The sequence below is a fragment of the Barbus barbus genome (genome assembly GCF_936440315.1).
Source record: "Barbus barbus genome assembly, chromosome: 3".
In the NCBI taxonomy this organism is placed as follows: domain Eukaryota; kingdom Metazoa; phylum Chordata; class Actinopteri; order Cypriniformes; family Cyprinidae; genus Barbus; species Barbus barbus.
The window spans coordinates 42991619-43113514 of NC_136731.1; the positions used below are offsets into that span (position 1 = coordinate 42991619).

General features: G+C 38.7%; 11 protein-coding genes across 26 annotated transcripts; 5 read left to right on the forward strand and 6 right to left on the reverse strand.

Moving 5' to 3' along the window:
* Positions 1–10035: 10035 nt before the first annotated feature.
* LOC306852369 (uncharacterized protein) lies at positions 10036–18957 on the forward strand. 8 transcript variants are annotated; one of them, XR_013782581.1, is made up of 8 exons: positions 10054–10328; positions 16033–16218; positions 16776–16841; positions 16983–17419; positions 17521–17571; positions 17715–17793; positions 17874–17995; positions 18152–18658. XR_013782581.1 is itself a non-coding variant. In XM_079389119.1 (8 exons), the coding sequence occupies exons 5-8, from the start codon at positions 17412–17414 to the stop codon at positions 18388–18390; spliced, it is 420 nt and encodes a 139-aa protein (XP_079245245.1). In that variant the 5' UTR covers positions 10058–10328; positions 16033–16218; positions 16776–16841; positions 16983–17080; positions 17359–17411; the 3' UTR covers positions 18391–18658. The 8 variants fall into 8 exon arrangements, 6 of the variants coding, with proteins under 6 accessions (XP_079245244.1, XP_079245241.1, XP_079245245.1 ...); XM_079389119.1 differs by lacking the exon at positions 17715–17793 and having other exon boundaries at positions 10058–10328; positions 16983–17080; positions 17359–17419; XM_079389115.1 differs by lacking the exon at positions 17715–17793 and having other exon boundaries at positions 10043–10328; positions 17359–17419.
* A 442-nt stretch (positions 18958–19399) lies between these two features.
* LOC306852306 (thyrotroph embryonic factor-like) lies at positions 19400–26499 on the forward strand. Its single transcript, XM_079389021.1, has 4 exons — positions 19400–19658; positions 20974–21330; positions 23035–23249; positions 24255–26499. The coding sequence occupies exons 1-4, from the start codon at positions 19541–19543 to the stop codon at positions 24468–24470; spliced, it is 906 nt and encodes a 301-aa protein (XP_079245147.1). The 5' UTR covers positions 19400–19540; the 3' UTR covers positions 24471–26499.
* Positions 26500–29829: 3330 nt separating this feature from the next.
* Positions 29830–35139, reverse strand: LOC306852284 (protein Tob2-like). The gene is made up of 2 exons (XM_079388998.1): positions 34899–35139; positions 29830–32975 (listed from the first exon to the last, which is right to left on the reverse strand). The coding sequence occupies exon 2, from the start codon at positions 32725–32727 to the stop codon at positions 31567–31569; it is 1161 nt and encodes a 386-aa protein (XP_079245124.1). The 5' UTR covers positions 32728–32975; positions 34899–35139; the 3' UTR covers positions 29830–31566.
* Positions 35140–37038: 1899 nt separating this feature from the next.
* On the forward strand, positions 37039–41280 carry LOC306852333 (DNA-directed RNA polymerase III subunit RPC8). Its single transcript, XM_079389069.1, has 6 exons — positions 37039–37555; positions 38107–38203; positions 38281–38367; positions 39211–39274; positions 39388–39628; positions 40554–41280. The coding sequence occupies exons 1-6, from the start codon at positions 37445–37447 to the stop codon at positions 40602–40604; spliced, it is 651 nt and encodes a 216-aa protein (XP_079245195.1). The 5' UTR covers positions 37039–37444; the 3' UTR covers positions 40605–41280.
* LOC306852403 (cold shock domain-containing protein C2-like) lies at positions 41238–46750 on the forward strand. 2 transcript variants are annotated; one of them, XM_079389178.1, is made up of 4 exons: positions 41238–41442; positions 43105–43363; positions 44183–44305; positions 45107–46750. In XM_079389178.1, the coding sequence occupies exons 2-4, from the start codon at positions 43185–43187 to the stop codon at positions 45267–45269; spliced, it is 465 nt and encodes a 154-aa protein (XP_079245304.1). In that variant the 5' UTR covers positions 41238–41442; positions 43105–43184; the 3' UTR covers positions 45270–46750. The 2 variants fall into 2 exon arrangements, with proteins under 2 accessions (XP_079245304.1, XP_079245305.1); XM_079389179.1 differs by lacking the exon at positions 41238–41442 and having other exon boundaries at positions 42455–43363; positions 45107–46749.
* LOC306852323 (phosphomannomutase 1-like) lies at positions 46706–56771 on the reverse strand. The gene is made up of 8 exons (XM_079389042.1): positions 56482–56771; positions 54942–55059; positions 53757–53833; positions 53427–53518; positions 53228–53327; positions 51975–52050; positions 49199–49314; positions 46706–49108 (listed from the first exon to the last, which is right to left on the reverse strand). The coding sequence occupies exons 1-8, from the start codon at positions 56593–56595 to the stop codon at positions 48986–48988; spliced, it is 816 nt and encodes a 271-aa protein (XP_079245168.1). The 5' UTR covers positions 56596–56771; the 3' UTR covers positions 46706–48985.
* Positions 56772–59903: 3132 nt separating this feature from the next.
* LOC306852160 (guanylyl cyclase C-like) lies at positions 59904–78766 on the forward strand. The gene is made up of 27 exons (XM_079388826.1): positions 59904–60212; positions 61071–61183; positions 61865–61932; positions 63065–63283; positions 63369–63487; positions 63931–64027; positions 64103–64217; positions 67715–67853; positions 68025–68107; positions 68574–68685; positions 68758–68839; positions 70885–70987; positions 71075–71137; positions 71452–71523; positions 71734–71838; positions 71926–72012; positions 72683–72815; positions 73067–73204; positions 73472–73560; positions 74535–74626; positions 74705–74863; positions 75558–75750; positions 75889–76063; positions 76764–76862; positions 76954–77048; positions 77299–77375; positions 78411–78766. The coding sequence occupies exons 1-27, from the start codon at positions 60011–60013 to the stop codon at positions 78583–78585; spliced, it is 3204 nt and encodes a 1067-aa protein (XP_079244952.1). The 5' UTR covers positions 59904–60010; the 3' UTR covers positions 78586–78766.
* On the reverse strand, positions 78748–83403 carry LOC306852338 (uncharacterized protein). Of its 3 annotated transcripts, none has more exons than XM_079389083.1 (4): positions 83275–83403; positions 82433–82531; positions 82184–82354; positions 78776–79435 (listed from the first exon to the last, which is right to left on the reverse strand). In XM_079389083.1, exons 2-4 carry the CDS (start codon positions 82521–82523, stop codon positions 79212–79214), a joined length of 486 nt encoding a protein of 161 aa, XP_079245209.1. In that variant the 5' UTR covers positions 82524–82531; positions 83275–83403; the 3' UTR covers positions 78776–79211. The 3 variants fall into 3 exon arrangements, with proteins under 3 accessions (XP_079245207.1, XP_079245209.1, XP_079245208.1); XM_079389082.1 differs by having other exon boundaries at positions 82184–82357; XM_079389081.1 differs by lacking the exon at positions 83275–83403 and having other exon boundaries at positions 78748–79435; positions 82184–82357; positions 82433–82601.
* Positions 83404–84201: 798 nt separating this feature from the next.
* On the reverse strand, positions 84202–96338 carry LOC306852218 (phospholipase B-like 1). Of its 3 annotated transcripts, none has more exons than XM_079388917.1 (12): positions 96213–96338; positions 95924–96023; positions 94964–95186; positions 93756–93839; positions 93536–93674; positions 89573–89713; positions 89356–89500; positions 88278–88478; positions 87997–88137; positions 87705–87890; positions 85498–85604; positions 84202–85423 (listed from the first exon to the last, which is right to left on the reverse strand). In XM_079388917.1, exons 2-12 carry the CDS (start codon positions 95985–95987, stop codon positions 85247–85249), a joined length of 1608 nt encoding a protein of 535 aa, XP_079245043.1. In that variant the 5' UTR covers positions 95988–96023; positions 96213–96338; the 3' UTR covers positions 84202–85246. The 3 variants fall into 3 exon arrangements, with proteins under 3 accessions (XP_079245043.1, XP_079245042.1, XP_079245041.1); XM_079388916.1 differs by having other exon boundaries at positions 95924–96061; positions 96213–96322; XM_079388915.1 differs by having other exon boundaries at positions 95924–96289.
* A 426-nt stretch (positions 96339–96764) lies between these two features.
* On the reverse strand, positions 96765–103314 carry LOC306852255 (PRKCA-binding protein-like). 4 transcript variants are annotated; one of them, XM_079388966.1, is made up of 13 exons: positions 103155–103308; positions 102967–103074; positions 102579–102690; positions 101452–101580; positions 100672–100738; positions 100489–100578; positions 100211–100264; positions 100073–100135; positions 99704–99837; positions 99185–99277; positions 99036–99086; positions 98018–98162; positions 96765–97938 (listed from the first exon to the last, which is right to left on the reverse strand). In XM_079388966.1, the coding sequence occupies exons 2-13, from the start codon at positions 103005–103007 to the stop codon at positions 97691–97693; spliced, it is 1227 nt and encodes a 408-aa protein (XP_079245092.1). In that variant the 5' UTR covers positions 103008–103074; positions 103155–103308; the 3' UTR covers positions 96765–97690. The 4 variants fall into 4 exon arrangements, with proteins under 4 accessions (XP_079245092.1, XP_079245093.1, XP_079245094.1 ...); XM_079388967.1 differs by having other exon boundaries at positions 97097–97938; positions 102967–103068; positions 103155–103314; XM_079388968.1 differs by lacking the exon at positions 100073–100135 and having other exon boundaries at positions 97097–97938.
* Positions 103315–113303: 9989 nt separating this feature from the next.
* On the reverse strand, positions 113304–119483 carry LOC306852295 (cdc42 effector protein 1-like). Its single transcript, XM_079389007.1, has 2 exons — positions 117550–119483; positions 113304–114753 (listed from the first exon to the last, which is right to left on the reverse strand). Exons 1-2 carry the CDS (start codon positions 118004–118006, stop codon positions 114257–114259), a joined length of 954 nt encoding a protein of 317 aa, XP_079245133.1. The 5' UTR covers positions 118007–119483; the 3' UTR covers positions 113304–114256.
* Positions 119484–121896: the final 2413 nt, after the last annotated feature.

Sequence of the window (121896 nt, forward strand, 5' to 3'; positions counted from 1 at the left end):
TAACAGTGGAGCGTGGAGACAGTGGAGAACTGGAGCGGTGGAGAACAGGGATAGGAAAACTGGAGCAACTGGTAAGTAGACAAATGTTAAGTGGGTCAGGTTAGTCAACATAGAATGTTTAAGACCAGACAGTGAGTGAACGGGAGGAGTGCAGGGATATAGTGCTGTTGCTGAGTGCTGACAGGTGGCGGTGATTAGAAATCAGGGGATTGGGATCACAGGAATAATAATAAATTATATTTTAAAACATATTAAAATAGAAAACCCATTATTTTAATTTGTAATAATATTTCACAAAAATACTTTTCACAAAATTTTCAGTCAAGTTTCAATCAAGAAAGTACTTAAATATATATATATATTACTGATCCCTAACTGTTGAAAATATTTGGAAATATTATTTTTGTGTCTTTTTCACTTCATTGTTTATTTTAATTATTTTCATTTCATTACAACGTTTTTGTAAAGGTCTACCTGAGGTCATATGCTGCTGCAGATTCTCTCTCTTCAGCAGCTGAATAAAGTGATGCTGAACTGAAACTCTCACAGTCTCATCAGTCTTTATTAAGAGTGTGTTTACTGACATTTGAACTGGGAGCAACCTCTAAACATCTTAAACAAGTTTTTCATGTGCGATTATGATAAATGAAATGAATGTTTTTTTACAATGAAAGTTTAGAACAATAGAGATTGTTTCAAAGCAGCTGTACAAATAAACATGAAACTTCTATTTACTTTCATTTTTAACTTCTATTTACTTTTCAGGCATGCTATTGTAACATATGTAAACTGAGCAAAACAATCGCAAAAGAAAGCAGTAAAATGATCATTGGTGTTATGTAAAAGAAATTATAAGAAAATAAATCAAATAAAAAAATCACTAAAAACACAGACAATGAAGCCACATGCCTTATAATAAATGCATTTAAGAGATATTAAACCCAATTTTTTAAAGAAAGAAATCATATATCAGTAGTTTGTTTTCTACAATCACAACATCATATTTGCTATTATTAAGTCAGCCTTTTACAGAAATTCTTCCTTGAACTGCTACGCAATTAAATGTTTAAAAAAGATACAGAAACAATTAGATTACTTAAAGACAGAATTACCCTTTCAAAATGTTTGTATGAAATGAATAACAACGAATAACCACGATTGTCTTTGTTGTTGTAGCATCATTTTAAGTTTAATTAATGTAGCATAATGTAAATTATCAAAGAACAATTAATTTATAACTGATATTGTCAGGAGTTTGTGAAGGGATGTAGTGAGGACTCAAATGCAGAGTATTACTGTGTGTTCACGCTTTGAACGCTTTGTTTTTCAGCAAAAATGCAATTAATTTCCTCAAAACAACATTGATTTGACCTATTACATTAAAGCTACACTTCAACCAGCACAGTTTGTAATGTAGGCTGCGTACAAATTAATGTTAATTAAAGACCAAGGCTAGTAAACGTCTCCTATAAACTGCATGTTGAAATTAACCATGAACACAAAAGCCACACCACACAAATGGCTTTTAATTGGTTTATTTTGTTAACAAACATGTAACTATAATAGTTAAGTTCTTTCCATCGATCAATTTCTTACTTTCACATTTAAAATATTTCCCGAGGTTAACTTATACCCTACTTGTGGTCAGTCTGCACAAGATCAACAAGCTTGTTTGCTTTGCGGCCCCTTTACAAGACAAGCATTGGATCTACGTCAGAGCGTCCATGAATCTTTCTACAGCATTGCTGACAGGGCAGCTAGGGCGATTTTTGATGCTCTCGTCAGAACACACAGTTAATGGGCTTTTATTGACAAAAACTAATAAAAACTGGACTGGCAGTTGGACTTCATTGCTGGACATTAATATGTCTAACGTGAGTGATTTCCACGCTGAATGACATCCAGCAAGTTTTCAACTCTTTCTTGGAGATTCCCACTTGTTCAACTAGTATGTAATCTCAATTCATAGGGACACTTCTTCCTCCTGATCCACAAAGTTTGGGAAATAATAGCACAGTGTAATAACTGATTAAAAGCAGCAGTGTTGTGCTCAAAGATATCTGGTTAGTATAAAACCTGTAAACTAATCATATCCACAGCCATATCACCCTGCAGCCCAAGACCGGTTGCCCACTGAAGCTAAGCAGGGTTGAGCCTGGTCAGTACCTGATGGGAGACCTCCTGGGAAAACAAGGTTGCTGCTGGAAGAGGTGTTAGTGAGGCCAGCAGGGGGTCTGTGTGGGTCCTAATGCTCCAGTATAGTGACGGGGACACTATACTGTCAACAAGACATTAAACCGAGGTCCTGACTCTCTGTGATCATTAAAAATCCCGTGGCACTTCTCGTAAAGTGTAACCACGTGTCTTGGCCAAATTCCCTCCACTGGCCTTTGTCTATCATGGCCTCCTAAAAATCCCAATTCAGTGAACTGGCTTTATGACTCTCTCTCCTCTCCACCTGTAGCTGGTGTGTGGTGAGCGCACTGGCGCTGTTGTGCTGTGACTGCCGTTGCATCATCCAGGTGGATGCTGCACACTGGTGGTGGTTGAAGAGAGACCCCCCCCCCCCCCCCCCCCCCACGATTGTAAAGCGCTTTGGGTGTACAGCAATACACAATAAAGCGCTATATAAATGCATCATTCATTCATTCATAAATGTCAAGCCTATACTCAACTTTTCTGATACTGGTGTTCCCATCATGCACTGGGGCATAATCAATAAGGTAGATTTTTTTTCCGTTTTCCACCTATATTTTTTTAATCATTGCTTTTGTTGTAAGGTTTAGTAATTTGCAATTTTGTTTTTTAGAAACATTTTCTACTCAAAATTATACATTCCTACTCAAAAATGAACCACGGAATATTACCAAGAACTGTGTACCAATAGACGGTGGGCCGAGGGGAGATTTCGTGTTTTCAAACGATCTGTGGTGAGGGATAACCCAGTTTTTTATATGTAACCGCTACGCTTTTCAACAAAGCAAATAAAAATTGTTGCCACTCACACACCTTGTCCATTACTATAATATCGGTAACTTTTTCCAGGTTATTTTCCCGGCGAATAGAGCAAGCAGCTACGTGCGGGGTCCGACCTGCATGACGTATTTGTTGCCTTCATCCAATAGCGTGCGTGGAAAGTGTCGGTGTTGGTGACGCGACACACTGGCGCGCTTCGCGCCCAGGATTTCAGATTATTCTATTTAAGATAAGAACTATTTTACCTAATTTTGCTACATATTCAGTTTGACAAAATGAGAATGTAGAAGTAACGTTATCCATTTGTACTATTTTTATTTTATGTAACCACCTTTTGTCAGACGATGTCCTGTCATTTCTTTGTAATCTTTAATAAATATACCCTTCTGATTTAACACATTTGACATAATGGCTTGCTTGGAAACACAACGTCATGAAAAAACGAGACAGACAACTCTTTTTCCCGCCCATGTTTACTTGGAAGAAATGGCAAAACATGAAGTGCTGTATGCATATATTTATTTGAGGGAAGTGGTGGACCCACCATTCCCTTCACAGACATAAGTTGGGAGAAATTTATTAAATCAGTGTTTCTGTGGAAAGACCTTGAGGGCAGAGAAGGTATCATTGCAGAAGAGGCAGTACAGGCATACAAGTTACAAAGCCAGGAACCTACAAACCAGTTAGTCAAACCAGCTAACACAGGGAGTGCTACAGCCATTTCACAAATATCACGAAGATAAAACGAGCACAAAGGAGAAGAGAGAAGGCAGTATTAGTTGAAGAAACTGCAAAGGAAGGTTGGTATTATATTGTATAGACAGGCGGTGCAGTATTAGACATACAGTACAGGTCAAAAGTTTGGAAACATTACTATTTTTAATAAATTGTTATAATTGATCAAAAATACAGAAAAAATTTAATATTGTTACAATTTAAAATAATTGATTTTCAATTTATTATACTTTAAATTATCATTTATTTCTGTGACACAAAGCTGAATTTTTAGGATCATTATCACATGATCATTTAGAAATCATTCTAATATGATTCATTATCAAAGTTGGAAACAGTTCTGCTGCTTAATATTTTTTCATAACGTGATACTTTTTTAGGATACTTTGATGAATAAAAAGTAAAAAAAAAAAAAAAGAAGCTATGTTTTTAAAATAGAAATATTTTGTAACTACAATATACACTACTGGTCAGTAATTTTTTTCTTTTTTTAAATAAAATCAATACTTTTATTCAGCAAGGATGTGTTAAATTGATAAAAAGTGATAGTAAAGAAGATTTATATTATAAGAAAATATTTTATTTTGAACAAATGCAGTTCTTTTTAACCTTTTATTCATCAAATATATTAGGCAGCAGAACTGTTTCCAACACTCACAATAAATCAGAATATTAGAATGACTTCTAAAGGATCATGTGATAGACTGGATGTCACATGTGACACTGAAGACTGGAGTAATGATGCTGAAAATTCAGCTTTGCATCACAGAAATAAATGATATTTTAAATATTTTATTTTTATATTATAAAAATAGAAAACCATTATTTTAAGTTGTAATAATATTTCACAATATTACTGTTTTTGTTCTGTATTTTTGATCAAATAAATGCAGGCTTGATGAGCAGAAGAGACTTCTTTCAAAAACATTAAAAATAGTAATGTTTCCAAACTTTTGACCTGTACTGTACAGTGCAGTATGGACAGTAGTATACAGTTAAGAAAGTAGTATAGGTTACAGTAATACAAATTAAATATATTATATATAAGAGCAGAATAGATATACAGTATGAACAACATATACAGATGTGCGCAGTGTAGTTGCAGTAACAATATAAGATTAGTACAAAAAACTAGATGAAATTTGTTGGCAAACTTTTAAGTTGGCTTGAAAAGGCCTAGCCTGAAAGTGAAGGCAATACAGTTCGATATATGGGTCAAAAAAAATAAAAATAAAATAAATTAGGTGGAAAGAAAAAAAGAATAGATAAAAAATAAAGGTTAGAAAGAAATATAGAAAGAAAGGTTAGAAAGAAATATAGATAGAAAAAAGATAGATATGAAGGAAGGAAGGAAGTTTAATTGAGTGTAAGACCTCAGGGAGTTTAGATTTGAGTTTGTGTTGGGCACTACTGGGCCACCGTAGCCTTGGCTCAATTTGAACATTCTGCGATGGAAGTCAATGGGATTTTCCAGAGTTTTAGTCGTCATTTTTAGGAAAACTAAGTCCAACCAGTTAGAAAAGATATAGAAACTTCAAGCCAACTTAATATAGATAAATACAATTAACAGTAATATAATAAAAACACCCTGCAAAAATTTACCCTTCGAATTATGGCATCATTAACAAGGCCGGGCACCTGAACGCTGTGAAACTGGTTTATTACCCATGTTAAGGGAATAGGTGGAACCAATATATGGAGCATAAGTTTTCCCCTGCATGCCAGACATTCCTCCTCCTGTAAATCATGGCTGGAAGATGTTAGGAGATTTCTACGGAGTGGACTGGATGACACTTCCGCCAGCTCCAGAGGCCATACTGGAACTTGTGCACTGCTCATGTAAAAAAAAACTAATTGTGTTAAGGGTAGATGCACATGTAAACTGCATGAGCTGCCATGTACAAACCTCTGTCAGTGTGTAAACTGTGACAATAAGTCACTTGAAGATGACTAGGGCACATGCGTGTATGCATGTACACATGTGGGGAGTGGTGTGTTTGTGTGTTGGCTACTCCTGCAGAAGTAAATCTGTATGACATGTTTATGTACATTATAACTCAGCTCTCTTTGATAGCCCATGTTCTTTGATAGTTATACTTATAATCTTGTGTCTTTTACATGCAGTTTATGTTATTTGATAGTTATAATCTTATTTCTATTACATACAGTTCTAACTGTCTTAAAACATCAACAGGTTCATGTTTGCCTTGAGTTTTTGGCGAACGTTTGCAAAACGGTCTGAGGTAATTATCCGCCAACATACAGTGGAGCTGTAGTCTATGTGAGTTGGACGAAGTATTACCGTTAGAATGGAATGTTTACACCAAATCAAATATGTAATCGCATGATGCTAGCTACTGCCAGAGCCGATAAATATGTTATTCTACGACGGCTCTGGCTACTACTAGTTCGCCAGCTGAAACGTTACCCAACTTAAAACGACACTAACGAGACGCTTACACATGTTTGAACAACACGGTGTACAAAACAAACATTTTATATAGATATATTATAATTAAATGAATACTTACAATCACACAAAGAATGTCCTTGACGATGATCAATGCGCTGCTGCTGCTCATGTTTGATAGCTAAATCATCTGTGACGTGTAACAGCTGTTCTAAATAAACTACATCTGATTGGTTAATAATAATCCCATGTCAGTATCTTGCCGCGCTATTGGCTCAACTGATATAGTAGGCAACCGCGTTTGCCTGCAAATTTACGGTTCGTGCATTATGATTTCTGGGAAAATGTGCAATAAATGGGAGTGGCAACACTTTTCATATCGTTGAGAATAAAACAACCGTCCCAACTTTACAAATCCAGGTTCTCCCTCCATGGGGATCATCCATTTCGAAAAGTAAAGCAGATACGGACCCTCGGCCCACCGTCTACAAGCATTGAAGTCTCTGTGTTCGGATGAGCACTGCATTATTAAGTATGAAATTGTATTTCATAATTTCTTATAACATGAAGCCACACTAAGGTGACCTTGAGAACGCAAATACCAATAGGCCTACACCACATTTTGCGAGGGTGGCTCTTTTTTAATTTGTTCACTCAAACTGAAAATTCAGTGATTATTTACATTATTTAAAGATTCAAGCGGAGCAGCCTGTACGGTGTCAGAACACAGCGGTGCCATTTTGTGGAGAAAGTGTGGTGTGTGGTGTGTGTATTTGGGTCATATTTCTTCATGTCTTTTCAAACTTGTATGACTATTGCTTCTGCAAAACACACACAAAAATAGATCTATCTAATAGATAATGGGACTGGGTAGCTCCAAAATGACAAAAGGGTATCACAAAAGTTGTCCATTTGACTCCTGTTCCCATGGATTCAAAGGACTTGGAATATAAAAAAGTCAGTCTTTGTTATTTTCAGTATTGTTCATATAGGGAGCATGAGACCAACATAAACACCTTTGCAGTGATGATAAATGGGTCATTCTACAGAAATGTCCACTTTTCTGTCCCAAGACTTTACAGAAATATTACACTTGAAATACACATTAAGGTTACAATTATTTTATATTTAAAAAGAAACAATGTTATTTTAACAATTACACCTTTCAGAATCAATGTGGCATTATTTTTTTTAAAATTAATTACATAGAATTCCAAGCACCACAAAACTGCTCGTCCCTACAGCCATGTACAGAGGGAAAGTGCTCTATTTTGAGGTCAAAAACAGGATTTTCTACCATTTAAACAGAAAAGTGTATTCATCACTGTCTTATGCATGTCACTGGTGTTACTGTACTGTTTGTTTCTGTCACATTAAATCAAACAATCTCCTTATTTCTTGCATTTGCATTATTTTTCTGTAACTGACTACATGTAATGACAAAAAAATCGAGAAATAATATTTCATAAAAGCTTTTAATATTACTAAAGAAGGTAACACCAGTGACGAAACATGATACATGTGGTCTTGAAATAATTGCACAAAAACGTTTGGACGTTTCTGTAGAACAGGGGTGTCAAACTCAGTTCCTGGAGGGCCACAGCCCTGCACAGTTTAGATTCAACCCTAATTAAACACACCTGATCCAGCTAATCAAGTCATTTAGGCTTATTTAAAATTTAGATGGGTATGTGTGTTGGAACTAAACTCTGCAGGGCTGCGGCCCTCCAGGAACTGAGTTTGACACCTCTGCTGTAGAATGACCCAGGTGTGTCTGACTCGTCCGTAAAAGTGAAGCTGCGGGCTCTTTGATCGCCCCCTGGTGGCTGGCTGCAGTACAGGTCATAAACCCCGCCCTCTCCATGTAAACGAATGAGACTTGAGTCATAACAAAAAAAAATATTACACTTCCAATACAATTTTCCAAAATATGATTTTGGTCATTTAACCTGTTACCCTGCGCCCCTATTTTTGAGCATTTTGTAAAAAACGATATAACCAAATAAAAATGTCTGTAGCTCTTGAACCCTAAGGTCTATATTTAAAAATCTGGTGTTGTTTGAAACTAGACACTTGATCCTTTGTTACTCTAGAGTCATAATAACTCAAAATTAGTATAGCAATAGAGTAAAACAAGGTAAAATATACATGAAATTGACTCGCGATATGTTTTAATGAAGCTCACTAAGGGAAAAATGGATGAGACTTTCATGCCAAAGGCCTGAAAACACCATAAAGATAAAGCTGAACATCTGACCATGTTTTGATTCAAATTTGAGGATGATACTCCCAAAAATGTAGTTTCTGTAAGCTTTTATTTAAAAAAAATCTAGGCGTCCTTTCAAAAAAGCCATTTGGAGACCCCAAATAGACACTTTGTAAACAAATGTCCAAATGAGTCAAAACTACATAATACATATATGTATATCAATTCAGAACTGCTCTGCCCACCAAAACACACAATAAAAAACTATTTCTGAACAGCATTTGTAGTGCTGACTCATTTAGTCATTTGGTTAGTCTACAAATGGCATTTTTGAAAAAAAACGCCTAAATATTTCCTGAAATAAAATATGAAATAATAAATTTTTTATAGGTAAAGACTTACAGAAAGTACATCTTTATGGTATTTCATTTCAAGAAAAGCTTTGGAAAAGTCATTTGGATATTTTATTTCAAGAAAAGTCTAGGAATCCTTTCAAAAATGCTATTTAGAGACTCCATAAGACACTGCATACTACATATGTATATCAATTCAGAACTGCTCTACCAATGAAACCACAAAAAAACACAAAACTATTTCAGATTTTGAACATAACTAAACAGTCTTTATTCTGAACAATTCCAATAATGAAAACAGTGAACCAAAACAGATTTGATCATTTTTGAACTAGTGAAAACACAAAACATGCAAAATACATTGTTTTTACAACATTTGTATTTTTTATTTATTTTATATGGTGAATATTATGAATATTACTATTTTACTAATATAGTAATAGATTACTATTACTAATATTACTAAATAATAAAAAAAAAAAACTATTTACAGTATTTACAGTGGAGGAAGACGCTCTAGCAGCCACTAAAATGGTTTTTTTTCTGACCATCTGGATTCACCAGACCTCTGAAAAGACAGGGAAGAGTGAGAGAAAAAGAGTGAGAAAGTGTGTAAGCAAAACAAATCAAACTTGCAACACTGTTTACATTTTGTACACACACACACACACGCGCGCACGCACACACACACAATAACCGGGACATACCCACAAACAAACACACCCACCCACCCACACGAACAAAACTCATGTAATCCCCTCATATTATCCCTCTCCGTTGTCATTTTTAGAATCTAAAACAGCTAACATGAAACAAAAGCTGCAAATACATGATAAAGACACATAAACATTCAAGAGGAGGGTGGAGACACTTACGTGCTAATGCTATCCACGCTTCCCAGCGATCTCAGCGCGTATTCGGCTACTAAATTAGCCATTTTTCTCCCCACGTCCTCCAAAACACCACCAAACGCCACAGAAACACTTCTCAAGTCGAAGATCCATGATGGAGAGATTCAGATGTGAGCTTTGGACAACATCTGTTCGCTGATAGCCAGTCTGTGTAGCGCTGCGACGCCATTATGTGTACGCTTCATGCGTAACCCGAGAGCGCACGAAAACACACGGACAATACGCCGAGCTATTCTCTAAACAATCTTACGTAAACTATTCAAACTGTCAATCACTTTAAACGTCCTTGTGGTTGGCTAACACTTCCATCCATCAAAACTGTGCTGGCGAGGCATTGGCTGGGTTCAAACACCCCTATTGTGATGTGTCCGGATTGACACCTCGCTGACCCATTCACGGACGCGCTTACTGTCCCGGGTTATAACAGCTCCTGCGATTGAAGGAGAGAGACGAGGGAGGGCTATTCTTACTCGGAAGAGACGATTCTGCTGGAAATAGATGGCGTTTCAAAGCTGGAATACGAATTATAATCGATATTTATTGGAAAATGGACGCTATCGATAACTATAACTCGAATCGCTTATGTAAACAAAGGAGGATCTATCGTGTTTTCCCCTATTTTTTCGTTGTTTTGGATTAAAAAGTGGATGCATTTTGAAGAGTGGACCCTTCTCTTGAAATGTATGCTGGTGTGTCTTGGAATAGTCTGAGCTGACCAGCGCTATTGGCGATCAAACGTGAGTACTGCGGTTCGCTTTGTTCATTTTAAATGGCCGGTCTTTCAGCATTTCTGTTAACCCTTTCCTCTCTGGTGTATTGATTTCAAAAACAAGCTCACATCGTTAATCTTGAGTGTTTTAGCTTTCAAATGATATATAGTTAATGATAATTGATTGAATATTGTTCTAAAACAAAGGTAATAAAAAGTCCGACCACGCCCGACCACGCCCTTCCGGCCCGCCCGCGGGCCGATGCGGGTTAACAGGTTAAAGTAGTTGTTATCACGCTGATATATGTTCAACTGTTCGTTTTTGTGGTAAGTTTGATTTTAGCTAATAATTTGAAGCTATAAAAACGGGGCGTGTCATAGTTGATTGGGTCTGCGGCTCCGCCCCACGACTCTACTGCGCAGACTCCGCCTCCAAACGAAGCTCTATTTTTTTTTTTATTAATGAACAATGAAATATCAGATGTAGTTACAATATAATATAACATTGAGACCATTTTCATTAAAAAGATCACATACTAAAATTATTTTACTGTTATACCAGTTCTGAAAAAAATTAAGACTTATTTTTATAGAGTATATTACGATTGTTCCAAATAGAAAAAGAGTGTGGAGAGAAATTATGCTTATAAATAAGAGACCAAGCAAGAAGCATTTGCTTGGAATGCCGAGAGTTGAACAGGTAATTTTTCAATATTATAATTACATAGAGAAAGAAAATGTAGGCCACCCAGCTGTGAAAAAATATAATTAGGGATATAATTCCAAATCGACGAGGGACATTTTAAGAAGTGTTTCATCCAATTAGCTTTAAAAGTGTAATTTAGAGTATTGAAATCTAGAAAATTCAGTCCTCCATTTTCATACGTGTTCATCACAACTGTTTTCTTAATATAATGATTACGATTCCTCCAAACAAAATTAAATAACAGATTATCTATCATTTTACAAATTTTAATTTCCAAATGTAAAGCCAAAGCTGCATACGTCAATCTAGATAAACCTTCAGCTTTAGTAAATAATACCCTTCCTTTTAAAGAAATATTCCTTTGAAGCCACTGGTTAAGTTTTTTATGAGGTTTTTCTATAATTGGGATAAAATTATCATTACAGCGTGTAGATTCATTTTTGGTTATAATAATTCCTAAATAAACTACTTTTTCTTTAATCGGAATATTACAAATTGATGAAACAGTACAATCCATAATAGACAGTAATTCACATTTAGAAATATTCAGGTGTAAACCAGCTGCTTTGGAGAACGCATCTATTACTCCTAAAGCTACTGATCACTATTTTTCAAGAAGAGAGTAGTGTCATCCACCAACTGACTGATGAGCACTTCTCTCCCTGCAATAGAGATCCTGTAAGATTACTTTGCTTAACATGGTCTGCTAATTACGGAAGTTCTAAGCGGCCATGCATTATTATAATTTTTCTGCCTTGTTTTGTCGTTATCACGACTTAATTTTCTTGTGATCTCGACATAACGAAAGTTGTTTTGTCATTATCTCGACATAACGAAAGTTGTTGATCTCAACGTAAAAACCGTTTTCTCACAACGTAATTGTAGCTATCGTGAGAAAATCAGGGTCGCTATATTGTCTTCGACGATAAAGTTGCAGACCCGACAGCCTCCTTCTCAAGTGTCGAACACTTATGTGTAAGTCGTCAATCACTGACAGACACAGAGCTATTTCAGTTTGAGTTAGTCCCTGATCAAAGTAAAAGCGAATACGATCATCCATGATGCTGAGATGATGCTGCTATAGCATTTTCTCATGCCGAATACACAGAGAAAATTAAGTCGTGATAACGACAAAACAACTTTCGTTATGTCGAGATCACGAGAAAATTAAGTCGTGATAACAACAAAACAACTTTCGTTATGTCGAGATCACGAAAAATTTAAGTCGTGATAACGACAAAACAACTTTCGTTATGTCGAGATCACGAGAAAATTATGTCGTGATAACGACAAAACAACTTTCGTTATGTCGAGATCACGAGAAAATTAAGTCGTGATAGCGACAAAACAACTTTCGTTATGTCGAGATCACGAGAAAATTAAGTCGTGATAACGACAAAACAACTTTCGTTATGTCGAGATCACGAGAAAATTATGTCGTGATAACGACAAAACAACTTTCGTTATGTCACGATCACGAGAAAATTAAGTCGTGATAATGACAAAACAACTTTCGTTATGTCGAGATCACGAGAAAATTAAGTCGTGATAACGACAAAACAACTTTCGTTATGTCGAGATCACGAGAAAATTAAGTCGTGATAATGACAAAACAACTTTCGTTATGTCGAGATCACGAGAAAATTAAGTCGTGATAATGACAAAACAACTTTCGTTATGTCGAGATCACGAGAAAATTAAGTCGTGATAACGACAAAACAACTTTCGTTATGTCGAGATCACGAGAAAATTAAGTCGTGATAATGACAAAACAACTTTCGTTATGTCGAGATCACGAGAAAATTAAGTCGTGATAATGACAAAACAACTTTCGTTATGTCGAGATCACGAGAAAATTATGTCGTGATAACGACAAAACAACTTTCGTTATGTCACGATCACGAGAAAATTAAGTCGTGATAATGACAAAACAACTTTCGTTATGTCGAGATCACGAGAAAATTAAGTCGTGATAACGACAAAACAACTTTCGTTATGTCGAGATCACGAGAAAATTAAGTCGTGATAATGACAAAACAACTTTCGTTATGTCGAGATCACGAGAAAATTAAGTCGTGATAATGACAAAACAACTTTCGTTATGTCGAGATCACGAGAAAATTAAGTCGTGATAGCAACAAAACAACTTTCGTTATGTCGAGATCACGAGAAAATTAAGTCGTGATAACGACAAAACAACTTTCGTTATGTCGAGATCACGAGAAAATTAAGTCGTGATAATGACAAAACAACTTTCGTTATGTCGAGATCACGAGAAAATTAAGTCGTGATAACGACAAAACAAGACAGAAAAATTATAATAATGCATGGCCGCTTAGAACTTCCGTAGCTAATAGCTGCGCAGCCAATAAAAATAAATAGGGAGAAATGGGACAACCTTGACGTATACCCCTTTTAATATCAAATCTAGATGAAGTGCCATGCTTCAATTTAATTGAGCTGTTAGCATTACAATATAAAGTTCTAATTACATTACCAAAAAAAAGGACCAAAACCAAACCTTTTAAGACTAAGAAAAATAAAATTATGTTCAAGAGTGTCAAATGCTTTGTAGAAATCCCAAAAGAAGCTCTACAGCGCAGACTCAGGCTCCAAATGATGTCATTTACTCAAGAATGTATTTTTTTTGTTGTTGTTGTTGTTGTTTTTTAATTTATTGAACAGTGTAAACTTTACAACCATAAATGGCCTGATACAAAATGCTAAATTTCTTAATGAGACAACAGACAAGCATCATAATAAAGGAGAAGAGAGAGAGAAAAAAAAAAAAAAAAAAAAAAAAAATATATATATATATATATACACTCACCTAAAGGATTATTAGGAACACCTGTTCAATTTCTCATTAATGCAATTATCTAATCAACCAATCACATGGCAGTTGCTTCAATGCATTTAGGGGTGTGGTCCTGGTCAAGACAATCTCCTGAACTCCAAACTGAATGTCAGAATGGGAAAGAAAGGTGATTTAAGCAATTTTGAACGTGGCATGGTTGTTGGTGCCAGACGTGCCGGTCTGAGTATTTCACAATCTGCTCAGTTACTGGGATTTTCACGCACAACCATTTCTAGGGTTTACAAAGAATGGTGTGAAAAGGGAAAAACATCCAGTATGCGGCAGTCCTGTGGGCGAAAATGCCTTGTTGATGCTAGAGGTCAGAGGAGAATGGGCCGACTGATTCAAGCTGATAGAAGAGCAACTTTGACTGAAATAACCACTCGTTACAACCGAGGTATGCAGCAAAGCATTTGTGAAGCCACAACACGCACAACCTTGAGGCGGATGGGCTACAACAGCAGAAGACCCCACCGGGTACCACTCATCTCCACTACAAATAGGAAAAAGAGGCTACAATTTGCACGAGCTCACCAAAATTGGACGGTTGAAGACTGGAAAAATGTTGCCTGGTCTGATGAGTCTCGATTTCTGTTGAGACATTCAGATGGTAGAGTCAGAATTTGGCGTAAACAGAATGAGAACATGGATCCATCATGCCTTGTTATCACTGTGCAGGCTGGTGGTGGTGGTGTAATGTTGTGGGGGATGTTTTCTTGGCACACTTTAGGCCCCTTAGTGCCAATTGGGCATCGTTTAAATGCCACGGCCTACCTGAGCATTGTTTCTGACCATGTCCATCCCTTTATGACCACCATGTACCCATCCTCTGATGGCTACTTCCAGCAGGATAATGCACCATGTCACAAAGCTTGAATCATTTCAAATTGGTTTCTTGAACATGACAATGAGTTCACTGTACTAAAATGGCCCCCACAGTCACCAGATCTCAACCCAATAGAGCATCTTTGGGATGTGGTGGAACGGGAGCTTCGTGCCCTGGATGTGCATCCCACAAATCTCCATCAACTGCAAGATGCTATCCTATCAATATGGGCCAACATTTCTAAAGAATGCTTTCAGCACCTTGTTGAATCAATGCCACGTAGAATTAAGGCAGTTCTGAAGGCGAAAGGGGGTCAAACACAGTATTAGTATGGTGTTCCTAATAATCCTTTAGGTGAGTGTATATATATATATATATATATATATATATATATATATATATATATATATATACACAGATACTAGGGGTTTGCAGCAAGTTGAAGATTTTCTACTAAATTACAGAAATTTACAGCATTCTTCTTCTTCATTCGTTTCAGTGACAAAAAATAATGACACAGTTCCTTTTGAAATACATAGAAATTTGGAAGAATTTTCAAGAATCGATTTCAAGAAAAAATTCCCAAGGACAATAATTGTGTTAATTGCTAAATCATGTGTTTCATCTTTCAAAAAGAAACCAAATAATAAATGTTTCTTTGTTAAAACATGTAAATCTTCAAATTTAGGAAATAACCAATACTGCAAATCTTCCCAAAAAGCACAGGCAAATTTACAATCATAAAAAATATGTTCCGTAGTTTCAATTTGATCATCACAAAGGGATCAGTTGTTAACATCAAGGCCGAATCGTCATCTCAAAAATTCTCTAGAGGGATATACTCCATTAAGAATTTTAAAAATGGACTTCCTTTGCCTTTGGTGCAACTGGAAATTTCAAATATTTTGTTCTTAGGCCGTCTTGAGATGTATTCGCTTCACTTTTCTATAATGGAAGGAAGCGGTGACGCGTCGTCCATCGTTCTTGCCAGTGGGGCATCAGCTGTACTCGGCACGTGCAGAAGCCCCGCCCACCCAGTGTACGCGCGCGCTGGCGGCACGTGTGAAGGCATGAGCTCAGCACTATGGTGGAAAAATACAACTGCGGTAGCACATTAACACACTTCTTGTCTTTAATAAAGATGTTTTAAAGTGCCAAGAAGCGGACTAAAACGTGCTATATGGATATTGAATTGTCGCCGTTGATGTATGTAGAAATAAAATCTATGAATTGCCATTTTCTGATGCATTTACAGTTAATTAAGCCAATTGTTGAGTGTATTTAGCATGTTTCCCGTGTTGGAGTATTTATATGGACACTCTTCGTTTGTTTTCGGAACAAAGACATTGTTTGTAGAGCTGGATGACCAATCACAGAGCGAGAATCCGCCTTGGGCTCTTTAAGAACGAGAGGGGTCTGGCTGCAGACCGTGGGCGAGTGGAGCTCCACTCGCTAACAGGAAATACGTCACCTCCACACATAAATAATTCAAAATGGCGTCGCTGTGAGTTCTTCAAACTTTAACTCAGGTAATTTTATCTTATCATTGCTACAATGGTGAACTGACGCTGTCGTAACGTTCAGTGCAAGCAGAACGCACAGGGTTTGGATGAAATTACGCACAAATGGATGAATGAACACGATGGAATTAGACATTTCTAGCGAGCAATGTTGAACTAATGCCTATTAACTGGGAGCAGTTTAGTGTTGGGGATAGGTGAATGCTACTCTCAGATCAAATGCAGTGGCATTAATTAATATTAGCATCAATAAGTCTAAGTGTTTCATTTTCCTTGTAGATGTTGGCCCTTCATACCATTGTGGGCAGCATTGTGCAACACTTACTGCCATCAGCAATCTATATTTTAGTGGGACCTATGTGAGTTCTGTGTAGTACAATGAAGAAAGTAAGTCAGCTGTCTTTCTGTAGGGGAAAAATATCTTTATTATGGACCTCCACATCCCCCCAACATGGCTCCCACCCTTGAATTGTGACCCTTTAGACAGTCTTCCTGTAAGGACCTACCCATTTGTACAGCAATAAATAAACTGATTTGAATTGGCAACATAATATGCTTTCTTTAAGGTCGACTCCACAGAGAAAGATGCACTTATATTCCCGCTGTGGACACAAGGGCATTTTTTGCTATGTGTAAGTGATGCATGCATTCTAAGAAAGTTTGTCAAGCTACACCGTTGATGTTAAAAAGAAGCATACGAAGATTCCTTTTTGCAACACTTATTGGAATATTCCACTTGACAAGTTATCTCATTGCCAAGACTATTCTCATAGGTGATGCTGCCACTCAAAAGAGGAATACTGTTCCTCGATTCACTGTATGCACAGCGGGAACAAGGCTTTGGCCACAAGCCCTACCGAGACATCTTGAGGTTACAACAGGATGATCTATTTTGGCAGTCATGTTCCCCTGACTTGCCCACATTAATGCAACTACTTTTGGCAGTCACGTTCCCCTGACTTTTCAATGCTGCTTAGGAAAACTGCACAGATATAGAACCTCCTCACGTTCAGAGGATGTAAGCATTGTTGGCATTTCTTGTTCAACCAAACACTGAATGTTCTGCATTGTTTGTGTTCCCCAGCTGAATCATACTCTGTGTATTTAAATTGTAAATATTCCTCGTAACGCTGTCTTGATTTTTATCAGGGCTGTTACACAACAGCTCATTCCTGGGCCATGGGAAGAACAGTCAGGCTTGGATGTTGAGGTAATATTCATTTACAGTACAATGAAAATGTACAAGAACAACATGTATAAGGTTGACCATCATTGTAAATTCTTCAAAATGGGTGTTCTTTCTTCAAACAGGGACTACCCCTACAACATTTTGGGATTGACTGTGGAGTATTCATGGTTATGGTGAGTTGCCAAGCTCATTTTCAGGATGTTTATTGATGTCCACACAACATCCATTGTGTCCACACCATGTCCATTATGCCCATTAACGCTATTACTGAGCACCTCATTTTTATTAATCTTTGTGAATTTTTGCTCATACACAGACATGGCAAAATATCAGCCTTTATGCTTTTATATTATGTCTGGTACATAACTATGGAGGCAGCATTTGATTTCACCATTGTAAGTGAAGTCTTAGTGTTAACATAAAAATGTTTAATGTTAATTGTTTTGAATTACCTTACAACTGTTCTTATGTTCAGGATGACATGCCATATCAGATGGCTGCTCTGCAATCCTCAGGCAGATTTGACATGCCAGAGATTTAACAACATTGTCAGCCAGGAGCATTTTCAACAGGAGGCACACTTCAGCTGGCTTGATAGTGAGTTCAAGAAGTGTGGTTGCCCCCTCTTGTTTTTTGTGGGTAATCTTACTCTCTTCCATTTCCAACATGAAACTTTTGACAGTTAAAGATGTTCATTTATTGTCTGAATTGTGACTTAATGTTCTGTCATAACTGTGTTTTGATTCTGAACAGGTGTAGTGAATTGGAAAATATATTCAAAGAGACATAATGAAATGTACAGAAAGCCGTACACCATCTCTAGGTGCAGTCGCCTACAGTGCAGCCAGCTTTACAAAGACTGTGGGGATGGCTACCAGGGAAATGGACAACGGGGAGTGCTTTTGGGGTTTTACTCCTCAGATGACCACCTTGACTACTGTAGCTGGGATTGCTTTACAGACGATGGAGGTCTTGGAACAGGCAAAGAGTGAAAGAGTGTGTATATGCGCGCACACAGTGTGTCTTTACTGTAACAATTTTGGTTACTTGCAATTCATGTTTTCAATATAGTGTAAGATGTTGTTTTTTTTGTTTTTTTTACTCCATTAAAATTGTTAAATTGTGGAAATTAGTCATTATTTTACTATTTGATTTGTTCAAGTTAATTTCATTTGTATAGCACATATACAACAGGCTGACCAACATGCTTTACAGATTATACCACATACACCGAAAAACAGACCAGACAAAATTTAATATAACAAAAAAAAAAAAAATGTATATATATTTAAAAAAAAGAAGGTATATGTTGTTATTTAGCTTAAAATACAAATGTTTCATTTAATGTTCACTGCTAAATATCACACTGTGTTTACTTTCTAAAATGTATGGAATGTTACATTGGTAGTTGAAATATGTATAGTTAAAAAATAAACATGAACAAAAGGCAGAGGACCTCAAAATGTGTATTTTAAACCTACTTCTATGGTTTTATGTCTGTAGTGCAAATTGCTGGGGCAAAAAAATAATAAAGAGAGCGCTGTCGTGTCATAAACCGTAAAAGCTTAGTTTATTATTATTAATGCCAAGATAAAAGTACAGAAAATATCAACATTATGTACAAAGAGGTGACATTATATGCAAAGCACCATTTATACATGTGTATATAACAATTAATAAATAGCGAGTGGAGGTGACGTATTTCCGCTCTTGAGTGGAGCTCCACTCGCCCTTGCCCGGACCAACATGGCGGACACGTCGCGAGTGGAGGTGACGTATTTCGGCGAGTGGAGGTGACGTATTTCCGCTCTTGAGTGGAGCTCCACTCACCTTTGCCCGGACCAACATGGCGGACGCGTCGCGAGTGGAGGTGACGTATTTCCGCTCTTGAGTGGAGCTCCACTCGCCCTATGTCTGCAGCTAGACCCTATTGTTAAGAACTGCATCGACACGCCCCAGCTGTTTAAATATTCATGAGACAACCAATCAGCGCTTCGCGTTCATCATGAATATGTGAGTGTTAGCCAGTACGCTTGGAGTGGATCGCTACGGTGTTGTTTTGGCTGTATTTTCTCAAACAGAAACAGGAGGATTCACGGATACAAGCGACGTTTGTGCTTTTCCTCGGATAATATCACGCTAATGATGCCCGGACAGACGTTAGTGACGGTGGCCATCGGTCCGCAGAAATCGTCCGGTTTTGTTTCAAAGAAGATCATGAATATTCCTCCTCCAAACATACTGGAGGATCAAGACGACGGTGAGAGCCATAAACCTGACAAAATACAAATAAAATACACAAACGGTTCCGTTGAAATCGAGTTTGTAACGTTAGTCGTGCACTTGGCTTCACCTCTACAGCTGCGCGCTGATTGGTCGCTCAGATTCACAGCTGCGCGCTGATTGGTCGCTCAGATTCACAGCTGCGCGCTGATTGGTCGCTCAGATTCACCTCTACAGCTGCGCGCTGATTGGTCGCCCAAAAGAACAGAGAGTTCCCTCAGAAGAGTGCTGCTCCAGATCCATCATATCTGACTCAAATACCGCCGCATTTTAATATAGTTTCGCTTCTAAATGGTCGTTTTTGCAGGTTGTCTCTAAAATATCATGATACACGCCTGTTGTACATCATCGAATTCAATAAATTGTGTCTTAACACATGTTGAATGCCTAACATGCTAAAAACAATGGTGAAATTATCTATCAAAGATGCAAAAGTATCTTCTACATGTGGTAGTTTTTGGTATATATTTGGATACTTGGGCATTTATTGTAAGGTAGAACCATTGTGTTCTTTGAAGAACCTTTGTGTATCCTTAAAAAACACCTGTACAAGAATTGTAGCACCATTATGTTATATTCATACCATCAATGTGATATATTTTACCACACTCATAACGCATTTTAGTTATTGATCACGTTTTGTGGATATAACATGTTAGTCTTGTGCTTTTACTGTGGTAAAGACTGACCTGCCCTTTATGAACTTTATTAATAATATTCTTATCATCTGGCTTGATAATGACCCGCATTAGGGCATCTGTCGGCGTGTCAATCTTTGACATCTCACACAATTGTCTAAAGTCTTTTCTGACATTTAAACTGATAAATAACATGGGTAGTTACTGATAACACACTAATATGTGCCATGTGAACAGTTTTTACTGCAGAAAATCGAAGTGAAGTTGGATGTCTGAAGGTCCAAATTTCAGAAACCTGCCAAGAATATGTTGACATCAAAACCAAGAGGAGAAATTAATAAATTAAACCTTTTTTCACATTGTGACATTGTATTATTCTGTTCCTTTGCATTTAATATCGTTGTACATCATGTATGCTATTTATGTTATTGTGCCGTAATTAATTTTGATCAGCTTTGCTGTGTTTAAATGTGCTTTAGAAATAAATTTAACTTTGTACGGTACAGAAATTATGCAGTACATTTTAACATCTTGTTTTGATTTTATTCTATTGCATGTTTCTGTTTTATTTTGTGTATTATTCATCAGACTCCCATAAAGCAAATTTCTACTGCTGCTTTGGTATTTGACTAAACTGTAGTTTCTCTCGCACAGACATTGGGAAGGAGAAACATGATTCGATCAGCGATGGGACGTCTGGTGGCAGCGGCGGTTCGGGGAGCGTCTCTGCCTCTCTCACCCCTGCCATCTGGGACAAAACCATCCCGTACGACGGCGAGAACTTCCACCTGGAGTACATGGACCTGGACGAGTTCCTGCTGGAGAACGAGATTCCCATCACACTGGAGGAGGAGGAGCTGAGCAAGTGTCCCGAGGCAGAGCGGCTAGACAGCGACACGCATGATTCCTCTGATGAGCCGGCGGCCGTCCCGCAGATGCCTGAGGAGGAGCACAAGGACGAGGAAGAGCCTGAGGACGACTCGCTCGCTGTGAGCATTGAGACGAAAGCAGGTGAGATGACAAACAAGCACGTTTCATTGTTGTTGTACCACTGATATTATATGTGACCCTGGAGCACAAAACCAGTCTTCAGTCGCTGGGATATATTTGTAGCTATAGCCAAAAATACACTATATGGGTCAAAATTATCAATTTTTCTTTTATGACAAAAATCTTTAGGATATTAAGTAAAGATCATGTTCCATGAAGATATTTAGTGAATTTCCTACCGTAAATATATCAAAACTTAATTAGTAATATGCATTGCTAAAAACTTCATTTGAACCAACTTTAAAGGAGATTTTCTCAATATTTAGATTTGTTTGCACCCTCCGATTCCAGATTTTCAAATAGCTGTCTCTCGGCCAAATATTGTCTGATCATAAAAAACCATCAATAAGCTTTCCATACATCAATGGAAAGCTTATTTATTCAGATTGAAGATGATGTATAAATCTCACTTTTGAAAAATTGACCCTTATGACTGGTTTTGTGGTCCAGGGTCACATATATAGCCCCCTAAATAGCTTCAGTAATGTAGTGTATCAGAAGAGTAGCTTGACTGTAGTTGAATGACTCTAGAGCAACTTAACTAACTAGGTTTTCAAAGTAGCTTCACAAATACTGTTTTTCTTTGCAATAGCATATGTTTGGAATGGATGGTGTGATGGTTTAAATTGTGAGATCGTAAACATGGAAGAAATCAACCTCGAGGTCAGAAACGTAATATCATAAAAATCTGGTTAGTTTGCATTAACATGCACTACGTCCTGGCTTATAGTAATATAATTGTGGAGCTCGTAAGCATGACAATTTTTTTTAATACACGTGAAACAAAAAATGGGAAAGAATAAAAAGGGATCAAGCTGAGGAAGAGTTTGTGTGTAATGTTAAATAGTTTAAATGTGACAACTTTGTAGATCTCATCTGATGTGTGTCATAGGTTTGAACCAGATTCAAACGTGTGTCATCCAGTTTATTAAAATATATCTGAAGTGGAATGAAAGTGTAAATTTGAAAAAAGGTCATTATGACACTTTATGATCTCACACTTCAGACTTTTTTTTTCAAACAATTCTGCGTTAAATTCGGTCAGAAGTGAAAACTGTGAAATAAAGTATTATTTATTTAATTCGGTGTTGTGCAAAACAAAACACAAACTGCATTGTAAGACGTTAACTCAGAATTCAGAGAAGAAGGTTAGTTGTAAGATTATATAATTATAATTTAACTTGCAGGATATTAAATCAGAATAAGAAAAGTCTGAATTGTGAGATTTCAACGTTTTTTAAAAATCCAAGAAGAAAAAAATAACTTGCATGATTTAAACTGGCAGTTCTGAAGGTTAGGGCTATTTTGATAATATTAGGGATATTTATTATTATTATTTTAGTTTTTTGGTGTCAGTTTGACTGCTTTAAATCTTTAGTTTTAAATTCAAGTGTTAATCTGATGTTTAGATCCAAATTAAAATAATAATAATAATAAATTATGAATGATCTGGTGTATCTAAAAATAGGCATTAACATGAGATTCTTTAACAATCCATGCTGTTTGAACCTACAGACCATTCATTTATCAGTCAAAGCACACATACATACTTAAACCAGCAGAGAAACAGAAACTCTTCATCAGGTTCGTTATTTTCTCTGGTCATGGGTTTAATCTGTCGATTTTATTATAACGGCTGTACATCGCTCTGTTTTTACCTTCCAGAACCCAAAGGTGACCGTGTGACACCCACTCCGATCGACCCGGAGGAGATCGAGGTGAGCGTGGCCTTCCAGCCGGACCCCACGGATCTGGTCCTGTCCAGCGTTCCCGGAGGAGAGCTCTTCAATCCCCGGAAACACCGCTTCTCTGAGGACGAGCTCAAACCACAGCCCATGATCAAGAAAGCCAAGAAAGTGTTCGTTCCTGAAGATGCAAAGGTGAGACTGAACCGACTGAAAATCGGGAAACCGTGAGATGGTAGCAAACATGTGGCTCTCATGACACAGGCCTCTCGCTAGACATCCAGGAAATATATTTCAATTATAATGATTCAATTTGATTCTTAGGAGTTAACATGCTGTTATTTAGCATTAGCAGCGCATACTATACTATTGTTTGCCAACTTTTGATTGATCTATCATGTTAAAGTCAACCAGAATTACTCTTTGTCTATTATGTGAATTTTCCAGGTAAAACTGGACAAAAAATTTAGAGCAGGAATTTTATGTGTGACAGATTGATATACAATGAAATACAGTTGGTACCAAAATGGATCATATACTAATTTGTATTTATTGATTATTCAGAATAAGTCCTGGAACATAAATTAGGGAAATTATTATTGTTAACTAAAACTTGCTACTTAATTTTAATTTGAAGTACTAAAATAACGGGAAGTTGAAGTACAAATTGTATAGTTAAATTAAAAATATATTAATAGTAATGTCATCATGCAACTAAATGACTAAAGCTCTAATGTTAATAAAATTGTAGTAGCATGTCAGTGATACTAAAATAACACTGATGAATCTAGTTTTGCATCAAACCTAAAGTAACTTGCTTCTGTTGTCAAAATTAACAACTTTAAATCAATTATTTTCCTTTCTTTCTTTCTTACTTAAAGCTCTTTTATCCTTGCGAATAATTATTTGAAAATCAGACTAAAAGACAAAGTTTGTAATGTTGTGATGCTCGTCGTAGCTGGTTGGTTCGCTTTATGGCTTATAGCTCTTAAAAGAAGACTTTTTAAAATCCCTGTATTAAAAAATAAACACTTCGGGAACCAAGGCTGCTGAAAAAGTACACTGTTAATAATACATGCGATACAGACTATGACAATAATCTTTTACAGTATGTTTTTGTTAATGGTACAACATAAAATGTAAAGTTACAACTTAAATCGTTTTACCTGCCTCAGTAACGATGTTTGCATTTTTCCACAGGATGATAAATACTGGTCGCGGAGGAAGAAGAACAACGTGGCGGCGAAGCGCTCTCGTGAGGCCCGGCGTCTGAAAGAGAACCAGATCGTCGTCCGCGCCGCCTTCCTGGAGCGAGAAAACGCCGCGCTGCGACAGGAAGTGGCCGAGCTACGCAAAGACTGCGGCCGCTGCAAGAAGATCATGTCGCTGTACGAAGCCAAATACGGCTCGCTGTGAGGGACACGCTTCACCCCGACACACATCAGTCACACTGCAGTTACACAGCCGGGGATTGTGGGTAATGCGGCTCCGCGCAGGAAGTGGACGAGAATGACGCGAGTACGTTTTAATGGTCTTGAAGACACAAAACACATGATAACACAGCATAACCTTTGACCTCTGACCTCCTCATACCTCATTCTGCCCTCTCCACGACCCCTATGTGAACCATTTTTAGAGGTTTATTCGGTATGAAGACGAGAGAATGCGGCCGACTGGAAAAGTCTCACACCGCGGACGGCAAGTTAGCGTTCAGTCTGAGCGTTTTGTCACGGAAAACACTTTACGACTGTTTTTGGCTAGTTTTTAGCCTGTTTCCTCCTCTTTTTTTTACTTGACACGTCGTCTGTGTTTGTGTACAAGAGGTTTTTCGCAGAAAACAAGCGCATGACCTTCGATGTGAAGCAATTATTTTCTTTTTTCGACGAAAATGAGTGCACTTCAAGGGTAAGTGCGAATTGGAGAATTGCGTTTTGCGAAGATTTGAAAGAAAGACGAGTCTGTAAATATACGCTTGTATCCGTCCACTAGTGTCGTTGTTCTTCCAGAATGATCTTACCATATAAAAAGCGGCATTTCTATCGTGCAGGTTTTTAAAACTATAGCGACTGTGCTTCGTTGAAACGCATCGTCACGGCAGTTAACTGGACGATTAGTTTAACGCAAGCGTGTGCAGGAGTTTAACTGTGAGAGACTGGATCTGGAGCGTTTAATCCAGGGCAATAACGTGCGATTCATCTTTACCTCAGACTAGACGGGCAGCTCAGCATCAGTTAAAACACAAGTGTAAAGAATTTCTGTGTAAAATGTTGTTTTTTATTCTTACCAATGACAGTCATTATTGCATTGTTAATGTATTATTAAACTAAAAATAATACATGCATTTTTAGATAAATATATGCATTGGTCAAACCATTGTGGCGTGAGCATGATTTGTTTTAGTCAGTGACATTAGCATCACTAGTCTCACGTTATTGCTGTTTTTCACTGGTTTCCAAGTTATTGTTTTTTAAATGGTGGAAAATAATAATGTGCTTCCAGTGTTTATGGATTTGGATAGATTACAATAATCATGGTTTGTTTTTAATGCTGTGCTTACAATTTAATTTTTAACAGATCAACATTTTACATTTTTTAATTGTATTTTTAACAGATCATTTGACATTTTTATTACTTTTCTCATTTTCTCTCTCCATAGCTTTTTTTTTTTTTATAATATATGTGTATATATATATATGCTTTAGGGAAAAAAATTGGATGTGTGTGTGTGTGTGTGTGTGTGTGTGTGTGTGTATATATGTATATATATTACACACAAAGTGCATATACACGCATATATATATTTATATATATATACACAATTTTTTTGCATTTTAAAAGCTAATGTCGTCAGTCATCAGGACTGTTTCTTCCAAACGGGTTTCTAGCACTTACAGGCGAATCTATCGTAAATCGACGAGTCGTTAGTGCATGCTGTTGTCATGGTGATGTTCAGTGGGCGTGTCCTTCTCTTCCATATATATATTACATTTTTTTGATAGATTTGTTGTTTAAACTCTTTCTACTCATGTTTGATTTCATTCTACAAAGCAAACAAAATTTTCTCGTCAATCACTGTGTTTCAAATGTACAAGAATGAAGTTTGTTTGTGTTTATATGGCAATTTTGTGATTTAATCTGAATTGTGACGTTGGCCTTTGGTTTTTGTTATTAATCTGTCATATAAACTCCAGATGTTGGACTCTAGAACTGAAATGTAGCATTTTTATTAAATTTGTTTTGACGTTTTTGTCTAAACGTGTAACTTTCGATATATGGACACACTTTTAAAAGTAACTTTTGTTTTTTAAGAGTCCTGCTGTTTTTATAAAGTAATTTTCCTCTGGTGTCATGCAGTATGTTATGGCTGTATCATGCATATTAATAAAGTCGATTTGACCTTGCTGAGGTTGGATCTGCGTTGTGATTGGCTGCTGCTGATGACATCAGGTGTGTGTGTGTGTGTTTTCCTCCATTGTGTTGGTTCATTATTATTCTCAGTCTGATGTTACGTAACAATCATCCTCACACTCGAGTGTCGTTACATAACATCTGCTTCAGAAACACACACTGATCTGAATGTGTCTGAAGAGACAGAATCAAATCACACAACCAGAAAATAACAGTGTTTTAGAAAAACATTTTAATATAGTAATATTTTTGCTGTTTTTATAGATTTGTCTATATTATTACATATACATATTTTATTACACACATAATATACATTGCATTACCTTATTAATTTTAAAAAATGCAGTGACTACAGAATCATTCAGTTTATTTTTCGTGTCATTCATTTTCTAAATATTTTACAGAGAGAGGTTCAAGTGTACTTGATCACTGTGTCTGGGTCATATTTCACCCCAAATGCTAAATATTTATAGAAAAATAAAGCTTATTTGTATGTCCATTTATTATATTATTTTTTGTTGGTTATAAATTGAGAAATATTGGCAACAAGCTAAAATAAAATCAAGTTGTATATTTTAATTTACTTTATTATTTTGTAGTTAATCATAACTCTGCTTCAAATCTCAAATCGTGCTGGAGAAAACGGTTTTAGTTCATGTGGTGCGCCAAATACTGAACATTTATTAGTCTAAGTGATCACTCAGAATGTGATGCCGAGAAAATCTGATGAATAAGAAAATTGCATTTTGATAACAGGTCTCTGTCTTAATCATGCGTTTCATTCACATAGATCAATATCTTAAGTGTTGACGCTTTTTGGGATTGTTTCATTGAGACAAGTGTGATTGAACTTTTACATTATTATTATTACCTTCACTGTGTTTGACATCATATAATTGATGCTTTAAAGAGAAAGATGATTTAATTTACCGACAATCAGATTTTTTTCTGCTGAGACTTTATAGGTTTGATGTTATAAGAGATGCAAGACATTCACATCTCAAGCAAGCTCTTAAAAAAATGAAATAAAAGAAAAACTGCTCCAGTAATATCAGCAGTCAACAGAATACAAACCTCAGAAGAGAAATTATGAATGTAGCGAAATAATACCTGAAAAAAGAAGAAATGGACATGTTCTTCTTGAGATTCTCTTCAAATATTTATCACATATACAGAATCACATTAGACTTGTATTTATTCTACAGCGTTGATTCTGGTCTAAGTTCGCACTAATAATGCAAATGTCAGGTTTAAAGAGAAACAAATTTGATCCGATCCACATAAACCTCATGTAGACATGACAGGTGCGTTCTGACGATCAAAGCAAATTTAGACATTTTAAACATCCATTAAAAAAAATAATATTGTAAATAAGATTATATAAATGGAGCTTATGTACTATTTAAACTTGCTGTGTTTCTAATAAACAATGTGTTTATTACATGACTGGAAAACTGAATAGCCCATATACACTCACCTAAAGGATTATTAGGAACACCTGTTCAATTTCTCATTAATGCAATTATCTAATCAACCAATCACATGGCAGTTGCTTCAATGCATTTAGGGGTGTGGTCCTGGTCAAGACAATCTCCTGAACTCCAAACTGAATGTCAGAATGGGAAAGAAAGGTGATTTAAGCAATTTTGAACGTGGCATGATTGTTGGTGCCAGACGGGCCGGTCTGAGTATTTCACGATCTGCTCAGTTACTGGGATTTTCACGCACAACCATTTCTAGGGTTTACAAAGAATGGTGTGAAAAGGGAAAAACATCCAGTATGCGGCAGTCCTGTGGGCGAAAATGCCTTGTTGATGCTAGAGGTCAGAGGAGAATGAGCCGACTGATTCAAGCTGATAGAAGAGCAACTTTGACTGAAATAACCACTCGTTACAACCGAGGTATGCAGCAAAGCATTTGTGAAGCCACAACACGCACAACCTTGAGGCGGATGGGCTACAACAGCAGAAGACCCCACCGGGTACCACTCATCTCCACTACAAATAGGAAAAAGAGGCTACAATTTGCACGAGCTCACCAAAATTGGACGGTTGAAGACTGGAAAAATGTTGCCTGGTCTGATGAGTCTCGATTTCTGTTGAGACATTCAGATGGTAGAGTCAGAATTTGGCGTAAACAGAATGAGAACATGGATCCATCATGCCTTGTTATCACTGTGCAGGCTGCTGGTGGTGGTGTAATGGTGTGGGGGATGTTTTCTTGGCACACTTTAGGCCCCTTAGTGCCAATTGGGCATCGTTTAAATGCCACGGCCTACCTGAGCATTGTTTCTGACCATGTCCATCCCTTTATGACCACCATGTACCCATCCTCTGATGGCTACTTCCAGCAGGATAATGCACCATGTCACAAAGCTCGAATCATTTCAAATTGGTTTCTTGAACATGACAATGAGTTCACTGTACTAAAATGGCCCCCACAGTCACCAGATCTCAACCCAATAGAGCATCTTTGGGATGTGGTGGAACGGGAGCTTCGTGCCCTGGATGTGCATCCCACAAATCTCCATCAACTGCAAGATGCTATCCTATCAATATGGGCCAACATTTCTAAAGAATACTTTCAGCACCTTGTTGAATCAATGCCACGTAGAATTAAGGCAGTTCTGAAGGCGAAAGGGGGTCAAACACAGTATTAGTATGGTGTTCCTAATAATCCTTTAGGTGAGTGTAGACCGTTCTGTGTTCTGATTGGCTGAAGTCAGAGGTCATGACCCACAGCTTCATTCCCAGCCGCAGGTGTTTATTCAGCTGCATGAGAACACCACCACATCTCAAGAGTTTGACATGCAGAAATGTTTTAATTTGGCAGTTGTACTGTCAAAAAAAAACAAACACAGACCAAGACCGTCATGACTCTTAAACTCTTTTTGGATATTATTAATGATCAAAAATGTGTCCTGTATCAAAATTACTTCAATTCAAATTAAATCACATTCGATACAAAGAAACAAGAAGATGGAGTTGTATTACAAACCTGAAAGACTTATATTAACCTTATTGTAAACCAGGTTCTTTTTTGTATTACATTGCAAATACTATCACAATTTCCAAAATTAGAATTTTAGACTATTTCCCAATAGACTGGATAGATAATGACATTTCCTTGCATTTTTGTGGATTTAAGGGTCAATAATAATATTAATTTGAGAAACCTGCAATGCCCAAGGAGCTAAAAATGTTGGGTTTGAACATTAAGGATGATAGGAGGTTTATGCACCATGCTTTGGAACACTTCATGTTTTCATGCCATAAACTATATTAGGAAATCAAGGACTTCAAGAGCAAACCAAAAACTACTAGTGTTAAACTGAAATGACTCCGGTAGAAGGTACAATACACATTCAGCACTTTGTTAAACACATTTTATTAGTCATTTCATCTTGCATATATTTATATTCATATAGTTATTTCTGAAAAAATAACTTCAGCACGTAAGAAACTAAACAAAAGATCTTGAACATAAGAAATATATACATATTCATGTCATCGTTGTATATATCTCTTAATTTGCTTTATAAATGCTGTAGAGAATTCTTTTGAAAAAACACGAAAATATAGAAAAATTGTAAATAAATTACAAACAAATGTAAAAATACACCCAGTCATAGCATTTATAGAGAAATCTAAACCCCGCCCACCCCAAATGAAACCAATGAAAATTATTGAATATTCATGAAGCTGACGTTCACATTTCAAATGTTGAGGAAGGACATCACAAGAAGTACAGTCTCACCCAAGCATCTTAGAGAGTTAATTTTTTTCATACAATCTTTAAACTACATTACCAAGCTATAGTTGTCATAATTGGCCATTAAAGGGCAAGTAAAGGACCTTTAGCATCTAGCATATAGTGTTTATTGTGAGGCATTACAGGAGTTTCCATAGGACCCGTGCGTAAAGTGCAGCGCGGCTGGACGGGCGGTACGCTGAGGGGGAAGTGATGTCATAAAGGAAGCCAGCATTGGCTCCTACCTTCAAGAAGATTCTAGAACGCCAGCCTCCATCCTAGCGCAATAAAACACGTCACAAAACAGCCACTGCAGTCAGAATATATGAGGTAACATTCAGAGTCCTAGAGCGGAGAAAGCAAAGTGCAATTTTCACTGTAGCATCTCTTGCAAACCACCATTTACAACCTCTGGAACATAAAAATAAAGCATTAAATTCAACACGCGTCTCTGTGATGGAAAGCTAATCTGTGCATCTCCGCACCAATGACCTTTAATCTCATGTCCCATCCCTTCAAAGACACTCAGCAGTTTATCAACACCTCCAACCAGTACCTTCACGCACTTCTGACCAGCAACCCAAGCGCGAAACCAATCAAACTCACAACAATCCAGCAATCAATCATTCAGTCTGTTCATCTTCGGTATCTTAATTTACCAGATCTTCCAGAATGAAAATATACAACATAAAATCCCAATCTGACTCACTAGAAATAGGTATAAACTCTGGCTGGTTTCATCAGGATTTGGCTCAATGTTCAAACTGAAAAGGAGAATCCTAAAGCTAATCCAACATACCAGACATGAGCTGCCTCTTAATCATCAGCTCAAGAGCACCAGACCTACATCGGTTCAGAGAGCATATCATAAAATTACAATTAATCCTCAATTATGACAGCTGAGGTGTGACCGAACTGTTAATGTGGCTGTAATCTCCAGAGCGTCATGTTTCTGAACATAAACACCATCCTAAAAATCCCTTTTAGGCATATAGAATCTTCTGAGAATATTAGCTTTTTTCCCAGAATCAAATTTTAAAAAGTAGCATTAACCAAGATTGAGAAACATTTGGGCGATAAAGTGACTCGTTACTGAAAACAACTAACACAAAAACACCTGTGCAACAGGCGGCTGGTTACTCCAAGAGATAAGTCAATTCATAAACAAAAACAAACAACATCATGAAACGAGAAACAAATGAACTGAAAAATAACAAAATCACAAGTAATACTCAATTAGTAGTCATAATACTCTTGATTTATCATGGTGGTAGTAACAGTGATTCAAGGAGGGGGACAAAAATTGTCTTCAAGGAAAATGTTTCAGCATTGGGATCTCTTCAACTCTGAGACTTTAGTTGGCCAACACCACAGGTTGGAAAGCCTGGCCAGAATACTGCAGGTTGTACCCGAGTCCTTCCACGAATGGAGGTTTATCCACGAAGGAAATTCCAGTGTTGCCTCCAATGATACCCACAGCCTGACCTGGTTGTGGACTAGAGAACAGATCGAAGGAGGCGTGTGGGTGTGGAGCCTGGAATGGCGTCATTGGCGGACCTTCGGCGTCAAAGTAAATGGGCCTCTGGGAAGCAGGAAACACAAACTCTTTGGCATTTGGAGACAGTTGGCTTGGGATGGGTCCAGCTAGAGAGTGCATGGAGAGGGAAAGGGGTTTGTGCTTTACCAGCCCCGGTGGGGAGATGGTGCCGGGGGAGCGCGTGATCATCCTCTGTTGCGGGGCCGTGGCAACGCCAGAACCGGAAGCAACTCCGGGGTTCCCACACTTCTTCATCTTGGTGGAGCCAAATTTGGTTGCAGCAAAGCTGGCTGTAGTGAAGATGATCGGCTGAGGTGCCGGCCGGGGGTTGGGAGTAGAATACAAAAGGCCGGCGCTTGGTGGCGACGGGGTGGATGTATTGGAGGAATGAGCACTGGGATTGGTGGGAGTGCTGGGAGTGGCGTAACCGAAGAGTCCCGGGCAAGATGAGGTAGAAAGAGGAGTTGGAGAACTGGAGAGTGAGGGTAGCATGACCGGCGACACCTGGCCACCGATGGGTATGAACACCTGAGCCTCTGGGTTAAACCCCAGACGCTTGACGTCCTCGAACTCCACGTCTCCATTGAGAGCAACGTCGGACCTTTCGGCGTCGCCCCCTAAACCCGGCGGATCCTCCGTGTAGAGGACTTTCACGGCACCCTTCTCCCCAATCTTGTAGGACACTTCGTAAGGGTCGATCCAAATGCTGAGCTCGGGGGGAACGTTGGCACGGACCTCTTCGGTGTCCAGACCGCTCCTCCTGGCTGCCAGTTCCACTACAGGGTCCCTGGGAGCTCCCAGATGGAGGCAGCGGAAGGCAGAACCACGTAAAGGAGCCTCAGGGTACCAGTGCCCTTCAAAGCGGGACACCAGGATACGCTCCAACTCCTCGCCAAACAGATCCGCCCTACGGCGCGGGAGCTTGTTGTACAAATAGGACACGATGAAGTTCAACGCAACCTTCACCTCCAGATGCATGATGAATTTGATTATGTCTAGAAAGTTCCTCCGGTTAGACTTAGAACAGTCCTAACATCTCTTGCAAACATCAAGGTGAAAGTCTTTAGACTTAGCCTTAAGCATCAATTTAAAAGCAAGGGCCTCTGATTTCGGATTGTTGCTCAGAAATTGCTTAAAAGTGATTGTTAGAGACCAGCTGATTTTTTTTTAAATCTTCACCACGAAGCACTGACGTATGAAGACAGCAGCTCTCCAAGATCCAGTCTCTAGAAAGACAAAGACAGACCAGTTAAACAGAATATTTATACTCAATGCATTGACTGTCACTGTGCATGTTTGTTTGTTTTCAGCAGATGCTGAGGCCAAGTTACCAATCCAGGATTATCTTCATGAAATCTCTCTTCTGTCCCTCTGGCTAAAGCACTAAGGATTACATGTGCTAAGAGAGGGAAATTTACCACCGAAAGCGCATGGTCCACTCACACTAGCTCAACGAAACGCTGAAAGGGAATGCTTAACAAGGATATATTTATACTTTAAACCCAGTGAACAACATCTTTAAGTCACTCATGTAACGACATCATGCACACAAGCAGTAATATCTTCTACATAAATTAGCTAAGGATCATATTTGTGCATTTCGAGGTTTAAACCATCTGGGGGGGAAACCCTCTAAACTGTTGATAAAATGGTGCTGTTGAAGGCAGGGGTTAAAAACTACACCTCCCAGCATGCACCACGCCGCCGCCTTTGACGTCATCACCACGCGTGATTGTTGATGTGACGCCTCCGCATTTTCAAAACACTGATAAGATCCATTAAAACCTAACAGTCTATGGTTAAAACCCGTTTTATAAATGCACAGCCCTTGTTATATTTCTAATCCGCGGTGAGCTGAAGCACATATGAGGACAGTCACTGCCGGTGAATATCATGAAACGGATTATGATTATTCAGAAAAGAGACGCGTTAAGTGCCAATAAATCATAATACCAGCACTGATATAATCATGCAGCAATTTACAGAATTAAAACGCAAGGTTTAGATGTGTGATCTGACTTTTTCCTTGTGCAATTCTCTTCAAAACGCGTGAATAAATGTCAAATATAACGTTTGCAAAATAGCATCCATATTCGAGATTATATCATGCAATTTAATATTGATATTGCTGATAAACTATACGAGTCGTGTAGCAGTCATAGCATGCATTCAATGTCACTCAATGTCAGAGTTTGATCAAATGCCATAACATTAAACATTTATGCGACAGACAGAAATTATTATTATTTATTTCGTTACTAAACAATTATCCACAAGCCTGATTGTCTGTTTACACTCCCCATCTGTTACAAAACAACATCCAGCAGATTCACATGATCTCCCTAAACTAAAGCACATCAGCTTCATCTAAACACCAAACACCTCACTCTTGACTTTATAATGTTTAACTGGTATTAAACTATTAAACACTATTATCCAACACAGCACATTCAGATATAATGGTGTTGCATGACAATAGAAACAACTAAAGCAGATGGGATGCTGCTATTCAAGTTGAGCTGCTGTGTGTGTGTGTGTGTGTGTGTGTGGTGTTGGGGGTTCCCTCAAAGAAACTTAATTTCCTTTAAGAAAACAGATCAACATATACTTATACCAAGATTAACCAGAGAGGTTTAATTCAAAACCACAAATCCTAACATTATAATGAATGTTGCACTGTTTTATCAATTAACAAAAACCGTAGAATAACATGCTCCATGAAGTTATTTGTGACACTCAGATATGAGATGAGTTTATAACATTTATGCATCTAGCAGACGCTTTTATCCAAAGTTTATAGATTAAAGTTTATGGTTTATAAATGACCAGCGGCTCTGAACACGGAGAAATAACCAGCTTCTGCAAACCTATGGCCTGTTTTAGTCACCATTAAAGCCAAGGACATCTGTGCAAACACACATTCATCCAGGGTTTCAACAGTCATGCAAATGCATCAAATATCATCAATTAGCAACATATTATTGTATCTTTAAATGTGTTAGTTTATGACCATCTAAAATGGACGACAACCCATCACTCATTCAAATGAAAAACAAATATTACGAATGTATCCTTTCAACATCATGTCCAGCGCTAATAAATTCTGATGAAAGCAGCTGGCAATTTAAACAAATAAATGAAGTACTTACGGATTCAAAGCTCGTGTTTTTGTCCTGTGCTTATCATATCCATTAATCACACAAATATCAATAATTATTCGTGCTTGTGGCGTTGAAAAAAATCCCTCACAGAGAAGCGCTGTCTAGTGTTGCGTTTGACTGAAACGCACTTCTATTTTAATTTAATTTAATTTAATTTAATTTAATTTGGTTTAATTCATGGCGTGACGCGTCTACACTCCCGCACGCGCCCGTGGAAACTTCACTGTTTGACAACCTCGCGCATTTATATCGCAGCGCACGCGCGCGCGCTCCGTTTTCTGCCGGAACTACTTTCCGATTTAGATCTTGCGCAATAACTCAACCATAAGCGCTCATAAGTTTGCTTTGAACTCATTTAAACTTTATAAGAGTCATACTTTACTCGATTTTAAGCTGTGTTTACCTTTACTACTATAGTATGTTTTAACTACATAATGTTAAAATCAGGCTGATTTGACATTTTTATTGGTCTCAGAGATATTCCTGAGGTTTGTTTCACTTCGTCTCTATTTAATTTGGCGAAATAATGTTTCCAAATGTCAGGCTGTGCGGCGGAAGGCTAAAAATAAAAGATGTCATAGCAACAATGCAGCCATTGGCTGAGAACGCAGCGCAGCGTCCACTCAGCAGTGGGCGTGGTGACGTAGGTTCAGCGCGTACCAAGGTGCATGATGGGAACTGGAGTTTCGAACGATGCAATGAGTTTTAAATTAGAAGATTTATGAAATGAAAAGCAGATTTTAAGCCCCAAACACAAATAATTAGAGGCAGAAGAAAACTATCTTGTAATGTTTGGTCAGAGCTCTTTACTGGCTTTTGGAATATTTTCTCATCAGAAATTAAATCGGATATTAAGAATTGAAATTTGAAGTAGGCCTACTTTAATGACGTGGATTTTTACTTAAAAAGTTACTTAAAATGTTCTCTTTCACATTTTCTTCTGCAAAGAGGGAGTGAGTGAGAACATCAGAGGTCATAGTTTAACAACATTCCTTTAACGTATATCAACTGGTCGTACAAATGATATTAAACCCTAGCAGTCTCATAATTCTCACTATTATTATTAGTCCAAATGTTCACATGCATGCTTGCTACTCCTTTTATGGAGTGCTGCACTGAACCACTGAACCATATATATATGTGTGTGCGTGTATATATATATTAATGCTAAACAATCTCAGCAGTGCCTTCTAACCATGCATAACATGCTGGATGAACTGCAGATCTTTGAGGAGATTGTTCGAGGAACAGTAGACAGCAGATCCACTCTCTGCTTCATTAGTCAAAAGACGAGCCTATGGATGACATTTAGTACAATGCTTTTTAAACGACAGTCACACTGTCTTAACAAGTCTTCATCAGTGCTGCATGTGAAGCTCTTCTAAATGAGTTTCTGACAGACTGATGTCTAAGATATTAAGATGAAATCTCAAACTCGCTGTAGAGCTAAAAGCATCACCAACAAAACATTAGAGACATAAAAATTAAGTGCTTTTAAGATGATTCATATATCTTTTGTTGGATGTCTCAGGTGTTATATTAAAATTTTTAGAAATAGTTTTAAATTAAAATGTAGATGGACATATTTTGTATAACTATTTTTCAAACAGAGAAATAAACACTGGATTTGAACATGCGATGCGTAAAATATTAATATTATAGCTATGCAAATATTAATATAACAGTTTTGCAAGTGTTATTTTCCTTTTTATTATCTCACAGACCTCGATAGACACAAAACAAAATTATAATTATGCATAATTGATGAATTATCAGTAAAAAGACAGTTTCACATTATAAAACACTTGAGTTCACAACAAAATATACATTTTGTGCATATAAACAGAAAATATATATTTAGTTTGTTGATATTAGTTTATATGTTTTGCAAGTGTTTTATTAAAAGCATAAAGACAAAAGCCAACAATAAAAAGGTTATATAAAATACATAATACATATAATTCTGAAATTAACTAAAGTGTATTATACTTTAGTATTTACTATGTATTACACTATAAAATAATCTTACGAGCAATTTAGTTTTTAAGTCTTAAAATAACATATTTTGGAATAAATAAATAAATGAAGGAAGATATGCTTTTATTTTGCAGGTTTCTGTTTATCTATGCGGTCACGTGACGTCAGTGCCGTAAAGCGCCAGCCGCTGTCGTGAATCGGCGCATGTGTGGCTGTTGTCATGCTGTGCGCCCAAATCATGAAATATTTTGTTATTAATAGTGTAAATATATAAACCGGAGCTGCTGGATACTGTCTGCCCGCACAGAACCACAGGCTGCTGAAGCTGCCGGAGGACTGAGAAGTAATGACAAAGCTGCAGAACATCAAATTTAAGAGTGACAGATTCATAAAGCAGTAACTAATAGAAGTTCATAGTTAACGCTACTCATAGCAAACAAGCTCAGTCTGAAAGATCTCGTAGTCTGGTTTCCGCGGGTTTAGAGCGTTTAGAGTTCTGGTCTGGTCTGGTCTGGTCTAGTCTGGTCTGGTCTGGTCTGGTTCTGGTCTGGTCCAGGATGTTTGTACTGGTGGAGATGGTGGACACGGTCCGGATCCCTCCGTGGAGTTTCCACCGACAGCTGAACGAGGCGATCGCCGAGGAGCTCAACAAGAAACTCGCCAACAAGGTGAGCTGAGTCATGCATATAAGAGTTATCAATACATACATCCTCAAAATATTCTTCTGCTCAACAGGGATGCATTTATTTCACAAAAACAGTAATACTGTGGAGTAGTAGTATTATGAGTTAAAATATTATGTGACCCTGGCGCACAAAACCAGTCTCTGTATGGGCCAAAATTATCAATTTTTATTTTATACCAAAAATCATTAGGATATTAATTAAAGATAATGTCCCATGAAGATATTTAGTAAATTTCCTACTGTAAATATATCAAAACTTCATTTTTGATTATTAATATGCATTGCTAATGACTTAATTTGAACAACTTTAAAGGAGATTTTCTCAATATTTAGATTTTTTTCCAGATTTTCAAATATGCATCTCAGACAAATATTGTCCGATCCTAACAAACCATACATTAATGGAAAGCTGATTTATTCAGTATGTATAAATCTCAATTTCGCAAAATTGACCCTTATGACTGGTTTTGTGGTCCAGGGTCACCTATAGTTTTCGAGTGCTTGTGTGGTCTGAACTCCTCCGCCCGTCTGCAGGTGGTGTATAACGTGGGTTTGTGTATCTGCCTGTATGACATCACTAAACTGGAGGACTCCTACATCTTTCCCGGAGACGGAGCGGCTCACACTAAAGGTGACTGTTCCTCAATGCATTCACACAGAGACCCTCTGTGTCCAGCACCTCCTCATTCTCTCTCTCTCCTCCTGCAGTGCACTTTCGATATGTGGTTTTCCACCCGTTCCTGGATGAGATTCTGCTGGGAAAGATTAAAGGCTGCAGCGCTGAAGGTGTTCATGGTAAGAGGGGATGAAAACTCTTAGGGTTCTAATGACTGCTGGCATCATTATCGTTAACTAAAAATAAAACAAACCTTAAATTTTTTTTAAAAATCTTTAGTTCCTCGCTCAAAAATAAGTATTTATGTCAGTGAACATATCAGTGCCGTCTGAATGAAAAGTCCTTGTGTCATTGTCACAAACCTGCTTAGTCTTGTTGTCAGTATAACAGTGCTCTCTGTTAGTATTACCTGATGTAAACTATGACAACAGTTTGGATGACAGTTACTGTACTGATATGCAGAAGGCTGCACTTCTTAGGTATGCCATATATCCATTTAATAAGTATAAATTTACACGTTACTGTATGTGGGATATTGATTGAAAGAGACTGTTTCGAAATGTTTGAATTATTGAGGATATGGTCGATCTCCCAATATTTAGCTGCACCCTTCAGCCATTGTAAGGCCATGATTGACAACATGATCCACAATAGTGGCCCTTATTTAATCTGATATGGCCTATCTATGTCCTTGGCCTCTTCTGCCTCTTCCTCGGTACCCTTCCTCCATGCATCCTTACTCTTCTTCTACTCGGCTGTTCATCCATTGTCAGAATTTGTAACTCTTGTGTTATCCTCTGTCTATATGCTTTAGAACACAATGAGCACATTTACATGCAGATCATTATGGTTCATATTCATTGTCAAGCCTTTATTCTAGTCGATTAAGAGCATTAGAACCTTGTTTACAGAATGATGGCTTGATTAGAATATGGAAGGTAATTGGAAAAGGAAAATGACAAAGTCTGCATGTGAACCGTCGTTATGAGGTGAATAATGAGTTCATGTTTTTGATTCCACAGTGAGCCTCGGATTCTTCGATGACATCATAATCCCGCCAGAGTCGCTACAGCAACCGGTTAAATTGTATCCTGAATCATGGCTTCTACTATCACATTAACATGACACTGTTAATTAGCTACCAGTGTATTTGTAGCATCATGTACCCAGCATGCTCTGTTCCTTCACGGTTGGCATAGCGACGAGGCGGAGCAGGTGTGGGTGTGGGAGTACGAGACGGACGAGGGCGCTCACGACCTCTACATGGACCAGGGCGAGGAGATCCGCTTCCGGGTGGTGGACGAGATCTTCATCGACACGTCGCCCACGGGTCCCAGCGCAGAGAAGGAAGGGCCGGGCACGGGCACAGCCGCAGCCACAGCGCCACCTGCAGGAGCGGAGGACAGCGCGCAGCAGAAAGAGGCTCCATACACACTCATAGTGAGAATATTAGACTTTAAAGTGCCCCTATTATGGATTTTTGAAAATTACCTTTCATGCAGTGTGTAACACAGCTCTAAGTGAATGAAAACAACCTGCAAAGTTTTAAATCTGAACGTGCACCGTGTAAAAAGTTATAGGGCCCTATTTTAACGATCAAAGGCGCACTTATAGTGTATCCGAACCCACTTTGGCTAGTTTCAAGGTGGGAAAAATGGTCAGCGCCCTTGGCGCATGGTCCAAAATAGTTGTCCCTATTCTCTTAATGAGTAATGGGTGTGTTTTGGGCATAAGGTACAATAAACCAATCAAGAGTCTCATCTCCCATTCCCTTTAAGAGCCAGTTGCGCTTGTGCCATGACGGATTCGCTATTTACACGGAGGAACTTGCAAGAGCAAAGACTGAACGCGTCTCCAGAGAGGAAACGGAGCAAAGAGCTTACGCGCGTTGTGGATCCACCTGTAGGCGCATATTACTAACGCGCTCTTTAAATAACAAAACAAAATACTGCGCCATTGACTTTAGACCAGGTTTTAGTTGGTCAATGGCCCAAGCCGTTTCATGTTGATGTCAACTTGAAACATTAGCATATTGCCCGCCCTTGTTGGTCTTCTCCTGTTGGTCTGAATGAAAATGCAAATTCATTCTTTGTCACTAGGTGGCGGTAAAATAGAGGTGTCCCTGGTGGTAACGCTGTACACAAAGCAGCACTGCGCTCACAAACACTGCTTTATCAGGCATTACATGCATGATGAAATGAAAATGAGACCAATCGGACCAATCACCGCAGATTAGCGCCACATAACCCAAAATAGGGGCATTTTAAATAAAGCTACAATGAATATATAACCCGTTCCAACCACCATTTGTCTTTGTAATATCCTACACCGTAATACCACAAACCTCTCTTGTTTTCTTTTGCAGGGATCTGTAAGTGAACCAGGTCTGGGTCTTCTGTCCTGGTGGAACAGTTAACAGTCTCATCTGTGTTATGAACTGTAATGAAAAGACTCGTTTACACAATAAACTGAACATCTGTGGACCAATCAGTGAGCAGCTGGTGCCGACCAATAGGAGACGCTTGATAAACGAGCCATTTATAATGATTTAAATGGGATTTTTGTGTTGTATTGCTGTGTCCTACGGAGTTTACTTTATAGATAAATTCTATAAAAATGTTTAGCGTTTAATCTTTTTCTGACACCGAATGGAATATTTTTGCGTGATCATGTATATATAGTTTTTGGATTTTTTTTTCTCCTGCTTTTTACAACATTAAAAATGGAGTAAATGAAAAATGTTATAATCTATTTAGTTTACTTTGTATTTAAATGATATACAGTATATTATTATTGCTCTATTGTAGGTTATTGACTTTTGGACTTTCCCTCCATCATAAGTTTGGAAATAAAAACAATAATAGTAAACAAATAAGGAAACTTGCTTTGCACCTGAACATCCAAATAATATGGTACTAATATGTATAAATGTGTCATGTTTTATAACAGAAATGCTGTCCCCACATTATGATAAGCATCATAAATATCTATCTTAGCTTCCACTAAGGCTGTATGTGTTGTCAGCTGACTGTAGTTGTTTATATAATCTGATATGGCACGAGACAGTGTAGTGATGATGGGAGTGACTCATGTGAACGGCTTCAGTGCGTCATCTTCGGGATTCGGTGATGCATGCACAAACGCGTCGGTTCTCCCGGTAAAAGCGTGCTAACGGGGATCACACACGAGCTTCTCTCTGTATATCTCATCTTACAGGACGGGACGCGAGCATCTGGCCACTCCTGACAGCGGCTGTAAGTTTCTGCGTGGGCTCCATGTGTTTGGGCGTTTTTCTTTATTTTGTCTGTATTTATTCCCGTACTGTTGGTACTATAAATAAGCGTATATAACAGCTGAATTAAAATGATTAAAGCTAGTGCTTGTTTTTATTAGGCGTGATCCCATCCCATCGCCCTCCTTTGGTTGTTTTTGAAAACTTAGCGCCCTTCCTAGACAGCAGTTATTAGGGTTGTTTGTGCGCATAGAAGTGCTGTAGTAAGTCATCAGAGGATCTCGAGGCACAGTCCCTGCTTGTCCTCCGTCAAGAACATTCTGGAAGCGGAAGATGAAAGGAACATCTGACGTTCACGAGTTTGGCGCCAGCTCTAGTCATTTTGACGCGTTTTTTATTTATTTTTTATGAGTCAAAATCATCGCGTCAAATTGTAAACACTTTTTCTGTCTTGTTCTTGTAAGTCAGTGCGAATTTGGTTCGCGCACACTGAATGCAGATCATATCGTATATGAGGGATTTCATTACATAAGCGGCGATGCTGAAATCATTGCATAATAATTAATATTATTGCCATTAATGGCAGAAACAGCAGCGGCTCTGACGTCACGAGGCCAGATCACTTGCGCGCGACCCCTAATCTAGACATAATTATACATTCTGACACCTGATGTAGCCTGCTGTTAGGTCTGATCTTGTTCAGAATCAAAGATATTTTCTTTGCAATTTCAATCCAACTTTATAAAATCAAAGTAGAGATGAAAAAAAAAAAAAACAGCTGATATTTAATTTCGGTTTGTTTGTGGCTGGAAATATAAGGTCAACCATATAGAAATGTAAGCACTGCATTGTGTGATGAAATATATCGTAGGCACAGCTGCAAAAACAAAAAAGGATAAATAAATAAAATAATAATGAATAAAAATAGAAACCACCACAGGAATTATGTTGGTTACCACTACAAATACCATCACAAACCAACTTGTAGGCAATTAAACCCATTAAAAATGTTTTTTCTGTAGTGTGTTTAGGGACATATTCCATTAGGATTTATTGGTTTTAACAAGCCCCCAATAGAAGTCGACCAATTACCAGTAGAGACCCTCAGGGTCCATTACAGTTTCCATTAAAACCAATACAAGTCCCATTATAACCAGGAAAACCATTACTAATTCTGATGGTGTCTATTGGGTTTTTGTTGTTGTTGTTTTCCCAGCAGGGTACTGCGCACAGGACAATAGGCTACAAATAGTAGGTTTGCGCGCTATTCTTTAATGAAATATACATCTGACGGTCAGTGGGCCTACAGTTCAGTAGAGAGTACAGTTCAGTCTGATCCCAGAACGGCTCCTTGTGTTCTTTAAGGCCTCTTTGAAGACAATGTAGGCTTTTGTGCACGAGGAACCGGGCACGCAGCACTCGCGCCCCGGGCGCAAACCGTCTTGAATGTAAACTCTCACACAGACACACACACACACACACACACACACACACACACACACACACACACACACAGAGACTTTGTGTGCACAGAATAAATGTCAGTGCAGAAGCTGTTTTACTGCACGTCGCTCCTCACAGAACAATCTGTGCCAGCAAAGTGCGCGCACGGAGCATCTGTCAACACTGCACAATGTGCGTCAGAGAGAGAAGCCGCAGCTAAATAACGCGTTGGATGTGGTAGTGTTTCTCTCACAGGTCGTCTTCTGCAAGCATCCGGAGTTCAGAGAGCAAACCTCCGCATCTAACGCCGTGCCCGTCACCATGGCGGAACCGGAGCTGTCGCCCGCGGCGGACCCGTCTCTGCGGTCTCCGCGCTCCGCGCCGCTGTCGCTGTCATTCCCGTTCCTGCGAGAAGGCAGCCGCGTTTGGGAACGCGCCGCGCTGCAGCCCGGGGAGTTACCAAGTCCTCTACCCACCAAACGCACGCGCACGTACTCGGCGTAAGTAAGTTCTGAGAACCTTCTAGGAACGTAAATAGAACGTTCTCTTTAGGTTCCCTGGAACGTTCCACTAACTTTCCTGGCTGACCAACAGCGAACGTTCTGGGAACCAAAAATTGTTAGCTGGGAGAAAGGGAATTTCGCAATGGGTTCACTATTGACAGATTTCTACGAAATGTCGCTATTGTGACTGCACATGTACAGTTACAGTCATGCATTTCATACTTTCAGAAGTAAGTAAGCCTATGTTCCCTGGGGATCGAATCCACGACCTTGGTGTTGCAAGCACCACACCCTCAGGTTGATTTCCAGCTAACAAATAGGCTATATGTTTGAGAACCTTTTGCTAACGTTCTCATGAAGTTATAAACATGTTATTTCTGAATGTTCTCAGAACATTTAAAGGTTTAAACAATGTTTTTCCCCCTTACTATGTGAATGTTAGATTAAACATTACCCTGCTAAAAAAACAATAGAAACCATCACAGAAATTCCAATGGTTTCCATTATAAACTATTAGATTTTTCCAGTAACGCCATTACAAAATTCCTTTTTGTAGTGTGTTTTGGGTATTTTTCCAACAGGATTTAACATCCATCACATACCAGTAGACACCATTATAGCTTCCATTAAAACCAACATTAAATCCATTACATTTTCTATTGTTTTTTTCAGCAGGAAAAAACATAACTGTTCGTAACTGAGAGAGCCTTGCCAATTCCTCTTTAGCAGGATTTACAGACAGACGCTAGCTATTTTGAACAGATGAGCGTTCAGCACAAGTGCATCTGTGTAAATCTTGTCTCTGTATGTCTGCAGAACTGTTCGAGCTAACGCGGGTCCCGTCTTTAAGGGCGTGTGTAAAACCTTCTCTCGGGCGAAGGGCCACGGCTACATCAGACCCGCTCACGGTGGAGAGGACATCTTCGTACACATCTCCGAGTGAGTCAGAGTTCAGACTGAAGCCATCAGATGCTGGGATTGTGTCATCAGAATCAGGTTCACGTCACACCTCAAAACCAAGAGGAAAAATACATAATATAACAACAACCCTGCAAAAATTATTTTCAAAATCGTAGGCACAACAAACATTATTGGAGTATGAAGAAAAACTCTATTTTAGTGTTTCTGAATTCCCCTTTTAATTTGTGAAATTTGTGAAATTCACTGATCTAACAATACTTTGAATATATTATCATTTTAGTAATAGTAGCATGAAGTATAACAAGAACAATAATTCATAAAATATAACAAAATAATTATCATTTAAAAAATAAAACAATAATAATGATTTGATAAAGTATAGTAATAATAATAAAAATAATAACAAAGCTAAAAAAAAACGATATTTATTTTAAATATAATAATTGTATAAAATATAACAAAAGAATAGTTATTAATAACTATAACAACAGTAATAATAATAATTAAATTTAATTATTTTCTGTGGTTTTAGAAAAAAATGCTGGTTTTGTTAAATCTGTTGAAATAAAAAATAAAACTTTGTATGGCACATTTATGTCTTTGTTCTCTTTTTAATACAAATGATACATTTAATCAAGAAAACAAAATTTTCTACACACCTAGCCTGATATTTATTTGAGATTTGTTTGTTGGCTGATGAAGAATGACTGTAAAATGTTGTCAGATGCAGTAGCTTCATATCTCAAATCTCACAGTGTTTTAGAGGTTTTCCTGCTGTCATGTGTTCGTGTAAATCACTCGTCCGTCTCTCTCTGGCAGTATCGAAGGAGAGTATGTTCCTGTGGAGGGAGACGAGGTCACATACAAGGTCTGTCCGGTGCCGCCCAAGAACGTGAAGGTCCAGGCTGTGGAGGTGATCATTACGCACCTCAAACCAGGAACCAAACACGAGACCTGGTCAGGCCAGATCATCAGCTCCTAGGATCCAGTCGGAGCAGGACTGTGGGGAGGGAGGAGGGTGGGTTTTCCCAGAAGAGAGCGCAAAGCATCATGGGAAGGCTTTTGAAAGTCGAAGGGTGCAGAGAATGTTGAGTTCAGCTGCGTTACGCGAACATTAGACTCTACGCAAGTATTTATTTCACACGTCCATGTGGTTTGGAAAGTCTCAGAATACACATCGCATTTGCAAACAGCATTACAGAGGTTTGTGTAGAGCTTGTAAATGAGTCGTCTGTAAGTGTGAGAAACTGTGAAATGATGGTTGAACATCCACAAACTGGACTGTGAACGGATCAAAGGCATCGATTCGGAGGCACGCGCTATACTTGTGGCTGTTTATATTTATTTATGCATTAATTTTAATGTTAAATTGATGGTAATAGGGTGGATCTCCCAAAAACCTGTCCAGAACATATCATATTCACAGTTATATTCACCCCAAAATCAAAAGGGAAAAATTAAGCAATTATGTCCTGCATAAAGATTGTCAGGACAATTAAACACAATTGTGCAAAACACTCAAATATCATACTTGTATTAGTTGTACTGACTTTATGAGGTCATTTATTCATGCATTTTACAGATTTTAATTTTTATATCGTTACTGAGAATAAAATCAATGTCTAAAAATGTTGGTAAACAACAGTAAAACATTCAATGTTTTATTTAACGCAATGAGAATTTTAGGGTAGGTGCTTTATTCTCATAAAAGTCACAATGCAAAAACAAATCATAATCGTCCTAAAGTTAACCTCAATTTTCATTATGCAAAATATGTTTCATTTGATTTCAGGGTGAAGTACGAATCAGACGTGATCTTGGCAGGTTTGGAGGGTTTCGTCCATTAAGCTCCGTTATATATGCTGGAACTGAAGTATCGTGGACTAATATTGCACTTGAACCCCAAATATAAACGGCCAAACTGACTTCATCTCCCAGGAATCTTTCTCGGGAGCTTTTCAGGGTAAAACGAGCAGCATTGTGTAGACAGCTGAAGAATAACAGTCGGCTAGCAAAACCATTTAAACAGCAGAAGCGGCTTTAAGGATCTTGTGTTGTTTTTACTGTATGTGACGTTCGTTATGTGATCAGAGATCCAGTCACGTGAAGATCACATGATCTGTAGTGATTTGTCTAGTGATTTGATCGTCAGATTTCTACGCTTCTGAATCCTCGTTTGGGTTTTAACCCATGTCTGCTTTTAAACGTCATTTTTGTTTTCAGCACTTTTTAGAGCTCAGAACACTGTGGTCTACATCATTATCATGTGGACTAATAAAATTAATTTACACATTTGTAAGCTATCTTACTGCAAAGCACGTTATTAATCATAAAATGTTTGCATTAGTTTTACAATACCTGCACATACACAAAATACACCTTAAGCATCCATAAACAGATCAGACTCTATAACAGTTTATGAAAAAAACTATTGTATTTAAAATAAACAGACATTTGCATTTTACATTGATTTTTTTTTTCTTTCAGACTCTGAACCACAAAAATAACATAACATGAGTGGTGATAAAACTAAAAATACAGATGGAGATACTCAATAAATGACTGTTTAATAGAATTAAGGTCACACTTCTTTAATCCAGCACTGTTTACATCATTAGTGTAATTTTTGATATGAATCAATTCAAGTTAAAGTGCATATGCCATCAGATATGAAGCAACATTCATAGCATGAGATCAGTAATGGATTGTGAATTAGAAATACTCGTCTGGTTAAACAGAAAAAAAAACATGTCTTACAATGCCCTGGAAATCTATGGGATCAGCACCATGTTTTCAGGGATCAACGGGAGCGTTTCAGCAACGACACAGACTCTGTCTGGAATGTAAATATCACATCTAAACCGATTCTTTATCTTGTTAAAAGAGAGCAACTATTAATTAACTTCGTGTCAAATCTGATGAGATTGCATCGTTTCAATCGCATATCCTCGCACTACACAAACACATAGCTCCAGACCATGCATTAAATATGCACAGTTGTCATAATCTTGTAAATATCTCCAGTCCGAGAGCACAGGAGGTGGGTAAACAATCCACATTCAACTAAGCATAAACATCTCAAATCAACTGCGACAGTAAATAAGATCAGAAGAGCATCACAAAACTTGAACTTAACAGACCTATAGTCATGTTGCGATTGGTCAGAAACGGGTCACGTTCACACTGCGGATCCTATGTCACGCCTCGATTGGGTCCATTTACACAAGTGACAAACAAATTAGCTCCTGAACACTTAATGCAGTGCCAGCAGCATTTGTATTAAATCTGAAAAAGTATTACAGCACTGAAATGCTTAACTGTTTTGGACACCGACGGCTCATCTGATCCAGATAGCACACATATGTCTGAAAGATGTCTGTTTAAGATCTGTTTAAGATCGCTTGATCTTACAAACATCTGACAGACGTCTTTCAGAAGTCAGTTTTACATATATTCTAAACCATAAACATCTTAAAGACATCTAATAGACGTCTGATAGGAAACGTCCTATAGACGTATTGTAGATGAGCAAACACCCTAAAAATACGTCTTGCAGATGTAAATGCAGACGTCAATTAGTCATCTCCATGACGTACGTGTGCTTCAGGGGAGATGCTAGAAAACTAAAGAAACAAATGCATTTCTTCAGTATTTCACCAAACAGGGCCTTAACCGATAGGCTATTAAGAATCAGATATGGCCAAATTTGTCTCTTAGTTTCTGATATTCTTGATGCTGCTCAGCTGCACTCTATTGCTCCGTTTATGACAAGTTTCATTATTATCATTTTTTTCCTATAAAGGCACTCAGTGTAAAATGATTGAGATGACCAATCAAATAAAAGAAGTCAGTGTTTACCGTTCAAAGAAGATCCGACAACTGTTATACGACAGAAATGCTAAATGTCCGACAGGAATATCCAGCTATACTCAACCTTTGAGTAGTTTTGGACTGTAAAGATATCATTGTGGCTATGTGATTCCTGTAATGCTTGTAATTGTCAATGTGGCGAGACAAGAAACATGAAAGGAGCAGTTTTCGGCATATTAAGAGTGGATGTGCAAATACTTTAAAGTAAAACAGTTAAAATGCATTATTTTACCATAAATTGTAAAAACTATTGAATGTAATTATTCAGTTCATTTAACTAAATTAGCACCCTTATGTGATGGAGCACACTAGGTAAACAAACACAAACGCCTCTTACTAATAACTGATAGCTAATGCTACTTTGGTTTAAAAAGTTAAAATGGTTGGCTTCCATGTTTTAAGTTCACAGCTTTGAGATGTCAAACACTGCACTGTGTCGACCATCATTATTTCTGGAGTGTGTCCTGTGCATCATTCAGAGGATTCATTGTATTTTACAAACAGGTGTCACTCCGGAAATGTTGCAGTGTGAACGTGGCCACAGCAAACAGCTTTTATTATAAAAAGAGGGGACATCTTTAGATTTAAAATTAACATTTGAAACTATTTGAATAAAAAAAAAACTATGACTACACTGATGAGGCTCCATCAGTGATAATTACATACAGTCCCTTTAGTCTGCGGATCAGCAGTGGTTTGGGTTTGCCTTCATGTCAGCTGGTTCTCAGGCTCGGTGCAGCAGACTGCATTACCCACAGTGACCAGCAGCGGGCGCAGTAGCTCTGCACACAGGCAGTCTGGTGTACGTGCGGGTGCACGCAGACGCTTTCACGCCTCATTGGGAGGAGCCTTGAAGAATATCTCTCTGCAGAGCCTGGCCGTGTCTTCAGGGGAGCGGACGGTGAAGCCAATGGTACGGGGGTCTTCGAAGATCTCATAGTCATTTCCACCCTAAACCGTGAACAAATATTAAAAATAAACAAACAAACACACATTAATATATATATATATATATATATATATATCCATTCAATCACGTACCAATGAAGTTTCATTGCCGAAAAAGTAGATGGCATCCAGTTCTTCCTTCTCCAGGACGTCCAGACAGAGCCGTTTGTCCCAGCCCTCTGGGAAGATGTCGAAACTAATCAAACCCCCTGCAGACAATGACAAAACCAACAATTAAGAGGAAATTTAAGAAAAGATAGTCTGATTCATTTAACTTTGGCATAACCTTAAGCATCAAAAGTTTATCTAGGATGCCTGCAGTGTTTTTCCAAGTTAAAGGTTTGGAGATGATGTTCAGTAAAGGTGTGGTGAAAGATTTTAGCTGTTTGAAACTTCTACCTGCTCTCATCCCAAAAATCAGAACAAAACCCCGCCGTCCTAACACATGCCAGCAAACCTGAACATGTAATTGAATAACAGGTACACAGTGCTTTTGACTGGCTAAATAAATCAGGCTGCTTCTCTGACACTGTGAAGCCCTGTAAAGCCTAATATATGAGACAAAAAAAACATTTTCGAAACTTTAGACGAAAAAAAGATGTTATGTTTTTGTTAAATATCATATTTGATCCATAAACCTTTTATGGCTCATATAGTATAATATATAGTGAGAATATAGAGGAAAGAAACAGGGCCCGACATGAGCAAAATCATGCAGATGCTGATATTTATATGGCAAAAAATAAGATGAAATTCTGATGTCTATCTGGACCACGAAGTATTTTGACATAGTGAAATAAATAAATGCCAAACGATTTTCTAACAAAATCAAATTTATGTCAAGCACACATCAAGGTCAGCTCAGTAGCGTTTGAATCCTACGATGCCAAGGGTTGCTATTAACTGTTGCATTCATGCGTGTAATGAAGAGAGCAGAGAGATGAAACGTTCAGTGAGTGAAAAGCAATGGCATTCTCAAAAATTACAAAAGTTGACGAGTCCTTAAAAAGTCTTAAATTTAATTGCATCAAGACCATAGAAAGTCTTACATGGTATAAGAAAGTCTTAATTATGATTTAAGGAGGTCTTAAATTTGGGGACGGTAAGACATGAATTGTGATACGGTTAATGTGACGATTAAATTTCACAAGGCTGCGATTTCATTGAATATGAGCGCTGCACGTTTCAAAGTCCTCCACCTGCTGGCAGAGAATGAATTAACGTTTTTAATAAGCCCGTCTGCTGTTTTTATTCAGACCAATGTTAAAATTAACCCATGTTTTTATGCAGCAAACATGCAGAGTTTTAAATGTGAACTAGTGGATCGACCAGAAGATAATGCATTGTAAAAATGGAAACAAGACAGTAATATATGTTAATTAATATAATAAATGATTGATAATAATTGTTTAATAATAATAATACCTTTCCTTCCATTTTTCTTAAAAACATGTTTCAAAAGCTAAAATGTGAAGTTAATCATTTGATAAAACTTTGTTTTTGTGAAAGCCTGTATCTAAAACATGCTTTTTACAGTCACTTTAATTTAATTTGTGCAGGTCTTAAATCTTAAATATGAGCTTAAATATCCTGCAGATACCCTGGTCTGGCAAATACTGTTTTTAGGTAGGCCTATATAATTGTCCGGACCGCAGCTGGTGAGGAGGGTTCATTACTGGACCCAAAGCAGTTTTAATTGAAGACCCCTGGTATAGCAAATACTTACATAAAATTATATAAATATACCTTTTCAGTTTCAACTCCCAATAACTCAATGTAGTAAGGTGATGTTTAAATGCGTAGTTGTAATAATAACTTAAAATGCAATGTAATACAGTGATGATTGAGAGATGAACAAATAAACGATAATCAAGGAAAGTTAAGTTGCTTTAGTCCAGTAAGTGTTCATCTGGAAATATTACTAACAATATCTTACTATCAATAAGTTATTCTTATATCTGGCTTATAAAAATCAGTAAAGATTTCTCAGAAAAAAGAACCAAAAGCTGAAGGTGGACATTGTACAATTACACTAAAAGACCCTTTACTTGCTAAAAAAGTCAAAACTATCAATCAGATGACAGAAGGCATGTAGTAGATAATGTGCGACAGGTTTTTCAGCAAAGTTTTGATTTTGAGGCCTTGGAAATGTGTGTACAGGAGGTTTTATAGGGTCTATTTAGTGTGTTCCTCCAAAATGAACCCTTCCAGCGGTTTTAAAGCTGCGGCTCAGCAGCGAAACAGAGAGTTTAACGAGTTTACGAGCCCTGAGGCTCATTCTCATGGTAATGGCCCTTTTTGTGTGTGAGATGGTCTGTCTTCGGAGACGTGTACTGCGTGATTGCTTGTCCCCAGAGAGATTGAGAAACTCTGCAGGACCGAAATCAGTCGTTAAAAATTAATTATTGTCCAACACACCCTCAACTCACACAGACACTCATTAGTGTCCCTCCACTGAACTGCAGAAACATTCCAGCACTGACTCAACAGTTGCTTGAGCAACCTCACACCCCTGGCCCATCCCCCTCTGACTGTACGTCAAAAAGAAGAAGAAAAACACAAAGCCAGTGTTTGTGAAGCTGAGAGGCAAAACTGCTGAGAATGGAGTCCAGACATCAAAGCTAATGCATGACCGTGTGTGTGTGTGCATGGCAAATGCAAACAGGTTACTGAGTAAACACTCGTTTTCTCTCACAGGTGATTGGTCTGTCAACACATGAGTGCATCCGTTAGCACTCGCTTATCACCTTTAACACAGATAGCATGTGTGTGTGTGTCTTATGTGCTGTGCAGGTACAAACAGCTCTGTTTCAGCACGGATCATTTGCTTCAGATCATCAGAGAGCTGGTGATGTCATTTCCTGCTCACCTCTGGTGAACCGCAGGCCTTTTCCAGCAAACTCCTTCTGCAGAGCCGCCACAAACTTCTCTCGTATCTTCTCTCTCTGCGGGACAGGAGATTTTGGATTGAAGTTTTGGGTTGTTTTTAATGTGCGTTTAGGTTCATTAGTGCTTTAATTGAAATCAGTCAATTCATATGGACCTGTTCACACAGGAACACAGATCGTGCAATGACAACGGTACAACTTGCTTTACGTTGGATGTAAATAGACCTTTCATTGGCAATTTGCTTGATTTTCTGTTTGATATATTTTGATGTCTTGATATAAACAGACCCTTTAAAGGAACACTCCAATTTTTTTGGAAATAGGCTCATTTTACAACTCCCCTAGAGATAAACAGCTGAGCTTTACCGTTTTTGAATCCATTCAGCCGATCTCCGGGTCTGAAAAGTTGCGATTTTCTAGGCCGATATGGCTAGGAACTACACGCTCATTCTCATTACGCCGGATCGAGAGTATAGTTCCTAGCCGTATCGGCCTAGAAAATCGCAACTTTTCATTTTCCATCGGTCTTAGTACACGATGTAACTACAGAAGAGTCAAGCTTTAAATCTTTGGTCATTTTTGAGCGAGATGCAAACGGTCTAATCCGATTCAATGATCTATGCTAAGCTAAGCTAAAAGTGCTACCGCTAGACCCGGAGATCGGCTGAATGGATTCAAAAACGGTAAAACTCAACTGTTTAACTCTAGGGGAGTTGTAAAAATAGCTTATTTCCAAAAAAGGTGGAGTGTTCCTTTAATGAAACCCGTTTTGGGTTTTGCGTGAACAAATCCTCAACTTTTAGCCAATGGACCCTTTTCATTTAACAGTCATCAGCATCGTAAATCCTTGATTCATGTACATTCCTGTACATTTATAACACTATACCATGCATTATATCTCCTTTCTGGCAAATTATAAAAATACTAGTTAACGCTAATGCGAGGGTGTTTCTAATGTAGCGTCTATGGGAGGGATGGTAAATTTGACATCATTCTCTCTTCTGACTGCCGATATCAGTCTCTCTCAATTTTTTTTTTCCTTTGATTGAAAGTCGTGAAAACACTATCGTGGAGTTTTTCTTTTGCTATTTAAGCAAATGGGAATGCAAAAAATATATTTGCGGTACTCTCCCATTCACTGCTCTTCAAGTTAACCCAACTATGGTGACTTCCGCTGCTGAGAAACCTGGAAATGTGAAAAAGGTCCATTCTGGAAAAATAACAGTGAGAATACCTTGTCGATTTCAGAGAACTCGATTCGCTCTTCTAGCGTGCAGCTGCGTCCGATGGGTGAGATGTTGATCATGCCGTTACGAAACTCAATGAATGTCCCTCTGAGAGAGATAGAGAGGTTTGATTTAACTTATTAAATTTGGTTTGCTGTATTGTAATGACATTACAGGTGACCAGCTCTGGAGTGTGTATGTTGTTACCGTTTCTTGGGTAGTTTGATGAGTCCCATGTAGCTGAGACAGAAGTTGATGAGGTCCTGCAGTAACTCCTCGCCCAGATGATTCTGAATGGCCTGAGAAACAGATTGAAAAAATTACAGGCACTTTCAATGAAAGTTCTAAAAAGAATTTATAGACAATTTTGTATCAACACAGAGATTTAAAAAATGTAAGACATTTTAGAGACTTTCAATGAAAGTTCTAAAAAGAATCCCAATTCAGTAACAGCACCATTAAAGTATTTCTATTATATTTGAAGCATGTAAGACATTTGAATATTTTCAGGATCTACAGGCACACAAAATGAGTCACCTGTTTAGAGATGAGTTTGCCGTCTTTGTATTGCACGGTTCCATTTTCAGCGAAGACGTAGTCAAACTTGTGTATGACTGCAGCGATAAAAAACAAAACAACAGAATGAGACGCAATCAAAGTGCTGAATACATCTGCTCTGATGAACATCTTATCATCCTGGTGACCTTTACCTGTATTACACAACACACACATACTGATGTAAACAAGCTCATTTACACTCTGAGTGATTCACTGCTCTTTCTGATTCATTCAAGATCACACCTGTTTTATTGCTGACTGGATAACTTCATTAAATGCCAGCTGTCATTGTCACATAAACTCACATCAGATCTGGATTCTGATCTAATGCAGTTTTAAAGTGTACTGTTCTCAGTCTGACTCAATCATGATTTCTTGGTATATCTAATCAGATCTGCCACATGCTACACTGATAATCAACAGACACTGATGACACTAGAAACTGATCTAGATAAACGATACGAGAAAAGTCAAACATGGAGTTGAGACTGAAATTAACAACCACAGTTAAGACAGAATCTCAATTTTTTAATCTAGACAGCAATGAAATTAACATTTGCATTTTAATGAGTATATAAGCAACTTAAATTCCGTTTAAGCCATACATTTGTATCAGTTTCCATTGCCATACTGTCTGGGCAACAAATGCTTCTCAGATGTTTCTCACAAGAAAAAGACCCAAGTAATCTCACATGTGTCTGTTGTTTTAGAAAACATCTAAAGAATGTCTCAAACTGTGCTCAGACATTCTCAACATTAAAACTCTCCTTTCTCATCATTCACATTAATCTGAGACAAAAGGAGCAGTTTAGAGAAGCATAACTGAGAACTAAGCCCTCGGAGCTTTAATAATAAAAAGCAACCTGTGAGCAATACTTTGGTCAGCCGTGGTAGTGATGTCTACTGATGTTGATTTCATAACCGTTCATTCCAGTGGTCACAAATTAATTTCATCAATTGGGGTCTAGACTGAGGGAGTTATGGGATATCAGATGTTGTGTTAATGTTTGAGTTTACTCAGTGATCCAGTCAAACCAGTTCCTCCACATTCCACATCTGATGCAACATCCAAAACCCATTAAACACATGGTTGAAATGATCCTAAAGACTCCAGACAGTCAGCTGGCTTGAAATGGATGACAGGCCCACATAACATTCTCTAACCTTCATCTCCTTCTCCGAGCTGTTCTGCGATTTTGGAATAATCTGAACCGCCCACCACGCCGATCTTCACCTTCTTTCTCAAGGCCTGGAAAAAATCGTCCAGCTCAGGGTCGATCTTCTGCAGACACACAAACAGTATGACATCACTTCGGTGCCCCTGAAACTGATTTAGGAGTGACATCCAGCAGTTTTCAGAGTATTTTTGACCTGCATGTGCCATGTGTCCACTTCACAAGTAGACAAATAGTCTAAATACATCAGCTACAGAGCAACACTTGTCTCATAAAACATCATGCTTGCAGCTCTGTGTGTTATACTTTAGGTTTATGTTTTCAGCAGACGTTTAAAGTGCACGTTAGTCACGTTTAATGGAAGTGCGCTGGTTACGGTGTTGTGCTGAATTCTGACCCCGCCAGATTATTACCCCCTAGTATTGGTAGGTTTGGGGGTAGGTGTGGGGGAAGGTTTAGGGGTAGGTGTGGGGGAGGGGTTAGGATTAGGCAATCAGGTAGCGATTTCAACGAGGGGGGTAATAATTTGGCGCAGTGTTCGTGCGTAACGGAGACTGTTATAGTGCACTCAGGCTACAGGAAGTCATTCAGATCATCTGTGATTCATTACAGTACGATAGGAGGTAAACATGAAAAAAGAAAAACTCCAGGCGTTTAATGAGGGCGTTTGAGTATCTTGATGAGCAATGAATCCCATCAAGATTAATCAGCAAGAGCGATACTGATAATTACCGTACATCCACACTAACTGATGTATTCTAGAAATAATTAAGCGCTTTAAAGATGGAACTTTTGATTGGTTGTATATTATATATCTACGCTGTAGTGATACAAACGCTATTCTCTTGAAGTAAGAAGGGGTTTTAACACTTTATCTCTATCAAATCCTGGTGTGAATGGGCTTTTAACGGTGTGTCTTTCGTGACATGTTCTGTAAGGTTTTTACATTCAGTTCTGTTTTCTGGAGGAAAAGACACGGACAGCTGAGGACAGGATTGATTATGCAACTTCTGAGGACATTGCTACCATCTGATCTGATCGTAAATAAACACTATATGACCAGAACGGCATGTTAAGCGACAGATTTCACCTCCGGGACACAATGTTCCTCCAACAAACTGTTCTAGAAACGCATAATGTTCACTCTGTAATACTATATAAGCGCCTGATGCTAATGTTTAGGGACTAACTAACGTTTTAGAACGTTTTATTATTTTATTTAAAATTTTCAAACCATAACCTAACATTCCAAGAGCGTTCTATGGGAAGTGATGTATACGAGCAGAACGAGTGTACCATACTGCGCGCGCGCGCGCACACACACACACACACACACATCAGCGCTGCAAATAGAAACATTGTTACATGAGGATTAAGATGTCAATCTCATAAGAGCAGAGCTAGAGAACCCATATTTTATTACCCTTTAATTGTTATGCATTATCTTATCTATTACATGTCATATTATCTCATAGCTATCTCGTGGAATAATATAGAGGTTATAAACCTGGCTCTCATGTGATTTTTACCTCTCTCGGGGGTGTCAGCGTTCCGTCCACATCAAACAAGCACAACACATCTCGACCTCCGGATACACGAGACTTTATTTCCATTTCTTCTTGTCCAGCAATTAAAGTAGACATAAAATAAAATAAAAATCAATTTAGACAATTAAATATATACAAATCAGACTCTAAATGACTCAAGATGAGTTAATGCATAAGAATATAAACAGTCTGTCGTCTTTCTTGAAAGCACAAGATATTATTTACAAGGACTACAGTGTATACTGCAGGCTACATGATCACTACTGAGTGTGAATGAATCTGCATGTGGTTCTCTCTGCAGCACGATCCGCCCTGGGGAGGGGTCGGCCTCGGCCAATCAAATGCGCGGAGTCTTGTCACGTGCGTGAAGGGGGCGTTACCGCGCTGTGAGACGAGTGCATGGAATTCGGAAGCGTCACGTGGCCTAAAACAAGCAGGTCAAACTCACCAACTTCATTACACCTGAGCATAACAATAACAATAACAACATTCCGGAAAATAACTAAATAAGAAAAAAATATTTTCAATTAACTGTAATTTGGGAATGGTAATGAACGACAGTTTTGAAGAGTTCAGATGCAAAAGCCTCTAAATGTGCGTGTATATATATATATATATATATATATATATATATATATATATATATATATATATATAAAGCCACATCACCATATCTGTCGCAATTCTACACAATAATATATTGAAATGACCAAAATACTGTATAAAATTCAATGTAATATATATATATATATATATATATATATATATATATATATATATATATATAATAAAAAGTTTTCTTTTCCACTCTTCTTTTGAAGTTTCCATCTGATTATGGTGGCCTGCTCATATTAGATTGACCTCTTGGTGCTGTCTCTTGTTCTATGCTCAAGAACATGTAGCTCTGATTTCATCTGAAATGACTTGCTCTTCCTCCTCCTCTCAGATTGATGGATGTACCCGTGCCATCTGTGCACTTTGTACTGGCTTATATTTTGTATATCAAGAAACAATTATTAACATTTTTGAATTATTGTGTTTAAAAAGATGACAGCTGTGTTGCAGTTGTGCTTAACTTTTGCTTTCTTGTGTTTGGGGTTTTGCATCACAAGGTTATCACGGTGCAGATTGTGTGATAATGTTTAGAGTTTTGCGAAAAGAGATCTGCAAACTGCCTGTTTAAGGTTTTGCAAAAAAAAAAAAAAAAAGTGATTTATTTGACTAATAGGCTATCGAGAATCTGGCTCAGAAAATGAGGTTTATGTCTGATCTTTAAATAAAAAGTTAAAGTAAAGGTACATAGGACTTAAAAGGATGCATATAAAAAAGATTTTGGTTTCGCTTCTCTGTACACACACACACACACACATTTCTAAACATTAAAACAGTGAACCCATGAGGTTATCTGAGAGCGAGGTGTCTTGTGCTGTCAGTGTTACAGCGCCACCTGGTGACCGATGCTCGCTCTTACACAGATACACCACAAACATCACGCGCTTTCATTTTCTTCGACATTATAAAGCAATTATGTGCGATATTTTCTCTTTACTTTAAATTGAAGGATTTAGGGCTATTGAAGGAAAAGTACTGTGATGTTTACAAAAGGAAAGATTGTATTTCAGTTCTTTTTGCGAGCAAAACGAAACGTTTCCAGACGGAATGCAAAGGTTTAGCGAGCGAACGCGACGAAATAGCCCATTCCCTTCATTCTCATTTTAAATACCTAAATGAAAATGAAGTCTCACAGAACTGCCTCAGTGTCGGCTAACATCAGCACCTGACGGAGCAAATGGGTCCCTGGAGCTGAATTAGTTACCAAATCACTGGAAACGACTGAAGGCAGTTAGGCTCGACTAAACCTCATAGTGCTGCTCTTAATATGAGCTGGGTTTGAGTGATCACCATAAGAGGAAGAGAAGATTAATGTGAAGGTTACTTCTGTCTCTGACTGAACATATGTGACCCTGGACCACAAAACAATAGCCGAAAATGCATTGCATGCGTCAAAAACCATTAGGATATATGTAAATATCATGTTCCATTAGTGAATTTCCTACTGTAAACATATCAAAACTTCATTTTTGATTAGTAATATGCATTGCATGAACTTCATTTGAACGACTTTAAAGGCGATTTTTCTCAGTATTTAATTTTTTTGTACCCTCAGATTTTCAAATAGTTGTCCAAAATATTGTCCAATCATAACAAACCATACATCAATGGAAATCTGATTTATTCAACTTTTGGAAAATTGACACTTATGACTGGTTTTGTGGTCCAGGGTCACATATGATTTTTCGTGATTGAAAACAATAAGGTAACATGCATTCTAGACGAATGCAATAGTTTTAGCGTTCACTGTCTTTGGTGAATTTGGGTTAGTCGGTGCCCAAATCAACTGTCGATCACTGCTGTATTTTCTTACCTTACCTGACACTTTGGGTGTGTCCTGATTTAACACTTCTCTTATTATCTTCTCTTATTAATAAAAGCATTTTATAGCCTATGTCTTTGGCACAATACATTAAGCTGTTTGTGAGTGGAATGTTTTGTGTGAGATGAAAACTACCCGCTAAATAACAACAAAATAATTCGTTTTAGCCTACTTTTTTTTCAGTTAGGGTAACTTTTCTGTCCTCTTGTTTTGAATCAAAATTCAAAAAGGCTAAGTTTCCTGTATTTTGTTTCTCTAAAATGTGAGAAATGTCATTAGAATCACACAGAGCTGATCGAGGCCATCATCAGATTTGTATTCCATTTGTGATCAATGTTTAACCAGATCATTTGAAGAATATGCTTTTAATTTATTAATAACTTGTGATCTGGGACCAGATTTCTCACGGTCATCAGATCTCTCATCCGTCTGTAAACACTGATTCTGAGAGCAGATTTACAGACCGTAATCTGTCAGCTTTTATAGCACACTATCTATTTGCCACACATTCTGATTTACAGCCCAGAAGGACCTTTGGCCCCTCCAAGGTCCTCCAGAACACTTACGAACCCGCTCAGACCTTCGAGCACATTCTGTGAGCAGCAGAAACAGAGATTTATTGGACAAAAACCACCTGTGGATTGTTTGAAACCAGGTGGTTTGATGTTAATGGGGCATTTTCAGAGATATTTGGATTTTATTGATTGTAATTTCAGCTGATGGACCTACTTAAAGCTCATTGACGTCACCTCAGATCAAACACAAAGCTGAAACTAGAAGGATGAAGCTTTTTTTTCTCAGATCAGGCTGATTTTGTTTGTTCACTGCCGGTTGTTCATTAACACGCAGAGACACACCTGAGCGTGCATTTCCTCTTCAGGTTCCTATAAAAACACAAATGCAGAAAACTCTCGCTGCAGTCAGTGTATAATGTCTTTTCAGAGATGTCATGTGGACGGTGTTGTTGGAGGATAGCGCTGACCTTTCTGATGGAAGTTAACAGAATTTACCGGCTTCAGGAATGACTGTGGCATTAAACTGAGCAGCATCTTTTGAAGGACATTCATTGTGGACAGGATGTTGGGATCGTTCTGGTTCTGGTTCTGGTTCGGTTCTGTGCTCTGTGTCTCTGGGTTTGACGTCTTAAGCTGCAGTAACTCCTCGGTCACGTTAAACGTGGTTCTGCTGGAGGATGAAAATTCGCCCTGGAGTCTGAAGTTTGTGCAGGAAGTGGTGGAAATGGCTGTTGAAGAGGAGAACGAAAAAAACCAGGCCGAAAGTGAGTAGATTCAAAGAACGTTTAGTTCTGAAAAATAAAAAATTAGGTACATGGAGTCTTTTAATTCAGTACTAGTAAAGGTGACCCACCTCTCAAACAACTGGGAACTGGAATTAAAAGACAAAAACACTGTATTTCTGCAGGGACTTTCTGTCCTACAAAATACACTCAAACGAATCTTAAATTAGATTAACTTGAGAAAGACGACAAAGGTAATAACTAGGCTATAATGATGTATTTAAAACTATTTAGTTGCATTTATTTATTAAATAGAATAGAACACAATACATTACAATAGAAGACAGTAAGAGTTGTGACTTAAGTCCTCTTGGCAAAGAATAATAAGACAGTGGTCTTAAAAAAACAGTTAACTTTATCCCAGTTTTAGGATCAGTTAGTTAAGTGGTAAGTTTAGCTAATTTGTGTAAAAGTAAACAAACATGTTCAATGCAACAGTCAACATCATAAATGTATTCTGTAGCTGTAATGACCTCAAAGATGCTTCACCTTTTGAAATGTACATTTAAACCTGACTGTACTTTTCTAATCTTTAAATTGGATAAAATCAGCCTTGATACATGACCCACTGTCAAGGATCTGGCGCTGATGATTAAATCGCTAATATTTGTTAATAACAATTATGATCATTTGAATATTGTGCATTAGTCAAGTGACCTTTTCTCCCAACCTCAGAAGAAGTTGAGTGTCCAGTAAATAGCTAAATACAATCTGTTTAAATTCCCTGATAATAAAGGCATGACGTCATTCAGGATTAGAAGAAAACAAACACCATATGGGGTTTAGCTGCTTTTAAATAAAGCTGACTAATCAAACACGGTGTTGGTTTGCTCTTTGAAGGTCTGGACTTCCAGATCAAGGTGCAGTTCAGCGGCTTTAAGACGACGCATTACCGGCGCAGGGGCTGCGGCAGCAGTACGTGCGAGGCCGTGGAGGTCCTCAAATCGCTGCATGTGAGTTCTGCTTCATTAAAATCTGCTCAAAGGAAGTTTTGAAGGACGTTCCGGTTTATTAACCCTGTCTGTCCTCAGGCACGCTGAAACGTTATGAAGATTTAAACCCGTGCTTGTGTACAAATCTGTCTGTTAGATGTCAGTTTTACATGCATTCTAAATCATAAACATCTTAAAGACATCTAATAGATGTCTATTTGACATCGGATACAAAAGTCCTACCGAAATAGCACACGTACGTCTGCAAGATGTCTGTTAAAGATCTGGAAATCATCTGCTGTCTGCAGACATCTGGCAGACGTCTTTCAGATGTCAGTTTTACACACTTTCTAAATCATAAACATCTTAAAGACATCTAATAGATGTCTATTTGACATCGGATACAAAAGTCCTACCGAAATAGCACACGTACGTCTGCAAGATGTCTGTTAAAGATCTGGAAATCATCTGCTGTCTGCAGACATCTGGCAGACGTCTTTCAGATGTCAGTTTTACACACTTTCTAAATCATAAACATCGTAAAGACATCTAATAGACGTCTATTTGACATCTGATAGGAGACGTCCAATAGACGTATTGCAGATAAGCAAACACTCTATATCTTTCAGATATATGCGTGCTATTAGAGGCACTGATTAGTGGTTAAATGTAATGCTGTTTTCCGTTTGTTTTGTCCGTTAGAACAGCAGTGATCTCGGATGCATGATGTTGGGTCCATCCTGCACATATGCAACGTTTCAGCTGGTGGAGTAAGTTAAACTCAAACAATCAAAGACTTATTCTTAAAATGTTATCCCAATATTTCTTACAAAATGTGATCATTTTGGAAAGTACTTATTTTGAATTACTAAAGGCCTGTTTCAACCAAGCAAATAAAGTCTGTTAATTATTGTAACTCTGTAATAACGGGGTACACACCAAAACTACAATAGTAATGACAGAGTGATTTTTTTAGCTTGAATATACATAAACAGCCAGTCAGTATCCACCCGACTTGCATTACAAGTAAGAAGTTATGTAATCGGATTACATTTTTCAAGTAGCTAGTAAAGTAACACATTGATTTTTAATTTACAAGAAAATATTCAGGTTACTTTTTCAAACAAATAACGCCAGTTACTCTGTATTCCCATGTATTGACTAACAGCTCTTGTTGCCATGTTGAGAGAAATCAGGAGTAAGTGCAGAGGTGTTGTGTGCGCTGTGTGAACATGATGCTTATTGTAGTTCTAGACTAAATATGAACATGCATTTACTCATTTCATTGAACAAAAACAGATTCAGTAATCCTCAAAGTGAATAAAACAATGAAATGCAAATTCAGAATATGATGCAAACCTGCAATAATTGAATGTTAATGAACATAAATATCCTTTATGTATTTAATCCCATTATATTAACCAATGTCTTTGCTGCTGACCTTCAATGATCCAATTCAACCATACTAATAAGCAAAAATGACTCCCCCAAAAAAACTTTTTTTTCTTTAGTGCTGAAGAGTGTTAAACTTTCTTCTCCTGCATCCTCTACTGTACAGACGTGAATTTACATTTCCTTCAGCCTGAGGCGTATTCATTACCTTTTTGGTTTGAAAGGGCTTTTACATTTGCCAGAAATATAACTTTTTTAATATTAATAACAAGCAAGCCCAGCCCAGATGAGAAAAAGTAACAAAATAACATAACGCATTACTTTGCAAAAACGTAATCAAGTAACACAATTAGTGACTTTTTCAGGGAGTAACACAATATTGTAATGCATTACTTTTAAAAGTAATTTTCTCCAACACTGATGATTATAATGAAACGCAAACATTCATATACATGTTGAACATTTCCATCAGCATTGCACATTTCAATGTCCCGTTTGTCTGTCTGTTAGTCAGGAGGTCGGTCTGACTCTGACTATCCCCATCATCTCAGCTGGCAGTTTCGGTCTTTCCTGCGACTACAAGGACAAACTCACCCGGCTGCTTCCTCCGGCACGCAAAATCTCAGAGTTCTTCGTCCATTTTTGGAATGTGTCCTTCACCAATCTGAAACCTATGTGGAAGACAGCGTATATCTATAAAAAACTCGACAACACGGAGGAATGCTTCTGGTATTCACAATACAACATGTAAATAACAACACGACACAACACAGATGCACACACTGAGATGTCCCCTTGTCCATTCGTCTGTTAGGTACATCAATGCTCTGGAGGCGCCGTCTGCTCTTTTTGCCTCCAACATATCGAGAGAGATGCTGAGGAGCCAAGGTGACCTGGAAAGCAAGCTGAAAGCTCGGGACCGACACAGCAACAGTGAGAAAAATCTATCTATACATACAGCTATCTATACATCTATATCTATCTATACATCTGCGTACCTATGCATCCATCCATCTACACATCTGCATACCTATGCATGCATCCATCCACCCATCCATCCAAACATCTACCTATGCATCCATCCGTCCATCCACGTACCTATGCATGCATGCATCCATCCATCCATCCATCCAAACATCTACCTATGCATCCATCCGTCCATCCACGTACCTATGCATGCATGCATCCATCCATCCATCTATCCATCTATCTACACATCTGCCTATGCATCCATCCATCCATCCACACATCTGCCTATGCATCCATCCATCCATCCATCCATCCACACATCTGCCTATGCATCCATCCATCCATCCATCCATCTACACATCTGCCTATGCATCCATCCATCCATCCATCCATCCATCACTTTGCAGTTTTTGTCCTATGTGGGACACCAGACGACGTTCTCGCCATTAAGAAAAACACCACCATTCCTCCGCATGTGGTGTTCGTCCTGATCGACCTGTTCAAGTGAGTCTGTGATCCCCATAATCTTGTCTCAGATCACGTAAGCATTTTTCCAGCTGACAGTGACATGTCTTGCAGTGATGGTTATCACACCAACGAGTCCAGCTTCGAGCACATGCGGGACGTGCTGGTGGTCACCATGCACAGCTTCAGAAACTACTCCAGCCACACGTCCTGGAAGACAAACACAACGGTAAGTGCAGCATCTTAAAGGCCCTTTCACACCATGAGCGATAACAACACATACAACGATAACTATATTTGCGTCCACAGCAGACAGCCACATGATAGCTATCTGTTTTTGTAGTTCTTTTGCATTTACACAACTTCAACCAGTAGATATCCTCAGCATGCATGTTTCAAGCGCATCTAAACAGCGAATCTAGCGGAAACTATCTGGGGCCTGTTTCGGAAAACAAGTTGTTTTCCAAATAAGCCAGGTTTATTTCAGTTAGTCTGAATTATTGTCAGTTGATTTAGTTCAAAATTAATCAGACTAACTGAAATAAACCTGGCTTATTTGGTAAACTTGTTTATATGAAACAGGCCCCTGAGCTCTAACCTAGTCAATGTAATGGAATAAAAACAATATGTAGTCTTTTCTACTGCAACTTCAGAGGAGGCAAGACAGTATGTTGTCAAAACTAGCACTGAATACCTGAGGTAATTCTGTTTTATGGTACTGTTTGCTGTGCAATTTCTGTTTGCTTCTGTCACCTGCTATTTTAAATGCGCAAGCCCTTTAAATTTGAATGAAGTCTGATTAGCTATCATTAGCCGGGTTTCCATCCAAAGTTGAGAATTTAACTTATGCGTAAAATTGGAATAAATCGCATGAAATATTTGCGAACAACGAGTCAAAGAGAACAAAATCGTCACTTCCTGGTAAACTGGCACTAAATAACCAATAGAAAACTAGGATAAGCTACCGAATATAATCATTTTCATGTATGAAAAATTAATTGCGCCTCAGAGCGAGCAGACGAAACACAATAAATGCGGTCATTGCTTTCGGAGGTGAATGCTGCTGTTTGGGAACACAGTCGTGTAAGACATTTATACAGAGATACTTTGATGACAGACTTTGCTCAGGCATTTCAGAACAACCATAACAACATTTCAGATGCTGTGGAACGAGATCAGTCCGCTGCTAGTCAAGTTATCCCATCTCATAGTGCGAAGTCACATGACTTTTGATGCGCTTGAAGGAAGTTATTCGCAAAATGCATTTCCATCTCCCTTTATTCGCATTAACCCTTTTTCGCACAAGTCAAAAACCACCTCAAGCGAGCGTAAAAACTTTTTTGCGAAATTTGGCGTTTCCATCACTCGTTTCTCATGTGATACTTCAAAATGCGCATTAAGACAGGGTGATGGAAACATAGCTACTTAGCTATGTTTCCATCCACCTATTTTTATGTGCATTTTGGAATATCACATAAAAAAAAAAAAAAAGCTGGATGGAAATGTTCATAAATTCTAAAAATGTGCATTAAAAACTTATACGCACAACTGAGTAGGATACAATTTTTATCCGATAAGAAAAAGAAACACATTTCCCGAATAAATTCCACCATGTGCATCAAAAAAGTCATGTGACTTTGCACGATGGGATGGGATAAGTTGACTAACCAGTGGACCGATCTCATTCCACAGCATCTGAAATGTGTCCGTTGTCTTACACAACTGCGTTCCCAAACAGCAACATCCACCTCCGAAAGCAATGACCGCATTTACTGCGTTTCATCTGCTCGATAGTAACTTAATATACTGTACATGAAAATTATTACATTCAGTGGCTTCTCCTGCTTTTCTCAATGACATATAGTGCCGGTTTATCAGGAAATGACGATTTTGTTCTATTTGACTCGTTGGACGGGAGTGCTTTATTTGCAAATATAATTAACATCTTTGGATGGAAACATAGCAGTGTTTTTGTCATTCAACAGCTGTAAAAAATCATTCTAAAAGTGATCCCAACATTATCGTTATAAGCTATGTTTCCATCACCCTGTTTTCATGCTGATTTTGAAGTATCACATCAAAAAACGAGTGATTGAAATGCCTTTAATTTGCAAAAAAAAAAGTTTTTACGCTCTCTTGAGGTGGTTTTTGACTTGTGCAAAAAGGGTTAAAGAAAATAATGACAGATGGAAACGCATTTGTAAATTCCTACACGCGCATCAAAAAAGTACTCCCAAAAAATGGGACGGCAAAACCTGACTAACCAGCAGACTGATCTTATTCCACAGCATCTGAAATGTTGTTATGGTTGTTCTGAAATGCCTGAGCAAAGTATTCCTATATAATTGCCTCCCAGAACTGTTACATAACTGCGTTCCCAAACAGCAGGAATCCACCTCCAAAAGCAATGACCGCATTTATTTTGTTTCCTCTGCTCGCTCTGAGGCGCAAGTAATTTATTATATATGAAAATGATTATATTCAGTAGCTTCTCTTACTTTTCTTAGTGATATATAGTGCCAGTTTACCAGGAAGTGACTATTTTGTTGGATCGTTGAACGGTGCTTATTCGCAAATGTAGGGGAGAGCGTAACGTGGGACGAAAGTAACAAAGCGATTTTCTCAGAGCCCTGACTACATTTGCTTTCCAAGCTATAACAGCACATTCAGCACGCAACCCTTGATGGAGCTGAGAAATATCACGTGATTTCGTCATTGTTTCCCGAGGTTAGGTCCAGAAAGCAGTTTTTGAGTACAATAAGTAAATTATGGAAGCGGTCATTTTTTCAAATTAATTGTGCTGTGTTTCTCGTTTCATGTGTCACAGTAATGATCAATCTACAGGTTATTTAGTGCTGTAACACATTCTGAAGTTTGCCTTTTCAGAGCTTTTCAGAATAAAAGTAAATCGGTTTTAAATGTCAGGAGTTCCTATCGGGATGAAAGTAACACTTGTTACTGTCCCACTGCATGCTAATGTGGTGACGTTCTGTGTCTTGCATCATTTATTAAAACATGTTTATGTCCTATTATACCAATAGAATGTGCCAGGAGTGAGGGTCAGAAAGACAGACAGAGGTCTGATTCAGCCAGATGTTCATGAGAGTGTGTTTCTGGACATAGGCCTATCTGTCAGGAACATCAGTCTCAGGGCAGCTGCTATGTCACATTTACCTTAGTCATATTTAGGTTTTAGCCATTCCTTAGCCTTTCCACCTCCATCTATGAATGTTTCCAGATGTTTTTATGCACATTTTGAATTTATACATACAAACAGCTGGATGGAAACATGAATAGGCCTACTAACGTTTTATAAAAATAAATGGAATAATTAAAATAAGTATTTACCGACGGGGTCGAAAGTAACAATGTGCAACACGTTCAAAGTGAATTTTTTTTCTACATTTGTACAAAATACCACCTGGTATTGATAGACAACACTTCTGAGTTATAGGCCACAGCAAAAATCTCTCTCTGTCTACAACATTATCTTTTTAAATTATGTTTTTCTGAAAAATGGTACTTTTGTCCCTGCTCTCCCATATTATGCAATATTTCAACTTAGTTAAATTCGCAACTTTGGATGGAAACCCAGCTATAGTTGTGGTGTTATTCTCTTAAATTTGAAATTATTTTTTAAAATGTTAACTTTATATAGTTATCGTTCTTGGTGTGAACGGGCCTTAACGAACTGTTCTGTCTCATTTCACAATTCCCATCCTACAGGCGCTGAATGATTATGTAGTGGCTTACCATGATGCCGTGGTTCTCTTCGGCAATATGATGAGACAAAACCTGAAGGCGATGAAGCAGCAGCCGTTCAGCGGCATCATTGAACAGCCTTTCAGAAACATGAGCTTCAAGGGTAAGCGTGTCCTAAAAAAAACAGCATCACACTGGATCATTACTCATGTTTTTGTATGTTAACATTCTCTACAACCCATATCTCAATGCTTCAGACATTTGTCCAAAAGAAATGGGTCCTTGCGTTTACAAATTATGATAGATTTAATGCAATGTTGGTGTGTGTGTTCAGGAATGGGAGGACATTATGAATTAGACGCTAGCGGAGACAGGGATCTCAATCTGTCTGTGGTTTACACAACCAGATCATACAAGGTGAGTCGATTCGGTTTCAATTCGTAAAACCAAAGCTGCATTTTGATACAAATCAATTCAATGACTCACTCATATACTGGCATCAATATAAAATATGAAGAAACCGTAACCCACTAAATCTTTTTGGTGAACCAGTTCAAAAGATTAGAATGACTAAAATAATGTCTTAAAATTTCCAGCACTACCTTGCTTTTACACTTGCTTTAGACACTGTTTTACTATTTGGAAGTCATTTTGAATAAAAGCAAAATCAGGGGGTTTAAGGTCCAGGAAAAGTATTAAAAATATGTTTGAATTAAACTAAATAAAACTAACGAATGAAAGTAAAAAAAACAAACAAACCTGTAATCCATTCCTGATATAAAAAGCCAAACCTCATCCTACACCACAGAAGTAAATGGGTTTTGTGTTGTTTGTATCTTTGAAGCGTGCTTTGGTTTGACGGTTGTCTGTTGTTTGTCTTCAGTATAAGACGCTGTTCGTCTTCAGCACGTCTCTGAACGCCACGTGGGTCAATCACACAGAACCCGACCTGCCGTGGGATGGATCGCAGCTGCCCAGCGATAAACGTGCTAATGGTAAACCGGTTCGCGTTTGAGACTGACAGACTGCATCACGTTAACTAACGCTAACTAATGTATGTTTCTCAGGGATGGAGGCTCAGAACATCATCATGATCGTCCTCGGGATCAGTGTGGTCATGGCCACAGCCATCGCTTTCATCTTATACAGGTAAACAAAGTCAAGAGTTGCATTTCACCCCAAAACCAATAAGAAATCAAACTTTTAGGGACTTTTAGTTCCCATCTGTAGCTTTAAGATGGTTTTTGTCCAATGGGATGCTCTCTAGAATGAAAGTAAACTAAATACTATTGGCTTTTGGATGTGATCCATCCAAATTTCTTGAAAAAGGAAATAATGTCACCACCAGAAAGTTACCTTTAAAAGGGACCTAATATGCAAAAATAACTTTTATAAGGTGTTTGAACACAGTTGTGTGGCCGCAGTATGTGAAAACAACCAGCCTATAATGGTAAAACTCCACTTACTAATTTTTTTCATAAAACCAATAAATCATGAACAGTCTCTCCAAAAGAGCTGTTTCAGATTCCCCCTCTGTTCACGTCACCGAGGGGGAAAAGTGCCGCCCATTTGTGCCGCTCTCTGCCTTATTAGCATAAACAGCCCTGAGTGAGAAGCTGCGGTCCGCCATTACTGGAGATATACAGTATCAGCACCAAAGAGGCTTTACAAGTGTTGTGTTTTGGGATGCACTAATGAACACAGGAGTCTCCAGAATCTCCCTCATCTGAGCCGAGGACACTGTGGTTAAATTTAATTTTCGAAGGAAATATCCCGGAAAGAAATGGGTAACATCCCCTAAATGTTTATGAATCAATACCAACGCTTCGTGCACGAATGTCAGCTCCAGACAAAGTAAGTATCACACATTTGTTTTCCAAATTGTCTTTCTGAAAGAGCTTCTTGTCACTCTTTAAGGCTAATTGCTAAAGCTATCACTGTCTGTGTGTGTTTTCACTGATGCTGCCTTCAAGTGCTGCCAGAATGATCATGAATAGGAATGTGGTAGTTAAAAGTTGCATATGAAAGCAATGTGATTTCAAGATTTTTATTTGTCTCACACACAATTATACAGAGTATAACCAGCAGTGAAATGTAGGTCAGGTCCGCTCCAAGGACAGTGCAATTATATAGAATACCAAAAAACACAGAATGTACATAAATATTAAGAAAAAAAGTTAAAAAAAAAGAAAAGTTGATCGCTTGAAGTTGTTGAGCTCCTAATCAGTAGTAAGTCCCACTAAAGTAACTTTATAAGTCCCACTTATCAGCTCATAAGTGGGACTTATAAAGTTTGTGATAGCATGAGACCACCTATGTTGTTATTTTTATCACGCTGTGCTCCCCGTCTGTATACACGGTATAATCAGATGACTGGCTTTGAAACCAAGTAGTTTTCTGTAAAGATAACCGGCTTGTATTAATAGTGAAATGTTTATTTGCAAAGACTAGCACTGCTAATGTGGAGCTGGAGCTCTTGAAGCTCCGCCCTCTTCTCCAGGAGCAGCAACTTATTTGCATTTAAAGCAACACACTCAAAACAGCGCGTTTTGGCTCATACCCTAAAAGCTGTAAAAATTTATCTGTGGGGTATATTGAGCTAGAACTTCACATATACACTCTGGGGACATCAGAGACTTATTTTACATCTTGTAAAAAGGGGCATAATAGGTCCCCTTTAAAAGCAATGCATTACAATATTGTGTTACTCAATAAAAAAGTGACTTACTTTTTTATGGAAAGTAATGCATTATGTTACTTTTGCATTACTTTTTGGTCTGAGCTTGTTTATTTGTTTTTAATAATAAAAACACAAAGGTTATATTTTTGTCAACTGTAAAAAGTAAAACGAATAAGCCTCAGGCTGAACTCACTTCTGATTTCCCTCAACACAAGGACAGGAGAGCTGTCAGTCAATAAATGGGAAATCAAAGTAACTTAGGTTGCTTGTTTTCGAAAAAGTAACTCAGATATTTTGTTGTAACTCTAAAAGGAATGAGTTACTTTACTACTTACTTGAAAAAGTAATCTGATTACCTAACTCGCATTACTTGTAATGCATTACCCCAACACTGTTCACCACAAGAACTGCATGGGGTCTTAAAAGAAAACGAAATTTAGGAAGTAATATTTCATTTGCATTCATTTCATAATTAAACAGTTGTGTTTAGACATGCATCTCTTTGTGTTTTCAGGCAGAACAGGAAGGTGCGTTTCAATCAGAAGAAATGGTCTCACATCAACCCGTCGCTCATCATGCTGCTGGATGACAGAGAGAGAAACTACATCAGTCTGACAGTAAAAGCGACCATCCGTCTGTCTGTGGTTACGCCTGCAGGTCATGTGTCAGGCTCTGAGTGATGTTTGTGTGTGTTTGTGTTGTAGATCGATGAGGAGAAGAAGGGTGACCACAGCGTCGTGATACACAAGGGCCGATACGACAAAAAGGTTTGTGTTGTCCTTAAGGGGGGTGATCTTCCCAAGCCTATGACTTATCTATTTACACAATTTTCTCTTTGGATTGTAACATTAATGACACAGACAGCAGTAGGTTTATTTGGCTGCTGTCTCTTTAAGACTGAATGCATGAATCTAATGTACTGACACGCATCCGATTTCCTTCCCAATTATTTATGTTCACTGTAGATCCAAGTAGATCGTAGACATCTTCAAGATCTAAGATCGCCCTCCCCTAGTGTGTCCTCTCATGTGTGTGTGTGTGTGTGTATATTATGGGTGTTTATGCATGTGTGTTTCTGCAGCCCGTCATTCTGAAGGAGTTGAGAAACACCGATGGAAACTTCTCTGAGGATCAACGCATCGAGCTAAATTCTGTAAAACCCAAATTATTACTCTGATACTTCAGTTTAATCAAAATAATATATATATATATATATATATATATATATATATATATATATATATATATATATATATATATATATATATATATATATATATACATACATATATACATACATATATATATATATATATATACATAAATACATGTAAACATGTTTACATCTTTCTTTTTCTCTCAGTTGTTGCGTATAGATTATTATAATCTGACGAAGTTTTACGGGACGGCGAAGTTTGACTGTGGTGTTTTCGGGGTGTTTGAGTTCTGCGAGAGAGGATCACTGCGGGTAAAACAATCATCACACTCATAAATCACAGACTGAAGCATCTCAGCCATCATTCAGTGCATGTCTCTCGTGTGTTTGTTCCTTTAGTATGTGCTGAACGACAAGATCTCGTATCCTGACGAGAGTTTTATGGATCTGGAGTTTAAGATCTCGGTCATGTACGACATCGCAAAGGTGAGTGTGTGTTTCATCATATATGTGGCAGACGCTGTGTTTTACTGCTGCGTCCATAAAAACAGTTTAACACTCGCTGATGGTTTTATGATGATTATAGATGAGTCAGTGAATGGAAACATAAAAGTCATGAATAACATCTGATGTAAACACCAGTGCAGACAGGAGTAAAGAGCTCAGATGATCACTGAAGGGTTGTGGGTTCAAACCCCAGAAAGACTCATTTAAATCACACGTGTGTTTCCAGACATTTTAATACTTAAACATTGCCTGAAATTAAATATTATTTTACATATTTTTTTATTCTTGTTATATTTATTTAAAATTAATTTGCATTTATACATAAGAAAAATAACAAAATTACTAAGACTAAAATGAAAACATTAATTTTGAATAAGATTTTATTTGTATATATTATGTAAGGGTTTAATCATTAAAATTCCTAAACTTATTTTATTTGAGCTAGTTTTAAGCGTGACCATCTCAGAATTTTAAGAAGTTAATTTTTTTATTAAAATTTTCAACATCTAAGTTTTACGAGAAAAGAATATAATATTAATTATAGGACACACATGGGCCTCCATATGTTTGGAAACAGTCGTTATATTTGTGATTGGACACACTTGACCTTTGCCCTCTGATGATGTTATCGCCACGTCTGTTTGGCCAGGGCATGTCGTACCTGCACTCCAGTAACGTCGGCGTTCACGGCCGGCTGAAATCCACCAACTGCGTGGTGGACAATCGCATGGTGGTGAAGATCACCGACTTCGGCTGCAACACCATCCTCACGCCCGGGAAAGGTTAGTGATGTCACTTCCTGTTTCCTTGTGCACGAGAGACACGTAACACAGTTCAACTACAGAAATAATGAAGATTGTTAGAAAATACGTCTCAAATAAAAATAATAGTTTAGGTGATTTATTTAGGTAAATTTTTAGGTGAACTTTTCCTTTAAATACTACTGACAGTCATTTTAACATATAGCTGCTGTGATGTTCAGATTTAATTGTGTGTTCAGAGACGAATGAATGAATTCTGTCTGTCCCGCCAGACCTGTGGACTGCTCCGGAGCACTTGCGTGTTCAGGGTATTTCTCAGAAGGGCGACGTCTATAGTTTTGCCATCATCTCGCAGGAGATCATCCTCAGGAGGAGCCCATTTCACACCTGCTGCTGCTCTGATACGACAGGTACTAACACACCAATTCACTCCACCTGTACCCCAAAGATAGAGCATTTCATACAAGTCGAATCTGAACATTTACACATTTATCAGATGCTTTTGTGCAAAACGACTTGTGTTGTAATTAATGCATTGCGTGGGAATCTAACTTTGCTTTGCTGTTCTGAGTTAGAGGAACATATGAACAGCACGTCTGATTTTTAGCGTATAAATCAACAGTATAAATGCTCTTTCCTGCTCTTTCTGTGCGTGTTGTTCATCTTTTCTCCTCTAGAGAAATTGTATCGCGTTCAGTATCCGCGGGGGCCAAATGTCTTCCGACCCGATCTGAGTTTCGAGTCCGTCGGAGAGACTGAAGCAGAGGTACCGATACAAGAGACTCTATATATTATAAAAAATGGTTTACTTGTGTTACTGTGAAAGTTATGGTTACCATAGCAAGAGATCTGAGACTCAAACTGCGCACATGAGCATTGGCTCAACCGACCTGAGATCAACACTTTTTTAGTATTATTTAAGCATAAGAAACATCATGTATAGATTAGTTCTCGTCAGATTTTGTTCATTTGAAATAATTTATTAAAATGTGAAATTAATCTATATTTGACCCTATTTGAGTGCAAGAAACAGCATTTATGAGGCATTTCATTTCAGTTTTTATTGCTGATTTGAAGCGTTATTAAACGCAATTTTGTTTTTTTTACATTAATGACGTAAAAAATATACAAACATTCATGAGTCTTTTTATGTCAGATTTAATTGCAGATTTAAAATATGTTATTGAAATGTGAAATAAACACATTTTAAGACACATGCCTTTGGTGTGAGAGACCCGGGTTCGAATCCACTGTGAGACACCAATGTGTCCCTGAGCAAGACACTTAACCCCCTAGTTACTCCTGTGCGACCTCTGACATATATAGCAATTGTAAGTCGCTTTGGATAAAAGCATCAGCTAAATGAATATTTATGAGGCCTTGTCAAATTTAACTGCAGATTTAAAAAATATTGAAATGTGAAAAACGCTTTAAACCATTGGTCTCAAACTCAATTCCTGGAGGGCACAGTTTAGCTCCAACCGTAATCAAACAAACCTGATCCAGCTAATGAAGGTCTTCAGGATTACAAGAAACTTCCAAGCAGGTGTGAGTTGGTGCTGGTTGGAGCTAAACTCTGCAGAGCTGTGGCCCTCCAGGAATTGAGTTCGAGACCTCGGCTTTAAACGCTTTATTCTTAAGTGACTTGCCTGGTTAAATAATGGTTAATATAATATATGAATATAAAATAATATAAGTTTTATTAAATATAAAATACATTTAAATAAATTTATTTTGTAGCTGTTCGTGCTGATCAAGAGCTGCTGGGAGGAAGATCCAGAGAAGCGTCCGGACTTCAAGCGGATCGAGGGCGCTCTTGGGAAGATCTTCAGGTGCGTGCTGCACATGCTCGCGTTTTAACGAATTTGGTGGTCATGAACGTGCTGATGTGCCGCTTTGTGTTTCTGCAGTAACCTTCACAACCAGGCCAATGCCAGCTACATGGACAACCTGATCCGCCGGCTGCAGATGTACTCGAGGAACCTGGAGCACCTGGTGGAGGAGAGGACGGCTCTGTATAAGGCTGAGAGAGACCGAGCCGACCAGCTCAACTTCATGCTGCTGCCGGGGTCAGAATCACATACACACACACACACACACACACACACACTCTCTCTCTTAATATACAGCTAATATCCACTGAGAACAGCTTAGAAACTGCTGAACAACACTAGCAATCACACAGAAGACACTAGCAGCTGCCTAACAACATTATGGCAATCATCTAGGACATTTTAGTAATTGCTTAGCAACACCTGAGCAACCTCCTAGTATATCAGTAGCGTGAAATTGTCTAGCAACCACCCATTGCACCCTAGCAACGACCCAACAACTGCCTAGCAACCACACATCAATGGCCTAGAAACTGCATAGCAGTAACAACATTGCCATAGTAACTTCCTAGCAACACCCTGACGACTACCTAGGACACCCTAGAAACTGTCTAACCACATAGTGAAACTGAAAGTGACGTGACGTGGACAAGTATGGTTACCCATACTCGGAATTTGTGCTCTGCATTTAACCCATCCAAAGTGCACACACATATCAGTGAACACACACACACACACACATTGTGAACACGCACCCGAAGCAGTGGGCAGCCATTTATGCTGCAGCAACCACACAGCAATGCCCTATCAACTGTCTAGCAACCACATAGCAACTGCTGTGCATTCGTCATGTGTTTCTAGGTGAGCGGCAGAATTTACCCTGATTTGACGTGATAAACCGCCATAAGAGATTCTGTCCTGTCTCTCTTAGGCCGGTGGTTCGCTCTCTGAAGGAGACGGGCCGTGTGGAGCCTGAGCTGTACGACGAGGTCACCATATACTTCAGCGACATTGTGTGCTTCACGACCCTCTGCCATCACAGCACACCCATGGAGGTGGTGGACATGCTCAATGACATCTACAAGAACTTTGACAGCATTCTTGACCATCATGACGTCTACAAGGTGCACAAACACACAAGATGTGTTCAGATGCTAAGAGATAACATCTAGCAGACAATCATTTTTGTTTTAATGTTTTTAAAAACTATATTTTTAAAGGCCAAATATGGTTAAATATCCAGAACTTGTCACTGTGTTCAGGTGGAGACCATTGGTGACGCGTACATGGTCGCTTCTGGTCTGCCAAGACGCAATGGGAACAGACATGCCGTGGACATTTGTCTCATGGCTTTAGACATCCTGGAGTTCATGGGGACATACCAGCTAAGACACCTGCCGGGAATCCCGTTGTGGATCCGTATCGGGATCCATTCAGGTACAGACAAATAGGAAGATGGATAAAGAGATGATGTTACATGCATCTTACTATGTATCATTTCCATAACATCTTAAGGATTGTGGTAGTGACACCTACAGGTCAAAATGCTTAAAAACAGCCAAAAATCATGTAACTATCAAACTGCATCCATACTGACTTTTCAAGCTTCTGCAATTCTGAACCAATTATCCACCCAGAAGACCCTTGTAACTGCCCAGCAATCACATAGCAATACCCCAGCAACTATATAGCAAATGCCTCAGCAACTGCCCAGCAATCACATAGCAATGCCCCAGCAACTGCCCAACAACCACATAGCAATACCCCAGCAACTGCCCAGAAACCACATATCAATGCCTCAGCAACTGCCCAGCAATCACAAAGGAATGCCCCAGCAACTGCCAAGCAATCACATAGTGATACCCCAGCAACTACATAGTGATGTCCTAACAACTGCCCGGCAACCACATAATGCCCCAGCAACTGCCCGGCAACCACAAAGTGATGCCCTAACAACTGCCCAGCAACTGCATAGCGATTCCCTACCAACTTCACAGTAACATCAACTTGAAAATCATATTTTTTGTATGTATAGTTAAAAATGAAGGTTAAATAGATTCAAGATTATAATGTGTGACTTGATAACTTACTCTCACTAGTCGTGTGTGTGTGTGTGTGTGTGTGTGTGTGTGTGTAGGTCCATGTGCTGCTGGTGTGGTGGGTAGTAAGATGCCACGTTACTGTCTGTTTGGAGATACGGTCAACACGGCGTCACGTATGGAGTCTACAGGCCTACGTAAGACAAACACACATTCACATACACCCCCCCCCACACACACCCACACCCACCCACACACTCTTGAGTGAAACAGCTGATGTGTTTCTAGCTCTGAGGATTCATGTGAGCGAGTCGACCATTAAGATCCTGCAGCGAACCGACTGCCAGTTTGAGTGCGAACACAGAGGAGAAACGTACCTGAAGGTGAGCGGAGAGTCGCCGGCCAATCACAGGCTCTCATTTCAGCTTCCAGCCTATCACAATCACTTACTGCAGATTTCAGCCAATAATAAGTTATTATTTCTGCTCTCTGCAAATTACAGGCTCTTTTTCAGCTTTCAACCAATCACAGGCTCTCATGTCAGCTTCCAGCCAATCACAGGCTTTTATTTTAGTCCTTGTGGACAACCACAAACTGTTAATGAGAAACTCATAGCGCGTGTTTGCATTTCAGGGTAAAGGGAAGGAGATGACTTACTGGTTGACTGGAGTTACCGGGCAGAAATACAACCTGCCGACACCACCAACAGCGTAAGACCTCCAGCGCTAATGTCCTGTGATCATAAAATACTCTCAGAATACACCAGTAAAACATTTACACATGCTGGAGTTATTATCAGCACAACACACGGCCACCATTGATTTTAAACAACGTAGCATTTCAGACACAATATAGCTTCATATCATCTTTTGCTCCACCAATAAAAAGAAGCCAAACGAAAGAACAGAGAGTGTATATTTTTTCTACCCTCTATTTATTTTTAAAATGCCTTTCAGAAAATATATTGTAGTTTTGTAAATTCAAAATACTGTATTAAACTTATTTATATGGAAGCTTTTTTTTGGAGGAATTTTGCAACTTTATATCTCGCATTGCAAGAATTCTGTAAAGAAAAAAAAAAGAACTGGGAGCTGTTTACTCGCAAATGTGATATAAACTCATATTTGCAAAAGTAAAAAAAAAAAAAAAAAAAAAAAAAAAGTCGTACTGTGAGATAAAAAGTCACAATTTAGCTTTTTAACTTTTTTATTCTGTGGCAGAAAACAAACAAACAAAAGAATTGTGAGATGTAAACTCAAAGTCAGAAGTTTATAACAAAAAGCCAGAATGATGAAATATACTCGCAATTGCAACAAAAAAGTCAGAAATGTGAGATAAAAAGTCACAATTACATTTTTTCTTTTTATTCAAGAAAATATTTAACTGCATACTGTAAACTCACAATTCTTAGGGAAAAAAAAAAAAACTTGAATTGAGAGATGCAAACTCTTGGAGCTCAAAGAAAACAATTATAATTGTAAGATACAAACTCAGAATGCCGAGAAACAAAAATGTTAGAATTACGAGATTACAATTGCAAGAAAAAAGTAGAATTGCAAGACATAAACTGAGAATTCTGATGAAAAAGTCTTCATTGGGAGATAAAAATGAACACTTACCTTTAATACTAATAATACTAATTATTATTATTATTATTTTCCTTGGTGGAAACATGCTTCCATACGTGTAAGATCAGTAATACTCACAGGCACATTGAATCTCTCCGTGTGCGTTTTGCTCCTCAGAGAGAATTTCCAGCGTCTTCAGCAGGATCTGGCTGAGAGGATCGTCTCCACGCTGGACAAAAGCGGGAACGAGCGGCGCAAAACTCTCTCCACGCGCCAGCGGCGAACACCGAGACATAGCAGCGATGGGCAGCCCGAATACCTGCACCTGACTGACCCCACAACATGCCTGTAGAAAACACACACTCACACACACTTGTATGTATTGAACTGTATTCCTAAAAACTCCTTAGATTTGGTTGTTTATTCTATCATTTATTCTGAACGTGTTTATTGTAATATGATGTATGTAATGTACAATATGACTTCGTATACAACTGCTTCTTACTCACATAATCAATAAAAGAACAAACTGTATTTTATTTAGATGGTTTATTAACCAAACTGGCTTATTAATGAACAAAGAGTGGGAAAAAAATGCATTTGTTGCAAATGTTTTTATGCAATTAGCAGACACTTTTATTGAAAGCGAGCGGAATATAAGCAGTTCATCACAAAGCCAAGTAAATATTAATGAACAAATATGACTCATCTGTGTGCTGGAGCTCTCCCAAAATATACACAAGAAAATAATCATCTTTAAAAGGATTTGTTGAGGACTGACAGATGCTATTGCTGGTGAATCGGTTTCTGCATCTTCTTCCATGTGAAGTTCTCTGACAGCATCATGAACGGAGATCCACACAACTGCAGTTTTGATTTCATGAGGTCTATAGTTTGAAGGGAATATGAAGAGTGCAACTGCTATGTTGGGTAATTTACCCTCTGTATTAATTCTGCTGTTCATATCACTCTTCAGACTTATACAGGTTGTCCGGTTTTGGCGGTGACGAGGGCGGAGTCTCCCAATTCTGTGGCAGGAAGTGGCAGCCCGTGCTCTGCCCGTCCATTACACAGGCTCCGCCCACAGGATCCCTCTTTGATTGGCATTTTCTGTGTCTGGCCATTGACGTGGGCCCAAGGTGACAGGGCTTCCTCTTCCTGTTCTATGGTTGTCGGGGTGTGAGGCGTAGAGTCCTTTTCACCTGCAGGACAGATAGACAACACTCAGTGCGTTTACATGCACCCTCTTAATGCGATTATAATGTGATTTTGGCAATATTGTAAATGCAATACTTATATCTAAATAATGCGATTAAGCTCATAAATCGCAACAAGCGTAATGGTCTTAACATAGGTGGTGTACGCTGATTTTAATTGGATTATACAGGCATGTAAACACCTTAATCGCAGTATTGTGCGCAAACGCTCGTGACGTACTTGCATAACGTGAGATGCACCTGTAATAATACGCAGATTGAAAACGATGGTGGGTAGGAAAGCGTTGCATTTCTGGGGAGTCGAGAAAAACAAAGTTCATGTTGTCGACGTTTCGCGATAATGCAGTACATTAATGAATGAAAACACCAAAACTGGGACATTTTTAGGCACGTCACAACAAAAATGTTTGAGGCCAGATACACAAGAACCAGCGAAACAAATTCAGAATACAACCACACAAAAGTGTTTAGCATTAAATGTGAATGAATTAAAACAGCGGCCAGTAACACGCGTACTCTTCATCTGTGCTGTGCAGTGGGGTATGTGAATAATGGCGGTAAAAAATAACCTCAATTTTTAGCCAATAATACGAAATAATAGAAATTGCATATAAACAGGAGTGAAGAGCTTTGCTGTAAACATCATAATGCAATTCAATCCTTACTCTGATTATTAGAAATAATTGCAAAAGTCACTACTGCCTAATTGAGCTAATGCTATAAAGCTAATGGATAACACTGAAAGATAATCAGCACTAATCAACTTCATACCGTTTACGTAAACAGTATTAAGTTGAGTGCCATCTTTAAGTTCTGAGTGGGATAAATGTTTGTAAAAATACTCAAAGGTTCTGCCTCACAGGAGTAAAACGCTTCTTATGAATCATGGTGCCATTATGATTCAGATTTCACACCTGATCTCAAAGACGTCAATGTGCAGTGAGATCACACAGAAGTCTAAAAGGAATGGAAAAAAAAAGTTCAAGGTGTTTTTTTTTTTTTAACTGGGCATTCACACAGAACACTTTTTTGCATTTCACTCTGCTGATTTTCTATTGTTTTCCATGTAAACATGCACTAGAGGCAAGTTTTTGGCCGTTGCGCTCATGTCTCACACCTTTTGTAGCGTTTCACGTAAGAGCGGCACGTTTTAGAACGCTGCCCCACAGACAAGGTTTAAGTCTAGTCCTAGACTAAAATCTAAGTCTGAGCAGTTTCAACTGAAATAAACTTGCACTGATCTTAAAACATATCAGTGCCTTTGGTTTTGTCTCAAGATGCTTCCCAGTAATGTTTTTTCTAAGGCATGTTTATAAAAATTACTTAAATGTCCTAATTGAACTATGGCCTAATCCTGGCTTAGTCTAAGCCCTGTCTGTGAAACCGGGCCTGTGTCATTCTAATCTCGACCTTGGGTTTTCCATGCGAGCGTCCTTAAACTTCTTTTAAGATTGACACATTGGTCTTAAGCGGCGCTCATTACAATGGAACAAGAATGGAAACCCAGCGTGGTAGAACGTAAAGTAATATTTGGTGTGATTATGATTTCAGTGGGGTGTTTTCAGGTCGGTTTACGGATATGGTGTCACAAAACAGGTCTGGAATGAACGAGCGACATGCATCGGGGAAAGCAAGGCAAAATTCACTTATAGCCTATGTTTGTTAGTCAGAAATATTTGACTACAGAATAACACCAGTGAATCACAATCACGCAGACGGATGGTGAACAGTAATAAATTTAGCAAACAGGAGTGTTGTTGGGTTTTCCGCTGGTGTTCTGCGTCCTGAGGTAACGGATGCATGCGAGTGTGTGGAAAGGAGACATGAGACACGGGACCGTCCCTGAAGACCCCTCGCCACCCTCCTGACCCCAACGGGGAACAGAAACTCACTAAAGTGTGTGTGTGAGGTTTCGTTGGTTAGAAACTCATTTAGGCTACTGAACAAAACGTGTTTTGCATTCCACCGTGCTGCTCTTCCTTTGATTTTTTTTTTCTACATAAACATGTGCTAGACGAACGTCTTCATGTCTAGCACAACGGCCTGTCACTTTAAAATGTGTTTGTTTTCGTTCTGCTGTCCTACAAAAACGGGTTCACTGGTGTGCTTTAAATTCTGTTAACTATATTAGCATTAGCACACAATAACAGTTTATTTTTAGCGCTGTCTGTCGACTTCACCTGGAATTATCATACGGAAATTAACCATGGTAGTAAAAGTGTAGTAACCATTTATTTATCATTTATAAACACAGTTTTACTTCAAATACCATGCTGCTGCTTTTGTTGTTGTTTGTTTTATATGTAGTAGAACCATGGTTAATTTTCGTAAGGGTGATCGGAAATTAGACATGAACAGCCTCTCAAGTCTGTTGTGTTATTAGTTTTCCCACAACATCTTCATTGATTTCTCTGTAGATAAATAAGCATGTATTAAATAGGCTACTTCTTTTACACAGCCGAAACAGCATTTATTTGACTGAAATTCCAGATTTGTCTGCAAGCTATCTATTAACTAGATATCTTCCATGAATTTAGGCTTTAAAATAGGCAAGAATATTCATTCTATTTGCATTTTCGTGACAAATTAATCCTAATTATGACTTCAGACGTGGTAAGCAGGACATTTCTGATATGAAGCTCTTTAAAGTCAAATGGATTCTGATTGGCTGTAGTAAATAGCGCTCTGAAAAGGATTCATAATGAAAGTGAGTTATATAGTCTTGGACCTTACCTGTGCTCTGTGAGGTCCTGCTGTGGCGTCTGTAGATGATGAACCAGAGCAGCAGCACCAGAACCGACCCGCTCGCGACCAGCCCGACACAGATCCACACGTTGGGGCTGAAGGACCAGGACTCGTCCAGACCTCTGGTGCTCAGCACCGGCTTCAGGACCGGCACAGGAACTGCTAGAGCAACGAAAGCATCCAACTCAACATAAAAACACACCATCTTGCACTGATCTGCTCAAGAGTGTCACTCACCTGATGGCGTCAGTCCCTGGGATTTGTGGGAGATGCAATACTTGAGCAGAGAATCCCACTGAGAACCAGGAGCACATGCTCTCCTATCCATCACTAAAACTGATGAGAATATGATGGGGAGATCATGGGAGGTGAGAGAAACACAACACCGTTTCACTTCTTCATTTGTGATGTCGGAGAGAATGAATCACTGACCGAATCTCTAGAGAGACAGAGCGAAGCAGCCCAGCAGAAGGAAACTGAACTTTATTTTTAACCACGTGTTGTTATCTGCACTACTTCTTAAGATAGACAACATAAACCAAATAGAATCAGCGGCTGTAAGAAACATCTGTTCATGTTTAAAAGTCTGAATGGGATTCATCAGATCAAGTGTCTGGATCTTTTCTCACTATTGTCTCTTTTCTTCATTATGTGTGTGTTTTGGTGATTTTTACTGAATAGAAAATCAGTTCCACTCAAAGTCACATTAACTTTCAACATCATCCACTAACCAGCCACAATATTGTCTTCATCTAAAGTACCACATCTGTTGATTTAGCATTTCAATGTCAAAATGTTTCGGTCTGACAGATGTTGGGGGGTGTAATCATGCCTTGGTAAAATCACAAAAGGTCTAAATTATGACATGCTAAATACATTACTGACTGTTTTCATGATTGCAAATTTTATTTGTATAGACTTATCTCTCACCACAAAAATGCAAATTTTTTCCTTTTCCTCTAAATGTTTAAAAAACAAAACTGCAAGTGTATGATTTAGTATAGAGTAAATGTTGAAGTGCAAAAATGAAGCTTAAACTGCTGTAATTACATACACTAGACGAAATACATTATACTCACTGATGGTTTCAGTCAATTATAGGAAAACAGGAGCAGATGATCTCTCCATCACGGCTCAGAAGAATGATGATGACTATCATTTCTATTCATTTTTGAGGTAAGAGAAGGTCTGAGGTCAAGAGAAAAATTAGAGCAGAACAAAAGAAATGAAGTTAAACAGATAGAAAGAGGACAACGTCAACAGATGGAGAAATAACACAGATGGATTTGGTCTAATAATGATTTAAAAAAATAAGACTATTAAATGATATCACGCTCTCAGCTGTGAGTCTGCCTGCCTGTATGTTCTCTCTCTCCTGTCTTTGTTTTATACACGCATGCATACATATATATCCTCCTGAGTTCAGATGAGGACAAGGAGATAAGGGCCCGTCAGGATCAAGATGTGTAACTGTAGCTGGGAGAAAATCCTTATATGTACTTGTTTTTCCCCTTACATTCATAAATGATGTAGTGGATAAATCACTGCACCACCCCTTGGAATGCATCTATATAATCCGTTGATGCAATAATAAACTTGGAAGATGTTTGTGAAAAGATAATTGGCTTCATGTTCATAACTCGTTCCACGGGCCCATCCAAGGATTGAGAATAGTCGGACAGCATCGAAAGATAAAGAGCTAAGACAAAACAAGATTTCCAATTAAGCTAAAACTACTAAAAATCAAGATGTATATGAGGGAATAATATAAGTGTGATTTTTAGACATGGAAAAGTCATGAAAAAAAAAAAAAAATGTAAGTTAAATCTTAAATGGACATACATTTTTCAAGTTATGTTGAGCTCTAAAATATTTTATCAGTAACCTATCCTCCTTTGGTCTGTGATAAAAAAATAAATAAAAAATTGGATCGATCAAAAGCTTGTTGAGCACAACTGCAAAATAACCGACTGAATTAGTGAACAAAAACACTCAAGACCGAGAAATGAGGCTTGTGTTCATTCATTCATTGGTCGAATCAAAGGGAAAAATCACGTGGAACAGATTACAAACATCCTGATTGACAGCAATACACACAGGTATCCAAAGCTGAAGGTAAAATACACTCAAATACTAACAAAGGCACCTCTGAGTCCCCTTCCCTGAGAGAAGAAATCTAAAAATACAGCTAAGAAACATCACAGCGATGGACTCGTAATACAAGACATTCCTGTCGTTACATTAGAAACTTTGTTTTTCTGCTCGTGTGGTTCATTGGCATCTTTGACTAGATTTACAAAATTACAGTGATACTGACGTCCTCACTTTAAACACGTTCATCTGTGTTGCTGTAATTTATGGAAACCTATTTTTTTATTTGTTTCGGTAAAGTCAAAATTGTCACAAGTCATATTTATGAGGTGAAGTGTCGAAAAAAGAAAAGAAAAAAGATAAGTCATATTTAAGAAGTTAAAAAGTCAGAATTAGAACAATTATGAGATGAAAAGTCAACATCGACAAAAAGTAATTTGTCAATTTCGACCTTGTATGTATATTACTTTTTACCTCATCATTTTATCTCATAATTTGACTTCGTATGTCAGTTTTGACCAAGTATGTAATAATTTCCCCTTTTTACTTAAAAATGATTATTTAGAATGTTGTACTTTAGACTTTTAGTATCTCAATTTCAACTTAATATGCCGTAATTTTGATTTTACCTCAAAAAGTATGACTTAGTATGTCAATTTTGACTTGGTATGTCAATTTCAACTTATTGTTTTAAAATTTTAATGATTAACAAACGCATGTTTTTTTTCCTTGTATGGTTGAAACGAGCACTAAAGCATTCCGATTTACTCAATCCATCAATCAAAAGAGACGTAAACAGTCCTGGACTGATTGTCCAATGGCAGCTGTAGAGTTTAGCGCTGATTTTATGGCTCAAAATTAACAGCGATTCGTCAGATTCAAGGGTTCAGACTGGTTTTAGCGCAGATGTTGAACAGAGAATCAGTTCAAAAGCAGGCCAGATGTGAAATCCCATGATCCTCAGGGGCGGAAGAGCTGCGGCTGCATCAGGACGAAGCTGAAGTTGTATTTCATAGGAAGACTCTGATGGGTCGTGCTGTTGAACGCCTCCCAGGAGAAGACGGGAAGCCCTCCGTCTGTGGTCGGGCCGTTCACCGCCTCCGCCACGAACTCCTGAGCCATGTGCAGATCCGTCACCTGACAGAAAACACCAGAGCGTCAGGAGAGCAGAGGACTCACTCTGATTGGTTAATGGCAGGCAGTCAGCTGACCTTGGTGTCGTAACATCCTCCGGGACTGGCTTGATGCTCCTGCAGGTCGTTGCGACAGCAGATGGACCTACACGGGTCGCCCTGCGAGTACGGGTCGCTCTTATAATCTGAGCACAGATTGAGATGATGATTGACAGGAGGAGACAGTGATTGACTGGTATTATCATTACACAAACATTTAAATATAAGAATGGCTTTTACTGTGAGAGGTTTAAAGGCTAAATGAACCAAAATGTAGTAACTAGATTTTTATGTATGGATTGTTTTTACTATTTACTTTTATTCATTTCTAAAGAAACTCCAATTAAAACATAATAGCTTATGATTTGAGTATGTATGTGTGCATTATGTATTTATATGTATATATGCATTTATTTGTTTGTTTACCAAACCTAAAACCACTTTATATTAAAAAAAAAAAAAAAAAAAAACCACCACTTAAATATTATAACATTAAATTAACATTTAATTATTTGCATTTGTTTCTATAGAAACTTAAGTCAAACTTAGATAAGCAATTATGTTTTGATTTTGGTATTTGACTGTGACCATTGTAAATACAACTAGGGCTATTGTCTGTAACCCTGTCTAAAAATAAAATAAATGTTAAAGGTGCCATAGAATGGAAAACTGTATTTACCTTGGCATTGTTAAATAATAACATTTCTGTACATGGAAATGACATACTGTTTCCTTAATACCATGTAAATCTCATGCATGTAAAAGACCACTGAAAAACAGGCGAATCAGAACATAACACAGACTGTGATGTAACAGTCAGGATCACTACGCCCCCAACATTTGCATAAACCCGCCCATGTTTTAGGCCAGCCGCCAGCCGAACCTACACCGCTGAATCATCAGAAGTTCTGCAGGTATTGTGAAGAAACAAGCGAGGACAACAGCGAAAATGGCAGATCGTGGAAATAAATGTTATGTTCCAGGCTGTGCAGGGGATGTGAAGTGCAGGGATGGGTTGGTGTCTGTATTCAGAAATGCATGGAAAGCGAATAACGCATTCTAATAAAATAACGCGAGCCACTAAAGGGACATGGTTAGCTGCTAGCTGTAGCCTGTTACATTACAGTACATAAGATTCACTTACCACATAAACAGAGTAAGGAGAGATGACTGAGGATGATGGTGAATGATTTACAGATCCTGAGCACCACTGACAAGCATCTGATCTTGTAAAATGTGTGGTAAGTACTGCCGCTACATCGTATAAACAGAGTTTGTGCGATCGTAAATCTCGAAAGTGAAACTAAAAAGCGATCATGCATTCGAAAACAGTTTCAGTGCCCCGCATATTAATAGAGGCTCCCTGGTGCCCGTATTTTATATACAGTATAATTACCCGACGATATAACTGCGAGAGAAATATTGAAATATATAGTTTCCCTGTGTTTCCTTCCTGTGAGCAACTGAAATGAGTCGCACTGTGAAACAGCCAATCAGAGCAGATTCAGGACCCTTCCAAATAAGGTAATAACAGACTATTTAATTCAAGGAAGAGATCCTAGGGTTGTAAATGGACATGTAAAACCATTTCTGGAGAATTTTTGCCCTTACCTAAGCCATATACCTTCAGTGTAGATATCAGTGTATAATATTGTATCAATGCATTCTATGGCACCTTTAACTGAAGTAAAATATCAAAATAACTTGAGATTATTTTATTTCAGCTAACTGCCAAGTCAACATTTCTCATTTTCATTTTATTTAACTTGCAGTAAAATAAATATGAATAAAAACCATTAAGAGGTAACTAACATAATAAAAACTGCATAGACAAAATAACAAAAACTTAAAATGAAAATGGAAAATACTTTTATATATTTGGAAAATACTTCTATAAGTTTTTATTTAATTTTATTTGCATCTTTTCTCATTTTCATTTAGTTTAAAGTTGAATACTAAAATAACAAATTCAAGCTGAAATAAAAATTAAACATTAAAATCAAACAAATATTACTAAAGATGAAAAATGAAAAAAATTGACAAAAACTAATTCAAAATATGAATAAAAATTAGCACAGTGACACTGGATAATATATATATTTATGTGTAAATTAAATAAATCCTAAATCCTGTGGCCAGTTCTAAATCTAATTTTTTTCTTTAAGACTGGTTATCCTTTATGAAATTTGGTTACCTAAAGAAGAAGTCTAGAAGTGAGGAGGAAAAATGTTGTGACTATTATTTACCGTTGTATCTCATGATGTGTTTGAGGGAGCTCAGGTCGCTGACGGACGACTGGTCACGGCGGAAGATCTTGGCACGAGGGCAAAGGTCGTATGAGAATTCCTCGCCGTGCTCCTTCCACATCTCCTCGTATCCGCTCAGATCGTAGACCTTGCGGTGGAACGGCACATTGTAAGATGGCCAGTAACCTGTAGACACATACATTTACTACAGCAGTAGATGTACAACATGTCCCGGTTTAATTTCCCCCCCGAAGTCAAGAAGAAATGAGAGTGAAGTGAGTTTTGGTCGGACCTCTGCGCAGCGTCTGTGTCTGGTCTGAATACTCCACCAGCCCCGGGATCTGCTCCACCACAGTCAGCGCTCCATCCTCCAGACTGCTGCCCAGATTCACTTTACTCACATCCACAACCATGTACTGGTTATTATATGTCCCTGAGCGACAGATTCAGCCCAGGATCAGACAAACCCACATGACAGAGCAAACACAGTCCAGAAAGCCCAAAACACAATAAAACATCTGCTGATCAGTAGCTTCATCAGAAACTGTAAATGAGTGAATGTTGATTTCTGACCAGAGTTGTATCTGGAGAAGGTTTTGGCCCACTGCTCTCCTGTGTTTGCCAGTGCGTGTGCCAGTCGAACCCTCTGCCAGGAGAACAGGCTGGCAGGAGTGATGTAGGAGTACAGCGAGGTGTTGAAGACGTTATTGGTGGTCTGAGTCATCATTAGGCCGCTGCCCAGCAGATAGAAATCATCCAGAGACACCAGGAACCCTGAACACACATTCACAGACATCAGCCATGCACATCCTGAACAAACCACACACTATATACACACTGCCTGCTAGTTTACAAATACTATATACATGAATATAAAAAAATAAAAAAAAACACTAAACAACTGTCCTACTACTTTAAAAACAGTACATTATAAATAACTAAAATAGAGTGAAATGAGTGAGTGCGTGAATGAGAAAATGAGTGAGTGAATGAATGAGCGAGCGAGCGAATGAATTAATAAATGAACGAACGTGTGAGTCAGAATGAGAGAGCCAATTAATAATTGAGTGAAAAAGTGTGTGAAGGAATGAGTGAGTGAGCTGGGAAATGAATGTAAGAGCACGTGAGTGAAGGAGCAATTGAATGAATGAATGAGTGATTGACAATTAATAAGTGAATAAATTAATGAGTGAATGAATGATTGAGAGAATAACTGAGTGAGCAAATTAACAATTGAGTGAGCAAGTGGGTGAATGAATCAGTGAGTGAATATAATAAGCGAATGAATGAGTATGAATGAGTAAGTGAATGATTGAATGAATTAGCAAATGAATAAGTGAGTGAATGAATGAGTGAGTGAATGAATGTGTAAGAGAGAACGAGTGAGTGAAGGAGTGAATGAATGAATGAGGGAATGAGTGACAATGAGTGAATAAATGCACTGAATGAACCAATGAATGATTTAGTAAGTGAATAAATGAATGAATGAATGAATGGACGAATGGGTGAGAGAGCGAGCGGGTGAATGAGTGAGTGAGCGAGCGGGTGAATGAGTGAGTGAGCGAGAGGATGACAGTGCGTGAGTGAATGACAGTGCATGAGTGAGTGGATGAGTGAGTGAGTGAGTGGATGAATGAGTGAGTGGGTGTACCAGGGTAGCTGCTGAAGGAGAGTCTTCCGGTGGCTGTGTGTGGTTCATTCAGTCTGAAGTCCCAATGTTTGTAGATGCGCATGGTGGCAGCGTATGTGTACCAGCTGGAGTGAGCGAACAACAAGTTCTCAAAGCCAGGCAACATCTGAAACACACCGCAGATGAGAAACCATCACATCCACTGTCTCCTGACGTCAGTTATCATGATGTCTGGTACCTTTATGAGCGCAGAGCAGTGGCCCATCGGAGGCGCTTTATACTGCTTCAAGCTGGACGTCCCGCCAGGAACCAGCGCCGGGATCAGATCCAGCAGATCACCGACCGCATTCAGGAACTGAATGGCAAACTGGGACAGAGGCTACGGAAATACACACGAGTAAACATCTGATCAAAACCAGCTTCAGCTTCAACAGATGGAAACACACCGACTAGTACTAACAAAACTTCGCAGAATTGTATTTACTAAAAACAATTCTCTCTGTATTGTTTTTACACATGATCCAGTGAAACTCTTTTTAAATGTTTGACATTTTTAATGTAAGAAATAAGACAATTAAAAGAAGCAGAGTGTTTAGTTTAAATCCACTTTTAGCTTAATATATAGGGAAAATAATGGAAATGGATCCTTAAAAACTTTGTTTAAATGACTTATGTAAAAAAAAGAAAAAAAAAAAAAGAAAACATGAATAAAAGAAACAGAGCCATAATACAGATGAAATTCTGTATTCTGTATATATATTCTCCTAAATATTTGCATCAATTTTAAATAAATAGGAGGAAAAGGAAATAATAAAAAGAACAATAAACAATTTTTCAACCGTTTAACTCATTTTTATAGTAAGAAAGATACAAAAAGGAAATTGAGCCTGAATAAAATAAACTCTTTTTAGATGTAACTTTTAAAGTGAGAAAAACACAAAAAAAGCCTTTAAAACATCTTTTCAGATTTTTTAAGTCCATTTTAAAATAAGAAATATTAAAAATATTTAAATTTAAAATACTTCTAAGATGGCACCGCGCCCGGCAGCCATGGTGCGTCTATCCATTCAATCCTATCTATTGTTTTAGTGTTTTTGTTAGTTTTTCCTGTTTTTTGTTTCTCAAACGCGATCAGTTTTACCAGAGAAGAACTACTGAACATTTGTCAGAACATACCACAAAATCTCCTACCATTTTTCGATTATTCGGATGTTTTTCTTGACATAGTGGTCGGTGCAGCGGCGACGCTGATCAAACGCAGGACGCGCAGACGGGGGAAGCGAGACGGCGCGCTCGTGAAGCTCAGACAGCGCGGATTTAGAACGGCGTTGCCTAGCATCCATCTGGCGAATCTCCGCTCTACAGCTCTATAGAAACTCCCTGATCTGATCACAGACACAGAACAACACCACCCAGCTGTTTTAATCATTCTTGGGGACTTTAACCAAGCAAATCTCTCACATGAACTGCCAAAATACAGACAGCATGTTACATGTCCCACCAGAGAATGTAATATATTGGATCACTGTTACACCACAATAAAGAATGCATATCACTCTGTTCCACGAGCAGCTTTGGGGCTCTCTGATTATTGCCTGGTTCATCTTATACCAACCTACAGGCAAAAACTTAAATCTGCTCAACCTGTAGTAAAGCCTGTAAAGAGATGGACCAACGAGACAGAGCAGGTTTTACAAGCCTGTCTCGACCTTATTGATTGGAGTGTTTTTGAAGTTGCTGCCACCAATCTGGAAGAGCTCACAGAGACTGTAACTTCATATATCAGTTACTGCGAGGATATATGCATTCCCACCAGAACTTATGTAACATTCAACAATGATAAGCCATGGTTTACAGCAAAACACAGACACCTTCATCAAGCCAAAGAGGACGCCTACAGAAACGGGGACAGAGTCTTGTACAGTCAGGCCAGGAACACACAGAATAAGGAGATTAGAGTGGCTAAAAGGACCTACGCTAAAAACCTGGAAGATCAGTTAAATTCCAATGACTCCGCTTCAGTGTGGAAAGGCCTGAAAGCCATCACCAAGTACAGGACAGCATCCCCCAGCACTGAGGTGAATCAACAACTTGCTGAAGGTCTGAATGAGTTTTATATTGTAGATGGTCCTGACCATCTCTCTACACAAACGTTAACACCTCCTGCAACCCCCCTCTTCCCCACTCCTGTACTTCAGATCAGTGAAGAAGATGTGCGCAAGATCTTCAGGAGGAACAAGAGAAGGAAGGCACCAGGCCCAGATGGTGTGACACCAGCCTGCTTGAAAACCTGTGCTGACTAGCTGGCCCCCATCTTCACACAGATCTTCAACACATCACTGGAGCTGTGTGAAGTCCCTTCCTGCTTCAAACACTCCACCATCATCCCTGTTCCAAAGAAACCCAAGATAACAGGACTTAATGACTACAGACCTGTGGCTCTAACGTCTGTCGTCATGAAGTCATTTGAAAAACTGGTTCTGGCTTATTTGAAGGACATCACTGGACCCCCTGCAGTTTGCTTAGCGAGCAAACATGTCCGTGGATGATGTAGTCAACATGGGACTGCATTACATCCTGCAACACCTGGACAGACCAGGGACTTATGTGAAGATCCTGTTTGTGGACTTTAGTTCGGCCTTCAACACCATCATCCCTACACTCCTCCAGTCCAAACTAACCCAGCTCTCTGTCCCTAGCTCTATCTGTCAGTGGATCACCAGCTTTCTGACAAATAGGCAGCAACTAGGGAGACTGGGGAAATTCATGTCAAACTGCCGCTCCACCAACACTGGTGCCCCTCAGGGCTGTGTTCTCTCCCCACTGCTCTTCTCTCTCTACACCAACGACTGCACATCTAAAGACCCCTCTGTCAAGCTCCTGAAGTTTGCAGACGACACCACACTCACTGGCCTCGTCCAGGACGGTGACGAGTCTGCCAACAGACAGGAGGTTAAAGAGCTGGCTGTCTGATGCAGTCTAAACAACCTTGAGCTCAACACGCTAAAAACAGTGGAGATGATCGTGGACTTCAGGAGAAACCCCCCTGCACTCCCCCCACTCACCATCATAGACAGCACTGTGACTGCAGTGGAGACACTCAAGTTCCTGGGATCCATCATCTCTCAGGACCTGAACTGGGACACTCACATCATCTCCATTGTAAAAAAAAGCCCAACAAAGGTTGTACTTCCTTCACCAGCTGAGGAAGTTTAACCTGCCACAGGAGCTGATGAAACAGTTCTACTCAGCAGTCATTGAGTCTGTCCTGTGCACATCAATAACTGTCTGGTTTGGCTCAGCTACAAAATCAGGGATCAGAAGACTACAGAGAACGGTTCAGACTGCTGAACAGATTATCGGTGGCCCCCTACCCACCCTCCAAGAACTCTATACATCCAGAGTGAGGAAAAGGGCTCAGAAAATCACTCTGGATCCCTCACATCCAAGTCATCCCCGTTTTGAACTTTTACCATCTGGCCAGCGCTACAGAGCCCCAAGTACCAGGACAACCAGGCACAAGAACAGTTTCTTCCCCCAGGCAATCCATTATATTTATTTGCTACCACCTCCAACCTTGTACATCCCTGCATCTCCTATTCGATCCCATTCTATCATCTTTTGCACAGCTGTATATACAATAATTTATGTTTCAATTATTTTCTTTTTCAATTTTATATATATATATATATATATATATATATATATATATATATATATATATATATATATATATATATATATGTGTGTGTATTTTTTATTCTCTTCTTATTTTTATTGTCTGTGTATCGTTGTTGTCTCTGTGTACTGGGAACTGTGTACTCACTGTGTACTCTGTGTAAAAGGGAGGCGGCCTTCCTTAAAAGAATCATTGTATAACCTGGCCATATTGAGCTCGCTGGAATCGCTGTCAGTGGGGTCCGTTTTGGTTTCTTTTCTACTTTGTTTACTCGCTTTTGAGGGCATGTTAACGAAAGAGTATACATTTCGTCCTTATGATCAGTTTGAAAGTGAAATGAACTTATGGAGTGGCTAATAAGAAACAGTTAGAACGGGAGATACACGCAGACACGTCTACTCCATCTGCCGTCCGGAAGTCGACCTCGAAATAGAGGCTTAATATAACAAACAAACTCTTTCAAGAGTTTGTTTAACTCATAATGCAAGTAATGCAAGGATAAGCTGCTGTTCCTGGTCTCACCGTCCTCCCGTGTTGTTTGGCCCAGTCGGTGACTCCGGCCTGCAGTCCGTCCAGCTGCGCCAGAATCAGACCCGTGTGAATCCACAGAGGATCAGAGGTGTTACGCTTCACCTCACTCCGAGACCAGTCGTTCTGCTTACTGCAACACACACACACACACGATCAACACGTCCTGTCAGGAGCAAACGCTGATGAACACACACAGAGGAGCGTCACTCACGCCATGAAGCGCTTCACGGCCACCAGCGTTTTGGGATTCTCGATCAGCTGCGGGTACATGTTGGTGTAATGATCGAAAATTTGCCTGAAACACACAAAAACGTCACTCTTATTACTCACTCATAACAAAAATACAATTTCTACATTTTAGCTAAAATAAACTGACAAAACAAATCATATTTCATACATCTGGTTAAGAACAGTGTTGTTTTAGTATTAATTACTATACCATTTTAAATTACTATAACAAACGGCTACATAATTTTACTAGTATATTATTTATATACTTTTTAAAATATTTTCAGATTTTAATTTAAATTTTTTTTAGCAATTTTGCTGTAATTTTAAATGTCTATATAGCTTGCATTAATTTAAATTGAGTGTTTTTAGTTGTTTTATTATTTTTTAATATTCCACACTTTATTTTTATTTTTTTATTAGTTTATAAACGGGTAAATAAACAGTTATAGTTTCACTTTTGGTTTATTTATTTCCAGTTATTTTAGTGCTTAAGGTCATTATTAATCTCACTTTTTTCACATTTAAAACTCAAGAAAAATATTTTTTAAAACTACATTTTAGCCTAAATAAACTGAAAATTGAAAAATCAATATTCATACTTTTAAACAATGATATTTCACAGAAGTTTTTTTTTGTAATTTTCTTATGCGCTTCATTCATTCATTCAGGTTTGTTTTCAGTTTTAGCTCAGTTCGTTTCCAAATCTTTTCCATCTCATATTTAAGATTTTATTTTAGCTATATTTTAATAAATAGTATATTTGTTATAGTTTTAGTTGTAGTTAATGATAATAACCCTGGTTGAGAAACCTGTTAATGAACGACTGAAACGTGAACCCAAACCCGAATGTAATCATTAATACTCATTTCACATGCAAAACGTTTAGCCAATCAGCCGGGGGCTCATTACACAGTCATATATTTACACAGACTAAGTGTAACTGTAGCAGAAACAGTCTGTTTACACAGTAAGGGTCAGAAAGGAGGTGTTAAATGATCACGAATAACTAAATGAACTGTTTTAGAGCAAGAAACTAACGTAAGTGTACTTCACAGAAACAGGAAACGATGTTGCAGGAAATGATTTCGGAGTAAAAATTAAGAAGTGACTGGCTTTCACAGCATCTGAATGAAACAGGTTGTTGAAGGCCTGAGAAGATGAGGATGGTCTGGTGTTATAGAGACTCACGGCGCGGTGAGGAAACCCTCCAGATATCCCGCCAGGAACATGGTGACATCGTCCGGCTCTGCCGTCTGTCCGTACCCGGCTCGGATCTCCAGCACACCCCATCCCGTCGATGTCAGCGTGTCGTTATAGTAACCGTAAGCGTCACCCTGCGGGTCCAGGACACCCTCCTTCAGCAGAACCGTTTTCTGGGTCGAGTCCCAGTACGCCGTGGCCTTCAGCAGCTCTGGATTAAACACACACAGAAACACATGACATTTTATGAAAATGAAGCACAGAAATAATGTTGTGATTCTAATGACTCATGTGGGCGTCTGCTACTTCCTTAAAAATACTTTATGCAGCATACTTTTTTCAGGATGTGAAATGAGAAATTAATAATCAATTTCATTTGCAGACAACCTTTTAGCTAAGAAAATTTATCTACATTCATTAAGTGAATTTTAAATAAAAGCTGTAAAATAATATAACACACTAAGTCTGTTATCAATTAAAAGATAATGGGCCTAATTTATTTTGTCAATTTATAAAATACAAAAGTTGCTTTGGTGAAAAAAGCGTCAGCAAATGCTAATTTCATTCATTTATTTATCCAATTCCTTTTAGAATTTTATTTTATTATTTTTGTGCATTGCTATTCTACTTTCTGTGGAGAAAATATGATATTTCTTTACAACTTGAGCTCTTTGTTATGTAACCACAGAGTAACCGCAGACGCATATCAGGTTTCAGATTGAGTTTAATGGGATCATGTGCTTCTCCAGTCTGTTCATGATCATTATAATAATAGACAAACCTGCAGGGTCAGCCAATTCCTCTCGAACTCACTTAAAACACTTATGAGCAAAACAAAAGCAGAGTGTTTTTAAGAGATCAGACTCTGAACATATGGCCATTTAAACCTATAAAACATTGACTTCATGATAACAACACAAGCCAAAGTTAACTAAACGAGTTACTTACTGTCGCTTCTCGCTGCTGCAGCAAAACAAGCCAGAATTAAGGCACAAACGCTGCTGTTAATCATGTTGGAGTCGATGTTCACTCACATGCAGCGCAGAAACTGAAAATAAAGTGGGAAGTCCGACAGCAAAGAGCTTCCTTGAGACAAAACAACATGAATAAATCCCAGAGAGATCCTCCGGGACACACACACGAGATAACAAGAGACTAGCTTTATAAAACGAGACTGACACACACTGAATAACACGATAAACACCAACAGATATCGAAGAAGAAAAACAAACTTCACCCTAGACAAGGTTCGAACCCTTGAGTCCCTGACTTAGGAGGCCAATGCCTTATCCATGAGGCCACTGGAGCGTGTATGACCTAACACGGCGCGGAGCCGGTTATAAAGGCGTCCAATCAGACTACTGTCAGGAGTCACGTGATCACTGCTGACGCTCGACGCGGAAGCGAATTAAATCAAAGTTTAACTGAAATTAATTTGTCCTTGTAATAAATTACAAGTTATTAAAATACCAATATGCTTGCTGAAAATAAACAGTGTGAATGAACGCTTTTTGGAAGTTAAGACGCTGTTTTTATACTTTTAAGGGAAAATTAACCATGGTTTTACCACAAATAGAACTAAAAACAAAGGTTACTATAGTTAAACCATGGTAACCATAAAATAACCATGGTCATGCTACACTAACCCTAGTTTAACCATGGTGTTAGCAGTAAAACTGGTTACAAATGGTAACAAAAAAAACATGGTCACTTCATTTTTACTATAATAAGAGCTGAATAGTGACCAGTTGAATTTAAATTAGTTAAATGAAAGAAACCTAGTTATTTTAATTGAAGGCCTGAATTAGTTTTAGTTTTCTTTTATTTTAATACAAATTAAAACAAATCAAAGCCTGATAACTTAAAAATATGTGCAGCTCATGAAGGCTTTATACACATTTGAACCCATTAATAATATAGCCAATAATGTTAATACGTTTTTAAAGTCATTAAACAAAGTCAAAACCTGTTTAAAAACAGAAAATTAAGAAAATAATTGTTTATGAGTGCATTTCATTAAACCACTGGTGCCACCGGCCCCTGATTCAGACACTTAATCCTGAGCTTCTGCTCATCACACCAACATCAATCACTGAGGAGATGGAAAACACCACACATATTCCCCAAACTCAGACGTTTAATGAGAAAGACCATAAAACAAGTTTTACATTTTTACTCGCACATAGCAGGTTTCACAAGCGTTTTTCTTCATCAGACCTTTTGTTTTTCTAACCTTTCTAGAACATACATAAACCACAGTTTACACAGCCGAGTTCAATTAAATAACCAAAACACACCAAAAAAAATAAAACGGTGAAATGTTCAGATCACTGGAGCTTAAAGACATTCATCCAGCGTTTCAAAGGCAAAAAGAGAGAAAAACTCACAAAAGTTGTGCGAAACCACAGACAACTCAACTTCGGGTCCTGTTCATTTGAAATGTTTCAAAGAATGTTTGTTTGTAAGTTTAAATTCTGTAACCATAGTAACCAGAGGTAAGATTCTATTCTGATGTAACATGGCAACCAGTGATTCCGTTTCTGTCTGACCAGTGATTTGAAAGTGTAGTTTATCAATATAGAATTTTTACATAAATATGTAATATATAATGCTTTTATTCATATTTATCAATCATCTTACATCTGTAGTTCTTCCTGTCACAAAGAGATCCTTCACTTTCCCTTCATTATTTCATCTGATAATTCACTCACTCACTCACTCGTCGTCGATGAGTTTCTCTGCTCCGTTTTCAGTCTGTAGAGCGTCGTCCTCTCCTCTGCTCGTCTCTTCCTCCTCCTCCTCCTCCTCATATGAGAGGCTCTGCCCGCTGTAGTTGATCGTGGTTCGGGACAGATCCACCTCTATGGGGAACACGTCGGCCTCTTTCAGCACGGCGTAGCAGTCGTCGTAATAGCGCGACATCCCTGAGACGAAGCGCTGCAGCTGGAACACGATGTCCTGGACTGAAGAGAAAACAGAAAGGGTTAAACCGCTGTAAAACAGATCATGTGATGCTTTCTGATGCCTCTCAACTGAACAAACCATGTTTCTGGTCCAGCAGTTCGATTTTCTCCAGAACGTCTTTGCGCATCTTGGCGAATCGTGCGCGAGCCTCCTGTCGACAGCGCAGAATCAAGCGGTATTCGTAGTTACCGGTGCTGACGCGGTACAACGGGTCTCCTAACGCCTGAAACACACACAAACACAGAGGGTTAAATAAGCATTTCTCATTATTAGTTTTCTCTTTTTAATTTCCAGTTTATGACATTTTTTGCTCATTTTCACATAATTAACAGTAATATATATATAGCAAAACCTGGCTTTAGTTAGTATACAACAACATATTAATTTGCATTTATGGGTTATTGCATGTTAACTTTTATAAAATAGTCTGCGTGTTTTCTGCATACTCATTTGCACATGATTTACAGTATTAAACAGTATTTTTATATGCAACATATTTATACAAATTGGGGTTAAATGTGGACACATCAAAACTCTGCTTTTTTTATGATTAGCAATAATAAAATTGTGTCAAATCATAGTTATTTAAAATAATCTGACACTGGCAAAATTATCTAAGAAAAATACTGCATATCTTACAGTGCATTTGAATGATTTCATATTTATATTTTTATATTTAAAATAAATGAGTATGCATGGTCATATGTTTATAAGAACAGACAGAACATTTGTTTTTTTAAATTTCCACAAATTTATCAGTAATATCAAATTTGTGTATCTTTTTCACTTTGGCATCAGTTAGCAATAATGTAGAAAAACAAAAACAAACGAATGCATATTAAATTGTAAATCTAAAACAGTAGGATGCATTTTAATGTCTCTTTGGCAGCATTTTTGACTGTATCAGGGTCAAAGTGCAGCACTGAACTGGATCCTCCACCTCCAAAGCACTCATTACAATCAGTAAACAGATTAAGGAGGTTTAAACAGTAACAACGTATTATGAGTCAAATGATCAAGGGCTGATTTCCCTAGTGATTTAGACAGTTTGACTATTGGTTAGTTAATGATGAGCGGAGAGATTGAGTGAACTTACGATACAGCTGTACTCTTCATCATCCATCTCCTTCACCTTCAGACAGTACGACTGAATAAACAAACACACATCAATAAACAATCCCTCTGTTAAGGTTACATCTCACTTCAATAGTCAATGATGAGTGGATCTTCTGGCTGTTCTCATACCAAGTACTCAAACTTGACGTCCAGGTATTTGCGGATGGTGAGTTTGGTGTCAGGAATGGCTTTGTGCAGATACGTGTTCAGATCATGCAGCATCTGACAGACAAACACACAGCATTACTATTATTACATTTGTCTCGTTAAATGATGTTTACACAAGGTTTCACAACTGTTCTCCACCTTAAATTATGTTTCAGTTACTCTATATTCTATACGTTGTATAGATCAGGGATTTATGGACTTTTTCATGCTAATTTTTTGAGATAGGAATTTTGGGTTTTCATGAGCTGTATGCCAAAATCATCAATATTAAAACAATAAAAGGCTTGAACTACTTCAGTTTTGTTGTAATGAATCTAAAATATATGAAAGTCTAATGTTTATCAGTACATTACAGAAAATAATGAACTTTATCACAATATGCTAATGTTTTGAAAAGGACCTGTATACCCAAGCGACTTAAGACATATTGCAGTTAATCTCATTGTAAGAACACAAGCTCGCTCAGATCTGCTCTCTTACGGGTTTGATGGTCTTCAGCAGCTGGATGCCAAACTTCTCCATGTTTCGATGAGCTTCAGCAAACTTCACGAAGGCTTCGCTGGCGGCGGCCTGTGGCTCACGCACACCGATGACGGAAAACACGTCACCAAACGCTGAGAGAGGAAAAACAAACATTTTATCACACATCTGATGAGTGTTTTGTTGGTCAGAGTTCGCATCGGCCTGATGTTGTTAGTGTGTGTAACTAGACACACATATTTAGAATCTGATGTTTTACCAGTCCATTCTGAAAACAAACCAGTTTTTCGTCAATAAAATGATCGTTCAGGAGGAGAAACTGTTTATAGCAGCTTATAACGAATCATATGATGAATAAATCTACTGTACCTCTGTGAGTCTGCGAGAGCTCATAGAAAGCTCTTAACAGTCTCTTCGTGTGCTCCATCAGTCCTAAACACACACAAACACTCCAGATTAAACTCTCTCAGTCGCTGCTTTAATGCAGTAATGGTATGAAAGAGTCACCTTTATAAAGTTCAGCGGTTTCCTCCAGCTCCTCCAGCCTCTTCACCAGACCATCTACAACACACAAACACACACATGCTTGATTCCTCATGTCATGCTCACATGCACCTGTCAATACTCTCAATGATGGAGTTTCTCATTACTGCAATAATGATTCATAATTTAGATTGTACAGTATTTATGAGTCTGCTACTGTAGTAGTTTGTTGTAGCGTCTTTAATTTGTGCCGAAACAAGTGTTGTATTGCATTAGTGACGAAGCCCTGGGAATGATCTGACCGTTGCACAGAATGGCCCTGCTGAGTCCCAGAGCGTCTGCGGTCCCTGAACTCATGTTCTCCACCAGACGATGCTTCACCTTCTTCAGCACTGATACACACACACATGAGCAACTTTATCAGAGAGAAACACACTTCTGCATCCCTTCAAACACGTAAAGCTAGCACAGTTTGGTCGTTTTACCGATATCCAGAGATTTGCCCTGCTTCGGGTCGGCCTGCAGTTTATTATACTGGATCACGACTTCACCCTGCAGATCACAAACACATCCATCCATACAAACAAACCCTATAACCAGTCTAGATCATGTGATTACTACACAAACAGTCTTTATCATAGCGGTGCATCTGAGACAAGATATTATTCACTTTGATGATATATCGGTCACAATATTATTTCAGTATCATGTTGATATACAGATAATGTCGCTCTTGTGATGTTTGACTTCGGTTCAGACTGTTATATGAAATTATTCATATTATATATCCTACATTCAACACTGTAAAACTCAAAGAAATGTCTAAGTTCACTAAATTAACAAGCAATGTTATGAGTGCCGAAAACACGCAAAAAAGATACACAAATGTAATGCTTAACCATACTGTTTAGCATTAAACTTTGATCTTTCCTTTTCATTTAGACATGTCAAATTTTAGTCAATGAAGTTGACAAAATTGCAGCCTTAAGTGAATCAAAATGTACAAATTATAATAGTTTCAACCACATCATGACAAAATCTGAAGAAATATCCAAAGATAGGATGACTGAACCGATATCGACTGATTATTTCAAGATGGAACACTGTAATGTCAAATATCATCTGCTATTATAAACTATTCTATCATCCAGCTCTAAACTGCTCACTGTGACTATAAAAGATATTAAGATATCAGAAACATTACCAAACTTTGAATCAGTGACACTTGCTATAGGAATAACACGTTGGTGTTTTAAGTGTTGTACCTGCACTGCCTGGATCATCTTGGCCACCTCTACTTTAGTCTTTCCTTTCACCGGTTTGCCGTTGACTCCTGTGATCTCATCGCCGGCGGCCAGAGTCCCGTCCAGAGTGGCCGGAGTGTTATCAAACACCTGAACACACACAAATCACCTCGAATGAGCTCCATTTGATAAAAAGAGTAGCTAACGGAAAGAGCATTTCATGACAGAATGAAGCCTTTCCAGAGCACTTTAACCTGGAAACTGAACACTGGGTATGATTCACTAAATAAAAACCTCTATTCTCCAGACATGTCCCCTGTTTGGACCAAAAAAAAAAATCCATCCGGGATTCAGCTTTTGCTTTCTACAGTCACACTTCATTGTGTGCGTTTTTGTATCGAAGCCCTGCTGTTATCTTAATCCCCCTTCTGCTGAATTTCAGACCATTGCTGCCTGCTCCTGCAATCATTCTAATATTGAATATAATTTTCACGCATCAGGGAGCTGCTATCAATATGCTGAGTATTTAAATTGCTTTGGATGCAGCTCCTGTTGGATGCAGAGTTGCAAAGTCTGCATTTTTTGCACAAAATTAAACTGTTGTCCCCCCTGGGTTAAAGGTTTGAAATATTGCATAAATTAAATTTGACTGAAATGCTTGTATTGAAACATTTTGCATTCTACCTATGATAAAACTGTGGTAGATGTGGAAGGATGACCACTGGTAGGAAGCCTTTTAGCTGTGTTTATGAACAATCTGCATAACAGTGACTGTACAATATATACTTTAGGTATGGAAATTACAGATTTTTGAGTTTTGATATTTGGGACATGGTCATTGCGATACTTTGGGGACTACTTTAACCCCCCCTCAAACCCAACAAGTGCATCCTACCGCCACTGTCTTCTTTATTGCAAACTCAAATATGGTCACCGTACTAAATATGCACATTTTCAAGGTTCACCGTTCCTCAGGAACTTTCCTACTGGAATGCAGCCTAAATGTATGTAACGATATAAACCAGAACAATAAAAATCCCACACTTCTGGCCTTATGAACACAATAAGACTCTATAGCTTCTAAAACACAATCGTCGTTGAATGTGACGGAGTGATTAAGAGGATGAAGATGTATGTGAACGTTTGACCTGTACGATGTAGAGACAGGGACAGAACTGAGCTCCGCCTCCAATACTGATCCCAATCAGGTTCTGTGAGTCTTTCTTCAGAGTCACTGTCCCAGGAACTGTGGGAATCCCACTGGACACAAATACAGCACAATATCACACACATGACTGACAGTGAAGTCACATTGAAGTGAAGTCTGCTTGAAATGATTGCTTGCTCTGCATTCTTTCTGTTAGATTCAGGTTATTTCTATTGCATTTACACACTATTGTATAACATGCAATGCCATGCAAACATGTATAAGTGTGATTAACACAGACAGAGGTCTGCTCGCACCCCCACAGGATGTGACATCATGTAAACATATGAATATTAAGGTACAGTTGGTTATTGATGGATGATACTCACAGTTTGTCCTCCTCCAGCTCATAGTCCATGTCTGTGAACATTATCAGCTCTGGTCGTGTTTAATGTGGATCAAACTCTCTTCATTCATTCAGATGCTGAACTCTGTTACTGAAATACAGCAGCGTTAATTAAACCAGACATATTCACTTTTAAAGCTGCTGGTTATTAGCGACAGGTGTGTCTCTTACCGTGCTGTTGACGAACAGCTGAAGTAGAAAGATGCTGCTAACATGTGAACATATTATAATAATGTTTTAGAGTTGTTTTATTAGGATAATTGGATAAACATTGAGCTGCTGCAGGTGAACACCAGTCTGCAGGATGTGTTCTTCTTCTTCTGGTGTCTGTGACAAAAAAAACACAACAAAAGCGCATTTCCGCCTCCTGCTGGACTGGAGTGTGATGATGCTTCCTCTTCCTCTTCTTCTGGCGGTTGGCAAATAATCAGAATGGTGTACCTTTCTTAAATATTTCTTTAATACTTGATATGCTCTATAATTGTCCAAGCCATTATTCATCAGTTTTTTAAGTATAATATCTCCGATCCCCATTTCTTTTAACTCTTCCACGAGAAATGTCCTTTCGTTTTGATAAGCAGTGCAATATATTAAGGGTATGTAAACTTTTGAACGGGGTCATTTTTTATAAATTCAACTATTATTTTCTCTTGTGGACTATATGTAAACATCTTTGATGTGAAATATCTCATTCAGGTCAGTACTAAATAAACAATAGCATGCATTTTGTGATCCCTCTTATTTTGGTAAAATAATCAACATTTTGCAGATTCTGCAAGGTGTATGTAAACTTTTAACTTCAACTGTATACACATATATAACATATAAAAACATAACATACACAGAAGAGTGTAAGTAGGTTAACCTTTTCTTAAACCCTTTCTTAACAGTGTTTTCTTATCATTGGTGTCCTCCACCCCTCCCCAAAACTCTGAAAGATTAGTAGTTTAGGTGGAGATGTGTTGTTGTGATTGGTCTCAGACAAAGAAGGTCAACAGATATATAAATGCTGGAGGGTAATGAGAGCTGACCAGAAGGGGTGTAATTCTACTGAATTATGAGATGAACTGGATAGACTTTCCATCGAGATATAATCAATTAGTAGATTGTTCCAGGATGCAATATGTATGGAATTTCTTGATTTCTAGTTCATGTGGATAGTTTTCTTGCCGATAGCTAGCGCCACTAGGAGTAACTGACTGTTTATATTGTGTAAGATATCAGAGCGAATCAAACAATTTAAGATTCGATCAGAAATTGAAACACGAGGAGCCAAATTCCATAAAGAGGCCCCGGATAACAAGACAACGCCATAAATCTGTCCATGATACCCTGGGGCCATGAGTCATGACCTCTTTCACAGAACAGTTCACAACATTAACACAAAAAGAACACTTGATAATCCCAACTCAGGAAGGAGATTGTCAAATTTGGGGCAAGTAACCAAGATCATGACCATAACATGAGGAAAATCATTAGTACAGAGTTTGTTGGGTGGGTTCCCCCACCCAGGACAAAAACCAGACTGAAATTCCTTATGAGACTAATACCTATCAAGTATTTTACCAATACCTAAGTGTGCCCCTGTACACCTTTTTGTACACACGCAAAAAATACTTTTACCATTACAGGTGTACCTTGACTAAGACTAATGACACCTAATATATTAAAACAAATTCACACAAAGTCTGGTGTCACCCTCTCACGTCTGAGTGAGTCTCATTATCGCTCTCCTTTCTCTCTCACCCCCTCCGCCACAGACAGCCCCTAACCAGAAATAATTTTTTAAATCTTCCTTCCTTGGTTTGTTGATTGATCAGGGATGTCACCAAAGAACGATTGCCCGCTGATTCTCCACCATTTAACTGTAAGGGAATTTACAGTTAAACCCAAGGACCAGGTATGATGAACAAACACCAGGAGTCAGAGATGCAATCAACTGAAGAAAAATTTACTGTTTTGCAATTTCATCAGCAGAAGCCAGCTTCAACACTCGCGATGGAGTTCGTAGGTTCCAGACACCAATAGTTATAGATCTTGCTCTGTAGTTCATCATCAGTATTTTTTGTATAAACGTCTGCATTAGCTCTTCTTCAGCACAAGACTCATGGGACTGTAATGAATGTTCAGTTAATTGAAGAACATCTGCAGCCCTCAGGTTACAGTGGCTGGCTTTAAGATGAAGTCTACCAAAGAGATACTCTGTTGTTTTAAATTCTTCTCCTTTGTCTAGTTCAGGTCTTGTTTCTTGAAACCAATCTCTGTAAAAGAAACATAATTAATTAGTAGCATAATTAATAAGAGGTTTTTCTAGCCCCTTTCCATTGCTCAAGGATGCTTTACAAGACAAGACTAGACTAATCCAAAGGGCAAGCGTGGGTCTTTGATCGGCAGTCCAGGGTAAAATGTAACAGTCTGTGTGGTGTGAAGGTCAATGTGATGGAGGAGTGACCTCTGGTGGTGAGTAAACGGAAGTTCATAGACCAGATTCGTGACATAGACAGGGTTGCACACATCAGCAAACAATCATGCACAAAGAAATACTGAACAAAACTTAATAGTAGCTGCATTTCTATTACAGAATTGTGCCAAAACTTTGAAGAATGTTGAGAAAAAAAAAACACAACAGCACAGGTGACAGTGCAAGGACCTCTGGTGAATTAGGCAAGATTTCAAGAGATTGATACTCTTACAACAGGAAGATTGGGTCATACTGTACGAGACATAAAGACGTTGCTGTCGGCAGCTTCAGAGTTCCTGCTGCCTGTGCAAATGCAACCAGGAAAACGGCCAGAGGGGGAAATTGATTCTCTATGGAACCACCACGCTGGCTAGTTCCTAGAACTACACGGTGCAAAAGCCCCTAAAAATGTATGATAATGCACACACTCAGAGCTGCGCAACACAGTGAAGCATGTCTGTGGGGTAGAGTTAAACTCTGGAAAGTTGCACACCAGGAGCAGCATTGAACATCCAAAATGTTCAAAAACAAATAAAACGAAATAAAGAAACACTTAATGCTGTAATCTAACTCTTGCATCCTAAATAAATTAAACATGTAAAGAGTCTTATTTTGACATTGTGCACCTACTGTATCATTTAGTTATCCTTTAGCCAGCACATACCTTGTGTGTTCCTTTCGTTGCTCTTGCAGTTGTGTGCTTAGGGCTCTCTATCTTGATTGTGGTTTTATCTTTTGAAACAAAAGAAAAATTAGTATTCAATTGTCTGATGTGTTAATTACTGTGCTTGAATCACTGTGGAACAGTTCTATTTGGAATCAAAAATAAATACAATATAAAATAGAAATTTGCACTGCATTCTCTAGTGGACACTATGGGGAACCAAATGCCTACTCCACCATGCCAAAGAGGATGCCTGCCTAACTGGGGTGAACCATGGTTCCCTAAGAGGGAACGAGATGCTGCATCCTCTAGAGGCTGCTTCTGAGGTCTTCACTTGGTTCAAAACTCACCTCACCAGGGCAATCATACTATCCAGATCCACATACTGTGTCTATAGAAAATCATTATACCCCTTTGAAATAGTTACTTTTTTTGTAATACAACCTGAAATCAAACCCCATTCCAAATAACTTTTGGGATATGTCAGTACTACCGTTGCACACCTTGATTGGGGAATATTTGCCCATTCTTTCTTGCAGAATTGCTCAAGTTCAGTCAAATTCTGTGATGAGTAGCAATGGACTGCTCTCTTCAAATCCATCCACAGATTTTTGATTGGATTTAAGTCAGGGCTCTGACTTTCCCACTCAAGGACATTCACCTTCGTATCCTTAAGCCACTTCATTGTTGTTTTGGCAGTATGCTTAGGGTCATTGTCATGTTGGACGGTGAATGACCGGACAATCTTCAGCTGTCTTGCACAGGGAGGCAGGTTTTCCTCAAGACTTTGGATGCACTTGGCAGCATCCATTTTCCCTTCTATCCTGACAAATTGCCCAGTCCCAGCTGAAGAGAAACATCCCCACAATATAATGCTGCCACCATCAAGCTTCTCAATAGGTATGGTGTGTTTTGTGTGTTGTGCTGTTTGCTTTTCGCCAAACATAGAACTTGGAGTTCAGTTCAAAAAGATACATTTTGGTCTAATCAGACCATAGCACCTTTTGCCAGAAGGTATCAGACTCTTCCAAGTGCGTTTTTGCATAGCGCAAACGAGAAAGGCTTCTTTCGTGCCACCCTGCCATACAGGGCAACTGTGTGTAAAGCTTGCAGATAGTTTTCACATGCACAGACTGACCAGACCCAGCCATAAAGCCTTGTAAATCCTTCAAAGTTGCCTTTGGCCTCCTGGTATCTGTTCTCCTGGCTCTGTCATCCACTTTGGACAGACAGCCTGATCTAAGCAATGTGCTGGTGGTGCCATACGCTTTCCACTTCTTAATGATGCTCTGAACAGTTTTTTGTAGCACTCTCCTAACTTGTGTCTTTCTACAACTTTATCCCAGAGGTCTTTTGAAAGCACCTTTTCCCAACCATGGTGAATTCTTTGCTGTACCATGCAATACTAACAGTGGAATCTTCAAGAAACAGCTTGTTTTATTTTGAAATAATCAACACCAATACTATTGATGTCAGGTGGGGCAATACGCCTGGGGTTTAATCTGAAAGTTGATTGCTTACACCTCAGCAAGTTTATAATGGTATACTCCAGGGCTGTCCAAACTCGGTCCTGGAGGGCCGGTGTCCTGCAGAGTTTAGCTCCAACCCTAATTAAACACACCTGAAGCTGCTAATCAAGGTCTTACTATGCATACTAGAAGCGTCCATGCAGATGTGTTGAGGCAAGTTGGAGCTAAACTCTGCAGGACACCGGCCATCCAGGACTGAGTTTTGACAGCCCTGGTATACTCTAAGAGGCTGATCACTTTGCCAAACCAGGCATTTCACTTATTCATTTTTCATAATCCTTCAGAATTGTTTTTACATATTTTTACTTTAAAGATGAGGGTTAGTGTGTACATGCAGCTCAAAAAGGTTAAACTTAATTTATTTTAAACATAATCATCAGCATATGTTCACAAAGCTGACACTTCAAAGTTTACTGATCAAGAATCAGAATTACTCGGACTGTAATGATAATAGAAGTTGTGACGGGGTGGAAGAATCACGCGACAAGGAGAGCCCAAATAAATACCCCGGAGGGTGGATTTATTAGTGATAAGGGGTGCTGAGTGAAGTGTGAGTCGCTGAGGTGGGGCGGTGCTCTCCGTGCGTGATTTTCCCTCGGAGCGGTGAGTCCATGCTGTGCTCGTGGCAGGGCTGGATCGGTCACACGCTGGTATCTGAAAACAGCAAGTGATAGCACGTTAATTCTCAGCTTCGTGGAGATCAATCTCCCCCTGTGTTAGCCTCACGCGGCTTATATGGCCGCGGGCAAATGGACTGCCGTGATGAGCGAGTGCAGGTGTCTCGCTTCTGTCTCCAGGGCAACGCTGACAGGTGCTCGGGATGCTCGTCACCCCCCCCCCCCCCCAACTGGGGTTGGGCGGGGAGTGACACCTGACAGACCTGCGAAGGCTGACCAGATCCGAGAGAGTCCATCCGCGTTGGCGTTGGAGGCTCCGGCTCGGTGGCGGACGACGAAGCAGAAGTCCTGGAGCATGAGGAACCACCGCATCACCCTGGCGTTGGTGTCCTTGGCCCTGGCCATCCATTGGAGGGGTGCGTGGTCTGTGAGGAGGGTGAACTTCCGGCCGAGCAGGTAACATCGCAGCTCCAGGACTGCCCACTTGATGGCCAGAGCCTCTTTCTCGACCGTGGCGTAGTTCTTCTCGGCTTTCGTCAGCTTCCTGCTAATAAATAAAGACAGGATGTTCCTCACCCTCCTGGACTTGGGACAAGACGGCTCCCAACCCTGTCTCGGACGTGTCCGTCTGCAGCAGGAAGGGGCAGCCGAAATCGGGGGCGCGTAGAACCGGTTCATCCGTCGGGGCGTGCTTGATCCGCTGGAAAGCCTCCTCTGCCTCTGGACTCCAGGCGACGCGCTCAAGCTGCCCCTTCCTGGTCAGGTCTGTCAGGGGGGCGGCTAAGGAGGAGAAGTTAGGGATGAAGCAACAATAATAACCCGCCAACCCTAGGAAAGCCCATACCTGAGTCTTCGTGCCAGGTCTTGGGGCGGCGTGGATGGCCTCCACCTTCTTCTCCTACGGCTTGATAAGGCTGCGTCCAACCTGGAAGCCCAGGTACTTTGCCTCGAAGAGGGCCAGGTGACACTTGGGGGACCTCCCGTATACCGAAGAGGACGTATGGCAGCATTTGGTCCCAGTCCCGTTTGTCCTCTGCTGCCACCCGTCTTAACATCTGCTTGAGGGTCTGGTTGAACCGTTCGACGAGCCTGTCCGTTTGGGGGTGGTATACGGTCGTCTGAGGTTGTTTTACCCGGAGCAGGCGGCAGAGGTCAGCCATTAGCCGGGACATGAACGGTGTTCCCTGATCGGTCAGGATCTCTGTCGGTATGCCGACTCGGCTGAACAGCAGGAAGAGCTCGTGGGCGATGTTCTTCGCTGTGGCTTTCCTGAGTGGGACTGGTTCGGGGTACCGGGTGGCGTAGTCGACCACGACGAGGATGTGTTCGTGTCCCCGGGCCGACTTCGACTCCGGCCCTACCAGATCCATCCCGATGAGCTCGAAGGGCACCTCTATAATGGGTAGCGGAATGAGCGGCATGGGGGGAGGTGTCTGGGGCGATATCTTCTGGCAGACGGGGCAGGCTTGGCAGAAGCGCTTCACATCGGCCTCCAGGCCGGGCCAATGGAACCGGTCTCTAATGCGCTGGGTGGCGTTAACCGCGCCGAGGTGTCCTGCCAGCGGATGTGAATGTGCCAGCTGCAGGATAGTCTCCGTCTTTGAACGCGGTACCACCAACAATTCCTTTTCCTCCCCCCTCCGCTGTGCGACACAATAGAGCAGGCCGTTCTCTACGATGAAGTGTGGGAGAGGATGCGGTTTTGGCCGTGTGTCCTTGCCCTCCAAAACACAGACCTGGTTCCAACAGTGCTTTAGACGTTCATCCTCCCGCTGGGCAGGCACTTGTTGCGTGTCCCCATGTCCCCAGGTGATCGGCAATATCATGTCGGCTTCACCACGGGGCCGCAGGAGCTCTGCCTTGATGAGGCTGACTGAGCTTTGAGCTTTGAGCTTTGACTGAGAGTCGAGCACCGCTTTGAAAGGCCGGCCGTTGACCTTAATTTTGGCCTCCGGAGCTCCCTTAGGCAGCTCCTGGTGTACCACACAACCCGCCTTCCAAGCCCGAGCCTTGTGAGAAGAGGGCGCTGTTGGCATGGACTCGTCTTGGGGCTCGGGGGCCGCCGTCCTGTCTATTTGCCGCGAGATGCCCTCCGGCGCGCGCTGCTCTGGAGCCACCCTCCAGGGAAAAGGCGGTACTCGCTCCCCAGCCTCCCGTCGGTGGGCCGCCTCGGCCAGCTCGATCGCCTCCACTAGCGCCAGCGTGGTGGTGGGGTTTCGCATGCCAACAGCCTGGCAGTAAGTGCTGGGATGGGCGCGGAGGAGGCGATCAATGACGACGCGTTCCGTTACCTGGTCAGCCGTAGGCGCTCCATCCATCAGCCAGTGCTGAGCCAGGCGAGACAGCTCCGTGGCTTGAGCACGTGCGGGACGTCGAGGTTGGTATGTCCAGTCGTGGAAATACTGGGCCGCGCACACTGGAGACAGCCCCACACGGGCCAAGATTTCCCTCTTCATGTCCTCATACTTCTGCGCCATCGCTGTGGGGAAGCTGAAAAAGGCACGCTGAGAAGAGAAGAGGGGGGCCGGGTCCCATCGTCCGGGTCCCATCCCTCCGTGACGGAGGTGTTTCCGAACATTTGTAAGTATACCTCGACGTCGTCGTGGGCGGTCATTTTGGGCAGCAGCTGGGCGGCTTGTATCCGCGGATCTGGTAATGGAACGCGCTCCTGTGAGGGCTAAGTTTAGGTGTAGGTTAGGTGTAGGGCAATAGTACATGCAGTTTGTACAGTATAAAAACCATTACGCCTATATGGGATGTCGCCACTTTTCACAAAAACAAACGTGTGTGTTGTGTAAATGTATAAAAAATTGTGTTTCTAAAAGCATTTACCACAGCAACATAATGAAGCTAAAGCCACAAGTCTACTCCTTCTTCATTTTAAATCTGAGGACATTATCTATAAAACTGTGTATTTTATGAAACATTTTATGAAACGTGTTTTTAGAGAAGGCTAAAAAAAGCTCTCCTGTAAGCTGTCTCCTTATGTCTGGCTTGGCAAACTGCCACATTCATTATTCTATTGTTCTTACTTGACGAACATTTCACACCTCCGCCAGGTATGAGACATTATCCTCATTATTCATTTATCATAAGTCTTTTGTTTTATTCAGGCATTATTAGCCTTTATCTTGCCATTACAAGGTTTACCAAGCCACATCGCTTCGATCCCATTTACCCAACTATTATCAAAAGTCTTTCTATTAAAATACAACAAAACATTTTCTTGCGACCTTACGTCAATTATTATGGCAAAATACATCATGAAGCATAATTGCACCTGCTCTGCAGCTGCATTAGAGCTAACACCACCTGTCCCCAAAAGGTGTAAACTCCCATGTCTAGGCCTTGATCAATTCTAATTCCTGTTGTTAAAAAAAGAAAAAGGTCAAAGTAAAAGCCACTTCCATTAAAGATATTTATTAAAGGTGCCATAGAATGAAAAACTGTCTTTACCCTGGCATATTTAAATAATAACAGTTCTGTACATGGAAATGACATACAGTGAGCCTCAAACACCATAGTTTTCTCCTTCATATGTAAATCTCGTGATTAAAAAAGACCACTGAAAAACAGGCGAATCAGAACATAACACCGACTGTGACGCAACAGTCGCGATCACTACGCCCCCAACATTTGCATAAACCCGTCCTTGTTCTAAGCCGGCCGAACCATCAGAAGCTCTGCAGGTATTGTAAATAAACAAGCGCGGACAACAGCGAAAATAACAAAATAAATTTTATGTTCCAGGCCGTGCAGGGTGTGTGAAGTGCAGGGATGGGTTGGTGTCTGTATTCAGAAAGGCACAGAAAGCAAATAACGCGAGCCACTAAAGGGACATGGTTAGCTCCTTGCTAGCGGTAGCCTGTTACAGTACATAAGATTTCACTCTCAGTAAGGAGAGATGAGGATGATGGCGAATGACTTACAGATCCTGAGCACCACTGACAAGCATCTGATCTTGTGAAATGTGTGGTAAGTACTGTTGCTCCATAATGTAAACATAGTTTGTGTGATCGCGTCTCTTGGAAGTGAAACTATAACGCGATCGATGGATCGTTCAAAAGCAGTTTCAATGCCTCGCATATTAATAACGGCTCCCTGATGCCTGCGTTTTATATACAGTATAATTACCCGACTATATAACTGCGAGAGAAAGTATTTAAATATATATTTTCCTCCCTGTGCTTCCTTCTTGCTGATGAGCCGTACTGTGAAACAGCCAATCAGAGCAGAGCTCATTATTATTCATGACCCTGCCAAATAAGCCAATAACAGACCGTTTCATTCTAGGGAGAAATCCTAGGGTTGTAAATGGACATGTAAAATCGTTTCTGGAGATTTTTTGCCCTTACCTAAGACATACCTTCTGTGTAGATATCAGAGAACAATTTAAAATACTGTATCAATGCATTCTATGGCACCTTTAACTTTAGTAATTGCATTTATAATTAAACTAAAAACGCCCTGACACTCTGCTATATATTTCCATAATTAAACAATCAGTAAAAATGTTATAAAGAAAGGTGGTACCTGTGTATTGAAGAGTTGTTTAATGTCTTTATTAACAAGGAAGAGGTTTGTATAGTGTGTGTACAGGTGGGTGGAGTAAGTGAAATTTACTGTTGCTATGTCCGACAAACAAACGATGCCGCTCTCACACTATACATCATGTTCTCACTTAATGAATAATACATCACGGAGCAAAGAGCAAACTGACAACACGCCTTATTGCTTGCATACAGACTTCTTCCAAAATCCCAAAATGATGTAGACTCACCTCGTTTCATACCAGAAGTAACCTTCTCTGTCTTGTTTTCCTCTCTCTACGGCTCTGATTTACATATAGCTGAATATTTATGACACATTACACAACTCCACTCTCTACTGGCTTTAAAACTGTCAATAAAAGTATGTCTATTCTTTTTTTCTCTCTCCTAAAATACTCCTTAGCTGTAGGCCTATTTGTATTTTTTTAACATCTTCAAGAGATGTTTTTAACATGCTCTTTTATCTTTTAAGAAGTAAAATACAATGAACATATATTTTCCTGAACATATCTTTTATTTTGACAGTTAATTATACAATAGATAGAAAACTCTAACATTTATTCCATGTATATTCACTGCATAAATGAACATTATTCATTTCTGATTAAATTACATGTTTGTTCAGGAATAGATATTTCTGTCAGTGCTAAGTATAAAACTGGACAAATTATTCTGTTAAAATATATGAATGCTTAAAAAATCTAAACGCCGTAATGGAAAAATACAAATAATATTAATATCTTTGTGTTCACAATGGCTTTTTAGCGGACACATCTACTGTAGGTCTGTGTTTAATTAACTGTAGATGCTACAAATCCTGGTCATTGCTTTTTGGTTTTGTAAATGCATATGTGACCCTGGAGCACAAAACCAGTCTGAAGTCGCTGGGGTATATTTGTAGCAATAGCCAAAAATACATTGTGTGGGTCAAAATAATACATTTTTCTTTTAAGCCAAAAATCATTAGGATATTAAATAAATATCATGTTCCATGAAGAAATTTAGTAAATTTCAATATTTTGCCAATTATTGTCCGTTCCTAACAAACCATACATCAATGGAAAGCTTATTTATTCAGATTTCAGATGATGTATAAATCTCAGTTTCGAAAAATTGACACTTAAGACTGGTTTTGTGCTCCAGGGTCACATGTGCACACATAAACAACATAAAAATGTTCTTGTGAAAATATGTAGAGGACAGATTAATTGAATACTTGATTCCAAGTTTAATTCACAAACAAATACATTTACAGCTGAATGTTTGTTTATCTGAATGATGTTCATTTATAGAGAAAGACTTCAGATGGCTCTACATTCGTGCCCTGACTGTATAGTAGGTCTCTTTCAGGTCCTTTAAAATATATATTAAAAAAAAGTATTAAAAACTAACCTGTCTTTGAAATCAAAATGGTTTTTAATATCATGACTGTCCGTATGTGTAATTTAATGTTCATACTTTGATTTCTTCCTCCGTCTCAGTGAAGCTGTACGGTGTCTGGGTGTGTCTAAAAGATGAAGGTCTCTGACGCTCTTCTTCAGGTCTTCCTCCTCCAAAGTGATGTGCTAGCACTCTAGAAGCCTGCTGGAACCTCCTGGGCTCGATAGCGACGTCTGCTCCGATCGGACGCCTGACTGAAGCTTCTGTTGTCTGACATTTATGATCTGTCTCAAACACAGAGCTCTGCTCCTCCTCTTCCTCAATCTCCTGATCGGGACGGCTCTTAATGAGGCAGCAGGAGCTGTCAATCAACTCCAGAACCTCGCTCATGAGGGAGGGGCCGAGGTCCAGCGTGAAGGACGAGAGCGAATCAGATCGTGTCATCGAGACCTCGCTGGTCTCCAGTAAGGAGCTCCGTCGACTGTCTGCACTGAGCTGTTCAGATGTTTCTGCAAAGCTTTGGTCGAGTCGGGATAAACGAGGCAGCGTGATGAAACCAGAATGAAGACCTGCAGGAGAAGAGAGGAAAAACTATCATGTTCCTGCAGATATTTTAAATATTACCACATTAGTTAAGTGTGCAAGGATTCATCGCCATAGAAACACTAATACAATCACTATCAAACAAGAACAATAAAATATATTTTGCCTGAAGCTTATTTTATGACTGATTTGTTAAATGTGAATCGACAAGAAGCTAATGCATGATGAAAATCTGAACAATTAAGACACTAAGATATATTTGTTATATAATATAATTGCATTAATTGCATATAAATACAACTTTTTTTTTTAATAAGCCCTTTTTAATTGTCCTCTTGTTGTTTTGATAATGTTCTGTAGGCCACTAATAAAAGAAACGACCTCTGTACATTTGTTTGTTGCAAATTTACAGACAATGCAATTGAGATGTTTTGTAATTGATTTCTGTCATCTGACAACAGAGTTTCTTTTCTGAATTAGCATAACTGCACAAGTTTTATAGTTAATTAAATATTGAAAAACAAAAGGCATTAATTATGCTTTAATTTCCTTCAATAAAAAGGAAATTGAGTTAGACGGTGTAAAGGTGTGTGGATGTGGATTAGTAATCTGGCCCTTTGAAATAAAGGAGAAAAATGCTGGCCCTCGTCACTATCAAAGTTGCCCATCCCTGATATATATATATATGTATATACACACACTTAATACAAACATAAAAGCATATCTTTAGCATACAGTTTGAGAAAACCAGAGCTGGCTTGCTATACATATTCCTCCCTTTAATAAGATTTTTTTAGAAGACCATTGTTGTTTTTTTTGTTTTTTCACAAAACATTTTGACGAATTTGAACCTCAATTTCATCTGTGTAGATATATAGTACTAATACCTAATATGCATATATATTCAAGAGGTCCATTGGTTATATTTTGTATTTGTTGTTGTTGATGTTTAATTTTAATTTCTTAGAATTTTAATGCACTTAAAACAAGCGTTTCATTACAAAATATATATTCTTGACATAAGAGTGCGAGTGAGAAGTTGTATTGAAAAAAAATTGAGAGTGAAAATTTATTTATATATATATATATCTTGAATGCTATGGATAATAGTACCTGCCAAATGCATAAATGTAAATGAAATATAATGTCTGCATGTTTGTTTTGTGTCTGTTTTAGTGACAGGGAGCTACATGAGCAAAACCTGATAAACAACTGGCCATCAAAGTCACATAATCTATGACACTTTTTCACATTTATCTGCTGTACTTACAGTACATTTAGATTGACTCTTGTATTGTGGTCACTGTCCAGTAGGTGGCAGGATGAGACCTGTGTGTGTGTGTGTGTGTGTGTGTGTGTGTGTTATATTTAGTTGTCTCTATATCAGTCTTTCAGAGATGGTTTGGGGTTTCTGAGAATAAGGGAAATTCCAGAATTCCAGACACATTAAACACACACAGCACTGAAAACATCACAGCACTTTTCTTTTCTTCTCTCCCTCCCTCATATACTGTCTCTGCTTCATTTCCTGCAGGTGTGTGTGCTGGTGTTTGTACTCAAACTGATAAAAGTCATTCAGTCTGTCTCTGTCTTTGGTCAGTACAGATTGTATCAGTGTTTTCTCAGCGTCTCATTTTCAAGTGGGAAGTTTATAAGATAAAAATACCTCAATTTAAGATTGCGTAGTGCAGCAGATCAACAACAGTTTTCAACAATAAACCAATCAGGTTAATTAGAAAGAGGTATACACATATTTACCTACTGACAAATGTATTGAGTGTTTACACTATTAATGCAGCAATGGAATTTAATTTTAAGCAATTATGTAATTTTAGTTGTTTTGGTGGTGAAACAAAAAACACCAAAACCATGACTAAAACTGTGACATAATCAATGCTTTTACTATAGCGACAACTATAACAATAACACTAACTACTGTATAACAATATCTATAATGATAACTATATTAGCAGCTGACGATAACGTTTAAAAGCATGTTGCAGTTTTCATGTCTGTTTCTTTAAATGCGTGTGCTCCTTAAAGCAGGATGGATTCATATTGTATCTTAATGCTTTTTCATTCATCAGCTGGAAAAAAAATGCTCTGAAAGTTATTCCATCAATATTGTTCCTCTGTGTTGTTATCATTATAGTTGTAATGTGGACTTGCCATTTTCATAGATTTCAAAAGAAATCAAACTATAGTGATAATATATATATATATATATATATATATATGGACGAGAATCCATGTAACACATTATTAGACCATTTTCCAAGGCCACATGATATATTACACCCATTTAACAATCATAATAAACCATAATATGTTCACAAACACTACAATTCAATTAAATAAATATATGCAGGTTAATTATTTACATGTGTGTAGGTTACCGTACGTATGTGTGTGTTAGAGTGGCTCCGTTCACAGTAAACTCTGCTCCACACAAACATCATCATTTACATGTGTGGAGTGTCTCAAACTCCATCTGTGCATGTTGTTGTGAGTTTGGGTTTATTAAAACGTTCATCTGGGAATGCAACGTGCGCCATTTCAACAGATTTGTAAGGTAAATCATATAAATATTAAATATTAAGTGGACGTTTGAATTAAATATTGTTTAGTCCATATTAAACAATTATTAGATCATGCTGTAAAACAATCATCAGGCCGTTGGCGCTCTCTGCAGGTCTTTGATATAATGCATAATGTACATTAATTCTGCTGTTTATAATACATTATGTATTTGTTCAGTAAATCCATTTAAACTTCCATAATAAATACCATAATAAATGTCGATAATAGATGTGTGTTGGTACCGTAGGAGCAGAGCGGCTCGTCCGGTGAGCTGGTGGAGGTGGGCAGCAGCACCCTCATCAGGCCGTCATTGTTCATATTGAGCTGAGGCAGAGATATGGCGTTTTTAATGATGGGTGAGATGGGTGGTGGATGGGACGAGAAGTCACGTGACCCTCCTCTCAACCGGGGCAGAGGAGTCTTTCGTACGTGCTGTAGCGTTCTCGACAAAAAACGTGTCGGTTTGGAGCCGGGGGGTGAATCCGGGTACCGTTGGCCATCGCTGCTACTTGATCCGCCATAGTTGCTCAGAAATGAAGTGTCACCGAAGACGTCCCCGCCGCGGCCCACATGCATCGTGTGGCGGAAGTCACCGAGCGGCGGACTGATCATGTCCACCGACAGGTCACTCTTAAATCGCCGTTTGCCATGAGACGTGGACACCAGGCCTTTGATCGCCGGCAACTTCCCCAGACTCATGACGAGAAATATGATTTAAATGATCCTTAAAACCAAATCCAAAATGTCTGTCAAAAATATAACAAGCTGCTGATGATGTGCTCCTCAAATGTAAACAGATGCCAGATATAAATGCAGCAGAATAAATAGTAAATTAATGTCAATTAATCATTAAAAAAGATCCCAAAAAAGTCGCTGGTGGAAAAATCGAGGTGTCAGAAAATACTTTAAAAATGCAAACTTAAAGCGCTTAAATACCCAAATAAATGAAGCATTATAAAAGCTAAATGTCAAATAATCCTTAAAACAGATCCAGAGAAAAGTGATGGAATAACATGTCAGAAAAAAATCAACCTGAATCCATTTGAATAAATATTAAATTAATGTCAAATAATCATTAGGACATTCACAAAAAAGTGAAAAGATGTGTCTGAAAAAAATGCTTAACAAAGCAATCAAACTCCCAGATAAATGCAGCTAAATAAATGGTCAATTAACTTAATTATTTGACTTGATTTGATCCAGAGAGAGAAAAATGATGAAAAAAACCTTAGAAAAATTGTAAATATAAAGGCATTAATTCAACAAAACAAGAGTTTTAACTAATTGCTAATAAGTGTTCCTCTGTGATCTGTTCAGATTCAAACACAAAATCTCTTAATTTGAATATAATATCCTGCAAAAATGCCACTGAAGACTGTTTTAAAGAGTGTTGTTATGACAAACTCTCAGGCGAAAGATATGAACGCCATCAAATCTACTAATAAACATGAACTACTACTACAAAAGTGTGTTTAAATGTTCACAGGGCTGTAATATATGAGCTCCATCGGTTCATGAGCTGCTGCCCATCCCGAGCCGGAGTTTAAAAATAACCTGTTAAAGAAGCCTAATAGGATTTACGAAGAATTTAAACACCTTCCAGTGAACACAGACAGCCGGCACGCTCTCTGATAGCAGAAAAAAAAAGTTTCTTGCACAAAATGTCTTCAAAAAATATCTAACATGTCACCATCCTTTTAAAAGATTTGCTGAATCCCACTGTTAACACAGTTTTTAGAGACATATTCAGATTTACATGATGCAGAACTTCTTCCAAACATCACCTCTTTTATATCTTCTTTAAAACCGCATCTGAGTTCATGTCCACATCAAAGTTGAACGCTGTTCCTCCAGAATCATTTTCCTTCAGCTCTGTCCTGACACACCTGACATCCAAGGGCCTCTCTGGTCTGTTGTTTTAGTGTTCACGAATCCCACTGCAGGCCTTCAGCATCCCAGGATCCCCGAACACAGCCCGTCTAAAGCACATCAGACGCGCGTGTGATTTGTCTGTGACTCCAGAGGAGTCTGAACGGCTGGGATTGGCCTGGATTAGCTGGATTATTCGTCCTCGCTCTCTCTCACTCTCTTCTCTTATTCTTTCACTCGACGGACCGTCTCAATCCATTTAGCTGCCTGTCAGTCAGTATTTTCCTTTCACACCGTGACACGCGTCCTGAGAAAGAGAAAGAGAGAGTCAAACACCAGACGACTGGAGTAATACCATGTCATCTTTATATATGCATACATACATATACAGTGTGTGTGTGTATATGAAGAGTTCAGATGCAAATAAGTACGTCTGACGTTTTTCTTTAAAAGGAGCATTTCTTTCTGGCTACTATGTTTCTGTGTAAGTGCTGGTACTTCTGAATGGGTTGAGGCTGGGATTTAGTGCATCTGAAGTGAAATACTATGTGTGGAGAACATTCACTCAGTATCGTTATCTCATTTTTGACCAAGATGACTTATAGAGGTTTTTGCATTGGAACTCTTCATTTATATATAATTTGTAAGTCGCTTTGGATAAAAGCGTCTGCTAAATGATTAAATGTGTGTGTGTGTATATATATATATATATATATATATATGCATATGGTTGCATTTCTTTTACCTATATGGTGATTTCATTTTCAAATCTTATATATATATATATATATATATATATATATATATATATATATTTTTTTTTTTTTATAGTTACAAAATTCATCAATTACTATATTGCAATAAGAACAAAATAAAATCAGAGATATTATAATAATGTGAATTCTGGGGGGAAACATGCTTAATCATGAAAATACAGAATAAAGTCTCTGCTCACAGACTCATTTACACAGTTTAACATACCGTTCAAACACATGTCTCCATCCAGACTGTTATTGTTGGAGTTTAATTACACCTGTGTGTGTCTCTGCACACACACACACACACACACACACACACCCCAAGTAAATCAGACAGACTGAGGAAGTGAGTGGGAAGTAATGGAAACATTCTGTGTGTGTTTAGCTCATGCTGCTCGCAGACCATGCATGAAGAAGAATCATGATTTTTCATCTGCATAGCAACACCTTGGCAAATTGACAACACCCTAGCATCAACATTAAAAATATTTTAAGTAACTTTTTAGCAATCGGTTTCATAAATACAAAATAAGAAATATTTACAAATACATAAAAGTATTAATTTACAGAAAATATTTTATTTTAAAGCTGGTTATGATAATGATATTGAACATCAGAGCAGATCCAATAGAAGATTATAGACACCTTAGCAACCTTGGCCGTCTGACAACATCCTAGTATCATCATTTTTATTTTTTTTATATTATTTGTATTTATTTTTGTATGCTTGACAGAAGATATTCAAATGGTTTGATTAAACTGTGTTCACATTTGACGCCAAAATCAAAAGATTTCGGTCTGAAATCTTTCTGTAGGAAAAGACACTTCACAAACACACTTATGATGAATGAACCATGTCAGTATAACGTGTCAGTTCATTATAACCCTTCCTTCAGTCTTCAGTTTAGCGTCAACCCTTTAGTTTGTTTAGGCTATTTGCAACAACCAACTTCATAACTTCATAAATTGTCTATAAAACGTCTGATAATTTATCCACACAAGCCAGTTTTAATTTAATTTTCTTGGACGTTATAAACATTTAAACTTACCTTAAACCCCGAACAAGAGCAAAGTTTTAGTGCGTTGATGAATAAACTCCAGACCAGACGCGCCTCCGCTCAGCGCGCAGAGAGACGACACCCACGCGCATGCGCACGGACGAATCATTTCAATCAGACACGCGCCTACATCAAAAGGTCCAGAATAAATTCCACATGAATCATTTCTGTTCTAATTCTGGATCATCCCCTGGACACCTTGACCTTCAGGGATAAACGTGAAGCTCTCAAACACAGAGGAGCTGTGGTCCAGCTGCGAGGAGGTGAAGGAGGAGCTGTGTTCTGTGCTGAGATAGAGATGTTTCCTGTGGGCAGCAGAACGTGTTTACAGTGAGTGAGGAACTAACAGGGAACGCTCTCAGAATTCTGTTATCCATAATGTTAAAAAAATGCTAAAATGGAACGTTCCACTAATATTTTCTCTAATATTCACCTTTTTAAAAAATAATGTTTTCACAACTTAACAGAAACATTAGCAACATGTTTTGTCATTTGGGTTTAATGTGTTTGTGTGAGTATGGGTAAAGGTGTATTAGGGTAATGAACTATTATTAGGGTAATGCTTTCTCCTCTTCTGCCTTTTTATTCGGCTCTTCTTTTCTCCTCTTTCCTCTCATCCTCATTCCATTCATCTCCAAATAAAACACTCTCTTTTTTGGACTTGGATGGCGGACAATTGCTCCCACTGCAAGGACAAAATTACATCCTGCACCTTCTCAGTTTCTTTGATGCCATCTGCATTTCTTTTTCTCATTCTCACAAATATCACTGTGTAGACATTTGATCTTTTCTCTGTTCATTTTTTGTCTGTTTTCTGATACTTGTGACCCTCAAAGACCTTCCAGCTCCTTCAGCTGTTTTTGTCTCCTCCAGCTGCTGTTTCTTCTCAAAGTCCATGACCACA

Excerpts from the sequence above, each read along its gene's own strand:
- LOC306852369 (XM_079389115.1), top strand. Across the intron at positions 17,572-17,873 it reads GTGGAGTATTCATGGTTATG|GATGACATGCCATATCAGAT; the intron begins GTGAGTTGCCAA and ends TCTTATGTTCAG. Across the intron at positions 17,996-18,151 it reads ACACTTCAGCTGGCTTGATA|GTGTAGTGAATTGGAAAATA; the intron begins GTGAGTTCAAGA and ends GATTCTGAACAG.
- LOC306852306 (XM_079389021.1), top strand. The coding sequence starts at position 19,541 with ATGATGCCCGGACAGACGTTAGTGACGGTGGCCATCGGTCCGCAGAAA. Across the intron at positions 19,659-20,973 it reads ACTGGAGGATCAAGACGACG|ACATTGGGAAGGAGAAACAT; the intron begins GTGAGAGCCATA and ends TCTCTCGCACAG. Across the intron at positions 23,250-24,254 it reads TCGTTCCTGAAGATGCAAAG|GATGATAAATACTGGTCGCG; the intron begins GTGAGACTGAAC and ends ATTTTTCCACAG.
- LOC306852284 (XM_079388998.1), bottom strand. The coding sequence starts at position 32,727 with ATGCATCTGGAGGTGAAGGTTGCGTTGAACTTCATCGTGTCCTATTTG.
- LOC306852333 (XM_079389069.1), top strand. The coding sequence starts at position 37,445 with ATGTTTGTACTGGTGGAGATGGTGGACACGGTCCGGATCCCTCCGTGG. Across the intron at positions 37,556-38,106 it reads ACAAGAAACTCGCCAACAAG|GTGGTGTATAACGTGGGTTT; the intron begins GTGAGCTGAGTC and ends GCCCGTCTGCAG. Across the intron at positions 38,368-39,210 it reads CAGCGCTGAAGGTGTTCATG|TGAGCCTCGGATTCTTCGAT; the intron begins GTAAGAGGGGAT and ends TTGATTCCACAG.
- LOC306852403 (XM_079389178.1), top strand. The coding sequence starts at position 43,185 with ATGGCGGAACCGGAGCTGTCGCCCGCGGCGGACCCGTCTCTGCGGTCT. Across the intron at positions 43,364-44,182 it reads CGCACGCGCACGTACTCGGC|AACTGTTCGAGCTAACGCGG; the intron begins GTAAGTAAGTTC and ends GTATGTCTGCAG. Across the intron at positions 44,306-45,106 it reads ATCTTCGTACACATCTCCGA|TATCGAAGGAGAGTATGTTC; the intron begins GTGAGTCAGAGT and ends TCTCTCTGGCAG.
- LOC306852323 (XM_079389042.1), bottom strand. The coding sequence starts at position 56,595 with ATGTCTACTTTAATTGCTGGACAAGAAGAAATGGAAATAAAGTCTCGT. Across the intron at positions 53,328-53,426 it reads ATCAAACTACCCAAGAAACG|AGGGACATTCATTGAGTTTC; the intron begins GTAACAACATAC and ends TATCTCTCTCAG. Across the intron at positions 52,051-53,227 it reads AGTTCTCTGAAATCGACAAG|AGAGAGAAGATACGAGAGAA; the intron begins GTATTCTCACTG and ends CCTGTCCCGCAG.
- LOC306852160 (XM_079388826.1), top strand. The coding sequence starts at position 60,011 with ATGTTGGGATCGTTCTGGTTCTGGTTCTGGTTCGGTTCTGTGCTCTGT. Across the intron at positions 61,933-63,064 it reads GCAACGTTTCAGCTGGTGGA|TCAGGAGGTCGGTCTGACTC; the intron begins GTAAGTTAAACT and ends TCTGTCTGTTAG. Across the intron at positions 64,218-67,714 it reads CCTGGAAGACAAACACAACG|GCGCTGAATGATTATGTAGT; the intron begins GTAAGTGCAGCA and ends CCCATCCTACAG.
- LOC306852338 (XM_079389081.1), bottom strand. The coding sequence starts at position 82,523 with ATGGATAGGAGAGCATGTGCTCCTGGTTCTCAGTGGGATTCTCTGCTC. Across the intron at positions 82,358-82,432 it reads CCAGGGACTGACGCCATCAG|CAGTTCCTGTGCCGGTCCTG; the intron begins GTGAGTGACACT and ends TCGTTGCTCTAG. Across the intron at positions 79,436-82,183 it reads CAGGACCTCACAGAGCACAG|GTGAAAAGGACTCTACGCCT; the intron begins GTAAGGTCCAAG and ends TCTGTCCTGCAG.
- LOC306852218 (XM_079388917.1), bottom strand. The coding sequence starts at position 95,987 with ATGATTAACAGCAGCGTTTGTGCCTTAATTCTGGCTTGTTTTGCTGCA. Across the intron at positions 93,675-93,755 it reads GCCGTGAAGCGCTTCATGGC|TAAGCAGAACGACTGGTCTC; the intron begins GTGAGTGACGCT and ends TGTGTGTTGCAG. Across the intron at positions 89,501-89,572 it reads ACTGCTCTGCGCTCATAAAG|ATGTTGCCTGGCTTTGAGAA; the intron begins GTACCAGACATC and ends GGTGTGTTTCAG.
- LOC306852255 (XM_079388966.1), bottom strand. The coding sequence starts at position 103,007 with ATGTTCACAGACATGGACTATGAGCTGGAGGAGGACAAACT. Across the intron at positions 99,087-99,184 it reads ACGTCAAGTTTGAGTACTTG|TCGTACTGTCTGAAGGTGAA; the intron begins GTATGAGAACAG and ends TTGTTTATTCAG. Across the intron at positions 97,939-98,017 it reads ACTGCTGGACCAGAAACATG|TCCAGGACATCGTGTTCCAG; the intron begins GTTTGTTCAGTT and ends TTTTCTCTTCAG.
- LOC306852295 (XM_079389007.1), bottom strand. The coding sequence starts at position 118,006 with ATGAGTCTGGGGAAGTTGCCGGCGATCAAAGGCCTGGTGTCCACGTCT. Across the intron at positions 114,754-117,549 it reads CGAGCCGCTCTGCTCCTACG|GTCTTCATTCTGGTTTCATC; the intron begins GTACCAACACAC and ends CTTCTCCTGCAG.